This window comes from Heptranchias perlo, chromosome 29, assembly GCF_035084215.1.
Source record: "Heptranchias perlo isolate sHepPer1 chromosome 29, sHepPer1.hap1, whole genome shotgun sequence".
In the NCBI taxonomy this organism is placed as follows: Eukaryota; Metazoa; Chordata; class Chondrichthyes; order Hexanchiformes; family Hexanchidae; genus Heptranchias; species Heptranchias perlo.
In genome coordinates, this window is record NC_090353.1 from 32,083,634 (window position 1) to 32,194,178 (window position 110,545).

General features: G+C 43.6%; 1 protein-coding gene across 3 annotated transcripts; it reads left to right on the plus strand.

Annotated features, from left to right (window-relative positions):
* Positions 1-37,129: 37,129 nt before the first annotated feature.
* On the plus strand, positions 37,130-108,151 carry LOC137299578 (spindlin-1-like). 3 transcript variants are annotated; one of them, XR_010957927.1, is made up of 6 exons: positions 37,130-37,168; positions 72,752-72,799; positions 86,787-87,037; positions 89,663-89,896; positions 93,352-93,601; positions 104,173-104,253. XR_010957927.1 is itself a non-coding variant. In XM_067968424.1 (5 exons), exons 2-5 carry the CDS (start codon positions 72,774-72,776, stop codon positions 104,274-104,276), a joined length of 615 nt encoding a protein of 204 aa, XP_067824525.1. In that variant the 5' UTR covers positions 37,130-37,168; positions 72,752-72,773; the 3' UTR covers positions 104,277-108,151. The 3 variants fall into 3 exon arrangements, 2 of the variants coding, with proteins under 2 accessions (XP_067824525.1, XP_067824524.1); XM_067968424.1 differs by lacking the exon at positions 93,352-93,601 and having other exon boundaries at positions 104,173-108,151; XM_067968423.1 differs by lacking the exon at positions 104,173-104,253 and having other exon boundaries at positions 93,352-104,110.
* Positions 108,152-110,545: the final 2,394 nt, after the last annotated feature.

Here is a 110,545-nt window from a genome sequence, read left to right on the forward strand (position 1 = left end):
AGGAGGGAAGGGGGAGAATTGGAAACAAAATAAAAAATAAGTTTCACTTAGAAAAAAAACAATCCTGTGTATAATAGCAGGAAGCAGCAGTTAGGACAAAAACAAGCAGAACACGGTGATATGCCGATGTAACAGAACAGTTAGAACGGAAAATGTCTTGAGGCAAAACAACAAACAGAGACTCTCAATGATCAAATTAAAAAATCCATTAATAATCTTAAATGTTAAATTCACCATGAAAAGCTGAATTATAGAATCATGGTTGGAACCAATGGCTCATTAAGCTATAGCAGTGGCTGGACAAGAAATTCAAGAGACTGGGAAAATTATTAATCACTGAGAAAGACGATTTAAGTAAATTAACTCTAGATCAATAGAGGCCTTCAAAAACAAATCGGATCAGTACCTGCTGATAAAGGGCATTGAGGATTATAGAAATATTAGTAGATCAGTTTGATTCACATAGAGGTTTGCAAAAGAGTGGAGAGATCTTGGACGGTGGGAGGAATCAGGGATTGAGGTAGTCATGCATGGAGTGTGGAAGGAGCAAGCTTGATGGGCTGAATGTTCCTATCTTTTCCATCTTTCTACTGCTCATAAAGATGAGAGATTCTGATTTGCAATGAAATAAATGACCAAATAATCTGTTTTTAGGTGGTGTTCATTGAGGGATAAATTTTGGCCAGGACACGTGGGAGAACACTCCTGTTTTTCTTCAGATCGTGCTATGGGATCTAGAACACACAAAAATCATTTACTCATGTTCGTTGTGACTGAATTCTATTCCTGTGCATATATGTTTGGTTTCCTTTAAATTTAAGACTATTTTACACTTGATTATATCTTACCTGATTAATATTGTAATAAAATAACAGCATTATTGATTTGTAATATTTTATTCCTATCCCGATTTTAATTGCTGCACCAACCAACTACATCGTGCCTTCAGCTGCCTAGGTTCTAAGCTCTGGAATTCCCTCCCTAAACCTCTCCGCCTCTCCACCTCTCTCCTCCTTTAAGTCGCTCCTAAAAATCTATCTCTTTGACCAAGCTTTTGGTCACCTGTCCTAATTTCTCCTTATATGGCTTGGTGCCAAATTCTATCTGATAATGCTCTTATGAAGCGCCTTGGGACGTTTTTACTACGTTAAAGGTGCTATATAAATGCAAGTTGTTGTTGTTATGTCTATTTTGAGATGACATACTTATTTCATTTAAGCTCTGATTGATGTGTATCCATCGATGTCAGTTGTTTAACTTTATGATTTATATTGCAATTGTTTAATGTTGTTTTTACATTCATTGTTTAGTATTTATTACAAACGCGTCTCGTGAGAACTCGGGCAATTTGGAGTTTCAAGTTCTGGGTTGACTTGTTATCAGAATATGCCTTTAATTCTAACGTTGAAGTCAAGTTATTGTTTTCCAACAGAGAAATGTCAACTAACGTTCTCCATTATAAAAGGGGAAATTGTATTTAAATTGCGGGCCTTGTAGTATTTGAGACTATGTCATGCAATTACATATGTATCCAGCAGGTGAAACCTAGTGCAATTTATTTGGTAAACTCCTGTCTGATAGATGATCAATGAGTTAGGACGCATGCTGCTGAAATAGGAATATAATCAAACATGGTAATCTTCTAAAAAGAATGATTTCTCCGCAATTCTATTGAAACCCACACACAACAGTGTTAATTGTTGTCAGTTGATATCTGCATCATAATTGGAAGCAGTATTTGACTTTAACCAACAGTTAAATGGTTGATGTCACGTGATTGGCTGCCTTCCATGGTTCGGACAGTTTATCCAGTGACTAGTTGAGCCACACCTACCAGAAAGATGCTGGATTTGAGCCCAGCTCCGGGTTTAGTTAGTTGACTAAGTAACTCGCACCGAGTCCCGTTCACCCCTGTGCTCGCTGACCTACATTGGTTCCCTGTCCGGCAACACCTCGACTTTAAAATTCTCATCCTTGTTTTCAAATCCCTCCACGGCCTCGCCCCCTCCCTATCTCTGTAACCTCCTCCAGCCCGACAACCCTCCGAGATCTCTGCGGTCCTCCAATTCTGGCCTCTTGCGCATCCCCGATTTTCTTTGCTTCACCATTGGCGGCCGTGCCTTCAGCTGCCTAATTGCTGCCCTAAGCTCTGGAATTCCCTCCCTAAACCTCTCCTCCTTTAAAACGCTGTTGACAACAACAACAACTTGCATTTATATAGCACCTTTAACATAGTAAAACATCCCAAGTTAGTTGACCTCAAAGTGGGCAGTGATTGGGGTGGGGGTGGGGGGGGCTACAATTGGCCTCAGCATCCCTGGACCGGGGAGGAGAAAACTGGCTACAGTTCCCAGTCCTAATTGCTATTCAGAGAATCACATGTGGGTTAACATCAGTGAGAATCAGCTCGACAGGACCACAGACATTGAGGATGACGAATGTCACTGGCAGCGGCCCGTGGGTAAGTCCCGGGAGGGGGATTGGAATGTCAAAAGGGGGTGGTGGGGATCACTCCTGCTCTCCCTGGCTCCACAGGAAAGTTTTTTTTTTAATTTTATTTTTAAAAACTTACCTTTCGTTGGCGGCCGCAGCAGCCGCTGAAGAATCCTGAGAGCGGGGAGGCCACCAATGCTCATCGCTGCCCAATTTCCGTGAGGGGACCTAAATTAGGCCGTAGGCCTGTTTTCTTGGGACAAGAAAAGCTGTGTACCTCTGGGCCTATTGATCTCAAAGTTCTAACAGCTTTGAAGGTGATGTCAGCTGTAGTTCGGTGGGTAGCATTCTCACCGCTGAGATCAGAAGGCTGTGGGTTCCAATCCCACTCCAGAGACTATGAGCACAAAATATAGGCTGATATTCTCATGCAGTACTAAGGAAGTCCTGCACTGTTAGATAGAACAGCCTTTCAGATGAGATGTTAAACCAAGGCCCCACCTACCCTCTCAGGTGGATGTAAACAATCTGATGGCGCTATTTTGAAGAAAAGCAGGGGAGTTCTCCCCGGTGTCCTGGCCTATATTTATCCCTCAAACAACATCAATAAAACAGATTATCTGGTCATTATTACATTGCTGTTAGTGGGACCTTGCTGCTTGCAAATTGGCTGTCAAGTTTTCTAAATTGCAACAGTGATTACACTTCAAAAGTACCTCATTGGTTATAAAGCACTTTGAGGTTGCGAAGTACGCTGTATAAATGCAAGTTTTTCTTTCTTGCAGTGCTATGAAAGAGAAAGCCCTCCAAGCGAGACACTTTTCCAAGGTATTTTGCCTGTTTCTCAACAACTGACTATTAAAAAAAATACAAGAGGTTAAACCTCAGACAAAAATACTCCATACATGTGAATGAAGAAATAAATTGTTGATTTTACGCTAATCTGACCTTTCACTATGCAATGCAGACCCATATTAGTTCGACATATGGTTGTGATATAAGTACTCCACATTATAGTAGCAACCACATCTGAACATAACTTTACTAAATGGTCATTTACCACTAAACTTTGAGAAAAGCAACACGTCCCCACATGTTGATAACTATTCAGAATGTTTTCAGTGCATTTGTTTGGGTCCTATGAATACTGATCATAGAAAGATTTGTATTGTTTTTGCTGATGAATATCTGAAAGCCCATTTGTTTTGATCTGATACACAGTTGTGTCTTTGTCTTACAACTGATTTCGTGCAGTCTGCGTGAACAAACTGAGATATCTCTCTGACTTGAAGCAACAGGTGATGACTAGCTTTTTGTTCGAATACTCCCGGAGATGCAATACTTTATATCTCCTCGGAATAGTTTCCTTCCCTTTTATTTCAGTTTTTAAAGATGCATGCTTTTTTAAAAAAAAAGTTGAGATGCAAGATTGAGGGTTAAAGACCTCTTTAAGCTCCTGAATATCTGACAGGAGGCCGATGCGATTCTGTTCGTTTTGCGCTACAAGACCAATTTCTAGCCCAACAAACTGCGTTGCTCAATTTTTTTTTTCAGAGGAGGTAGAGGAAGGAATTGAGCTTTGCCTAATGGAGTCCATGTCAGGAATTTAAGTGAGGGGACCAGGGCTTGACTTGCAGCCTGCATGATTTTCCATCCTTTAATCTCCCCCTCACCCAAATTCCCGGTATGCATTTCTATCACAGGAAATTCTGTGCCAGGACCATTAACTCGTAAATGTACCCTTTAACGTTCCTTAAAGGTAGGGGATCGACAGGTGAGGAGGAAGGAGATCTGTCACAGAATAATCATACAATGACAATGGACAAGGCCATCCTTTTTGGGCGGAGTGACCTTTTCTCACTCTGGACTTTCTTGTGTTCTTATTCAGGTTAACAGTAATTCTTTACCATTTTCAAAAGTAGGATCCGCTTTTCTTTTCAGCAGCTTTATAACATTTGAATATAAAACGCAGTTTACAGTTCCCTGATGATTCAGCAGGTAGGTCACTTCGGAATGGATGGGGCCATGGGGTCATCCTTGGGTAACCTGACTGTATCAGATCAGCAACGATCCAGTAAAACCCTCTGGCATTTGGAATGAAGCCATACAGTCATGGATGGTTGAAGCTATCGACCTCTACTATCTACAACAACAATTTGCATTTATATAGCGCCTTTAACATAGTAAAACATCCCAAGGCGCTTCACAGGAGCGATTATCGAATGAAATTTGACACCGAGTCACATAAGGAGATATTTGGGCAGGTGACCAAAAGCTTGGTCAAAACGGAAGGCTTTAAGGAGGGAAGTAAAGGAAGAGAGAGAGGTAGAGAGGTTTAAGGATGGGATTCCAGATCTTAGGGCCTAGGCAGCTGAAGGCATGGCCGCCAATGGTGGAGCGATTAAAATCGGGGATGCACAAGAGGCCAGAGTTGGAGGAGCGCTGAGATCTCGGAGGGTTGTATGGTTGGAGTAGCTTACATTGATAGGGAGGGGCAAGGCCACGGAAGGATTTGAAAACAAGGATGAGAATTTTAAAATCTAATCATAATCTCTTGCTTGAATTCTCTTTCGGTTTCCCCACTGCTCTTGTGGGTAAAGATACTGCCCCGTAGAGTATTGAGCCTTACAGACCAGAAGGTCTCAAGTTCAAACTGTGGTCTTTACCAAGTTAGCTGTTGACAGCCAAGGCAGCGGTGGGGTTTGTAAAAACTGGTCTCAGTAACCCTGGGCCAGGGAAAGGAAAAAAATCAGCCAGGGTTCGTGTTCCTGTTCCCGATCCACTATGTATATGTGGACATTTACAGAGGATGGGGTCGGATTAGGCTGTGATGATATGCTTATAGGACACTGAGGTGAGGTACTGGAGCATTGCTAGCGGCTGTGGGACCATACTACACCCGTCAGGAGAAGAGGGGGGTAAATTAAGATTTGGAAAGAATATAAAACAAAAGAAAGGGAAATGGTGACAAGCTGCAGGAGGCTAAAAGCAAGAACGAAATCAAGGTATATATGGTATGGAAATTTTAATGAGGAACTGGGATAGGAACATAAGAAATAGGAGCAGGAGTAGGCCATACGGCCCCTCAAGCCTGCTCTGCCATTCAATAAGATCATGGCTGATCTTCGCCCTCAACTCCACTTTCCCGCCCGATCTCCATATCCCTTGATTTCTCTGGAGTCCAAAAATCTATCTATCTCAGCCTTGAATATACTCGGTTATAGTCCAACAAATTTATTTTAAAATCACAAGCTTTCGGAGATTATCTCCTTCGTCAGATGATTGAATGAAAAGGTTCTCAAATCGCCTATCTTATACGATGTTGGGACAGCATCACACCAATCAAAAGGTGTCGTTGTTATTCAAACAGGCCAGTCACGGAGAACAGCACGTCCCAGTACACTCGATATACATTGTGTCTTTTACACAGGAAGGCAGAAAGAAACTCAAAATGGCAGAGAGAGAGAGAGAGAGAGAATTTTAAAGAATTTTTTAAAATTCTCTCTCTCTCTGCCATTTTGAGTTTCTTTCTGCCTGCCTGTGTAAAAGACACAATGTATATCGAGTGTACTGGGACGTGCTGTTCTCCGTGACTGGCCTGTTTGAATAACAACGACACCTTTTGATTGGTGTGATGCTGTCCCAACATCGTATAAGATAGGCGATTTGAGAACCTTTTCATTCAATCAACTGACGAAGGAGATAATCTCCGAAAGCTTGTGATTTTAAAATAAATTTGTTGGACTATAACCTGGTGTTGTAAGATTCCTTACATTTGTCCACCCCAGTCCATCACCGGCATCTCCACATCTTGAATATACTCAATGACTCAGCATCCATAGCCCTCTGGGGTGGAGAATTCCAAAGATTCACAACCCTCTGAGTGAAGAAATTCCTCCTTATCTCAGTCTTGTATGGCCGACCCCTTATCCTGAGACTAAGCCCCCTAGTTCTAGACTCCCCAGCCAGGGGAAACAACCTCTCAGCATCTACCCTCTTCAGCCCCCTCAGAATCTTATATGTTCCAATGAGATCACCTCTCATTCTTCTAAACTCCAGAGAGTATAGGCCCATTCTACTCAATCTCTCCTCATAGGACAACCCTCTCATCCCAGGAAGGGATGGAAGTCTCTTGTATATTTCACAGGCAAGGAACTAGAAGTAGCCATACAAAGTATTCAACATGTGAGCATGTAAAACAGCCAATCAGAAAATAGCGAAATCAATCTGTTTGTGAGAGTCATTGTCGGTTGCATCATCGTTTATACCCACATTCCAACAGTGAATACACTTCAAATGTGCTTCATTGGCTGTAAACCGCTTTGGGATGTCCTGAGGTCATGAAAAGTTTTTTTTTTCTTTTGTAAACAACAGTCAAAATTCGAGGGTTCTTAAGATGTCACATTCCCTTCTACTCATATGGGGAGTGATTGCTCCATTCATATGACAAAAATAAATGAAAAAAGCAGGAACATGGGCTCTTGGGTCTTGTGAGTTGGGTTGAAAACATTCCTGGTGGATTAATTCGATAACTAAGTAGCCCAATTTTGTTTGTTAAGACATCCAGCTGAAGGCTCAGCCCATAGTGTATGTTGAAAAGAGGAAGGGAGAAAGTGAGGCATATCAAGAACGATCCTGGACGGTTGACGCTACGGACCTCTGCTGTGATTGCTTGAATTATCTTTAGGTTCCCCCCATTGTCCTTGTGGGTAAAGGTACTGCCCCGATAAGTGACATCTAGTGTAGGTTATGAAAGCCTGTAGTTAGTAGGAGGAGGGGAAGATTGAGGAAGGCAAGGAGCTCCACAGAACAGATATAAAGAAAAAAAAACTGCAAATGCTAAAAATCTGAAATTAAAGTAGGAGTTCCAGAGCTTTTTGGATAGAATGGGTTGAGTAGGAGATGGTGAGCTGGGTCTTGCTTTCAACAGAGTGAGGCTGCAGGGAGGAAGAACATGCTGGATGGTGGTTTTGAAGGTAACACAAGAAAGCATGGAACAAGAAAATGCCATTAACCATATCAGGCCATCTCCTTCGACAATCCATGCACAATGACCTCAATCACGGATTCCCACGCACCATCTAAAACCTCTACATTCTCTTGCTGACTCTGCAGGGACAAGAAAGAGCTGACTCATTTTAAAATAAGCTGTTTTGTCCGCCTGTAAATAGCAAGTCAATCACTTGGAATTTCCGCTGGGATTCTCTGGCGGAAGATCAGCGGAACTTCTGGAGAAATGGCATACACAGCTAAAACTGGCCATTCCCATCGATTCTCCAGGGTTTCCGCTGAAGTTAAAGTGGGAGAGCAGGAGGACTCCATGGAAATTCTTGCCCAATTTGTCTACCAATCTACCAAATACATCACCCAAAGACTGCTAACGTAATAAAGACGAAATTCAATTAGACTAGAACATACACACTAGAATTTACCATAAATGGAAATCATAAACGCAGAAAGAGTTGGAACACTTTAGAAATGTTGGCAACTGATAATATTCAATTCCTGCCTTGTCATTTTCTGCTGTGAAGCAATATTCTTACAATAAACAGAGGACTTCGTTGTCAGGTGACAAAAATTGGAATGACACATGCTTTAAATAGTTCATCTTGATAAGTACATTGAATTTAACACAAACACAGCCAATATTATTATATGATTGCCGTATGGCTTTTTTCAGTTTGACTCAGTTAATCATAAAGCCTGAGAGGACCTGAAGAACTGGAAGCAAAGACTGGAAAAATGTTTCGTTTCCCCGTCACAAATATCCCTCGCCTTGTGGAGCGCAATTGTACCCCACTCAAAAAAAAACGTTCATTCCGAGAGACTTGATAAACTAATGCAGTATTCACTGGAGCACAGTGGGCTAAGGGGAGAGGTGATCGAATAGAAGTGTTCGAAAGGGTGTGAAAGGATAAATTGAGAAAGGTTATTTACACTGGTCGGTGAGGAGGCAACAAATAATGAACAGGGAAGTTCAAAGTAATGAGTGGAAACTGCATTTGTGCGCAAGAAATGATATTAATTTTCTGCCAGTGCATTCTGATGCCTCAAACAGTTAAGTATTTAAGTTAAGACATTAATCACCAACAACATTGGAAGAAAAATGGGGAGCTAAATAGAGAACATTTAAATATTGTTATCCAATTGCCATTATTATTTTAATAGATCTTAGAGGCCTAAAATCTACTGCCTTTCTGGCACAATCCCACCGTAAGTCCGGTGGGAGTGCAGGGAAGGGCCACAAGTTAGGCTGGAGCTGTACTTTGAAGGTGGTGCAGGAGGGGGGCTGGGCCAGGGCAGGGGCTCCTAACACCTGGAATTCCTGCATCCCTAGTTCATATCATCAATGGCGGTACACTGACTCAGCACAATAGCCTATAATGGCTGTAGCATGGCTCACCAGGGGGTCCAGGCCAGCGTCGCAGCCCGGACCCCTGAAGAAAAAAATGAGCAATTTTTATTAAGGCGACTGTTGAGGACAAATCTAAGTTCTTTCCGGGAGGAGAGGGGAGGGGTGGGGGGGGGTGGTTCTGATGTTCCCCACTCTTCCTCCAGTGGTACAGCAATTTGTGTTCTTTAGGTGAACGCAGATGCCCTCACAGCACAAGTGCCCGCCATTGGCATAAAGGGACCTCCTCCCTCCAATCCCACCGGCATCTCCACATCACAAACGTTGGCAGGGTCAGCAGCAGAGATGATTTTGTGGACAGATTTTCGGCTCCTTTAAATTCTATAGCCAGAAACTAAGGTTTGCAACATTAGCATACGATGCTTAACACATCCGTGTGGCAATCTTTTGTAAACCATTTTAAAGGAAGATTTGCTCATTTTAAATAAATAATTTAACACCTCTGTTAACATAGCACGTAGAGAAATGTCATGCAAACGCCTCGTTGTTGCTTGTTGGTGTCGCAAGCATTAATTTCAAGACCTCCAGGATAGCGCAGAGAGGCTGTGAACTGCAAGTGGCTTCCACAGTTGACCCTTAAGCACTTGACTAGTACATACTGATTAAATTGCATTCATTTAGTTGGTTAAAAAAGGTATAATCCTTAGGAGGGCAAAAGGTTAAATAGTGTTTAAAACTGAAAGGTGTGAAAAAAGTTGCCTGTAGCAACATTTCTTTGAATTTGCAGCCCTGACACAAGTTTAAGTCTGGCCTGGGTTCACAGTGAGAAACCAAAAGCACGTTGCCTGTGGTTTTAATCTAACTGATTAGAGCTTGTACATTCAGCAAACCTACAAAAGAAAAACAGCGTTATTTTGTAAATGGCCTAAACCACATCTTAATTTAGTGAATTCTTGGGTCGAGGTGAATAGTGCACTTGTAATTCTGATGTTGTTTATGATCTCAGAATCGCCCCAGAAGTATTAATGGGCTGTATTTGGAATATTGGGTCATATCAAAGAACTGCTCTCACTGAAAGTCACTCTGCAACATAAGGAGAAATGTGATGAGGTGCCACATAAATACATTCTCCCCTAAAGGTATTGACCCCTTTGATTAACCAGAGAAAAAAATTGCATTTATATAGTGCCTTTCACAACCTCAGGGACGTCCCAAATGCTTTACAACCAATGAAGTACTTTCGAAGTGTAGTCACTGTTGTAATGTAGAAAACACGGCAGCCAATTTGCGCACAGCAAGGTCCCACAAACATCAATGTGATATTGGCCTGCTAATCTGTTTTAGATGTAGGTTGAGGGATAAATTTTGTCTAGGATACCAGGGAGAACTCCCCTGCTCTTCTTCGAAATAGTGCAGTGGGATCTTTTACGTCCACCTGAGATGGCAGACGGAACCTTGGTTTCACATCTCATCCGAAAGACGGCACCTCCAACAGTGCAGCGCTCCCTCAGTACTGCACTGGAGTGTCAGCCTAGATTTTGTGCTCAAGTCTCTGTAGTGGGGCTCGAACCCATAACCTTCTGACTCAGAGGAGACAAGGTTTCATTCACCTTTCAAGTCAGAAGAGCAAGAGACTTGAAAGGTGAAAGAAACAAAGATTAAAAGTTTTGCCACTGTTACAGGAGATATTTTCAGAAGTGACAAAAACCACTGAGTTAAACTGTTAAATAGCAACTAAGGGGCTACTATAAGTGTAGCGAATTACAAGTTAATAAAAACTCCATACCATTGCCTAGGTGACTCTAATTACATGCAGTCAGGTATCAATAAGTGGAACGCAAGTTCAGAAAAACCTCATAGCTATTGCTTGGGTAATTTCAATTACAGACAATTACAATGTGTGACAAAAAAGTGAGCCTGATTTGTAATCAGTTCTAGTACTCAGATCCAGAGAGCTGGGACAAGGCATGATGTGCTATCGTGTTTCATGGAGACCAGAGGAGCTTCAACATGATCTGCATTCTCACTAACCTGACTCCAGAAAGACACTGCACGAGTGGAACTCAGTGATTATTTCAGAAAGGAGTGGATGTACCAGAACTGAGAGGTTGTAACTATCAGGAAAGACGGAATAGGCTGGGGCTCTTTTCACTAGAAAAGAGAAGGCTGAGGGGGGGACCTAATAGAGGTCTTTAAAATTACAAATGGGTTTGATAGTGTAGACAACAACATCAACTTGCATTTTGTAGAGAAGATGTTTCTACTTGTGGGAGAGTCCAAAACTAAATATAAGATAGTCACTAATAAATCATTTTGTGAGATTCTTGGACACTGGATGAATAGTCAAGCAAAGGAAGTCACCCTCACTCATTCACGGGAGTTTCATTAATCAAAAGTAATTATTTAATAATATTATCATTCATACAAGCATTCATGAAGCAAAATCAAACCATACAAATTACTTTCCTCTATAAAATCCCGCTATACACTTAATCATTCGCAACGTTATTATGTAATGACTTAACAATTCATACACACATCAGGCAAATCATTAATACATATAATACATATAACCTTTAAACCAAGACTTTTGCTCATCGGGCCTGATGGTTGATCAGCTCTTCCGTACTCAAGCTCCTCTTCTTCTTGCGTGATGTTCAACTGCAGTGTGCGTTCCTTGTGACTGCCAGGTAGTGAAAAGAGACTGTTCTTCTCTCAAAGTCATCTTTTCATATTCCCCTCCAAGTCACACACCATCCCGACTTGGAAATATATCGCCGTTCCTTCATCGTCGCTGGGTCAAAATCCTGGAACTCCCTTCCTAACAGCACTGTGGGAGAACCTTCACCACATGGACTGCAGCGGTTCAAGAAGGCGGCTCACCACCACCTTCTCAAGGGCAATTAGGGATGGGCAATAAATGCTGGCTTCACTAGCGACGCCCACATCCCATGAATGAATTAAAAAAATATTGTTTTTTTACCAATAGGACGTAGGATTGAGCAGTGTCAGTCTTTTTGTCTAGTTGTTCCCTGTGGCTATGCCTCAATTATACTTCAATGATTGACAGTTTAGGCTTTGATCATGTGATTGGAGACCCTTTGATATAGAAAAACCCATGTGCTCAATCCCGTTTAGGATGAGTCTGCCATGACATATGCAAAAGAATATTTCTTTTCCATATTTTCTGATTAAATGTTGCATTACACATAAGCAAATTATCATAATAAACACTAGTATACATTGCGTACATATCAAAACCATACTAATCATTCTAATCCAAGGGTTTTATCCCACATTATACAATGTTTCCCACCACTTATGGCCTCCAAGCTTTTGTACTGTTCGTTCTGTAAGCGCATAGGCTTGTTTCATTTCAATCAGGTGGTGAAGTGAGATTAACATGAATCTGCATTACATTGTGTGGTCGCAGTGGCATGAGATTATCGCCCAACCTGAGTAATTTCCGTGGGGGTCAGAAAGAAAGGAGAATAAGTGAAAGGACAGACTGTGTTACCATGCCTTAATGTAACATCACTGGTGGTTATACAATACTGACCTTGGGTTTGATAGGCCACATGGGCACCATACCACCTATTGATAACTTTCACCAGGCATTCAGGGTCCTCATCCCCCTTATTCATGCCTTGTAAAATACCCTTCAGTTGTTTCCACATCAATCCCTCATGTTCCCATATTGATTCAATATCTAATCTATCCCATACTGAAGTGCCTGCAGTCACCCCGCTACCTATCCACTCAGCTACATCCCTTTTTTGTATTTTATGGCCTGGTTTGTGAGGTTGTGGGGGCCACGTTTGGTCTAAATCCCGACCTGCATTTTGTTGGTGAATGTTATGTATTATCTCCTGCAGCATTGCACTATGTAATTTATTGTGGGCTTGATGTCATAGCCCTGATAAAAAGACTATCTCTGATAGAGATATCAACACCGGTACCAACTCATAACGGATATCATTACCAACTCCTTGCCGAGTCCAGATAATGACTATCTTACATTATATAACTGTTTACGAATTTAAAAAGTCACCAGACCGTTTCCGGGTCCTGGATTTAGGATTGGGAAGGGTGGCTCCCTAGTCTTGATCCCAATTTCATTGTTAACGCAAAGGAACCCAACCCTGAATTTGGGAATCCAAATTTCTTTGTCCCCTTTTATTTTAATTCCAATCCCTCTAGGTACCAGTGTGTTTAACTCTATCCTGGTTATTTCATCAATCAGCCGGTTTCTCTATGTGTCAGTGCCCTTGTTAAAAGTTCTCACTCTCCTGGGCCACATGAAGCATTTCATCTCACCCTGCATGAGGAATTTTACCTTCCAAGGCAATATTTTCATTAACCCTTAAAACACAGATTGAACATTCGCAACCTGGTCCAAGTTATACTTAACACATTTTTGTTTATTTTTTCTAAACTCTTCTTGGACCACATTTATTGCCAAAATATTTTAGTCCATTTTATCATTTCAAAATTATCCCATTTCCAGAGAGCAGTATTATTGGACTGACAGGACTTGTCAATGCACAATTTTATTTCCCCAAAATACTCCCCCTGATACACAAAACTGGACGGGAATCACTTAGATTAGATTCCTTTTTGGTTTAAATTAAATGATCATCCCCTTAAATTTTAAGTAAATTTTTCCTTCGCGTGCTTGAACAGCAACTCATATCAATTGTAATTGTCTTATCAATTTCATAAACAACTTATAACCAGGCTTAGACAGAAGTACTTGAAATTACTTTTAATTATCCCTATATCGCCCCCTCCTCAAGCACTCTGTCAGAAAATAACAAATAACCCTGAATTGGTTAAAACTGAGCCATTGAGAGGCAAAGTTTTGGTCCAAATGTCACCATGTTGTGACATTTGATATCTGCCGATGTCTATAGGTCAGGTCTTAAATTCCTAACGCCACTCGATCCGCATCAACACTCCCGCGGGCCCGAAAACCATAGTCCCCTGTGTATAAAAAAAAATAGGAAATCCATTGCAGCTCTTCTTGAGAGCCCATGGGGTTAAAAATAACAAACAATTCATTAAATTTCTTCTGTCACCCTTTATCCCGGGACCAAAGAGGACTCCACGCACTTTTCCGTGAATGAATCTAATTATATCACTCCAGGAGGAATAGTCAGCAAAGGGAGCACAAAAATAATGCCCAATATTTCCTTCTATCACATGGGGAAATATCCACTTAAATTAAGAAACTTAAAAATATTATACGCTTATCTAAAGCACTACGACAATAGCACTAAATGATCTATTTTAAAGAATAATCCCTTTAAACTGAAAAATATGTCCAGGGGAACATGGGAGAGACCGGCTAACTTTTCTGTCACTCCCAAAGTTTCTCTCTCTTGGAACTCACTAAAGGGATAATAAAATTGCTTATGAGTCAGCGGATAGACATGCTGGAAGCTCATGAGGTGGGGGAGGAGTCAATCACAATAGCAGGTTTTTTTAGCTGTACTCCCTTTAAAACACAAGTGCTTTAAAGAAGTTCAAATTGATCTTTTTCCAAAAAGTCTTTGTGCTTTTATAACCTGCACAAAGATCCTAATACAATTAAACTTTGGATAATACAGTTCAGAGTCTCTGACTTCCAATTTTCAAAACATGAGCCATGAAGGCACAAAAGATTTACCAATTTTATCCCTCCTTAGTAATTGAAAATCTGTTAAAACAGCAGAAATCAATAGTATTCCCTGTTATTAACTTTAAACATTCTATTAAATAGTTCTGTAGTACAATCTAACCACTCCTCCTGATCGTTATCACAGAGAGGTAGCAGAGATCTTTTAACCATTCGGTTTTTCCCTTCATGGTCACTTTGTTACGACCACCATCAATCGCAAGATCAAGGGGTCAATTTGCTAACAGCTATCACATTTCACAACCAAGGTGATTAAACACACGGGGCTCAATTTTAAAAGTGAAAAACAGGTGGGGGTTTGGGGTGGGGGGGCCATTGAAAATTGCCACCATTTCAGACCCGCCCCCAACCCGCCTCCAACCTGCTTATTTTCGGTTTTCACCAGAGCGAGAAGAGGGACGGGCGACGAACCCGCACCCAGGAGGCGGGTCAGGCCTTAAAGTCTTTCAAGGAGGCTTCGGGCCTCCATTTTTCTGGACTTCCCGATTTCAACCCCGCGGGGGTGGGATTCCCGGACCTTCTGTTTTTTCGCCTCGTGAAAGTAGGCGAGAAAGCCCGAGACCAACAGGTTGGTGCCTAGAAAGTCACAGCTCATGGGCCCGGAGGAGCAGAAGTGCTTCCGCCAAGGCCCAACAAGCCTACCTGCACCGACCCCCCAAAGATTGCGGACACCCGACCCCCGGTCGCGGACACCTGACCCCTGCCCCTCATCCTCCCCCCCTGACCCCCAACCCCGATCCACCCTCCCATTCCGATGCTCCAACCCACCCCCTCAATGATCGCGGGCCCCCCCCTCCGATGACCCCCAATTCCGGCCCCGCCTCGTGACTGACCCCCGATCCCACCCCCATGACTCACGACCCCCGTGCCAACCCATCCCACCCATGCCAACCAATGCACACCCATGCCCGCCATACCCCTCCCCCCCCACCCCCACCATCCATACAAACAAAGACTTACCTGCAGACTTACCAGAACACGTCCTCTCCCTGGCTGGTCTCCCGTCCGACTGAGACCAGCCTGTCAATCAGGCCGGTCAGTCGGACGGGAGACCAAAAAAAAATAATGGTATTAATGGGTCTCCCGTCCTCAATTTGACCCCTCCACCCTTCCAGGCTCAGTTTTAAAATTGAGCCCATAGAGTCACTTCAAATATTTTAACACATCAATTTACGCTCACCAATACTCAACACAACTTAAACTTCAAATCATTAAAGCATTTAAGAAATTCAAAATGCCAATTTTTATGTGACGGTCTCATGTCCAGAATTTGAGGCACTCACATTGTTTTATAAGAGCCAGAATTTTACATGGCCACCATAAAAGTCGGGTTTTCATAATTCAATAGGTTAGTTAACCTCAATAGCTCCAATTTTAATTCAGCAATACCAGAATTAAACACAAGACAGAGCAGATAAAGTTATCAATACAGCATGTGCTTAAATTACATAGTCTTTCAATTCGTTCTTCTTCAGGGGTCTTTTCAAAAAACTGTAAAAATATTGGCAATAACTGCTTTCACACCCTAACAAAATCTTTGTTACATTACACAAAAGAGGAAAACATATAACAAGCATTAAAAAGGGATAGCCTGTAACATTGAAAAGAAAGCACTTACATTGAGGACAGGCTTTTTAAAGAGGCAGTACAGCCATGCAGGCTTTTAAAGAGAAACAGTACTCAGTACACTGAAAACAAAAGAACACATTCTGTAACTTGTAAAACAGTAGAAAAGGGACAGGATCGTCCCCTGTCTCCTTCTCTATTCCATCAGATTAATTTATCCTTGATATAGTTTCTCAAGTCTGCCAAACTGGGATAGAGCCTGACTAGTTTCTCCCCTCCCCCAATTCCTGCCTCCTTGCAGGGGTGCTCCGCAGTCTATGGCAAATGTCTCCTTTTACCACAGTTGTAACATTTCTTATCAGTATAGATATTTATTCTGGGTCCCTCTTTTCCTGGACCCTCATTTTCCTATGCGGGACTTTGCATGCTCCATACCTGCAGGGCTTCTCCTAATTCAGCTATTCTATGTTTACAATGGGAATGAGATATGTCTGGCCCTCTACAGCTTTCTTTGTTGGCACTCATCTGTACTCACATGGCTGCCTTTATTTGTCCCTCTCTAACACTTCCAGTGCACTTTGTTCCAATACCTCACAGCTTTGACTTCTTTCTTTCAAAGCCTCCGCACAGATAACATTATTTGCCCTAGCCGATGTAAGACGCCCTAACAATTGCCCCTTCTCCTCCTGTTCCTTCTTGGAAACATCTTTCAACCTCTTACAATCTTTCTTTAGGTTAGCTACTTCTGTTTCTAACCCTTGCTTTTCCTTCTCATCATTTTGTTTTGTTTGCTGACGGTGTGCAGCCATATTTCAGGCCGTTTTGTTAGTTTCCTTGGTAACTCCATTGCTATGCGTTTTTGATTTGCCACTTCCATTGTTAAATTTCACCCATCTCTACCTGCTTCTGATTCTCAAACGTTGTCCTTTAACCTTCCTATTATGCCTTCCACCCATCCTTGCCCAGATGTTTCTGCCTAAGCGTTGGCTCCAGTATTGTTTCAACTCGTTCTGTTATACCTTCCACCCGTACGTTAGCTCCAGTATAACCCTTTCTGCTAGGACACAATATTTTCACTTTCTTTGTCTGATTATGTCAGTGTCCCATCTTGGGTGCCATTAATGTAGGGAATTCCTTATTTTGTGTGATTCTTGGACACTGGACGAATAGTCAAACAAAGAAAGTCGCCCATACTCACAGTAATTTCGTTAATCAAAAGAAATTATTTAATAATGTTATCATTCATTTGAGCATTCATGAAGCAAAATCAAACCATACAAATGATTTTCCTCTATAAAATCCCGCTATACACTTAATAATTCGCCATATTATTATATAATGACTTAACAATTCATACACATATCAGGCAAATCATTAATACATATTCAACCTTTAAACCATGGCTTTTGCTCATCGGGCCTGAATGTTGATCTGCTCTTCAGTACTCAAGATCCTCCTCTTCTTGCGTGATGTTCAACTGCAGTGAGCATTCCTTGTGACTGCCATGTGGTGAAGTAGAGACTGTTCCTCTCTCAAAGTTTTCTTTTTATATTGTTTCTTTACCAATAGGACGTAGGATTGGGGAGGGTCAGTCTTTTTGTCCAATCTCTCCCTGTGGCTATGCTTCAATTATTAACATACTTCAATGATTGACAGTTTAGGCTTTGATCATGTGACTGGAGACCCTTTGATGTAGAAATGACCACGTGCTCCTACGATGGGTTGTAAAAGGCCCCCTTTACTGTCTGTGTTTATGGCCTTTCATGTAGAGATAGCCCTTTACATTTCTACGCCCAGACATTCTTAATGGTCCTTACGTCACCAATTTTGATTGCTTCAGTGGCTTCAAATCCATTCCTTATACCATTTGACCATATGCTGGGTGCAATACGATTTGATGTTTTACAAATCCCAGTTCTTTTGAAAGCCTGGCAATGCTTAAAGCTCAATATTATCCGTTTAATAATCTAGATATCTATCCGCAGTACAATGTCTTCGATCCTGAAACTCATACCTCTCCAAAGCCATCAGGGTCAGTGAGGGAAAAACAGGATTTGCGAGAACACAGTTTACCACATTACTGTGATTGCATGTTTTCAAATGTCCTTGTTTAAAAGGGGTACAGTTAACCCTTTCCTTCAAATGTCTTTTGTTAAAGGGGCTTCGAACCCCACACCAATAAGGAATTCAGGAGAAACTTCTTTACCCAGAGAGTGGTTAGAATGAGGAACTTGCTACCATATGGAGTAATTAAGGCGAATAGCATAGATGCATTTATGTGAAAGCTGGATAAGTACATGAGTGAGAAAGGAATAGGACATGCTGATAGGATTAGATGAAGAGGGGTGGGAGGAGGCTCATGTGGAGCATAAACACTGGCATAGACCAGTTGGGCTGAATGGCCTGTTTCTGTGCTGTAAATTTTATGTAATATGTAAAATACCTGTTTGCAATTCGTTTATTGCAAACTATGCTGTTCCTACAAAGTACCTCATAGCTAGCCAGAAGATTAAGTTTTGTGTCTGTGTTGTACAGTGATGCTCGGTGCCACAGAAGTGGGGGATGAAAGCAGATTTCAGACAGTTCCCGATCTGAATCGCATCGAGTAGACAGATGCCAAGCAAAAGCTGTTTCTTTCTTTCGGAAGGGGCAAGGAAAATTGAAAAGGGAAGTCTCTCGCCTGGGCAGTTCCTGGTGACCAGTTATTAGAGCATTGGTGGCAGCCTGGTCAGGCAGCATGCACCTGGCCTCTGGGCTGCACGGTAACAAAAGAAAGGAAACGGAGAAAATTTACAGGGGAAAGAAAAAGGAGCAAAACTTAGCCAGAAAAAGTAAAAAGAAAGTTTTAAAAAGATGAAGATATGGAGCTTGTAAGCCACAGTCCACATGTTCAAGCACTTTACTTTATAACCTACCATGAAGAGCACCAAGGAGTAAAGCTGGTACTTTTGACCAGAGAGTTAAAAGTAAGTTGTTTAAATGGAAATAAATAGAGTGACTCAGGAAAGATACAATGGCAGGAAACTAAACGAACAATACAAAATGAAGTTCATTTCCCTTCTTATGGCTAAACCAGCACTGATTGTCAAAAACTGTTGCTGTTTGGCACAGCCCAGGCTGGGGAATTCCAAGTGAAACTGGACTGCTTTTAAGGATGAGTGGGGGGGGGAAGGAAGAGAGAGATTTACCCAGATTCCATGGCCATACTTGCCAAACTAGCAGACCAACAAAAGGTGACCCATGACTTCAAAAAAGCTGACACAGCGCCAGAAAAACTGACAAGTCAAGAACGATCTTGACGTGTGAGAACAAGCAGTTCGATAGGCTATGTATAGCATTTCTTCACTTGTATTGGAGATATTGGCCTTATGTGGTCGTGTGAGTGATTAACTATTATTCCCCCCCTCCATTTATTGAATCATACTGTGTTTGTTGCGGTGGTACTTCTGAGTTTAGTCATTTATAGCACAGTTCTTAGAGACTCTTCTCTCTTTCGCTGGCATTTTTGCTGTCGGTGATTCCTGCTATGCATAAATTGGCTGTCACATTTTCCTGCAGGACAACAGTGACTACACTTCCCAAGTAATCAGTTGATTGTGAAGTAACTTGGGACATCCTACAGATGTGATAAGGTGCTGTACTATGTAAATACTTAAGTTCTTTTTTACGTGAACCTTATTTATTCATTTTGGGTTGGAATTCTGTTCTGTTGCTGCCATCTTCTGGACAGAGCATTTAAATGATAAGGAGGTTGAGTTTGACTTTTGGTTGACTGACCGACAGGAGCACAATAGTGACTACACTTCAACAAAAAAAAAGTACTTCATTGGCTGTAAAGTGCTTTGGGGCATCCTGAGGTCATGAAAGGCACTAAAAAAGAATGCAGATCTTCTACTTCTTCAAAGGAAGTCAGTGTCAGCAGGTTATTTAACCACTGAGGATTTCACACACCCAAGCCTGATCCTGTCCTCATCAGATGCCCACACAAATACAATTTAAGGTAAGAATCACTGGAGTGTAAACAGGGGTGGGATTTTTTTTCAACCTCCTTAGCCAAGGGCACGGAGGTAAATTCTACCCCCAATACTCTCACCCCAATTAGCATCAGCAAGCTCAATACAGACCGAGGATGCCTAGAATTTTCATTAAAATTTCAATTCATTGCAATTTATTTAGATGGCTATGCTACCCCATTTTGTATTATTTAATTTAAGATGTCAGGTTGGGCTGCCCTAACATCTCAGTTGGTCAGAACACTGCCGAACAGACCAGGTTTGTTCCCCTGTCTGTACATCTACTGAAGCAGCAGTATGGACACTGCAATTGGCCTCAGAGTTCCTGTGGTAGGGAGGGGAAAATCCCACAGGGTCCCACTCCAGACCACTATCCAATGACCCCTGCAGACAATGGACAGCGTCAGATTCAACTGTGATGCACCATCTATGGTCAAATATTAGAATTATGGAACCATACAGCACAGGAGGCCATTCGGCCCATCATACCTGTGCTGGCTTTGAAAAAGTTATCCAATTAGTCCCACTCCCCCTGCTCTTTCCTCATAGCCCTGCAACTTTTTTCATTTTCAAGTACATATCCAATTCTCTTTTGAATTTTGTTTAGCTAGCCAATTGAACTGATCTAAATCCCTCTGAATCCTGGCTCGACTGCTCTCCACAAATTTGACAAGCTCCTCAAATCTCCGACCAAAACTCATTGCCTGGGTTCTGATACGAAGAACGACAAAGGAACTGTATCCCAACATGAGTCAGCACCTTCAGGAGAGATGGGGGTGAAAGTTAAATTTACTCAATTATTCTGACTGGTATACTGTGGGGTTCAGAAATCCAACTTGTAATGTCTATTTTTTCCTCCCCTGCATGAGTCAGTAGCCATTGCTTTCTGGGCAATTTTTGTGCAAGGCATTTTGAGGCATCATTGTAGCCAGCTAGTGTTCTGCAGCTTTGGGTTCAACAAACCCTTTCAATTACAGTAAATGCTGCTCTGTTGATCAGTGGAAAATGTATTTTAATTTCATGAGCCTGTTTACAATACAAAGAGCTGGTGACAGCAATATCACCTTACCCAAGAGATGATGGCAGCTCCTGGATCAGAATGGATGGTGAATTTTTATTCATGAGTCATCTCTTTAACAAGTAGAATTAAGTAGTACAATAAAAATTAAAGTGAAATATCATTTCTTTTTACAATTATACTTTAGGAGGCATCCTGATGACTCTGTTACTGAGCTATACTGGCTGAGATCCTAAATCCCATCCCCAACTTATGACTTAGGTGATCTCAACTGATCAATGGTATGTGTGTTACAAGTCAGCCCTGAACTCTATCAGTAAGGATTTGCACTCCAGGTTGCCAGTCTTGTTGGAAAGAGTGTGGATTATAAAAGTGGCCTTTGAGTCATCCTCTGAGCCTTTCACAGTTAAGGATAGAAATAGTCAGCCCATTAGTCTTTTCATCACCCACTTATATTACTCACAGTGTCAGCCGTGGCTCAGTTGGTAGTACACTTAGCTCAGAGTCACAAGGTGGTGGATTTAAGCCCCACACCAGAGACTTGGGGCATGATTTTAGCTCAGAGCCAGGAACCCAACATGTGGGTAGATATTTGCCATTCGGAAGTCAATTGAGTGCGTCGCATTTTGCAAACGCAACTCGACTGAAGGTAAGTATTTGTGCTTTCGGGTTTCTCAAGCCCCAACCGGCCTGAGCTGGCTGCCTGTCTGTCTGTCTGGAAAGGAGCTGCAAATCAGAGCGAGCGAGAGAGAGAGATCGTGGGCTATGGAAGAAATCGGGGGGGGGAAAGAAAAGGGGAACGTGGATGATATCAAGTGGCCCTTGGAAAAGATCAAGGCGGCTCACCATCGCGGGTGAAGTCAGCCGATCGTGGGGGTCCTGACGCAGCAGGTGAGCTTGTTGGGCCTGGATAAAGTACTCCTGCTCATCCACAAGCAGTGCAATAAAAGCACTCACCTCATGGATCCAGCTCTTCCCACCTGCTTTCACCTGACATGAATCAGAAGATTAAAATTAATTTTACATTTCTAATACACAAAAAATTAAGTGCCTCAACTATCACAATGAGGTACATTGCACCTATAAATATTGGCCCACCAGCTTTAAGTTGCAACAGGACTTCCAGATTTCTGTTGGGCATGCACACATCCTAATGCACCTGGGTTAAACCCAGAAGTGGGACCCATATTGGAGCTGGGATACTGTCCAGCTGAAAATTTCAACAATTTTTACTACCCACCTCCCCCCTGCCCCTTAGGGGGTTAAATTTGTTACAAACTGCACAGCCAGATGGTGAAGGCTAGAATACTAAAGCCTAGACTTCAGTTACTTCAAGCCTTTGTTCACAGATGTCTACATTATCACCACCACACCCTAGATCAGCTCTCTTATAAATGGATACAAGAGCGTTTGCAATTGATACACACCACCTGAATACAATTAGCACTAATTGATATAAATCACATGGATACAATTAACAAAAATTACTCCCTTGAGCACAAAATCTATGCTAACACTCCAGTGCAGTACTGAGGGAATGCTACACTGTCAGAGACATTGTCTTTCGGATGAGTCATTAAACGGAGGCCCCGTCTGCCCTCTCAAGGGGATGTAAAAGATTCCACGGTACTATTTTGAAATAGAGCAGTAGAGTTCTCCCCAGTGTCCTGGCCAATATTTATCCCTCAGCCAACATCACTAAAAAAACAGATTATCTGGTCATTATCTCATTGCTGTTTCTGGGACCTTGCTGTGCGCAAATTGGCCGCCACGTTTCCTATATTACAACAGTGACTACACTTCAAAAGTACTTAAGTGGCTGTAAAGCACTTTGGGATGTTCTGAGGTCATAAAAGGCACTATAGAAATGCAAGTTCTTTTACACTAGCTCAAACATTTTGTCGTTAAGCAGCGCACAGGTGTGTACCTTAAAGCCTGAGGGTCCAGGTATAAAGTGTACGTGTTTCCATAAATTCCTGTATTTCTCAAGTTTACACCATTTTTTGCAGGGTTTGCGTGGCCAAAGTTTTGACGAATGAGTAGGAGAGAAACCTTGCAGAAATTTCCCTCCCTTGTTTGGGCAGAGAGAGCTTTATCTTACGTTGGCCCATGTTGTTTCTGACCTGGGAATACATAGCCTCGACACTGAATGCAAAAATTCCAAAAATTCTTCCATTTCCAGCACTCACATCCATCATGTTGACAAGCTAAAAAATCTAATTGCAAATATTTTTCTCCTTTTAAATATTACTTGCTTGCAGAGTTACCTTCTCCTTTAAGGTTCATTCGCTGAAATCAAAGTTACACAGGCTTGGCTGTCACTCAGAATTGTTGATAAGACAGGAAACGTTCCAATGTTTTAAAAGTTCTGTGGACAGACTAGAGAAGCTGGCATTGTTTTACTTAGAGCAGAGAAGATTAAGGGGAGATTTAATAGAGGATCAAAATTATGAAGGGTTTTCATAGAGTAAATAAGGAGAAACTATTTCCACTGGCAGGAGAGTCGGTAACCGGGGACACAGGCTTAAGAAAATAGGCAAAAGAGCCAGAGAGGGAAGATGAGGAGAATTTTTTTTTAACACAGTGAGCTGTAATGATCTGGAATGCACTGCCTGAAAGGGTGGTGGAAGCAGATTCATTAGTAACTTTCAAAAGGGAATGGGATATGTACTTGAAAAGGAAACATTTGCAGAGCTATGAGGAAAGAGCAGGGGAGTAGGGCTAATTGCCTTGAGTCATACAGCACAGAGCTATCCAATTAGTCCCCTGCTCTTTCCCCATAACCCTGCAAATTTTTCCTTTTCAAGTATATATCCAATTCCCTTTTGAAAGTTATGATTGAATCTGCTTCCACCACCCTTTCAGGCAGTAAATTCCAGATCATAACAACTCACAGTGTAAATAAAAAATTTGGGCTGCATATATCGACACCCTTCCCGGCCAGAATGGAGATAATTAGGTAACTCCCCCATCAATCACGCCTGGAGATGGTGCTGCAAGTGACTGGGATTGATTTTATGCACGATTTCTGTTTGCTGCAGTTCATAGAGACTCTTTTTAAATAGAATTTGTAAATAGACTTTGTTTGCTTTGCTGTTTGCTCAGTAAATAAGCTTTGTTTGCTGTAAAATTCACTATTTGGCTGAAAGTCCTGCTCCGCCTCCAACTCATTGGCTGACACAATGGTGTCAATAGTCACTCCGTGATTCTATTCTGTGTCATCACAAAATAAACGCAGTGAGCAAAGCCATTCATCCCATCTAGGCTCATCCACTTAGAAAAACCCTCCCAAAGCTTCCCCCCTCCTTCCACCCCACCCTCCTTATCCCCCCCAACCTTCACCACACTCGCCCCCCCACCGCCCCCCAACACAGCATCCAGTTGCTTTGTTAATGATTGCAGTATTTTCGGTTCCAGTACTTTGCCTAGAAATCTATTCCGTGTGAAGAAAAACTTTGTGACATCAATCCTAAAATTGCCTTTCCCAGTTTGAACCTGTTTCCCTCCATTCTAAGGTCACTATTTAACCCGAATAACATTTCAGACAAAGGGTTTCTAATTCGGCAATCTGATCTGTCACAGGAATTCCACTTATAGCACAACAGCACACAGACACAATCTTTTCATAATATTGATAGACACATACCTAGCTGTCCACATAGATAGACAGGTATATCAGCCTGTCCTAATCCATTGTAGGTAAGCTATTTGTTTGAGGGTTTGCTATGTTGAGGGTGCAAACACTGTTCCCTGCTTATCACTAAGTGTGAAACTATGCCCCCTCGGGGATACTTTTACAGATGTCAACATCATGTAAAACCAACTGGTTTCAGCATTTTATCAAAAATAATGGAGAATATCAAAGAATTTCGAATCGTCGTTCCTTTGACAAATTTCACTAGCACTTGGATATTTTTTCTCAGCTTTTTCACTCCCCTTCTTCTGAAGACACTGGGCTCGATTTTACCAGGCCTGCGGGTTTCCGGCGGGTTGGGTTTCGGGAGCGTGGTCAACACGCTCGGTGAAATTAGTGGGTTGCCCGCGCGATCGTAGCAGGCAACACACTAATAGGAATCAATTACCTGCTCCTCCGGGGACAGCGCTGCTGGTCTGCGCGTCAGGCGGGCTGCGCATGCGCAGTACGATCTGTCAGCTGGAGGCGCTCTATTTAAAGGGGCAGTCCTCCACTGACAGATGCTGCAACCAATGGAACAAATTGCAGCATGGAGCAGCCCAGGGGGAAGGCTGCTCCCAGTTTAATGATGCCTCACCCCAGGTATCATCAGATGGGGTGAGGAGGAGGGCGAAGACAGAGATCTTGCACCCGGCGGGCGGGAGGAAGCGGCCAGCCTCTGCCACCAAGAAGGCCTGGCTCGAGGTGGCAAAGGGGGTCACCTGCACAAACAACATATCACACACCTGCATACAGTGCAGGAGGCGCTGCAATGACCTCAGTAGGTCAGCCACAGTGAGAACACGAAGTCTTTCCCCTACACTCCATCTGCCACAACACTGCCCCAACCCCACATCTCCTTCGGCACCGCCAACACTACTCTGTCACATCACCCCTCATACCCACTCAAACCCCATCCTCATCTTACCTCCACCTACTCACCTCGCCAGTACTCATCCTGCCACTAACACGCGACCCAATCCTCATACAATCTCATGGCTCTATCCCATACTCACCCTCTCGTGCATCTCCCTCACGGCCAGCCTCACTCAACCTGCCACCACCTGTGCTGCAGCCACAGGGCATGCATCACATATGTGCAGTCGGCAGCGTAAGGCAAATGTTTCGTGAGCATGAAGGGGGTGCACAAGGGTGTCGGAGGGTTTGCCATGGGTGTTACCTATATTGAATTTCAGAGCAACAAACAGCACACATTATATTGGCACCACCACTGCCATGTCTCCGCGAATCCTGTCTGTTGTGTCCAATAATGCCCGCTCCTGGGTATCACTATGAGGACCCACCACTGATGCCACCCATCGTGTTACTGCAGAGTAGGTGCAGGTGTATTTGCAGGGCTCTTCCGCGCAGACGACTGAGAGACATCCGAGGTGTAGCCGGCTGCACCCTGGAAGGATGCGGAGGAGAAGTTGTGGAGGGCAGTGGTGACTTTGACAGTGACAGGTAAGCAGTTGGTGCTGGGGCCAGCCAGGAGCCGCTCGGCATGAAAGAGCCTGCAGATCTCCATGACTACATGTCGAGCGAATCTGCGCCTCCGTGTGCACTGCTGCTCGGAGAGGTCCGGGGAGCTGCGCCTCGGTCTGTGGACCCTGTGGCGAGGCTAGTGCCCTCTGCGATGCTTCTCTCTCTGCGGTAGCCCTCCCTCCTGCTGTGCAGGTGGGCATGCAACAACACCGTGTTGGGGGGCTCCACGTCTCTGCGGCGGACGGCGTGGACTGCGAGGCTGCTGGGGCTGGTCATGCTGTTCGTCCTCCGAGGGTGTCCACGCACCACCCATCTGGCAGGTGTTGTCTGAGGGGTTGTGCAGGGTAGGTGGCTGGTTCCTCGGATTGGGGCTGCAGTTTCGTGTCGGTCTGTCCTCTGGCTTGGCGGGGGGTGGTGGGGGGCAGGGGTTGCCCTATGTGACGCGGTGGCCTCCTGCGTGGGTGAGGGCTCTCCCCCGTGGGGTGCACCTTGGCACCTGCCACAGGCTGCTGGCTGCAACACGCCTGGTTGGAGAGAGACTGTTTCCCCCAGTGTGGGAAACACTCTGCGATGCAGGTGAAATCCCACACTTCCTCTTTTGACAGCTGATTCAGCTCATTAACTGACCTCAACAAGCAAGGTAAGTACTCTCAAGTGGAACCCCGCTGGCTTTAATTGCCTGCGGGATTCCCACCAGCGGGGGCCACGCACGCAGCCCCGCACGTCATCGGGGAACCCGGAAGTGGTCGGGATCGTGGCGCGATCCGGTCACGTGACCGCATATCGGGATTTTCGGGGCCTCCCCGCTGGAAACCCGCAGGAAACCCGACCCTAAAATCGAGCCCACTGTGTCTGGCTCCAGCCCTCCAGGACCACACACAAGTGCCCATTTTCATGTGTGAGCTTAGATAGCGAATGGAGACATCACAATTAGGGTTGCCAACTCTCCAGGATTGTCCTGGAGTCTCCAGGAATTGAAGATTAATCTCCAGGACACTGCTGCGAGTAACCCAGGAGAAAATAAAATCATAGGGGCATTAAACAAAACTGTATTTTTCTCATTTTCTTTGAACATTTTCATTTAGTTGTAAAAATATTGGAGAGGGGGAAGAAAAGGTTGTTTCACTAACAGCCCAGATGAATCCAATTGGGTAACAAAGAGTCTGTTCCCTTTCCAATTGGCCATGGGAAGGCAGTGCAACTGGAGGATGGGCCAATGGCGGGAGTGTGGGGGCGGGGTGGGTTGAGGCGGGAGGTCATGTGATGAAACCTGCAGGAATGCACCCAACCAGAGTTGGCAACCCTAATCACAATGGAGGCCAATTCTGTACTCACCCCATGTTCACAGAATTACTTCCCAGCAGGGTTCACTGGATAGATATCAGAAGTTACTTGTTTTTTTGTCCCTGGGATGCTGAGGCTAATTGCAGCTCCTGCCCACATATCTGGGTGAAATCAGCACACTCAGCATAGACTAAGGATTGAACTGAGACCTTCCTGGTCTGTATGTACTTAGAACCACACTGGGTAGTGCATTTGTCCACTGAGCCATTTCGCCCACCTGTACTTTTAAAAAGGAACTTTGTCTTATTTTCATTTCTTGATTCAATAGTTCATGCACAAGCAAATCTTCACTGCTAAATGTTCTGGTTTGACCAGGGAAGCATCACAGGATAAGAACTGAATGGGACACAGTGATATTAATTTTTCCCTACATTTTTTTTATTAGTTAATCCTAACCCTTTGTTAGTTTAACCTTAACCCCATTTCTTTAGGTGGCCTAGCACCAGGCTTCTACCATTGCTGTCCTGTAACTAGGTATTAAGGAAAGAAAGAACTTGCATTTATATAGCGCCTTTCACAGCCTCAGGATGTCCCAAAGCGCTTTACAGCCAATGAAGTACTTTTGAAGTGTAGCCACTGTTGTCATGTAGGAAACACTGCAGACAATTTGCGCACAGCAAGCTCCCACAAACAGCAAAGTGATAATGAGCAGGTAACCTGCTTTTTCGTGATGTTGATTGAGGGATGGATTTTAAAAACCCATGGGAGAAAGGGTACCAAAAGGACCGGGGGGGGGGGGTGACGGGGAGGGGAATCTAAGATAAATTCAAGAGATTGATTGTAAGAAAATCCCTCAGTACTGCAAGAAAACAAAATGAGTTGACTTGTCCTCCTGGTGTTTCTGATCTTCAACTCAGCTCCCTTCTTTCCCCCCTCCCCCAAAGGCAGGTTGAAAATAGGAATGTGCCTTATGGGTAATCCAAGGCCTCAAGCTAACACTTTAAGGTATCTTTTTAATTTTTTTTTTAAAAAGAGAGAAATCTAAGCCAAGGGCCAATGCACAGAGAGCAGCTCAACAGCCAGGCTGAAAAGTTTAAGACAGAAAACAAGAAGTAGTGGTTAGGTGACCTCCCCAAGGTTGGGTTTTAAAAACCTGTGGGAGAAAGGGTACCAAAAGGACCAGGGGGGTGTGACGGGGAGGGGAATCTAAGATAAATTCAAGAGATTGATTGTAAGAATATGACAGAGGGTTTGGATGGGGAAAATGAAGGGATTAAAAAGGGGTCCGATAACTAATTTAGGACATTGGCACATCCTTGTAGGAGTTAGCTGTATCTATGAGAAGTGACTGTTGTACTGTCCCAGGAGACCTAAGAAGAATTATCACCTATCTATATAAATTGTGCAAAGCGCACTGGTTCGATGCTCTGAAAGCCACCGGGGAATTTCACAAGGAATACACATGTTTGTGACCTCTGAGACTAGTCACGAGCAGGACCAGAGAAAGATTGTGATTTGCGTCTGCTGAAAGAATGCACCGAGACACGTGACCAGGGAAAGAAAGAACGGACTTGTACTTATATAGCACCTTTCATGACCTCAGGACTTCCCAAAAGTGCTTTACGGCCAATGAAGTACTTTTGAAATGTAGTCACTGTTTATAATGTAGGAAACACGGCAGACAATTTGCGCTCAGCAAGCTCCCACAAACAGCAAAGTGATAATGAGCAGGTAACCTGCTTTTTAGTGATGTTGATTGAGGGATAAATATTGTCCAGGACACCGGGGATAACTCCCCTGCTCTTCTTTTGAAAATTGTAAACAATTTTACAACACCAAGTTATAGTCCAGCAATTTTATTTTAAATTCACAAGCCTCCGAAAGCTTGTGAATTTAAAATAAAATTGCTGGACTATAACTTGGTGTTGTAAAATTGTTTACAATTGTCAACCCCAGTCCATCACCGGCATCTCCACATCATGACTACCTTCTTTTGAAATAGTAACATGGGATCTTTTACATCCACCTGAGAGGACAATCGAGGCCTTGGTTTAATGTCTCATCTGAAAGACGGCACCTCTGACAGTGCAGCACTCCCTACTGCATTGAAGTGTCAGACGAGATTTTTTTTGTGCTCAAGTCTCTGGAGGGGGACTGTGAATCCACAACCTCTCACTCAGAGGTGAGAGTGCTACCCACTAAGCCACAGCTGACAAAGGGCAGTCTAGCAAACTATTAAATAATCTCAAAATGTTAAGATGGGTGAGATCCCTGAACATTTACCAAAGGCTTGGTGCGTCTTCAAACTTATTGCATATTACGCCTGACATATTCACCTGACGAAGGGGATAATCTCTGAAAGCTTGTGATTTTAAAATAAAATTGTTGGACTATAACCTGGTGTTGTAAGATTCCTTACATTTATTGCATATTACAACAGTGACTACACTTCAAAAGCACTTAATTGGCTGTGATGTGCTTTGGGATGTCCTGAGGTCATTTAATGCACTATATAAATGCAAGTTCTTTATTTCTTTCTTTGCTATCAGAGACTATAGGGCTAATTCAATGATCCCACACTCCCTGTCAGAGCATTGTCAGGGAATTGGGGCTATAATGTTATAATCCTATCTTAAATCTAATGATCCTTGTGAGTGTGGCTCTGCAGTGGATTGTGGAATTGACCCTTGTGTCTTTTCAAGAGTTCGCCAAGAGAAACTGGAAGAACTGCAGACTCTTTTTAAACAGTCAATCTAGTTGTACGTAATGTAAGAGGCTGAAGCCTAGATTTTCCAATAGATGTTGTTTAATGCCAGCTGGACAATCTCAATTTGTTTGTGCTGTGTGGTCCCCTGACTTTGCTTTTTTGCTTCTGTGATTCTCTTTATTTGTAAATAAATTTGAACAGTAGTTTAGCCTGTACAAAGTGGTCTAAATGTGATGTTGTCTATCATACATTGACAGCAGATATAGCGGTCTTCCTGAGTAAGGAACATACCGCAATCAGGGTTAATTGCTAAGCTTGGTCTGCACTAATCTCAATATAGCAGGGAATAAAGATGCAGGTTTCAGTATGTAGGAGACTCAGCATGCTCATGGAAACTATAATCAAGCTGTTTACATGGGAAATAGGGTCAGGGAGAAAAGCATCAAGAGCCTCAGTTTAGCTTCTCATCTATGGGATGACACCTCTCATAATGCAGCATTCTGCCCGTACTGCATTGCTGTGACAGCCAAGGTTAGCCACTCAAGTCCTGGTGTGGGTCTGAACCTATGACCTTCTTAGCCAAGCTGGCGCTCAAATGTTGGTTAGACGCAGCCTGGGAATCAATATTTTTGGGTAAATTTTCCAATCCGCATTCCCCTTTGAACTGGGGGTGGATAAAGGCAAATCTCACCCGTTGGGAACAATTAGTGAGCAATCACTGTGATCAGCCCATGACTTCCTATCCATTAAGTTCATGCAATGGGAAAATGTATTCTTTTGCCTCCAAGTTTCAGTCCTGGAAATCGGTAATTGCAAATTAGTGAATGTATTCAAAACACAAAAGATAAGTTCATAGGTATATTTAATTTAGTTATGCTATTGTGAAATATGTAATTTTTAATCACTTCATGTTACAATCCTTGTTTCCAATATTTTTATGCATTTGTAGACAGCTGGTTGAAAAGAAAGATATTTTGAGAGATTTGGCTGTGACCTATATTTAAATTAATCAATAAATTATCACTCACACTACCCTTGATATGATCAAATGAAATATCAAATTTATCTCTAGATAACATTTCAGCATATTATTAAAGAAACCTATCCACCCCACTATCCCTGATCCCAGAGCAGCCCTCTATATTATTAAACAAAACAGGTTATTGACTAATTATATTAAATATAATAAAATGCAACCGTAAATATATCAAACCCCTCTCTTCTAGCTCCATTGATTCATATCTATACCTTTCTTGTTTATTATATATTTCATGCTGGCCGCCCTCCTCTCTGTTATTTATTTTATGCTGGCCTCTTTGTTTAGTTTGACACTGAGCTTTTGGCTTCTCTTGGTAAATTTACATTCCCTAATCAAGTTCCCAGCGTGTGCCAACACATGTTTTTCTATTTATGATAAAACTGTTGGCAGCCTGGCTCCTGTTGGTTAGCCTGACCTGAAGCCCTAACTCCTGTTGGTTGTCCTGACCTGAAGCCCTAGCTCCTGTTGGTTAGCCTGACCTGAAGCCCTAACTCCTGTTGGTTGTCCTGACCTGAAGCCCTAGCTCCTGCTAGTCAGCCTGACATAAAGCTCTGACTCTAGCTGGTCAACTGGACCTGAAGCCCTGACTCCTGCTGGTCAGCCTGACCTGAAGCTCTGACTCCTACCGGTTTGCTTGACATGAAGCCCTGACTCCTGCTGGTCAGCCTGATCTAAAGCTCTGACTCTAGCTGGTCAATTGGACCTGAAGCCCTGACTCCTGTTGGTCACTTGGGATATGATATCCTGACTTGTGTTGGTCACCCAGATGTGATGCCTTGACTCCTGCTGGTTGCCTGGGCTCAAAGCTATTATTTCTCCTGGTCACCCAGGCCTAAAGCCTTCGAACTTGCTGGTCACACGGACTTGAAGCCTCGACTCTCAGTGGCCTCCTAATCTAAAGCTAAATATCAGAGCTGTATGGATAATAAATTCTGCCAGGTGCTGGGCTGCTAAGTCTGTTGGATCAAAAACCCAGGAATTGTGAAAGATCAGTTAAAAATGCTGATTGTAGCTGATTTAGGCAAAACCACATCTCTAGTTGCACAGAAATTTTTGTGGATAGTCAAGAGTATCGATAGTAGGAGTGCGGATAATTTGAGACTGGATAATGGGATTGAAGACAATGGGAGTTTGGATAATGGGGGGGGAGGGCTGATCATTGAGATTCCACTGTAGGTTCACGGAATTACAAAATGCTACTCATAAGAAGTGAAACCATTATGAGGAAACCAACAGCATAATCTTCTCTCTCTGCACAACGTCCTGGGCGTCACCATTGATCCGAAGCTTAACTGCACCAGCCACATTAATGCCGCGGCTACTAGAGCAGGTCAGAGGCTGGGTATTCTGCGGCGAGTGGCTCACCTCCTAACTTCCCAAAGCCTCTCCATCACCGACAAGGCACAAGTCAGGAGTGTGTTCGAATACTTTCCACTTGCCTAGATGGGTGCAGTTCCAACAACACTCAAGAAGCTCGACACCATCCATGACGAAGCAGTTCTCTTGATCGGGAATTCACCTACTAGCCTAAACATCTATCCCTCCATCACCGGTGTACCGAGGCTGCGATGTCTTCAGGATGCACTGCAGTAACTCCCAAACCTACAACCTCCACCACCCAGAAGGACAAGGGCAGTAGGTGCATAGGAACACCATCACCTCCAAGTTCCCCTCTAAGTCACACACCATCCCAACTTGGGCACATATCGGCGTTCCTTCATCGTCGCTGGGTCAAAATGCTGTAACTCCCTACCTAACAGCATTGTGGGAGTACCTTCACCACACGGTTCACAAAAAAGGCTCACCTTCTAAAGGGCAACTAGGGTTGGGCAATAAATGCTGGCTGAGCCAATGACGCCCACATTCCGAGAATGAGTGTAAAAGTAAACACTGCTGATCCTCTTAACAGTCAGATTGTTCTGTTTCATTTTTTTAACTGCAGGAAATATAAAGTTTAACACAAAAGTAGATGTCTCAGCATAAAAACGCACAGCTTACAATTTATAAGAAGTAAGATTCGGGATATTCTCAGTGAGAACAGAGCTAGAAGTGAGACAATAAAAGATTTTCACCGCAATGAGATTTTTACGCAAATTTCTTTGTGTGTTTTGTACGAAGAAAAGAGGCTGTTTCCCGTGGCTGGAGAGTCGAGAATTAGGGGTCACAGTCTCAGGATAAGGGGTCGGCGTTTAGGACCGAGGTGAGGAAAAATTTGTTCACTCGGAGGGTTGTGAATCTTTGGAATTCTCTACCCCAGAGGGCTGTGGATGTTCAGTCGTTGAGTATATTCAAGACTGAGATCGATAGATTTTTGGACACTAAGGGAATCAAGGGATATGGGGATAGGGCGGGAAAGTGGAGTTGAGGTTGAAGATCAGCCATGATCTTATTGAATGGCGGAGCAGGCTCGAGGGGCCGTATGGCCTACTCCTGCTCCTATTTCTTATGTAAGAAAAGACAATTCTGACAACCAGGTTTCAGGGAGCCATGCCCTTTTAAAGAAAAATAGTAGCTGGACTTTGAGTAGGGAATACATTTTCACTGTAAAGGAATTCCACCCACACCTATAAATGATATCACAAAGATAATTAAAGATCTGAGAACAGCAAACATTAGGGAACTGTTAGGAGTGACATTTATTAATCAGTAAGAGTGGCATTGCTGGGGAAAAAAACTCAAAGATTAATAAAAATGGTAGTACAAATTTATTAAGCTCTCCCACCTGCTATAAAACTCACCTGTTTACTCACCTTTACCTGTCTTGAAGTTTGAATGACCAGGAATTGCATTGCAGCAGCTGCTTGCAGAGCCACCCCATGGCCAGAGCCTGGAACTGCAGCATCACAGGCTGTCACATGAATAGGAAAATCCTATTAAAAATGTGACAGGGCAGGAGTCATGAGGCCTGGACACAATTAACACTGAAAATGTCATTTGGGCTTTTGACTTTGCAGTTTTGAATTTAAAAAATGACAGGACATACTGTTTTTAATAATAGAAAAAAAAAACTTGCAATTATATAGCGTCTTTCACGACCTCAAGACGTCCCAAAGCGCTTCACAACTTCTGAAGTGTAGCCACCGTTGTAATATGGAATAACACACTTGTATTAAACTTCTGTTTATTCTTTTTCTTTTTTTAAAGTATTTTCTGGCTTTTTTTTTAATAAATACCAATTTTGCTCACAAACAAATGTGTCCAACCCTTACATAATAAACAACAATAATAAATTTTGTTACGAAACTGGGGGAAAATAATATTTAGTGACAGGTGAAGTCTTCATCTTCTTGTTACTTCTTCTCTGCACCTTCAATCGTCACAGCTGAAGGGTCCATAGGCCTTTTTCTGAATGGACAGATCCCTGCCCTCCCCTCGACACATCTTTGCCTCCAACAGGTAAGTAAAAGCCATAATAATGGAGCACCCTTTTTTAGTGAAACAACTCCAAAGGCCTCCGTTACAAGTTTGCCTTAAATTTCTACTTGGACACAGGGATGCTGGACATTACTGTGAGTGGTCTGAGCATCTTACATTCAGGAGTGTACCTTTATTTCTCAATATTTAATTTCACGATAACGTAGTCCCTTGTGATCTGAACTGCTTTATCATATCTTTGCCTGTGTCCTCACATGCAATTCTCCAATTTTTCAGTAGGCAGACTGATAAACACGAGTGAGGCAAGGCCTGATATGAATCGTTAAGCTGCTTCATTTCACCGACAGCAAGCGATCAGAGTTGTAAGTAAACCTCACTCACTTCACTCAATTTTCACATTTCTTGAGAAATTAGAAAAGCTAGTAAACCATACACCTTGTCCTTTTCGTGGGCTGACTTACTTGTTTTTAGCTTTACTTTTCTTTCTAGGGAACCTTTAACTGCAAAATCTGACCTCCTGCATCTCAGCTTCCAACTCCAGGCCCAGGCTTGCACCTTGCAGACAGCTGGTTTAAAACCTGACTGACTGCCCATGCGTCTCTTCACCTTTTTATCTGAGTTCGCAGCAAATGGGGGGGGTGGAATCTCTCTGACTTCTTCCCCATTCAGTTCTTCACCAGTAGGTATTTCAATAAAACTAGTTATCTCTCCTTCCCCCTTGGGGTGTGGGTCTAGAGAAACCATCTTCTGCTAATCTCAAATTGAATAAGGGACATCCTAGCATGAGTTAATTGACTCTCATTGTCTCAGTTTGAATTAGACTGTGAGCTGTGACATTCTACAAACTGGCTTATCATGCTTTATACACACGCTTTCAATGCCTGGCCTATTAATAAGCTTACACTTTGTCTCAAAGCTTTTCTTAAAACACAGCATTTAAATATAACTCATTTTCAAAACCTTTCATTGGAAAACATTAAAAATCCCAAAACGTGACGATTTGACAAAATTCATGACTTTTGAAGTGCAAAATATAGGTAAGCGGCTGAAGTTTAGCCAAATATAACATTTTGAAGGGGAAGCCATCAGTAACCCTTTAGGGATTTGACAAGAAGGGATGGAAGAGGAGAATATTGCTGATCCAAAAAAAAATTGTCGGGGGACACTGGCTGCTTATTTGCATTTCTGAAAGAAAGAAATAAAGAACTTGCATTTATATAGCACCTTTCACATCCTCAGGACTTCCCAAAGCACTTCACAGCCAATTAGGTGCCATTGAAGCATAGTCACTGTTGTAATGAAGGGAAACCACGGCAGCCAATTTGTGCACATCAAGGTCCTACAATCAGCGATGAGATATATGAGCAGATAATCTGTTTTAGTGATGTTGTTTTGAGGGATAAATATTGGCCTGGACATCAGAGGAATTCCCCTACTTTTCTTCAAATAGTGGATTTTTTTACATCTCCTCGAGAGGATAGACAGAGCCTCAGGTTAACGTCTCACCCAAAACATAGCACCTCCAATAGTGCAGCACTCCCTCCATACTGCACAAAAGTGTCAGTTTAGATTATCTGCTGAAATCTCTGGAGCAGGACTTGAACCCCCAACCTTCTGGCTCAGTTACAAGTGCGCTACTACTGAGCCAAGGCTGGCACTCTGGATCATGGTTAGATCTATGCTAAGAACTGCTTCAACACAGCACTCGAGACACTATTTTCCCTTCTCCTCCATTCAATGTGAGCCTTCTGACAAGCAATGGCACCCACCTTACCACCAACAAACCCATCCAATTGTGAAGACCTGTACAAACTATTGAGGAAAGAAAAACTTGCATTTATATAGCACTTTACACAACCTGAGGACTTTACAGCCAATGAAGTATTTTTTTTTAAATGTAGTCACTTTGTAACGTAGGATACACAGCAGCCAATTTGCCCACAGCAAGCTCTCACAAACAGCAATGACCAATCTGTTTTTTGAGTGATGGTGTTTGAGTGATAAATGTCAGTCAGAGAACTCCCCTGCTCTTCTTCAAAATAGTGCGGTGGGATCTTTCACATCCACCTGAGAGAGTAGACACAGTTTACTGCCTCATCCGAAAGATGGCACCTCCAACCATGCAGCACTCCCTCAGGACTACACTGGAGTCTCAGCCTAGATTTTGTGATCTGGAGTGGGAGGATGAACCCACAACCTCCTGACTCAGAGGCAAGAGTGCTCCCCACTGAGTCACAGCTAACACATCCCAATAGCTAGGACTCTCAGTATGTGACCTGCAGAGCAGTGTGCACTTTGCCATCCTAAGACTTGAAAAAAAAACACATGTAAATTCTTCCATAACTTTAACAATAACAACAAGACGAAACTTATTTGGGGCAGAAATCAATCTCTCCGCCTAGTGAGGTGAAAACTACAACTCCCAGCGTGCCGAGCGCACCCGCCCCATTCCAGCTTCCCGTGAGCGCGATCCATGGGGGGGGGGGTTCTGGGGTTTTTTTTTGCGCGATCAAAATGAATGCGTGAGGCAGCGTCAGAAACTGCAGGTAAAAAGATTGCATTTCTCTCTCTTCCATTTCACGCTTTCTCATCTCTGCACGGTTTTTAATGCACGAACACCGTTCTGTTGATGAAGAAAAAAAAAATTACAGTCTCTTTTTTTTTTGTTTCAAGAGCAGATATATTTTTTTTGGCTTCAAAATGTCTGGCCTTTGTGGCTGCTTCCTTCATGTCATTTCTCTCTCTTTGCTCCTTCCTTCCCTTCCCTCCTCCCCAACACAAATTATCACTGAAAATCTGAACCATTTCTGAGGCAAGTCAAAGCCATTCTGGCGGCTCCTGACGAGAGGAACGTTAGTGAAACATTGTTATTAATTTTTGTGTCAATTTTTCCTTTGTTTTGGAACGCAGAGACGGATGAAAATTCTGAAGGGAAAAGAAACATTGTGTCGAAATGTAAATAGTATCTAGTTCGCTTCCCCCCCCCCCCGACACAGAATTGCTATTTGGTGCCAGCGTGTATTTGCGGACGTATCTGGTGCAGTGCTCTGCTCACCCCCCCCCCCTCTTCCCCACGTGATTTTTATGCGTCTTGCTGCTTGTTTTCTGTGTGTTTTTTTATATATGTATTTTTTTGTGTGTCCCCCCCCCCCCCTTCTTCCCTGCAAAGGCAACACTATTGTTTGAGGAAATGCGTCGTGTAATGGAAGTCTCTCTCACCCCCGGCCAACCCACTCGTCTCTGCTGCTCTGCCCAGTCCTGACTCATGTTAAACAAGCCGCTGTGCTGATCTCTCTGCTTGCTTGCCTGATGATGGAATGTTGTTTGTCCTCCTCCCTGATCACTGACTTTTAATATACATAGTTGTTGAGGGGAGGGGGAGGGAGGGGGGGGAGGAAGCAAAATGTATAGGGGAGGAGGGATAAAAGTTGTTATAATTGATGGGAGAAATGATTCTTTTTGCAAGGCTGTGCTTGCATAATATCAAATAGGGCTATTTCAAATTGGCTTCAGTGGGGTGTATGATCTCTTTTGTAACAAAAGATTGAGACGTCTGCAACAACAAAAAAAGTTGATGCTTTTTTGTTGCACAAGGAGGAGCTTTATGCAAAAGACGTTATAATCGTGCTGGTATCTCCTACCCATTGTATTTATGTGCAGATAAAATGCGAATTGCACGAATCGCAGTTTTTGTTCTGCAACGGTTCTCGGTTTTCACGGGCGTTGTTGGGGTAGAAAAAGTAATCTCTGGTGGAATCCTTGGTTCCAGTTCACCATGGTGACGGTGACGCTGAGGAGACGCATTTCAAATGGATTATTTGCATCGGTTTCGCACGTTGCAGACATGCACTGTATTTGACCGTTTATCCCCCCCCCCAAATTGGCATTGCTTTATAGGTCAAGCCTAATACGACACGGTAATAATAGAAATAATACACAAAAGTTAAATTGTTATACTTTTTCCCAGAGACAATGGGTGTAGATTTTTATTCTTGAATTCCCCATCTGCAAGTTAATCCTACATATATATATATATATATATGAATTACTGCTAGGTACGTTGTAATTATGTACAGTCTATTCCTGATCATTTGAAATCAGTTTTGTGCTGAAAAATTAATTATTCAATATTTTCTTTGAGCAGTGTAAATAGTGGGAATTTAGTGCTTGCGTTATTAAATCATTTGAAATTAAGCAACTTTGAATTAAGAGCAGACTGTAATAAGGAAACTAAAACCCAGTGTGTAACAATCATACCGTCAAACCAAATCAATCTCTTTTGAAAAGTATCTACCAAAAAAAGTACTTCAGGATTAACAGCATTTGCATCAGTATGATGCTTGAGAGTAAAATGTGTGTTTTTTTGTACCATTTGAAGTTGAGGAATGTATCTTGTGGAGATTAATGCAAGTATTTGAGGTTTTTTTTGCCAATTTTCTCTCCTTTCTAGTTGAAGAAGAGCAGGGTAATTCTCCCGGTATTTCGGCTTACATATATCCCTCAACCAACATAACTAAAACAGGTTATCTGGTCGTTTATCTCCTTGCTGTTCATGGGATCTTGCTGTGCACAAATTGGCTGCTGTTTTTCCCGTTATTACAACTTTGACTACACTTCAAAAAAAGTACTTCATTGGAGTACTGTGGGATGTCCTGTGGTTGTATAAGGTGCTATATAAATGCAAACTGATTCTTTTTTATTTTTTTCCTTATTTTTCTTTTTTTCTCTCTCTCGCATATATATTCTGGGATGTTCAGTACCTCACCAAATTGTCCATTCATTTTTATCTTTTCTCCCCTCGTCTCCTACTTTTCTCAAGCTGCTGACTGTTGCTGGGATTTGGTTCTAGAGGCTTTGCCCAACCCTCTGGTACTTCACCAAGCCTCCATCCATTCCACATGAGCTTAGACCAGCGAGTGTCAGTGGTGGCTGACGACAGGCATCATCCTGTCCTCAGCTGATGCATGCATGTAGTTTCCAGTAGCAAGCAGGAGTGGGAACCCTGTCTGATTTTCCCCCTCCCCACCACAATGCACAGGTGCTGAGGTCAATTGTACGGACTCAGTTGCTTCCCTTTCTGAAAGCTTGCTGAGCATGGACAGGAGAACAAACAACAACAACAACAACTTGCATTTATATAGCGCCTTTAACATAGTAAAACGTCCCAAGGCGCTTCACAGAAGCGTTATCAAACAAAATTTGACACCGAGCCACATAAGGAGATATTCGGACAAATGACCAAAAGCTTGGTCAAAGAGGTAGGTTTTAAGGAGCGTCTTAAAGGGGAGAGAGGTGGAGGGATTAAGGGAGGGAATTTCAGAGCTTAGGGTCTAGGCAGCTTCAGGCACGGCCGCCAATGGTGGAGCGATTAAAATCAGGGTCGCGCAGGAGGCCAGAATTGGAGGAATGCAAAGATCTCGGAGGGTTGTAGGGCAGGAGGAGGTTACAGAGATAGGGAGGTGCGAGGCCATGGAGGGATTTGACAACAAGGATGAGAATTTTAAAACGAGGTGTTGCCGGTCCGGGAGCCAGTGTAGGTCAGCGAGCACGGGGGTGAATGGGACTTGGTGCAAATTAGGAGGGAGCAGAGTTTTGGATGAACCTGGGACCTTCCAGGACTTTGTGGCCAGTGCTTTTTCCAGCAAAGCTGTTGAGGGAGTTAAGTAGCTATTCTTCACATATACCTAGATGGTGAGTGTCAAATGTCATAGTCCAGTCCTGTCTTCATCCAATGTTTAGGCATTGATGATTACCACAAGGGGTCACAAGACAATTGTAGTGACCTTTCACAGCGTGCATTGAATTTACTCTCTGCCATCACAAGCATTTTTAAAATACTATATATTATGCATAAAAAAGGATGTCAGCATTGAATGTATCAACAATCTCCTACTCACAAGTGGAACTTGACAATGACCTTCCATAAATAAATCTGAAATGTTTATGTACACCAGCTGGGACAATTAAGTGGGACACGTACATTGGGAATAAAACCTAAATAGTAATAGAATGTATTGCTGAGTAGAGTAAAATTTTGAATAAATTTAGAAAAAAAAGTTTTAGACTCAAATTGATGGAGATTGAAAGTCTCCTCTCTCACTCTCCCTCTCGCCCTCCGTCCCGCAATCTCGCACCGCGCTCTGCCCCACGCTACCTCCCACTTTCTGTCTTGCTCCTCCTCTCCCTCCCAACTATGAGTCCCAAGTGAAATGATTTTAGGGCATTCTTAAATCAGTGGATGCAAGCTCCCAACACCAAAACTGTCAGCAATTTGCCACACGCACTTATAGGAATGTACAGGACTGGAACAGAATATGGAAGGCCATCTGGCTAGACCCAAACTAAAAGAAAAATACCATTGCCAGGTTCCTTATACCCCATAGTTGCTTGTTTCACCAAAAATAACTAGCTGAACCGATCCACCAGCCCTGGTTAGTCAGTGACATAAATTCAACATCTGTTTAAAGTAATTTAAATCTAAACTCTTCATCTTCCCTTTTTTGAGTTTGTGTCTGGGCCCCCTGGTTACAGAGCTCATCATGTGAGAAATGCAGATGTTACACTGATGTGGCAGGAGATAATCTTGAGGTTGGGGGTTAAGACACATTTGAGCAGTGTAGACAGTACTTTATTCTGTGTCCAGTTCATGCTGTTCTGACTTAGAAATGCTTGATGCTGGTAGTGGCAGCCTAATGTGGAATTATGTCAGCAAACCTGCACTGCAATCTCCTACAACTTGCCCACGATTGTTGAATGTTGTTCTCTTTATGTTATGGGGGAATACTCAGCGACTATTTATATTCTATACTTCCAATGACACTTAGACATCAGCCTTGGCTCAGGGGTCGTATTCTTGAGTCAGAAGGTCTTGGGTTCAAGTCCCAGTCTAATGACTTTGAGCCCATAATCCAGGCTTATACTTCAAAGCAGTACTGAGGGAGTGCTGCATTGTTGGAGGTGCTGTCTTTTGGATTAAATATTAAACCAAGGCCTGCCCAGGTGGACGTAAAAGATCTCAGGGCACTATTCAAAGAGGAGTGAAGGAGTTCTCCTGGTTTCCTGGCCTACATTTATTCCTCAACCAACACCACTAAAACAAGTTATCTGGTCATCTATCTCATTTTCTCCCTTCTCAAATTGGATGCCGTGTTTGCCTCCGTTACAACAGTGACTATGCCTCAAAAAGTACTGGCTGTAAAGTGTTTTGGGACCCTATGGTCTTGAAAGGCGCCATATAAATGCAAGCTCATTCATTCATGGTACAAAAGGGTGAAACCTTCTTATTGCTTTCTTTCAAATTCAGAAATTTGGTTGAAGGGCCAAGCACCTCATCTTTCTTTTTAGTTTCCCCAGTGGCTTTTTGGTTAAATATGCCACCCAATGGGATACTGGGTCATTCAGGGTCCCAGGTTTCCATTCGGTTGGTCCTAGTGCCCCTGGGCCAGGAAGATGTTTGGGGGGGGGGGAGAACCAGTCAGGGTTGCTGCTAATGATTGTTATTTAGTCACCCAAGCTGGAAATGAGGTGGGGAAACCAACAGAAATATGATAAAAGTTTAAGATATGTTTTCAGAATTTTAAAGAAGTACTACATTATATGTGAATATTGTGCGCAGCGCAGGGGATAATGTTTGCTGGGGAATAGTATACTTGCTTTTGGCCTCAGTTCCAATCTCAAATTAGCACCTCCTACTGCACCAGTGTGACGCTGTCCATTACATAGAATTTACAGCACAGAAACTGGCCATTCGGCCCAACAGGTCTATGCTAATGTTTATGCTCCATTCGAGCCTCCTCCCACGCTACCTCATCTAACCCTATCAGCATTTCCATCTATTTCTTTCTTCCTCGTGTACTTATCTAGCTTCTCAAATGCATCACTGTGCGACTGTGGCTCTGGGTAAGATCTCCAATTAGTGCTGCTTTAGGGACAGCTTTTTGCTTTGGGCCTTGTCCACTAGTAACTAAACTGATACTTTCCAACTTTATTTCACAGGCATTAAAATCCATTACTTGCGGGAGTTCAAAACTTTGCTGTTTAAAATTAGGTAGCTGTATTTCTGTAAAGCTAGTTGCCAATTATATTTGACCCTGTGGTGTGTTGATGGAATGGCTGGGAGTGTTTTGTAGGAGAGGAGCAGTGTCTCAGTAGCATTTCTTCATCTGACAGGCTTCAGGGCCTGACGTGAAATGTTGGTAAGCATTTTTATTTGTGAATGGCCTGGACCCAAAATACTGTTAACCCCAAAAAATGTTTTGAATAACTTGCTGATTTATGTAGTGTCGTTGGATTAGAAGGAAGTATGGAGGTGGTGTGTATCACACAGTGGGTAGTGTGTGGGTGAGAGTGTGTTCACAGAAGGAAGCTCGGGCTGCAGTTCGCAAAGAGGGCAGCGCGCAGACCCGATTGTGTCTCAGAGAAGAGCGTGTGAGCTGGAGTGTGTCGTATAGAGGGAAGTGCACAGGCTACGCTGCGTCAGATTAGAGGATAGCGCCCAGGCTGGAGTGTGTCGTATAGAGGGAAGCGCACAGGCTACGCTGCGTCAGATTAGAGGATAGCGCCCAGGCTGGAGTGTATCGTATAGAGGGAAGTGCACAAGCTACGATGCGTTACATTCGAGGACGGTGCCCAGGCTGGTGTGTGTCGCATAGAGGAAAATGTGTGGGTTGGTTTAGGTATGAGCTGGGATTTTTTTTTAATTCATTCTCGGGATGTGGGCGTTGCTGGCAAGACTGGCATTTATTGTCTATCCCTAGTTGCCCCTTGAGAAGATGGTGGCGGGCCGCCTTCTTGAACCGCTGCAGTCTGTGAAGGTTCTCCCACACTTCTGTTAGGAATTCTTTGTAGTAGTTTGATACAATGGATTGGCTTGTTCGGCCACAAAAGAGGGCAGTTAAAAGTCAACCACGTTGGTGTGGGACTAAAGAAAAGAAAGAACTTGCATTTATATAGTGCCTTTCACTACCTCAGGACGTCCCAAAGCACATTACAGCCAATAATGTCCTTTAGAAGTGTAGTCGCTTGTGTAATGTAGGAAACGCGGCAGCCAATTTGCGCGCAGCAAGGTCCCACAAACAGCAATGTGATAATGACCAGGTAATCTGTTTTTAGTGATGTTGGTTAAGGGGTTAATATTGGAAAGGATCGGAGAACTACCCTGATCATCTTCGAAATAGTGCCATGGGACCTTTTCCTTCCACCTGAGAGGACAGACGGGGTCTCGGTTTAAAGTCTCATCTGAAAGACGGCTTCTCTGGCGGTGCGGCACTCCCTCAGTACTGCACTGGAGTGTTAGCCTAGATTATGTGCTCAAGACTCTGGAGTGGGACGTGAACCCACAACCTCTGAACCAAGGTTAGCAGTTATGTAGCACCGAGTAAGGACAGCAGGTTTCCTTCCCTGAGTGACATTAGTGAACCAGTTGGGTCTTTACGACATCCCAACAGCTTTGTGGTCACTTCTACTGATGCCAGCTTTTTACTTCCAGATATTTTAAAAAACTGAATTCACATTCTTAAATTACCACAGTGGGATTTGAACTCACATTCTGTGGATTATTAGTCTAGGCCTCTGAATTACTCATCCAGTAATACAACCTCTACGCTACTGAGCCCCATAAAAGACAGAATAGTATATGACAGATCAGTAACATGTCAAAGTATTCAGATAACATCAGCTGCAGAATTGAAGCTTTACTGGTTCATCGTTAGTTGTACTGTGTTATTGTCTGTAGTATGTACGCATGGAGTTCACAGGGCAGCTTTAATTCCATTTTCTGTGCATTGTATGTATGGAATTAGCTGACAGCAGTGTCATGAGAGGTAACAACAATCTCCATGATGCAATCAAGTGATTTGGATGAATTGCTATTGTATCATGTTGTGATTTGGATTGTGCTATGTATATATAAAGTTTAATTTGTTTTTGTTGCTTCCAAGCTTTTATTCACACACCTCAATATTACATACCCTCCTATAAATGGATACAAGAGATTCCCCAATTGATACCCACCTCCTGAATACAATTAACACTAATTGAAAAAAACCACATAGAAACAATTAACAGGATGGTACTGGCGTTCTTTTATTACATGTTACAGAGGCATTGCCTAGGTTTTTGTGTATATTTTACAGCAGCATTTTGGTTTCAGTACAGATCTTTTCATTTTCTGTTCAGGGCAAAGTCATTTTGTTCTTCCTCCTTTTTTCTGCCAGTTTTCTCCCCTCATTAACTCTTGATTGGAGTGCAGTTGCATTAAATACCAGTCACCGTCCAGTACCCCTCCCATGTGTCCTTTTGTCACGAGTGGGAGTGGACAGTGGGTGTTGGCAAGTTATTTGACTGTAGGGTGGGGAGGGAATCTCAGCCCTGCCCAATTCCGACTTCCACCCGCACAGATCTCTGGTGAAGGTCATGGAATAATGACCGGATGTGGGAGCCCGAGCCAATTTTTCCCACCCTACTTGGGGTGATTGTGGCACTTGACTGAGATGATCTAACTTGGGAGATGCTGGGAATTGCATCCGGGATCTTCATGGTTTGCATGACATAGCTATTTGCTGACTTAACTTGCTTAAGCTGTCGGAGCGACCCCCCAGAATGCAGTCCAATAATCAGGGTAATGTGCTGTATGCTCAGCGACAATTTCTTTTTCAGTTACGCGTGACATCCGTACAATGACCGTCCTTCAGAAACGAATCTGGGTAAAGAAATAAAAAAGACTTGCATTTATATAGCGCCTTTCATGACCTCAGGATGTCCCAAAGCGCTTTCGAGCCAATGAAGTACTTTTGAAGTGTTGTCACTGCTGTACTATAGGAAACGCAGCAGCCAATTTGCGCACAGCAAGGTCCCACAAACAGCAATACGATAATGACCGGATAATCTGTTTGTGATGTTGGTTGAGGGATAAATATTGGCCCGTGGAAACCTAATTTAGTTTCCACATAATATGGCAGTAACTGTAAAAATCACAGACTTTGGATTCTAAGTTTGAAGTACACTCAGGGATAGAAACAAAAGCTGATAAGAGAACAGTGCCAGGGCAACAGGAAATTATAATCTTAACAAGCAGAGAGATTTTTCTCCATTTTGCTTTAATACCACATAATTTTACGCCTGCAGTAGGAATGTACCTCACCAAACAAATCTGCACTGTTTTCACATAAATACAGGGACAGCAAAAAAAACACAACATATTTCTTGAAAGATTCTAAAATGCATATTTTTTTTGAACCAACGGTAATTATACGTTTGCTTGTGGCCTGCAGGCCCTGTGGCTCGAGGGCAGCATGTAGTGTATAGCAAAGTATAAACAGGCTATTCAGCAAACCACATCCTTCAGAAAGGTCATTGTATAGTAATAGCAAGACATCTACATGGCCAAGTACAGTAGGGATGGAGTTTTATGCAGTTAACCAGGGCTTATTGTTGATTTTTAAAAAAAAATTCAAACACACGGCTCACGAGTAGAAACTTAACAACTTTTACCTGCCTAAGTTGATTTAAAAAGTAGAATATTGTTTGAGTGTCTGAATCATAGTGAAACAATATGGCGGGCGTGCAAAATTTACATGCAGCCACATTCTAGGTGTTTATTTCCCCCACTTGGATTTTATCTCAAGGTGCTTCACAGTCAGAGGAACGGATGCAGAAAAATTGAGGTAGAGACAAAGAAAGATGTCAGAAAGCTTGGATGAGTAGATGGGTTTTTGGTAGGTTTTACAAGGTGGGCAGAAGAGAGATAGGAGGGGATTAAGGACGCAGTTCCAGAGACTAGGGTCTAGCAGCTGGAGAGAGGAGGAGAGTGCCAGCATAAGTAGGGGGATGAAAGGAGAAAGCAGCATGTCTGTCACTGTGACAACAGTTTAAACATTTTAAATAATCAGATTTATCAATAGAGAGGACCAGTACGTGTTCACCGCGCCGATAGAGAGGACCAGCACGTGTTCACCGCGCCGATAGAGAGGACCAGCACGTGTTCACCGCGCCGATAGAGAGGACCAGCACGTGTTCACCGCGCCGATAGAGAGGACCAGCACGTGTTCACCGCGCCGATAGAGAGGACCAGTACATGTTCACCGCGCCGATAGAGAGGACCAGCACGTACTCACCGCGCCGATAGAGAGGACCAGCACGTACTCACCGCGCCGATAGAGAGGACCAGCACGTACTCACCGCGCCGATAGAGAGGACCAGCACGTGTTCACCGCGCCGATAGAGAGGACCAGCACGTGTTCACCGCGCCGATGGAGAGGACCAGCACGTGTTCACCGCGCCGATGGAGAGGACCAGCACGTGTTCACCGCGCCGATAGAGAGGACCAGCACGTGTTCACCGCGCCGATAGAGAGGACCAGTACGTGTTCACCGCGCCGATAGAGAGGACCAGCACGTACTCACCGCGCCGATAGAGAGGACCAGCACGTACTCACCGCGCCGATAGAGAGGACCAGTACGTGTTCACCGCGCCGATAGAGAGGACCAGTACGTGTTCACCGCGCCGATAGAGAGGACCAGTACGTGTTCACCGCGCCGATAGAGAGGACCAGCACGTGTTCACCGCGCCGATAGAGAGGACCAGTACGTGTTCACCGCGCCGATAGAGAGGACCAGCACGTACTCACCGCGCCGATAGAGAGGACCAGTACGTGTTCACCGCGCCGATAGAGAGGACCAGTACGTGTTCACCGCGCCGATAGAGAGGACCAGTACGTGTTCACCGCGCCGATAGAGAGGACCAGTACATGTTCACCGCGCCGATAGAGAGGACCAGCACGTACTCACCGCGCCGATGGAGAGGACCAGCACGTACTCACCGCGCCGATGGAGAGGACCAGCACGTACTCACCGCGCCGATAGAGAGGACCAGCACGTGTTCGCCGCGCCGATGGAGAGGACCAGCACGTGCTCACCGCGCCGATGGAGAGGACCAGCACGTGTTCACCGCGCCGATGGAGAGGACCAGCACGTGTTCACCGCGCCGATGGAGAGGACCAGCACGTGTTCACCGCGCCGATGGAGAGGACCAGCACGTGCTCACCGCGCCGATGGAGAGGACCAGCACGTGCTCACCGCGCCGATGGAGAGGACCAGCACGTGCTCACCGCGCCGATAGAGAGGACCAGCACGTGCTCACCGCGCCGATAGAGAGGACCAGCACGTGCTCACCGCGCCGATAGAGAGGACCAGCACGTGTTCACCGCGCCGATACACACCTATAAGCGGCCATTAGAAAAAATCATTATATCCCGCAATTTCTCCAAAAGAAGTGAGGACCAATCGCTGCAATTTTTGCCACAACATTCCGTTTTACAAGTGATGGAACACTGGTGTTCCTCCAACTTATGACCTGACAAGCCTGTCACCACTATAGTTTCAATATAATTACACATTGCAGGCCTATATTGAGCTGTCTGCTTTTGCTAGTTTTTCAAGTTGGCAAGTCTGATCGTAAACTGCAGTAGTCTTAATAATCAGACTAAACAGATTAGAAGAAAACAGATGGCAAAGATGATAATGGAATGGTGTATGGCTAGAATTACAGGGAAAGAAATTGATTTTTACACCATTGTGATAGGACACAGTAAGGTACATCACTTAAAAGATTGCGCTAGTTCATGACTGAACCAAGAGGAATGGCAGATAGGTTTTCTTAATATTATACCAATGTCAGCATGACTCATTCGGTGGCACACTTGCCTCTGAAGGCCGTTGGTTCAAACCCTAACTCAGGACTTGGCATACTCAAGGCTGACACTCCAGTGCAGTACTGAGGGAATGCTGCTTGATCGGAAGTGCCGTCCTTTGAGTGAAATGTTGGCCTGAGATCAACTCTGCCTCTTCCTGTGGTTCAGGTGGCCATTCAAAAATCCCATGGCACTAATCAAAGAAAAATAAGGGAGCTCTCTTGGTGTCCTGACCAATATTCCTCCCTCAAGCAACACCACCAAAAACAAATTAATTGGTCATTGGCCCAGTTGCTCTTTGTGAGATCTTGCTGTGCTCAAACCCTCATGTTTGTTTGCATAACAGTAGTAACTGCGCTTCAAGAAGTAATCGATTGTAATTAGCACTTGGGGATATTCCTGAGAAATGAGACACAGTGCTATATAAATGCAAGTCTTTTTCAATTACTTTTAAAATGTCAAAATGATGACCTTGATTCACCTCTTGTCAGTACTGTGGATCACTGGTGCGAAATCATGTCACTTCATCCTTTTAAAGGATTGTTTTCTCCTGATTAATTCCATCCAGATCTGTTTTCTGTAATTGGCAGAGCAAAATCAAAGGGCACAAAGGTAGACAGCCAGCTGGATTGGTGCCAGACCCTAGAGGTCCATCTCTGGCCTATTTACACCATATTTCTCTCTCGTTCAGCTCTGTTGAATCACAGTGGTATTGGGAAATAAATGTGCCAATCTTGCTATCTTTTTAAAAAGACTGGCCTCTAAGTAGCCTTATATCAGTCTTGTGCCAGTACATTCAGTGGCATGCTGCAGACCCATGTTGTGTTAGTTTGTTTTCAACAAAAATGCAATGAAAGAAAAACAAAAAACTTTTATTTATACAGTGCTTTCGTGACCTCGGGACGCCCCAAAGCGCTTTACAGCCAATTAAGTACTTTGTGAAGTGTAGTCGCTGTTGTAATGTTGGAAACGCAGCCATCAATTTACAAGGTCCCACAAACAACGATGTGATAATGACCAGATAATCTGTTTCAGTGATGTTGGTTGAGGGATAAATGTTGGCCTGGCCCCCAAAAGAACTCCCCTGCTCTTCTTCGACCTGAGAAGGCAGACAGAGCCTCGGTTTAACGTCTCATCTGAAAGACAACACCTCCAACAGTGCAGCACTCACTCAGTACTGCACTGGAGTGTCAGCCTGAATTATGTGTTAAAGTCTCTGGAGTGGGACTTGAACCCACAACCTTCTGACTCGGGCGAGACTGACGATAAGTCAATCGTCGATGATGCCAATCCCACTTGAATGGTGAGATTGGATTATGTCTGCATAAAAATAGAATGAAGCATGACAGTTACAGATCTGTCACTGGTGATAGTGGTTGAAACAGGTTGAGGGATTTGGCACACAAGAACTGTGTTGGCACAACATTGAGGTGTATTGGCTTGAGTGCAACGTTGCGTTTAATGCATTTGGTATCAATACAGCCAGTGACAACAGCGAGGAACGCAGTGAGTTTCTTTTTTTTCCATTTCCTTTGCACAGGCAGTAAGTATCAGGAATCTAGCCAAGGCTGAGAAATGTATTAGTTCAAAGTACGCCAGAAAAGTAAGGCCAGAGGATAAATAAATTTGAACTAGTGAAAAGTTCATTTTAAACAGATATCAGGAAGAACTTCCTTACTTAAAAAAGGGATAATCTGCCAAACAGGGGCTGTAGAGACATGAACCCGGATTTTAACTGAACCCGCCTTGAATGGAGAGTAAAATTGGACGGGGTGTAAAGCAGACACCTGACCCGAACCTGCCCCCTACCTGCCGGGCGGGTTAGGTTAAAATCGGGGCTAAAAACTTTGGGGATATTGAAAATGTAGTTGGATGGTAAGTGGGAGAGTTGTGTTATTAGGTGGGCAAGCTTTGATGGGCTGAATTACCTTCCTAGGTCATTGACTTATTTTATACTCTTGTGACTGAGGATTTCTCCAGGGTTAGGGGGCAGGTGCAGATTCATGGATCGCAAAAATTAACGGCAATATATGGTTTAGCGCATTTACTGAAATTTCAATGTAGGAAATAATAGTCGCAATGCTGGAAGAGGTCTTCAACGAATACTTGACCAAGTCTTTATGTGTTTGCTTTATTGTGGGGAGGGGGTTGTCTTTCCGGGGGGGCTTTGTAAATGACTGGGTATCATCATTAGTACCCCTTGTGAGGGGTGGGGGGGTGAAGAGAATTTTGTATTCATTGAGGGGAGGGATGTTAGTATAATGAAATGGAACTTTTTTGTGCATTCAATACTGGTATCAAGTTATCCCAGTCAGTTTTACAAATTCAATACAAAATAAAGCTTCCTTGGTACGTCCCAACTTCAGAATCACACGTGTACCCTGCCGTATTGCGGTTATGATGCACTTTCTATCCAAGAAGCACTCGGGCCAAATGTAGCATCCCTTCTTCTAGCCAGCCACAACTTAGCTGACTGAGCACTGACTGAAGTTCAGTCATGGAACCTTCCTGTTTTGGATCAGTTCCACATTATACAGTAATATGTTTTACAACAGGGGTCAATGGACCCAAGGCGGTCTGAGAGAGTATCCTAGGGGGCCAGAGAGGTTAGCGGATTTCTGTATTTATTGGTTTAATGGCGTATATTACTGTCGCTGTATATTAATAAAACATTTTTTTCCCCCCAACGTTAGCGCTGTTTATATTTGGGTAGCTGACACTGTCTTTCAGGAATTAGGATGGGACTCCCTGAGATTGTCTTAATGTTACAGGGTCTCTAGGAGTACGTCGATATTTGCAGGGGGTCACTGTGAAAAAGAACTACTGTACAGCATATGTTTCCAAAAAGGGGTAGGCCCTTTACAAGCTGTGCTAATGGCCACTGCTTGTGCGACTGCCAATTTGATGCCAATCTAAAGTCGGTTTGGTGCTGTAAACTCATGCCCAGGAGCGTTAAGGTTGAAATTACCCAAGATTCATTTCGGTAGGGACTTTTTGCAGCAATCTGAGAGGAGACTTTGATCCAACAAGTCCTGGCTGGATTCAAACCTAGTTTCATATTCCACTTCCCTGTTCAGTTCCCTTCACAAGGACTTTCCTAAGCTTTCAACATCAACGAAGAATTATCACTAACTATAATATCTCTTTGTCTCTCTGAGCGTTTATAATTGGTGTGTCTGCTGACAGAGTCTGTGGAACTGAGAGAGAGGAGTTACTGAGCTGCGTAGCAGTGAGGGAGCGGAATTGAAATGAGCAGATGGTGTATTGGTATTGTAATGCGATCGGCAGGAAGGTAGTTCCCCAAGGGGCGGGGCCTGTAGTAAGGCTGCCAGTTTATTCACGCTCCCTCAAAATTGCATTTGACGCGCGCTGATGAAGTGTGCAAAAACGCAGTGTGCGTGCACGCACGCTCTGCCTTTCTCAGCGGCGGAGGACAGGCGTGTGGACCAGTGAGTACAAAAAAGCTTAGCTGGCCTGTATGGGTGCCACATGTGACAGCAACGTCAACAGAAACTGAGCTGTCAGGTGCCACGTCGACTCTGGGGAGGATTGCTGGAACCACCTGTGTCCGTGTCTGATTATTGCACTCCCTCCAACCAGCTTACTGTCAGCAGTGCGGTAAGTGACTCGGAGATTGTCATTCACCAAGGAGGGAAAGAAGTTTTAAAAATTACAAGTAGATCTCTCTGTATGTAGATATATACATGGGATTATTCTCCGTAGAACATAGAAGGTTATGGGGAGATTTAATAGAGGTGTTCAAAATTATGAGGGGTTTTGATAGAGTAAATAAGGAGAAACAGTTTCCACTGGTAGGAGGGTCAGTAACCAGAGGAGACAGATTTAAGATTATTGGCAAAAAAGCTAGATGAGGAGAATTTTTTTTTTTACTTATTGAGTTATGAACTGGAATGCGCTGCCTGAAAGGGCGGGGGAAGCAGATTCAATAGTGACTTTCAAAAGGGAATTGGATATATCCCCTCCCCCTCCCCCCACTCTCGGATGTCAGCCGTGGCTCAGTTGGTAGCACTCTCGCCTCTGAGTCAGAAGGTGGTGGGTTCAAGTCCCACTCCAGAGACTTGAGCACAAAAATCTAGGCTGACATTCCAGTGCAGTACTGAGGGAGGCGCTGCCTTTCGGCTGAGACTTTAAACCGAGGCTCCGCCTGCCCCCTCAGGCGGACGCAAAAGATCCCATTGCACTGTTTTGAAGAAGAGTAGGATAGTTCTCCAAAGGGCCCTGGACAATATTTATCCCTCAACCAACATCACTAAAAAGCAGATTATCTGGTCATTATCACATTGCTGTTTGTGGAAGCTTGTGGGAGCAAATTGGCTGTCATGTTTCCTACATTATAAACAGTGACTACACTTCAAAAGTGCTTCATTGGCTGTAAAGCGCTTTGGGATGTCCATCCCAGCCAAAGTTTCATTACATTTGTAGCAAATCTTATGACATTCTGCTTCTCATAGGACAGCATTGGCTTGTGGTTAAGATCCATCAAATTCCTCTGTTCTCAAAATGATACATTTAAAAACATGACAGCAATCGTATGCTTTCAATAAAAATGATTTCCATTATAGCCGTCCAGGACCATTTCAGCGGAAGTCCGGTGGGACTACGATTGTCTTGGACAGTGTGCGTCGGAAAGGCGACTTAAAAGTAGTTGGGAGCAGACAGTGTCAGATGGGAACAGGAGTCGGCCATTCAGCCCCTCGAGCCTGTTGTGCCATTCAGTTAGATCATGACTGATCTGTATACCCATGGCTATAACAGAGGGAAGCATTTGGCCACGGAGGGAGGGATTTAGAACAAGCAGCGCACACAAGCAGGTTATGGAGCTGTGAGTAATGTCACTTAGTGTCGGCCTTGGCTCAGTCGGTAGCACGCTGGCTTCTGGGTTGGAAGGTTGTGGGTTCAAGCCCCATTTCAGAGACTGCAGCACATACCTAGGCTGGCACTTCAGTGCAGTACTGAGGGTGTGCCCTCTTTCAGATGTTAAACCGAGGTCCTCTCAGGTGGACGTTAAAAGATCCCATGACACTACTGTTCTGGCCAATATTTATCCCTTAACCATAGAATCATAAAAGTTTACAACATGGAAACAGGCCCTTCGGCCCAACATGTCCATGTCGCCCAGTTTATACCACTAAGCTAGTCCCAATTGCCTGCACTTGGCCCATATCCCTCCATACCCATCTTACCCATGTTAACTGTCCAAATGCTTTTTAAAAGACAAAATTGTACCCGCCTCTACTATTGCCTCTGGCAGCTCGTTCCAGACACTCACCACCCTTTGAGTGAAAAAATTGCCCCTCTGGACCCTTTTGTATCTCTCCCCTCTCACCTTAAATCTATGCCCCCTCGTTATAGACTCCTCTACCTTTGGGAAAAGATTTTGACTATCTACCTTATCTATGCCCCTCATTATTTTATAGACTTCTATAAGATCACCCCTAAACCTCCTACTCTCCAGGGAAAAAAGTCCCAGTCTATCCAACCTCTCCCTATAAGTCTAACCATCAAGTCCCGGTAGCATCCTAGTAAATCTTTTCTGCACTCCTTCTAGTTTAATAATATCCTTTCTATAATAGGGTGACCAGAACTGTACACAGTATTCCAAGTGTGGCCTTACTAATGTCTTGTGCAACTTCAACAAGACATCCCAACTCCTGTATTCAATGTTCTGACCAATGAAACCAAGCATGCTGAATGCCTTCTTCACCACCCTATCTACCTGTGACTCCACTTTCAAGGAGCTATGAACCTGTACTCCCAGATCTCTTTGTTCTATAACTCTCCCCAACACCCTACCATTAACGGAGTAGGTCCTGGCCCGATTCGATCTACCAAAATGCATCACCTCACATTTATCTAAATTAAACTCCATCTGCCATTCATCGGCCCACTGGCCCAATTTATCAAGATCCTGTTGCAATCCTAGATAACCTTCTTCACTGTCCACAATGCCACCAGTCTTGGTGTCATCTGCAAACTTACTAACCATGCCTCCTAAATTCTCATCCAAATCATTAATATAAATAACAAATAACAGCGGACCCAGCACCGATCCCTGAGGCACACCGCTGGTCACAGGCCTCCAATTTGAAAAACAACCCTCTACAACCACCCTCTGTCTTCTGTCGTCAATCCAATGTTGTATCCAATTGGCTACCTCACCTTGGATCCCGTGAGATTTAACCTTATGTAACAACCTACCATGCGGTACCTTGTCAAAGGCTTTGCTGAAGTCCATGTAGACCACGTCTACTGCACAGCCCTCATCTATCTTCTTGGTTACCCCTTCAAAAAACTCAACCAAATTCGTGAGACATGATTTTCCTCTCTCAAAACCATGCTGACTGTTCCTAATCAGTCCCTGCCTCTCCAAATGCCTGTAGATCCTGTCTCTCAGAATACCCTCTAACAACTTACCCACGACAGATGTCAGGCTCACCGGTCTGTAGTTCCCAGTCTTTTCCCTGCCGCCCTTCTTACATAAGAACATAAGAACATAAGAAATAGGAGCAGGAGTAGGCCAATCGGCCCCTCGAGCCTGCTCCGCCATTCAATAAGATCATGGCTGATCTGGTCCTAATCTAAAATCATGTCCAGTTTCCTGCCCGCTCCCTGTAACCCCTAATTCCCTTTACTTCTAGGAAACTGTCTATTTCTGTTTTAAATTTATTTAATGATGTAGCTTCCACAGCTTCCTGGGGCAGCAAATTCCACAGACCTACCACCCTCTGAGTGAAGAAGTTTCTCCTCATCTCAGTTTTGAAAGAGCAGCCCCTTATCCTAAGATTATGCCCCCCCGTTCTAGTTTCACCCATCCTTGGGAACATCCTTACCGCATCCACCCGATCAAGCCCCTTCACAATCTTATATGTTTCAATAAGATCGCCTCTCATTCTTCTGAACTCCAATGAGTAGAGTCCCAATCTACTCAACCTCTCCTCATATGTCCGCCCCCTCATCCCCGGGATTAACCGAGTGAACCTTCTTTGTACTGCCTCGAGAGCAAGTATGTCTTTTCTTAAGTATGGACACCAAAACTGTATGCAGTATTCCAGGTGCGGTCTCACTAATACCTTATATAACTGCAGCAATACCTCCCTGTTTTTATATTCTATCCCCCTAGCAATAAAAGCCAACATTCCGTTGGCCTTCTTGATCACCTGCTGCACCTGCATACTAACCTTTTGATTTTCTTGCACTCGGACCCCCAGATCCCTTTGTACTGCAGTACTTTCCAGTTTCTCGCCATTGAGATAATAACTTGCTCTCCGATTTTTCCTGCCAAAGTGCATAACCTCACATTTTCCAACATTGTATTGCATCTGCCAAATCTCCGCCCACTCACCCAGCCTGTCTATATCCCCTTGTAGGTTTTTTATGTCCTCCTCACTCTCTACTTTCCCTCCCATCTTTGTATCATCTGCAAACTTTGATATGTTACACTCGGTCCCCTCCTCCAAATCGTTAATATAGATTGTAAAGAGTTGGGGACCCAGCACCGACCCCTGCGGAACACCACTGGCTACTGGTTGCCAGTCCGAGCATGTACCATTTATCCCAACTCTCTGCTTCCTGTTAGATAACCAATCCTCCACCCATGCCAGAATATTACCCCCAATACAGTGATTCTTTATCTTGAGCAATAATCTTTTATGTGGCACCTTGTCGAATGCCTTCTGGAAGTCTAAATACACTACGTCCACTGGTTCCCCTTTATCCACTCTGTACGTTATATCCTCAAAGAACGCAAGCAAATTTGTCAGACATGACTTCCCCTTCGTAAAGCCATGCTGACTTTGTCCTATTAAATTATGTTTATCCAAATGTTCCGCTACTGTCTCCTTAATAATAGACTCCAAAATTTTACCCACCACAGATGTTAGGCTAACTGGTCTATAATTTCCAGCCTTCTGCCTACTACCCTTTTTAAATAACAGTGTTACATTAGCAGTTTTCCAATCTGCCGGGACCTTTGCCGAGTCCAGAGAATTTTGGAAAATTATTACCAAAGCATCCACAATCCCTACTGCCACTTCCCTCAAGACCCTGGGATGTAAGCCATCAGGTCCAGGGGATTTATCCGCCTTGAGTCCCATTAATTTACTGAGTACCAATTCCTTAGTGATTTTAATCGTATTTAGCTCCTCCCCCCCTAGAGCCCCCCGTTTGTCCACTGTTGGGATATTCTTAGTGTCCCCTACCGTAAAGACTGAAACAAAATATTTGTTCAGCATTTTTGCCATCTCCATGTTTCCCACCATTAATTTCCCGGTCTCATCCTCTAAGGGACCTACGTTTGCCTTAGCCGCCCTTTTTCTTTTTATATAACTGTAGAAACTCTTGCTATCTGTTTTTATATTTTTTGCTAATTTATTTTCATAATCTATCTTCCCTTTCTTAATCAATCCTTTCGTTACTTTTTGCTGTCTCTTGAAGACTTCCCAATCTTCTATCCTCCCACTAAGTTTGGCTACCTTATATGTCCTTGTTTTTCGTCGGATACTATCCTTAATTTCTTTACTTAGCCACGGATGGCTGTCATTTCTTTTACACCCTTTTTTCCTCAGTGGAATATATTTTTTTTGAAAGTTGTAGAATAACTCCTTAAATGAACACCACTGTTCATGTACCGTCTTACCCTTTAAACTATTTTCCCAGTCCACTTTAATCAATTCCGCTCTCATACCATCATAGTCTCCTTTATTCAAGCTCAGTACGCTTGTTTGAGAACCAACCTTCTCACCCTCTAATTGGATATGGAATGTAACCATGTTATGGTCACTCATTCCAAGGGGATCCTTAACGAGGACATTATTAATTAATCCTGGCTCATTGCACAGGACCAGGTCCAAGGTTGCTTGCCCCCTTGTAGGATCAGTTACATACTGCTCAAGAAATCCATCCCTAATACACTCAATAAACTCTTCCTCAAGGCTGCCCTGCCCAATTTGATTTGTCCAGTTAATATGATAGTTAAAATCCCCCATAATTATAGCTGTTCCCTTATTACACGCCCCGACTATTTCCTGATTAATACTTCTTCCAGCAGAGTTGCAACTATTAGGAGGCCTATATACTACGCCCACGAGTGTTTTTTTCCCCTTATTATTCCTTATCTCTACCCAAACTGTTTCATTATCCTGATCCTTTGTCCCAATATCTTTTCTCTGTATTACAGTGATTCCTTCCCTTATTAACATAGCCACCCCACCTCCCCTTCCTTCCTGATTGTTAAATACCCTGGCATATTTAATTCCCAGTCGTTGTCACCCTGCAGCCATGTTTCTGTAATGGCCACAAGATCATACCCATACGTCATTATTTGTGCCGTTAACTCGTCCATTTTGTTACGAATGCTACGTGCATTCAGATAAAGAACTTTCAAATATGTTTTGTGACACTTAGTTCCTGCTTTTTCCTTTTTTAACACTTTACCTTTTTCTCCATACCTTCTGTCCCTTCCTGACACGCTTTCCTCTGTCTCCCTGCTCAGGTTCCCAACCCCCTGCCACAGCTTTGATGCTGGGTTAATCGCCTTGCACCTTCTAGTTTTTATTTTATCTCTCGTGCCTAAAGTACACTTTCTTTTCGCTGCTCTATGCTTTTCCCTTTCACTTGTTCTTGAACAACTGTTTGTACTTTCTTAAACAAAGGCACAACATTTGCTACCCTCCAATCTTCAGGCACCTCACCTGTAGCTGTCGATGATTCAAATATCACTTAAAAAAAAAACATAGATCATCGGGCCATTTATCTAACTGTTGTTTGTGGAACCTTGCTCTGTGCAAATCGGCTGCTGTGTTTCCCTACAATACAACAGTAACCACACTTCAAAAAGTACTTAATTGGTTGTGAAGAGCTTTGGGACATCCCGAGGATGTGAAAGGCACTATAGAAATGCAAGTTCTTCCTTTCCCATGGCCGTAGTGTGCATTTTCTGCAATTGATTCCCCTGTTGCAATTGGTCTGTGCTTGACGGTGACCAATATCATCATGTGATTAGCACAGACCATCAGCATCGCTGCTGGGACCCGCGAATCATACAGAGCCTCAGAGCCTGAGAAAGGCAAGCGGAGTCCAGAGTAGGTGAGGGTGGGGCTGAGCCAGGAGCAGGTGAGTGCGTCCCCAGTCTACAAGCACCATTCTACACACCGACCTGTGTACAAGATGAATCCAGCCCTTTCCCTCCCTCACCCAGTTTCAACCTCCAATTTAGTGACCAAATCTCTACTCTTCTACAGGATTCAGTTTAATCATAGAATGAAACAGCACACAAGGAGGCCATTCGGCCCATCGTGTCTGTGCCGGCTCTTTGAAAGAGCTATCCAATTAGACCCACTCTCCCTGCTCTTCTCTTCCTAGCCCTGTAAATTTCGCCTTTTCAGTTATATAACCCAATTCCCTTTTGAAAGTTCTGATATTAATAAAGATTACGTGCCAATATAAACAGAATGTTTGAAAGTGGTTGATGCAGTCCTTGTAACTTGTCGAGAAAACAAAATACTGTGGATACTGGAAATCTGAAATAAGAGCCGAATATGCTGGAAACACTCAGCAGGTCAGGCAGCATCAAGAGTTCTAATGAAGGGTCATTGACCTGAAACTCTAACTCTGTATTCCTCTTTATAGTTGCTGCCTGACCCGCTGAGTGTTTCCAGCATTTTCAGTTTTTATTTTGGGTCTGTTGTTAGTCAACGTTGTTTCGGTTTTTGTCTTGGTCCTTAGTCTGCTGTTGATGGTTAAAGGGCCTTGCTGTGCCTCCACGTGTTGCTTGTTTTTCTAACTCTTGCAGATGACGGATTTTGGTTTTTGTGGGGCCCTCCCCTACGCCTTTCACACTTCATTGAAATTGAAAAGCAAATTCATTGTAAAATTAGTCATTGCTCAAGGAGCTGGATGTCGTGGAGGACCCAACAAATCGTCCCGAGGCAGACACCTTCCAGTCGTGTGGTTTGTTTTTCTAAACAATGCTGTGTGTGAGCTAAAAAAAAACCACTGAGAAACGGAATGATCATAACAAAAATAACTTGCTCCATTAGCAATTCCTAACTGTCTACTTGCCTGCAAGGTACATTAAAGTTGCATATGTATATATATATATATATATATATATATATAAAATGTATAAATAGTAAATGTATAAATAGAGGTGTTCAAAATTATGAGGGATTTTGATAGAGTACATAGGGAGAAACTGTTTCCACTGACAGCAGGCTCGTTAACCAGAGGATGTAGATTTAAGATAAATGGCAAAAAAAAACTCAGTGGGGGAGATGAGGAGAATTTTTTTTACGCAGTGAGTTGTTATGATCTGGAATGCACTGCCTGAAAGGGCGGTGGAAGCAGATTCAATGGTAACTTTCAAAATAGAATTGGATATCCTTAAAAAAGGAAAAATTTGCAGGGCTATGGGGAAAGAGGGCTAAATGGCCGCCTGCTGTGTGTGTGTGTGTGTGTGTGTGTGTGTGTATTTTATTTATTTATATATATATATATATATATATATATATTTATACCTTTACGACCTGTGGGTTTTGTGCAGTCGTGCCCCTTTTCCGTGTGTCTATGAGCCTGCCATCAGATCCCTCTCCTCTGGATCCAGTGGTACTTGCAGGAGACCGCTGGCAGACTTTAAAGATGGGAGAGCGCAGGAGGAAGATAGCTTTCCGCTGCTTTGCGCTGTGCCACAATGTAAAAGCTCCTTAAATTGTGTTTGTGTTGAGCTCTGGTTAGTGAATAACAAGTCAGACAAGTGCCACTACACAGAGGTCTTTGTATTCCTGTCCCTAACGTGCGTATCTGTTAGGCCTCTTCTCGTCTGTTATTGTACTTTGTGCCATTCTTTGTTTTCAATTAAGAGTTTAGTCCTGGCTTTCAGCTCTCTGTCTCTTGGTCACGATCCTAGAGCCTCCTAGGTCTGTCCTCCATAATATTCCAGCTCTGTCCTTCTGGCTTGGTTTCTTTCCGGTTATATCCTCCCGATCTCCCAACTCTTGCCCTCGATACAATGTTAGGGTTTTCAATCCCAGCGATTGTTGGACTTTGCTGATTCATAAATTACATAGAATTTACAGTACCAGAAACAGGCCATTCGGTCCATCTGCTCCGTGCTGGTGTTTATGCTCCGCACAAGCCTCCTCCTACCCTATTTCACCTAACTGTATCGGCATATCCTTCTATTCCTTTCTCCCTCATGTATTTATTTAGCCTCCCCTTAAATGCATCCATGTGTCCACATTCTAACCACTCTCTGGGTAAAGAAGTTTCTCCTGAATTCTTTGTTGGATTTAACAGTGACTATCTTATATTTGTGACCCCTAGATTTGGACACCCCTGCAAGTGAAAACATCTTCGCTAAATTTACCTTATCGTACCCCTTCAGAATTTTAAAGACCTCTATCTGGTCACCCCTCAGCCTTTTTTCAAGAGAAAAGAGCCCCAGCCTGTTCAGTCTATCCTGATGGTTATAACCTCTCAGTTCTGGTATCATTCTTGTAAATCTTTTTTGCACCTTCTCCAGTGCCTCTGAAACGCAGCCTTACCATCAACTCCCAGCACGCGAGTCTCGTGCAGTGAAAATATAAATTTATCAGCCTTCGTGCGAGAGGCCAGCAGCGGAGTCTGCAAATCTGTCAGTGGAACTACAACCTCCTCCTTCTCGCTTCTAAAATGCTGGGAGCCTGGTTCGCGTGTTTCCGTCATCATTTACTGCACCAGCTCAGTGCCTGTTCCCAGGCCTGCTGCTTTGATTGAAGAGTCATTGTTTATGTCACTCGTTGCCTCTGGCCTGCTCTGGGCCCATTGGAGGCTGATTCGGAAAAAGAAGATCCTGTCTTCTGTGTGCTCCTCCTGACCTCTAATAGGCCTCCAGAAGAGCGGAACCAAAAAAATAATATAAATCTGGGACAGTCGCACCCAGAGATCAGTTTGGTGTCGTGCTCTGGCAAGTGGAATACAATGTAAAGTCGCCTTAACCAACACCTGTGTGTTGGTGCTAAATTGTGACCACTACATTGGTTTCTAAATCTCTTCCCAAGGGCCCAATTCCTTTCCTTCCTCTCTGGGAGTTGGTGATTCCTGCTTGAGGTACAGTTTCATCGGCACCAGCAGCCTTCCAGTACGGCAGCCAGTCTTCCGTGTGCGAACATAGGCTATTCAGCCATGGAAGGCATCCTGGTCTCACCCGAAGTGCACTTCCTGACAGAAATCGCTCGATAGTGATCAGTGGCTAATTGTTACTCCACCCATCTCAGCCCAGCCCCCTAATCCTAGAGGTACTGAGGCCAAATGTAGTGCCTTTGCTACTGCCTCAGCTGAGATTGGCTAACTTGGCACAGGCTGATACTCAAAGTGGGACTATGTGGGTCTTTAATGACTCTGTATCCCACCGTCCAGTGCATTTATCAACAGAGCCATGGGGAACTTAATATTTGTTTTAAGTCTTGCAGATATATAGCGCCGTATCACGTTGCGCAGAAACGGCTCAGAGTTCTGTAGTCAATTACGGCAGCCATTTTCTGCACAGCAAGAACCCACAAACAGCAATGAGATGAATGACTCGTCGACCTGTTTGTGGTGTTGCTGGTTGAGGGTGGAATGTTGGCCAGGATCATCCTCGGATCTCTGCTGTGCTTCAGTTAGTGCGCTGGGATTCCTAACACTCTCCAGAACAAGCAGACGGCGTCTCAGTTTAACGGCTTATCTGAGTATAGCACCTCCAACAATGCAGATCATGTGCCCTAAATTCTGGAGTCGGGCTCGAGCCCACAAGCCTTGGGTCAGTGAAAGGATTAACCTCTGCAGTTTACTGATATGCACTTGCGAGAAGAACAGTGAATGGTAAAGAATCTACTGTATGAGAGAACTTTCCACAACGAGCAGGAAATGATATGTAAACTGTAGCTACATTTAGAGAGATCAATGTACAGATGTTGCAGTTGAAATTTCTCTCAAGGCGTGCTCGACCACCACTTGAGAAGACCTGGGGCCTGATTTTCCCCGAAGCAGACGGTAACTGTTGTTGCAGTTGGAATAGTTGCGTTGCCCTAAAATGTAAAGCTGTGCTCACTAGTGGAAAATATGCAGATATGCCCATCTTAATATCCACAAGGCAGACTTTCCATACAGTACTGGCCATTTTTGTTATCCCAAAGGAATAGTGGATGGTAATTTTCCGTGTCTTTACACAAAATACTATAGGGTAGAAATTACTCTTGCCGATAATAAGACACCAGCACTTAATATGACATTCCTTCCTTCCTTAGTTATTTAATGGAGGTATTAACCCATGGGCTAATGCCTCCATTGAAACAATGGACAGACGAATGTCATACAAACACAGTTCACCTATATTTTTTGGCTGCATATAGTGACACCACTATTCCCGGCCAGAATGGAGATGATTGGGTAATTCGCCTGTCAATCACGCCTGGAGACCGCACTCCTGTAAGTGATTGGGATTGATTTGATGCACGTGATTTATTTAATGTAACTGTTCTCCACTCACTGCATTTTGCTGGAGAAATCACACTGCTTTTATCGGGAGATGTTGCTGCAATTTCGGTCATGAGTTCAGTTTGCTGTAGTTTGTAGATACTCTTTTTTTAAATAGTGTGTGTAGACTGTTTGTTGTAGTGCGCTGTTTTTATAATGTGGAGATGCCGGTGATGGACTGGGGTTGACAATTGTAAACAATTTTACAACACCAAGTTATAGTCCAGCAATTTTATTTTAAATTCAGAAGCTTTCGGAGGCTTCCTCCTTCGTCAGGTGAACGATGTTTTTATAGACTCTGTTTGCTGAGTAGATAGACTTTGTTTGCTATGAGTCCAGCCGTAAGTCCCACCTCACCCCCAATTGATTGACTGACATAGTACAACTCATTGGCTGACACAGTGGTGTCGATAGACACTCTAGTATTTTATTGCCAGCGTTAATTTCTACTCTTGTACTCTGCCACGTATGGCTGGAATAGTCCTGCTGAGGCTGGGGCTCCAGCTCACTAATTTGGAGACACCCCACGAGATTTGCTTGCATGTCAGTAGTTACCTGCCTTTGGTGACCAAGGCATATGCATGAAACTGGTGAACTGGCTGTACCCTACCCTCCATGCACTCCCTCCCCCAGTAACTCACTAACGTTGGCACTCAATTAGGGGTAAGTTGGGGACCTTCCTCTCCTGAAGATATGGACTCTTGCTGAGAAGTCCTCTTGTACCTTGTCCAAGTGGCCATTCTTAATGCGTGAGCTTGCAGACTGAGCATCTGCAGGCTTTTTGATATTGGGGATAGTGTTGCAGCCCTGCCCAATCCTGTTCTTACCTGAGGTCCAGATAGTCACACTTTCTGGATGGGGATCAGTTGTTGCGTCCCAGTTGATATTAGCTGACTCAGACCTGGAATTGAATTAGGGACCCTCTGCCCTGTACGACTTAGTGATACACCAGGCGCTGCATTTACCTGCCATGCCAACCGGAGAGACATTTAAAATATGGCTGCAGTCTTGGCCTGCTAGCATTGACACTCCAGAATATTTGCAGCGATCCCACGATGAGATTTCTTTGATGTTTGCAAATATCAGCCTTTGTTGGTAACCAAAACTAATGCAAACCAGGAGGTATTGCAACAGGCTGCATCCTACCTTCCAACCCACCATCAGCTCCCTTCATTTCCCTCCGACTGAGGATTGGTGCTTGTCCCCATACCGCCTCTGTTCCACCGTCACAAGCCAATCTTTCGATCACTAATTCCATGCTCTTTGGAACCCTTTCCCCAAAATTGCTTTGCCTTGCTACCTCTCGCTGTCCTCCACTGAGTCTGCTTAAAACTGATCTCTTTGACTATGCATTTGGTTCCCCCTCTTCCATCCTCCCCACCCTCTGATTTCTTCCTGTGGGAAGGAGAAGGGTGGGAGGAGGCTCATGTGGAGCATCAACACCGGCACAGACCAGTTAGGCTGAATGGCCTGTTTCTGTGCTGTAAATTGTACGTTTCGTGCTTAGCGTCCTCCTCTCCTCCCCGTACGGGACTTTGGGACGTTCTTCTAAGTGAGGGATTTTTTTATCAATTCAAATTGTTGGTCCGTCCTCATTGAAATAGGAACAGGTTAGGAACTTGGGTCTCAGTCCATCTTTACCACTCTTGGCAAATGGAAAGCAGAATTGCAGTTGGAAATAGTATTGCCACCACTACCATAGGTGAGCAAGCTTGCGCTCTGGTATGTATACTGAATAACAGATCAGCGTTGGGTATGTATGTTTCGGGAGGGGCCGGGCGAAAAGGGCAATTTATTTTAAGTCGGAATGTTTACATTCCCTCCTTAATGAGGAACTTGAGAGAGTGCAGTTTGAAGTCTGTGCTGAGTTAGAAGATCTTGACTGGAGTAGCAATAGAGGTGTTACAGTTGGCCACAGCATCCTTGGGCTGGTGTGGGAGGAGGGGTGGGTGGGTTCTCTGGTATTAGTCATTGACCGGTAATCCCTACTGAAGCCTTGTGCTGGCATAGGGTAAGAACACGATTGGGCTGATCTCTGGTGGAGTCTATAGTCAAATAATCTGCTGACACTCACTGTTCTGGCTCACGTGGTCACTTGAGTGAAGCACTGGAAGCAGCTGTAGAACATCAGATGCATGACACTGTAACTAGATGAAATGGGGTTCACAGTTATCCGCACTGGGCAATCTGAACTTGTACTGGAAGCACTGAGTGAGTGGTAAAGAGATTATTGGTCAGGGGAAGAGGTGATTGACCAGGTTGGGTCGCCTTAGCTACACCAGCAAGTTACAGTAGTCGGTTTACTCACTAAGTGGTTGGATGCAACAACAACTTGCATTTATATAGCGCCTTTAACGAAGTAAAAAATCCCAAGGTGCTTCACAGGAGCGTTATCAAACACAATTTGACACCGAGCCACATTAGGAGATATTAGGACAAGTGACCAAAAGCTTGATCAAAGAGGTAGGTTTTACAGTGTCTTAAAGGAGGAAAGAGAGGCGGAGAGGTTAAGGGAAGGAATTCCAGAGCTTATGGCCTAGGCCGCCAATGGTGGAACGATGAAAATCAGGGATGCGCGAGAGGCCAGAATTGGAGGAATGCAGAGATCTCGGGCGGGGGGGGGGGGCGGTTGTCGGGCTGGAGGAGGTTGCAGAGATAGGGAGGGGGCGAGGTTATGGAGGGATTTGAAAACAAGGATGAGAATTTTAAAGGTTCAATGTTGTCCTCTTCCATACCAGCACACAAGGCAGAAATTAGCACGAAATGATGAGAGGCTGTTGTCCAGTGTCTCCAAAACTGATTCAAGATCAGTATTATCAAAGGCCTGGTGAAGGAGCCATCTTAGCTGACGAATTGTATGTGACCCGGGATAGGATTAAAAAAAGGAACTGCTTCAAATTAATTTCTGCTATATGGTTGAAAATGAAAAATGATGAGAAGTTATCGAGGAACTGAGGAGACTGCAAGTTGAAGTTAGCTCAAGGAATAGCACCGTCATGCTTACTCGTTGACTTATAGTAAAGTCTACCGGTTAATACACTAAATACTGAATCTGTTGAAGCAATCAAAAGCAGTTAGTTCGATCTTTGGTTCAGCAAAGAGAGAATTTGGTTTTGGATAGGACAATTGAGAAAAATGTCAGGTTGGTTCCTGTACAACACCCTGAGTATTACAGTGCAGCGGGTCGGCTAGTGGCCGTTTCTTATTCATGTACGCTTACATATTCTTGAAATCATTTGACATAACTATCACACGATACCCAAGATATTGGATCCAGTAAGCAGGCTCCACGATACTGCCAGCTCAGCTGTCTCCACTTTGAAATGGATCAGTTCTTGTGTTTATTTAAAAAAAACCTTCCCATCTCTCCAGTTTTCTCCTCCTTCCTCTCCTGAAGGTGTGACTCTTGCCGTCGTAATGTTCCACAGCTGCCGACCGCCCCCTGCTACCTGGCCCAAGTGGCCGTTCTTCGTGTAACAGCCTGAACGATGACTGTTGAGCACCTATTCAACTGTGGAGGGCATTACAACAGAACCCAAATTATTGTCTCACCAACATCAAAATTATGAAGGGTTTTGATAGAGCAAATAAGGAGAACATGTTTCCACTGGCAGGAGGGTTGGTAATTAGAGGGCATAGAATTAGCAAAAGAACCAGAGGGGAGATGAGAAATCTTTTTATGCAGCGAGTTGATACGATCTGGAATGTACTGCCTGAAAGGGTGGAGGAAGCAGATTCAATAGGAACTTTTAAAAGGGAATTGGAAATATACTTGGGGGATAAAAATAATTGCAGGGCTATGGGGAAAGAGCAGAGGTGCGGGACTAATTGGATAGCTCTTTCAAAGAGCCTGCACAGGCACGATGGGCCGAATGACCACCTTCTGTGCTGTATGATTCTATGATCCACACATGCACATTTCCAGCAGGAGTTACTGTATAATGACTAAGTGAGAACTTTGGCTCTTCTCTTTCCCCGCCCCCCCCCCCCCCACAACATAACTCCAAAGCCCAGAAGTGCTGCGGCCAATTGTAGTGTTCTTATCATTACCCTGATGGAGATCAGCAAACTAATATAGACTGAGGATTGACCTCTCCGCTCTAAAATTCCTAGTTTCGGAGGGGATTGGGAAGAGACAAGTCATTTTACACTAATAAAAATTCCTTTCCCGTTTCCTTTCCTCTCCTCATAGCATTGGCTCTGTCTCGAGCTGCATTACACATTCACAGATGACTGCTGCATGCCCAATGCCTGATCCAATTGGCGGCTACTCAATGTGTGGACCTGAACAGTGTGAGCAAGGTATTTGACTGTGGGGACTATCACAGTGAGTCTTCATGAACTATCTAGCAGGACAAAGCAGAGAGACGTTGGTAGTGGCAACCTCGTGTGATTACTTTTTTTCCTCCTTTTCTGAAGCCCAGAGGACACTAAGGCCAATCGCAGTGCTCCTGCTTGCACCTTAGCTGAGATTAGCTAACTTGCGATCAAACTCGCGACCCGCTTGCCCTGCTTAGCTCAGTTTCCCACTCAAGTGTTGCACTTGCCAACTGAGCCATAAGGGGAGCTGGTCTGGGATTGTTGGTTTTGTTTCTCTGTATAAATGAGAAACAATAGGATGGCGCAGAGACTGGAATGTGTGGCGTGGCAAGACAACGTGCCAGCGACAGCGATTTGGATTTCATTCTTTGGGGTTTATGACTTCCCATCGACGCCGCCTGGCGTCATTACAATAACAACAAACAATGAATTGCATTTATAAAGCGTCTTTAACGTAGTAAAAAGTCCCAAGGCGCCTCACGGGGGCGATTATCAAACAAAATTTGACACCGAACCACGTAAGGAGATATTAGGGCAGGTGATCAAAAGCTTGGTCAAAGAGGTAGGTTTAAAGGAGCACCTTAAAGGAGGAGAGGAGAGAGGTAGAGAGGTTTAGGGAGGGAATTCCAGAGTTTAGGGCCTAGGTAGCAGAAGGAATGGCTGCAAATGGTGGAGCGATGAAAATGGGGAACACATGCAGCTTATGTGCTTATCTTGGCTTGTCCTGGTAGCAGCAGTGACTCGGTCAGTGAGCTGCCACTGGATTCACCGAGTCTGGCCCACTTTCTATGTAAAGTTGTTTTGGCGTCATGAATTCGGTGGCACTATGACCTCTGCGTCAAAGGTGGCCAACAAAAATGCTTGGACTGAGATCCGCAGTGACATTAAGCTGCGCAAGTGCAGAAACTGGTCTTTGCGTCTCCGCCGAGCTTCTTATGGGGAGCGCGGTGCCAGGAGGATGATTTAGCGGTGCTTTCCGAAACTGGAGCAAATTAAAAGCGTTTCACATAATCCCTGCCATAATTTCAAGTCAGAAACAGCCTTGTACTTTTTTTTTTGTCCGAGGAGCAGTATTTGAGGGAGTGTTTGATGCTGAAGTGTCCAAGCTACAGCCTGCAGGCATATCCTGTACACTGTTAGATCTTTCTTACTCTACTGGTTTCTCTTGTCTGAATAATGTTGACTTGGAGGTTCTGCTCCCACTGCTGTACCCTAAATGGTCAATAATCTGAACACCAAGGTTTGTACAGTATCAGCAGCTTGGGATTTATTCAGGATAAATGGAAACATATATTTGAACTTCACCAGCAAATCCCCCATGGTATTGATCATTGGAAGTCAGAATATATGCTGTTTTCCACGAATGGGAGTATTATACGGCGTCAGCGATGGCTTAGTGGGTAACAAGAAGGCGGCTCACCATCACCTTCTCGAGGGCAATTAGGGATGGGCAATAAATGCCGGCCTCGCCAGCGACGCCCACATCCCATGAACAAATTTTTTAAAAAACGCTCTCGCCTCTGAATCAGAATGTTGCCAGTTCAAGTCCCAGCCCAGAGACTTGAGCACAAAGTCTAGGCTGACACTCCCAGTGCAGAACTGAAGGAGACACTGTCAGAAATGCCATCTTTCAGATGAGGCGTTATACCGAGGCCTTGTCTGCCATCTCAGGTGGATGGAAAAGAGTCCGTGGCACTATTTCACCCCGGTGTCCTGGCCAATATTTATCCCTCAACCAACATCACTAAAACAGATTATCTGGTCATTATCACATTGCTGTTTGTAGGACCTTGCTGTGTACAAATTGACTGCTGCAATAGTGACTACACTTCAAAAAGTACTTCATTGGACGTAAAGCACTTTGGGACAACCTGAGGTCGTGAAAGGCGCTACATAAATGCAAGTCTTTTTTTTCTTTAACATAGTGTATTTGTTCTGCTATGGTAGAGCTGTATGTAACCTAGTGTGTTCCTAACTGCTGTTCCTGTGGTCAGTCACAGTTAAGTTATCTTTAGGCAGACCTTGAGGTCAGAAAGAAGTGGCTGGCTTTTCACTTTCTGAAATATTTTGCATGTGTGACACCTGCAGTAAGATGAGATACATTTATTTATATCCATGATCTCCCATGGCAAGTGAGGGAATGGCTTTTTTTGGAAGGAAGTGGCTCCGATGTGGCATTTGTTGTTTTAGTTGAGACAGTGTGGTTTGTGGGAAAGGCTTACCTTTAGATCGCTGACCTACATTGGCTCTCAGCCCGGCAATGCCTCGATTTTAAAATTGGACTGAGATCCGCAGTGATAGCCTTGTTTTCAAATCCCTCCATGGCCTTACCCCTCCTTATCTCTGTAACCTCCTCCAGTCCTACAACTCTCTGAGATCTGTACGCTCCTCCAATTCTGGCCTCTTGCATATCCCCGATTTTCACTGCTGCTCCGTTGATGGCCGTACCTTCAGCTGTCTAGACCCTAAGCTCTGGAATTCACCCCCTAAACCTCTCCGCCTCTTTACGTCTCTCTCCTTTAAGACGCTCTTTAAAACCTACCTCTCATCTGTCCTAATAGCTCCTTATGTGACTCAGTGTCAAATTTTATCTGATTACGCTCCTGTGAAGTGTCTTGGGATGTTTTAATGTTAAAGGCGCTATATAAATGCAAATTGTTATTTGTTATGTAAGGATTTGGCAGAATTGTATACTATATTCATTTAATTGGGTTGGGAATGTCGTGAGTCTTGGTGAGGAAGGTCTTGAAGATTTAAGTGACAGCGGGGAACAGGCTTCAGGGGTAAGAGTGGGATGTGGGCATCGGGGATAGTGGGGGTCAGGCACCAGTGGGGGGGGGCGGAGGGGGAGAAAAACAGATGGGAGGAAAAAGTGCTGAGTAATGGGTCCTTTTTTAAAAGAGAGGATTTTTTTTAAGTAATGGGAATGGGGGGGATGGGAGAACATGAATGGGGATTAAAAGGGTGGGGTTGGAAATTGAAACAAAGGAGATAGCCATATTGTGGAGGGTTGTAAGAACAAGGATGGGAATTCTGCAAAACAAACAGAAGAGGCACAATGTTAAGGGTGGTGGGTTGTGAGCTAGGTTGGGTAGTCTTAAAAAAAAATCAGGGTTTGAAAGAAAAACAGGCCTGAGAATAAGGAGGGAGGAGGCAATGGCTTTGACAAAAGATCAGGAGGCTTCAGAAAGATAACATGAAAACAAAAGGGAAAAACCCAAGAGGGCAAGAAGGCTTGGAGAACATAGTAGAGACAGCTACTGCTGGAGTTCAATCTACTGATGTAACAAAAGTTGGTCAGAGGGGAGACCAGGGCATGGGAGAACCATGTCACGTGATCCCCATCCAACTACTGACAGGTAAGTAGTTAGTAACGACTCGGGTCACACCACCACCTATGGTGGGAGGACTGAAAGATAAGTAAAATGGCAACTATTGATGGTTTAATTTACCAAACGCGACATAGGAAGTAACTACAACAAAATCAGTGCTCTTGCAAGACTTTTAATATATTATTAATCGATAGCCCCTGGTGTTGCACATGGAAAATTGAGAAAATTCAAGTGAAGCATGGTTAAAAGGTGGTGGGGCAGGGGGTAATTGGACTGGTTGTGTCGATGTAATTTAGTCCCCTTTTTAAAATCTTACAATAGGTCCTTACTTTTATACTTCCATTATTCATTTCTGTGGCAACATTTATACTGGAAACTGCCTGTGTAAGCTTGTCATCCTATAATTGCACTTGCAGATGGTGGCACTGCAGCACCTCCACTGGTGGGAGGGTGTGACTGCAGGGTGACAGTTTACATAGACAGCTTCCATTATAAATGTGAACATACTAATGGAAAAAAAATGACAGGAGATGCACACAGATATAAGATTTTTAATATAGTAATAGATTATAGCTAAATATATGGCATGCGGTGGTCGTTGTACACACCTGCGTTACCCACGAACAGAAAAAGTTTGGACGCTACTGGCATGAAAGATGAGCATATTTTGTGCACAAGCCAATTCTCAAATTGTTAAAGTGTACTAAAAATAGTTTTGGCCCAGCAATGTTCAAAGGACCACCCCGCTCCCCCTCCCAAGTGATGACTAGAAGTGTTTGTAGTATAGCCTGCAGTACTTTTTAAAAATCATACTCTGGATACGGGCATCGTTAGCAAGGCCAGCATTTATTGCCCATCCTTAGTTGCCTATGAGAAGGGTGGTGGTGGGCCTTCTTGAACTGCTGGGGTGAGGGGAACTTGGAGGTAATGGTGTTCCCAGACACCTGCTGCCCTTGTACTTCTAGGTGGCGGTGGACGTCACGGGCTTGAGAGGTGCTGTCAAATAAGCCTAGGCGAGCTGCTGCAGTGCATCCTGTCGATAGTATACACTGCAGCCACGGTGCGCCGGTGATAAAAAAAAATAGAAAAACTGCAAACGTTGGAAATGAAAATAAAAACAGGAATTGTTGTGAATGCACAAAGAGTAAAGATAGGTTAACATTTTGACACAACTGTTTATGTACTTTATTGTTGTACTGTTAAAAGCTGGAGCCAAGGGAGTGGATTTGTTGAGCAATTTATTAGCTGCTACATCAATGTTGCCCAGAGAGCTCATTATGTATGAATTTTTCATCATCTAATATAATAGATGAAATGAGTACAGTGTATGCAGAGTTTAAACTTGCCCATTAGTATCCTTGACCAAATTTGCTCCTCATCCACAAATGCAGTGGAAGCTCTGTTATCTGCATTTGGAGGGACACTGGTGGATAATAGGAATTGGTGAATATAGTCCCAAATTTTGATCTTGCCCAATTGATAAAGCAATACCTTAGTCACAAGGAATTAAGACTAGTGGAATGCAAATAATGTAAATTGGATCTAAAATCCTTGGGCTATGAGGTCAATTTATGCCACAGAGGAACAAATTGGGGATGGTGGATTGCATAACAGGGTGACAGCTCACATAAGGCCTTGCCTGGCAAAAAATGTTGGTGGATAATCAGAAAGCGGGTAATTGGAGCACAAACAATGGAACTTGTACTGTTAGTTCATGTATACTATTACTATTTTATTTGGCTCTAGTTTTAAAACAAACTCGCACAAGTTTAAATTGTTGCACTGATCTAATATCAAACAGGAAGTGCAGGCAACCAGAGTTGTTTGCTTTTTGGCTGGGTGCAGAGAATTCTGGAGCTGTCTGTATTATTTTTAATGCTTTCTGAGTCATAGCTACAGTTTATTTTAATACTAAATTTGGAGTGGTCAGATCCGAGCAATCGGTTGTAAATTTTCCATTGCGTGAACAATAAACTGTTATCTTTGAGCTGTAATAATACTTTTTTAAAGAAATAAGGCCCCGCCCCCCACCACCTAGTTACTTTCCCACACACTTTATTTCCAATTGTATTCCAGTTCAAAGTGTAAAGACCAAAGATTTACATCCGTGGCTTTAAGAGCCATTATTGGTCAGAATTTAAAAGCGGAGCCAAAGTTTGATCTCCCCCATTTGAAGAAGTAAATACAGCTGTTGCAGCTTGTGCTGACTTTGTACACTGTGGAGGACCAGAATTTGTGTTTAAAAGTAATCGAATATTTTCTTTTCCAATCTCTTGCAGAGTTACTGGAATTCATGTGAACATGTTGAAGAGAAAGAAGCCTCATAGGTAAATGGGGATCGTGGGAGCAGAACGCAGCCCAGTGCTGTTTTTGTGGTGTTGGTTAGGCAGCGCTGCTCAATCGGAGACCTGCCCCCCCACAAGTGACGTCGTCCCTGGTTTTTCTTGAAAGTACCCACGGGTCCCAGTGGAGATCTGTTGCTTTGCGTCGCCTTTAGGACCCATGGAATTTTGGGTCCAAGACGCCTTCTAGGGTGTGGAATTTGTGTCCTCCCCACGTGCCATGCCGTCAGTCAGGGGAATAACGTGGGTCCCATGGGCAGTATACTGCGAGAGGGAAGTGGTTGTAGGATGTTGAATCTTACATGACCTTAAGTTACTAAGGAAGTGAGTGGCATAGATGTATTTTTGGGAAAGCTCGATAAACACTTGAGGGAGAAAGGAATTGAAGGTTATGCTGAGCGTTAGATGAAGGAGGCTCGAGTGGAGCATGAGTTGGGTCAAATGGCCTGTTTCTGTGCTGTACATTCTATTTAGTGATGTATAGAATTATCATTATTATAGAAGATCCTCCCCATTCACTTAATGGGTAAATACACTACCGAATGTGGTACTGAACCATACATTCCAGAAGGTCCCAGTATGATCCTGATCTATGTTGAGCCAGGGCAAAAATGAAGGTGCCATAATTAATCTGTGTGTCCCTGGGTTAGAGAGGACTACCAAACTTCCCACCCCTGACTATTATCCATTGCCCCCCCCCCCCCCCCCCATTGGAAAGTCCACGTGTATGGGTATCAGTGGGAGGACAAGGTTGAGGGCTGCTGTGGTGCCCCTGCCGTCAATTTGCCTGCCAATTGCCCACTGTCCAGACTCGCGCATGAAGATTGGCCACTGGGACGAGTGAACTGGAGGGCTGACAATTCTCTGCATCAGTACCTCAGCAAGAGTCGGCACCTTCAGGAAGGGGGGCCGGGAGAAAAGGGAAGCAAAAATTGCAAAAATGCAGTATTCTTAATACTTTTGGTTCAACACCTGGCTCAGGGAGTTGGAACTATGTCTAACACTCTCACGTCATGCTGTGTTTATAAGTAACACATTGCCCTGAAAATGAACACAGATGGAGATTAATGACTTCAGAGATGCTCCTATGTAGGATGGCCATTGCTGAATTGAAATGTTGAGCATGAATGAGTTTAATTTTATTTTTTTTCAAAGGGTTTGACAGCTCCCGGGCTAAGGCTCACAGATACGGGCCTCCCCAGGACAATTCCTTTAATGAAAACTTTTGAGTTAGAGTTGTCAGCTTGTGGAATAATTTGCTAGAGTGTGTAGAGAACAGAATCCATTGAATCTTTTTAAGAAGTAAGTTCTCATCATTTAGAAAGGCACAGATTAATCAAGGACGGTCAGCATGGATTTGTTAAGGGATTGATTGACCCTCCTTGTTGCCTCCTCAAAAAATTCAATGAGGGTAGTGCATTTGATGTAGTCTACATGGATTTTAGCAAGGCTTTTGACAAGGTCCCACATGGCAGACTGGTCAGAAAAGTAAAAGCCCATGGGATCCAAGGGAAAGTGGCAAGTGGGATCCAAAATTGGCTCAGTGGCAGGAAGCAAAGGGTAATGGTCAACGGGTGTATTTTGTGACTGGAAGGCTGTTTCCAGTGAGGTTCCACAGTGCTCAGTACTAGGTCCCTTGCTTTTCATGGTATATATCAATGATTTAGACTTAAATGTAGTTGGGGGCATGATTAAGAAGTTTGCAGATGATACAAAAATTGGCTGTGTGGTTGATAGTGAGGAAGAAAGCTGTAGACTGCAGGAAGATATCAATGGACTGGTCAGGTGGGCAGAAAAGTGGCAAATGGAATTCAATTCAGAGAAGTGTGAGGTAATGCATTTGGGGAGGGCCAACAAGGCAAGGGAATACACAATAAATGGTAGGATACTGAGACGTTTAGAGGAACAGAGGGACCTTGGATTGCATGTTCTCAGATCCCTGAAGGTAGCAGGACCAGTAGATAAGGTGGTTAAGAAGGCATACGGGATACTTTCCTTTATTAGCCGAGACATAGAATATAAGAGCATGGAGATTGTTAGAACTGTATAGAACACTAGTTAGGCCACAGCTCGAGTACTGCATACAGTTCTGGTCAACACATTACAGGAAAGATGTGATTGCACTAGAGAGGGTTCAGAGGAGATTTATGAGGATGTTGCCAGGACTGGAGAATTTTAGCTATGAGGAAAGATTGGATAGGCTGGTGTTGTTTTCTTTGGAACAGAGGAGGCTGAGAGGTGATTTAATTGAGGTGTATAAAATTATGAGGGGCCTAGATAGAGTGGATAGGAAGGACCTATTTCCCTTAGCAGAGAGGTCAATAACCAGGGGGCATAGATTTAAAGTAATTGATAGAAAGATTAGAGGGGAGCAGAGGAGAAATTTTTTCACCAAGGGTGGTGGGGGTCTGGAACTCACTGCCTGAAAGGGTGGTAGAGGCAGAAACCCTCATCGCATTTAAGAAGTACTTGGATATGCATTTGAAGTGCTGTAACCTGCAGGGCTACGGACCAAGAGCTGGAAGGTGGGATTAGGCTGGATATCTCTTTCTTTGGCTGGCACAGACACGGTGGGCTGAATGGCCTTATTCTGTGCCGTAAATTTCAATGATTCTATGAAATGGATAAATTGCTGATGAGGAAGGAGTGTGGGGGGGGTACTGACTTTATATAAAAAAAAAGATTAGCAAGTGATAGTTGGCATTCTTCATCTGAGTCCAGATAGTGAGTGTTGGTGAGCTGTCTGCCACGAGGAACATCAGAGGCAAACCCAATCTCTTTCAGCAAGGATCATTGGATAATGATCAGGAGCAGCAATTCTGATTGATTTATTCCCTCCTCTGTTTACTCTCTCTCCTCTACCTCTCCTGCACACTCTCTCCCTCTTCCTCTCTCTCTCTCTCTCTCTTCTCTTTCTCCTCTTCCTCTTCTCTTCCCATGCCCAGGATGAGATTAGCTAACTAAACACAGACCAGGGATTAAACCTTGGATCTTCTGGTTTACACAACCCTGTTTCACACTGGTTTTATTCGCTGGTCCCTTTGGGAGCTGAGGGTACAGTTTTGACATTGGGACAGTATGGAAACAGAATTTTTTGTGAGATACGTGGGTTGTACAGATAAACTTTAATAGTAATGAGCTAGGTGTATCAGATGGCCTACACCTGTCCCTCCCTCCCCAATCCTTTGTTCGTAGAGCATTCTCTGCATATTCTGGTTCAGAACTGCTGTTTTATAGCATCACTTTAACCTTCAGTTCCTACTTTATTTAACTTGTTAATCTGATAATTGCAGTTGCTCTAAAGGTTAAATTGAGGGCGAATATTGTAAATTCTGCATTCTGAAACAGGAAATGAACAACCTTCTAGAAAAGGTCATGCACTGGGACAAATTTGGAATTGCTCGGCAGATTCACCAGAGCATCTACTTCTCGCATCCACCTTGTAAATTAATGGTTTATATGAAATTTCAGGTGGGGCTGGTGTATACATTGTAATGGCAGAGATTGATCTGGCCTTATTGATTAGAGAGCACTATGCTCTATGAATAATTGAGGTTGCATTTGGTACATATTTGAATTTATTATAAACAGATAAATTATATAAGTAAATATTACTAACCTTGTATATAACCTCTTTACATTATTACAAAACATTCATAGTAAATTTTAAACAAATAACAAGCCCTCTAATAATAAACGATGTAGATTTTGGTGTAGTTCGCATTCCTCATCTTTTGTTTGAAATCTTCTCTTTCCACTTGTTCCTCCCTTTTCCTCTAACTCTTCTCTATATATTTTTCTTTTCATTTCTGTTTGCAACTATTTGCTTCTACCCTCCGTACTAGTTCTTTTTACTGTTTCTATTTATCTTTTCAAATCTTTTCTCTCTCAATTTTATTCTTACCTATGTTTTATTGTTTGTTCCTTTCTTCCTGACCAAACATTTTCTAACCTTTTGATTTTTATCTCATGGCTTTTTTTGTTGGTTTTGTGTTCACTTCATCCAGCTCACCAGCATATTTATTCCCTTTCCATCTGGATCCCTCCAACCGCCTACACTGCCACTTAACCTTTAATACTTTGCTTTCCGCAATCTGGAACTTGGTCGTTTGAAATGCCAGTGTTCTGTCCTTTTGAGCTGACTGTGTTTTTATATACAAGAAATGACTGTATACAGCCTCTACAGTATGAGGTTGTTGGGTAGCGTCATAATATAATCATACGCCAATGGAACAAAGATGAGAGTTCTTCTGTCCGTGGATGTGAGCTGCTGGGAGCCAGCATTGTAAACTGGGCTCCTTTACTGAATCTCCTTTCATGGATTTGATTTGTGAGTCTGCTTTTGGGTACAGTGGAACCTTGAGTGTCTGCCAGAACTTTTTATGGAGTCGGGGCTTTGGGCTGGGAGACCAGCGGAGGTGGGATGCCAGAACCTAGTCCTTTTAAAAAAAATAAAAATAAAGAGTCTGTAGGGTGTTAAATGCCTCAGACAGGCGTACACTTTAGTCACTCCATAAGCTAAAAAAAAATCAGAATTTAGTCAAATATCATTATTCGTCAAAAGTAACATCACAACTGAACAGGTGAGGCACTTACCAATGAATAAGTAGCAAGCAGGCATGAAAACAGGTAAAAGAGTGTCAGCAAACACCTATCATTAAAGCAACTAATGAGAATAGGAACCGATGAAATCGCTCAATATTTTTTTAAAATGCTTTTGGCCACTATCTTGTTTTGTCAGTAACCCATGGGTGTAGTACTTAAATTAAGACTGGTAACATTACAAATGTGTTTTTAAAACAAAGGGCATAAGTCAATTCCCCCAAACAATTGTCTTTTTTGTGTTTTGAAATCTCAAATGACATTTCCATCCTGAGGCCTACTCCTCTTTAAGTTCCTGGGACTGGACTTCATTGGGCTTTCCACAGATAAAACTGTTAGCTACGCTGAATGAAGAGACTCAACCAGATAGCAGACTACAACATACTAAGATACGTTTATGATTCACAGCAAGACTGGCCAATCAAGGAAAGTGCCAGGACTTAGCATTTGTAAAAGCTCTGACAGGATTGAAACCCATAGAAACCATTAATTGGGCCATGCCTGGGCTTTTGCCTTGGGCTCCAAGAGGATCTGAGTCCCCTGCGTCAGTCTCGAGAATACCTGTGCTGCCTGGCTCAAGCCTTTGATTGTGCTGCTCCCTGGATATTGGGAAACTGGGCCCACTCCCATCAGCTGCTTCCACTCGGGCCTCATCTCCTGTTCCATCTTTGCTCCAGCTCCTACTTTGTCCAACCACTGCTCGTGGCCCTGTGTTGTATGTCATGCTTCGCTGCTCCACTCACTAGCCCATGTCTTTAAACTGAGGCCCTGTCTGCTCCCTCAGGTGGGTGTAAATGATCCCATGACATTATTTCGAAGAAGAGCAGGGGCTTCTCCCTGGTGTCCTGGCCAATATTTATCCCTCAACCAACATCACTTTTTAAAAAAACAGCTTATCTGGTCATTCTCACATTGCTGTTTGTGGGGGCTTGTTATACGCAAATTGGCTGCTGCATTTCCTACATTACAACAGTGACTATACTTCAAAAGTACTTAATTGGCTGTAAAGTGCTTTGGGACACCCTGAGGTTGTGAAAGGCACTATATAATTACAAAGAATGTACAGCACAGAAACAGGCCATTCGGCCCAACAGGTCTATGCCGTTGTTTATGCTCCACCTAAGCCTTCTTCATCTAACCTTATCAATTTATCCTTCTATTCCCTTTTCCCTCGTGTGTTTATCTAGCTTCCCCTTAAATACTTCCATGTTAATCGCCTCAACTATTCCTTGTGGTCGCGAGTTCCACATTCTCACCACTCTCTGGGTAAAGAAGTTTCTCCTGAATTCCCTATTGGATTTATTAGTGACTATCTTATATTTATTGCCTCTAGTTCTGGTCTCCCCTGCAAGTGGAAGCATCGTCTCTACGTCTATCCTACCAAACCCTTTCATAACCTTAAAGACCTCTATCAGGTCACCTCTAGAGAAAAGAGCCCCAGCGTATTCAATCTTTCCTGATAGTTATAACCTCTCATTTCTGGTATCGTCCTAGTAAATCTTTTCTTGCACCTTCTCCAATGCCTCCATGTCCTTTTTATAATATGGAGACCAGAACTGTTCGCAGTACTCCAAGTGTGGTCTAACCAAGGTCCTATACAAGTTTATCATAACTTCTCTGCTTTTCAATTCTATCCCTCTAGAAATGAAACCCCAGTGCTTGGTTTGCTTTATTTATGATCTTATTAACCTGCGTTTTAGTGATTTGTGTATCTATACCCCTAATCCCTCTGCTCCTCTACCCTCTTTAGACTCTTATTTTCCAAGGAGTATATGGCCTCATTATTTCTACGAAAATGTACCACCTCACACTTGTCTATATTGAAATTCATTTGCCAATTACACACCCATTCTGCAAGTTTATTAATGTCTTCCTGTATTTTATCGCTGTCCTCCTCGGTATTAACTATATCCCCCAATTTGGTGTCGTATGCAAATTTTGAAATTGTACTTCCGATTCCTGAGTCCAAATCATTATGTATACGGTGAACAACAGTGGTCCCAGCACCAATCCTTGTGGAACACCACTTCCCACCTTTTGTCAATTTGGAAATGCAAGTCTTTTACCAGTGAGTAGCTCTACAGGAAGTCTACTAATCTGTTTTTTAAAAAAGCATCCAGTTTAAGATAAAACTAAGAAGTTGATGAGGTTTATTTCGATGGAAAGAATTATCTGCGAATTTCCATGATTCACTGGGAGTGCCCCCTCCACTAAGGAAGAAAATTGAGCTTCCACTGTACAATATATATATAAAAAAGGTTAATGGCCAGCACTGCAACCCATTACCATTTTAGCATATACAAGGCTTTTAAGATGAAGAATTATGGCAAGTGACTGCCCAAGTAGAATAAATAAAGAAAGAAAGACTTTATTTACATAGCGCCTTTCACGACCTCAGGATGTCTGAAAGCGCTTTACAGCCAATGAAGTTCCTTTGAAGTGTCACTTGTAATGTAGGAAATGCGGCAGCCAATTTGTGCACGGTGAGGTCCCACAAGCAGCAAAGTGATAATGACCAGATCACCTGGGTTTTTTTTAGTGATGTTGGTTGAGTGATAAATATTGGCCAGAATGTGAGTAGCTTCTCCTATTTCCGTTTAACAAACCCAGGCCAAGGGACCTAATTCACCCAGTGTACTCACATCAACATCTATAATGCAGGCCTGATATTAAAGAGGGGTTTAAAGCTTGGATATTATTATTAACTTTAATCAGTTTGGTAGCGCTGTTGCCTGAGAGTGGAGCTTCAACTTGCAACTATCTGACTCAGACTTGAGGGGATAATCTGGGCCAACAGTTCAGTACAGTGCCATCTTCCAACTGAGGACCTAAACATGCATTTGAAGATGTTCTCGTGGTATACTGGTTCACAAATTGGCTGCTGTGTTTGCCTAAATAAGTCACCGTACTTCAAAGTAATTAATTGTATGTGATGAACTTTGGCACATTTCTATGTTTACTGTAATACTTTTTACATCAGCTGAGAAACCTGACGCATGGAAAATGGACTTTGGACCTTGCCAGCAGGCCAGTCTAACTGGGCAAGTTCCAGCCATACGTTGCTGCTTGTACCGTCTGATTCAGGATTACTGCTCACTCCTTTACTTCACATTGGAGAGCAACCATTCTAATAAAACTACCTTGCCTTGCTATCCCCTACCCTGCTGTCAAAAGCTTCCTAAAAGCCCTCCTTTTAGACCGTGCTTTTGGTCTCCCAACCCCCCCCCCAAACTTCATCCATTGCCTGCTCAGTCATTCGTCCAACTTGTAAAGAGTTCTGAGAGGTTCTTTGTGTGAGGAGCACGATATAAATGCTGATTTTGAGGATTAAAATGATAGAGATGCAGCTGTCTCAAGTGCGTATTCATTTTTTCAACTCTCCCTTGATTCACCTTTACGTAAAAACAAATGCAAAATAGTGTTGATGCTGGAAATCTGAAATAGATGCTGGAAACACTCAGCAGGTCAGGCAGCATCTGTGGAGAGAGAAACAGAGTTAACATTTCAGGTCGATGACCTTTCATCAGGACTGGAAGATGTTCGAGATGAACAGCTTTTAAGCGAGTACAGAGCCAGGGAAAAGGGGGACAGGGAAAAAAATCTGGACCTATCTTTTGTTTCTTCACTTGTCCCATTATCACCCTCTTGCCTTGTACCATCATCCCTTTTGTCATTGAATCACTCCAGCACCCCACCCTGTCCTTTCCCTATTGTATTTTCTTGTCCCCCACTTTTCCCTGGCTCCGCACTTGATTAAAAGCTGTTCATCTCTAACATCTTCCAGTACTGATGAAAGATTTTGCTTTGTTCAAAATGGCTGCTACAATTGTCTACATAATAAATCCCTTCACTTCACAGTAATTGGTTGTATGTGAAGTGCTTTGAGACATTTCTGCAATATGATGAGTTATATAAATACAACTCTTTAATAAGTAACAGAAGTGGAAAACTGGATCTCTAATTTCAAAAATTGGACATCTGGTATCTTAAAAGAAAAAAAGACTTACATTGATATAGCGCCTTTCGCAACCTCATGTTTCCCAAAGTGCTTTACGGTCAGTGAAGCACTTTTGAAGTGTAGTAACTGTTGTAATGTAGGAAACGCAGCAGCCAATTTGCGCACAGCAAGGTCCCACAAACAGTAATATGTTAATGACCAGATCATCTGTTTTTAGTGATGTTGGTTGAGGGATAAATATTGGCCAGGACACTTCTCTTCTTTTCTTTTGGGATCTTTTACGTCCACCTGAGAGATCAGATGGGGCCTCGGTTTAACATCTCTTCCGAAAGGCGGCACCTCCGACAGTGCAGCGCTCCCCCAGCACTGCACTGGGAGTGTCAGCTTGGATTATAGTTCCAGATCTCTGGAGTGGGACTTAAACCCACAATCTTTCGACTCAGAGGCGAGAGTGCCACCCACTGAGCCACGGCTGACTCTCTGCTTTTTTTGCGCTGGATCTTTCCGGACCGCACGTTCAAACAATCTCATGCACAGTTAAAGAAACAGATGCAGCATGACATCAGAGAAAGGAGCAGTAATGGTTTGGCGGGGGCGGGGGGAACTGAAGTAAGCCCTTAACTCACAGGACAGTGTTGCTTTGTTTCCTGCTCACTGAACTGGGAACTTGCCCCAGGCTAGTTTGTGAGTGGAATTTTTTCCAGCCCCGCCCAAGTTACATTTTGGGTGTTTAGCTTTGTTGCTCCAGTCATTTCACAAGTCTCCTGCTGGGAGGATTTGAGCAGTCAAATCTACACTAAACCCAGCCAACTCCAGCTGTCACGTCATCTTGTTTCATTACCTACATTCTTGTCAATTAAGATTTGTATTCAATTCTCTTTCCTCTCCCAGCCCCCACCCCCTCCCCAACCTAAATTTGGTCCCTTTAACTTGTCCTGAAGACAGTGATATAATGCAACAACAACAACTTGCATTTATATAACACTGTTAACGTAGTAGAAAGTCCCAAGGTGCTTCACAGGGACGTAATCACATTTAAAAAATTGATAATAATTGATTTTTAAAAATAATTAATTACGTAGGTGCCTGTAACCCAGGGACGCTAAGGCTAGTTGAGTTTGCCTGGTATGGTACTGCAGCGTACAGACCAGATAAACCAGGAAGTGCCAGGTTTAATCCTTAGGTTTTACTTGATTAGCAGGTTTTAGCCAGGTGACGCGCGGACATGATTGCCGACCATAGTGTTCCTGAAGGAAAATGCGAAAAGGGTTTCCTGCTCCTGATTGCTATTCCAGTGAACCCCTGCTGGAAAGTATTTACATGTGGGTGTTGGTTGAGGACGAGATCAGGCTGTATAACTCTTCTCTCTCTTTCCCCCCACTCCCCCCTCCCCCCGGTTTGTCTTCATTTAACCAGTGTCCTGTTGTAACCCACATTCATAATGGGAATGGAAGACTAGGTGGCATAATCATCCATGCTTTTAAATGTTGTGGCATTCCAAAATTCCGACTCCTGTTAATTTTTCTCTCTCTGAACACTGCAGCTGTTGTGCTGACCAGAACAGCTGGTCTGGCGTTGCTATACGCATTGGGTTTACATTTCCACCCTGCTGACGTTTCTCTCCTTGGCATTTAATTTCAGACTCTTGTCAAGCCGAGACTGTGAAATAAAATGAAGCCTGGAGGCACGTGGGTGGGTTTGTGGTCCAGGTTCGTAATGCTAGGAATCTGCAGCCTGGGAGCTTGAGGGCTGGGTTTTTAAGGGGATGGTTTAATGCAAATTCCCTGCTTCGTTTCACAGTGGAGGGGAGGAGACTCGACAGATTTTTGAATGTACCTGGTACGATTTGGCACGGGGCCCTTTGCTGTGTCAGCTGCACTTTCTCATGCAAACTACCCATCGCTCCAGGATCCAAGCCGGAAGTGTGGCTCATCAGACCTGCAATCATCATCAACAACAGCTTGCATTTATATAGTGCCTTTAACGTCCCAAGGCACTTCACAGGAGCGATTATCAAACAAAACTTGACCCTGAGCCACATTTTAGGACAGGTGACCAAAAGCTTGGTCAAAGAGGTAGGTTTTAAGGAGCGTCTTAAAGGAGGAGAGAGAGATTTAGGGAGGGATTTCCAGAGTTTAGGGCCTAGGCAACTGAAGGCACGGCCGCCAATGGTGGAGTGATGAAAATCGGTGATGCGCAAGAGTTAAAAGGCCACTGTTTCTGAGCGTGGGGAGCTGGCCTTCATGTTTACGCTCTGGGGCTTTGTATTACACACTAGAGTCTCTGGCAGGATTAATCTTGATGTAAAGTGTCAGGGTATGGTGGTGTACAGAGGGCACTTACGAAACAGGTACAAATAAAAACACGGTAAGTCTAAAGTGCCATTGTAAAATAAAAGTAGAAAGACTTGCATTTATATAGTGCCTTTCACGACCTCAGGATACCCCGAAGTGCTTTACAGCCAATGAAGTACTTTTGAAGTGTACTCACTGTTGTAATGTAGGAAGCGCAGCAGCCAATTTACGCACAGCAAGATCCCACAAATAGCAATGTGATAATTACCAGATCATCTGTTTTACTGACGTTGGTTGAGGGATTAAGACACTGGGGATGAACTCCCCTGCTCCTCTTCGAAACAGTGCCGTGGGATCTTTTACATCCAACTGAGAGGGCAGACAGTTTAACATCTCATCCGAAAGACAGCACCTGACCCTGCAGCACTCCCTCAGTACTGCACTGGAGTGTCAGCCTAGATTTTGTGCTCAAGTCTCTGGATTGGGACTTGAACCCACAACCTTCTGACTCAGAGGCAAGTGTGCAACCCACTGAGCCACAGCTGGCACCGTGACAACTTGAAGCAAACCCTAACCCAAGGACAACTTCACATAATGTGGAATAAAGTTAAATTGTAATTTGGAGGTGGGAACCCCATGGAAACATCCATTGGTATTGCATCTAGTGAATAAGCCCTGGCAACTCTGTTACCATGGATACAGTTGCTAAGTACTAACAAAAGCCCGATCCACTGCCGGCCTAGTTTCTATTTGCTTTGGTGTCGGCTGCTTGTTGGCTGATGTCCAGTGATGAATTGAGTGAACTCAAAATTCTCATTGATTTTTTTTTTGTGGTTGCAGCAGCCTATTTTGTTCATTTTTTAGAAAAATAAATCATGCTGCAGTATGTTAGCATCTTGGTTTGTGGGCAGGAGCCACTTTCCCTTCTCTAGCTCCCAATTTTGGCTAGCAAGCCTGAGATTAGATACTGGATTTGGGGGTTGGGGGGATTTGTTGGCGGGGTGGTTAAAACTGTACCTGACCACAGCTTGGTACTGCATTGGCGCACTGACCCTTTGTGCCATGCTTCCCATTAAACTTGTTCCTTGACTTACAGGATTCTGTAACCAAACAATGAAGTTGACAGTGTGATTCCCCGGGCCTCCAGTTTCATGACTTTTTAACTAGCTGTTAGATCCACTGATTTTGTTCCTTATTTTCTATCCTCTTATCCTCCATGTCCCTCCTTGGCTGCTTTTCCCCCCCATCGCGGTTGAGGGCTGGGACTCCCTTTGTGCGGAACTGCAGTCAGAAATCCAACAACATCCCCACTTCCCCTTTCCCCAAACAGCCTGTGGTAACACGGACTCTGGGGGCGCCCCTCCCCAATGCTACACGATTCCCACGCAGCCCAGTCTTGATGCAAACAAACAAAGTGAGTGTGCATGGGAGTCACCCTCCGACATGTAGTTTACCTAACCCAGGAGTCACCATGCAGCCAGTGCTCACTTTGAACAGTTACAGAAAATCCACTAGTGTGTACACATTGAAGTATTCAGTGGTTCACATCAACGCAGAAGCATATAATGTGCCGACATATACATTAGTTATAGGTTTACCTTAGTGCATTGTTCCGCTGACTGAATTTCTGTCAGTATCTTCATTAAAGCCAAAATTCCGCACAATTAAGCGAAATAGAAATAAGTAAGCAGGCTGGATTAAAACTCTTAAAGTACTGACACGCTTAGGAGCATAGGAACCGGAGTAGGCCATTAAGCCCCTTGAGTCTGTTCCACCATTCAGTTAGATTGTGACTAATCTGTACCTCAACCCAATTTACCCGCCTTTGATCCATAACCCTTGAAAGTTTCAACTGACCTAGCATCCCTTTTGGGGAGAGAGTTCCAGATTTCTACTACCCTTTGTGTGAAGAAGTGTTTCCCTATTTCACTCCTGAATGGCCTGACTCTAATCATAAGATTACCCCTTTAGCACTGCACTAAATTCAGTTTCACAATTTACTGCAATTTGGAGATAGATTCTTTCAAATACGAGATCCATTCTGATTAGGCTCAAAAGCCGGTGAAAGTTAAGTCTTTCGATCTGATCAATGGAACAGCGGGGGTGGGAATGTGCAGGATGGGCCAGCGATTTCTGTTCCATGCACCTGCATGCTTGCGTCATAATGTAAAATGGCGCAACAATGCAAGGGGGCAGTTGCACGGGAGGGGCTCCGCATTGTTAGTGGGAGGTGGCAAATTCACAAATCGTTAAAAGTAGCAACGCAGGTTAACAAGGCCATAAAACGTGTAAACAAAAAGGAATAGAATTCAAAAGCAGAGAAGTTATGTTGATCTTATATAGAACCTTGGTTAGACCACACTTGGAGTACTGAGCACAGTTCTGGTCTCCGTATTACAAAAAGGATCTAGAAAAAATTTACAAGAATGATACCAGAACTGAGAGGATACACAACTATCAGGAAAGGCTGAACGGGCTGGGACTCTTTTCTCTAGACAAGAGAAGACTGAGAGGTGACCTGATAGTGGTCTTTAAAATTACGAAAGGGTTCGATCGGGTAGAGGTAGAGAAGATGTTCCCACTTGTGGGAGAGTCCAAAGCTAGAGGCCATTAAAATAAGATAGTCACAGTTAAATCCAGTAAGGAATTCAGGAGAAACGTCTTTACCCAGAAGTGGTGAGAATGTGGAACTCACTACCACATGGAGTGGTTGAGGCGATTAGCATTAGATGCATTTAAAGGAAAGCTAGATAAGTACATGAGGGAGAAAAGAATAGAAGGATACATTGATAGGGTTAGATGAAGTAGGGTGGGAGGAGGCTCGTGTGGAGCATAAACACCGCATGGACCAGTTGGGCCGAATGGCCTGTTTTTGTGCTGTAAATTCTATGTCAATTGCAAGTCTCCCGAAAACATTTGGGTTGGCAATGCTGCCACCTGTACAAAAGTTGGGTCCTTTATACTTGAGAACCGTGCATCTGGCGTCAGTGCGGCAACGGTGCTTTAAATATCATTGGCCGACTGTTCAAATGCACTTGGCCTACAACCGAAGGGGAGTGTAACAAAGCCAAACCAGTCCAAGCTATAACAATTTTTTTTGTCCTGTTTTAACTCCCAGGAAACGTACCAAAGCAGATTCAAGTGATCCGGTTGCCTATAAACAGCGTAGTATTGTTGGCTGTAAAGTGCAGCACGGATGGAGGGAGAAGACCGGAGTGGTTACTCAGTGGAAGGGCACAGTCCTGGACCAGCTGCCAGTTAACCCCTCACTCTTCTTGGTGAAGTACGACGAATTCGATTGTGTGTACGGGATTGAACTTTTCAAAGATGAGAGGGTCTCGGGGCTTGAAATACTGCCCAATAAAACTGGTAGGTAGTTCAGTGCTGGCCTACGGTCTTGTGTTTGTTTTTTGTGTATTTGTTTACAGTTGTACGTGTCATTAAACTCACAACAGATACTGATTCAAAGCTTCTGGTACCCAGATGTGTTCAAGAGATTTGAAAATTCTCAGGAGTCAAATGAAATCTTTCCGTAGTCTACTGTGGCACAAATCCAAAATGAGTTTGCACAGATTTCCATCAATGGTCTGTATTATCGGAGAGTGCCTGATACTGCTTTCTAAATACTTGTACTCTGAGTTCACGTCCATAGTGAGTTTGCAGTATTGATTAAATATAAATGATGGCTGTCAGCTACTGCTGTCAGATTAAAACCTCCTCCAAGACTTCACTGTTAGGCACTATGATTTGCATTCCCCTAGAATAAACCAATGCAAATCTGGGGATTTTTAACTAAAATTTACAAGTCTGTACGCTCTGGCAGTTAATTTAATTTAAGATCTGGTGCATATATCTGTTGCTGGCCCTTACTGTAATCCCTGGAGAGGGACGGTGAATAGACTGAAAAATCATTATAAGTAGAGTCAAGGTTGACATTTTATACAGTAACTATGTTCCATTCTCTGTTAAATAAGATACCGCTCATTTGAATTACCTGTTGTTATCTTCCATTTGTGCTTTTAGTAACTATATAGCTTATGTAAATCATGACAGTCTCGAGTTCTGTTTTAGGGACATCAACAAAGTTTGGTTCAGCAGAGCTATCTGTGGTGATGCACTGTTAAGTCAACATCATTTTGTTTTTGTATTTTTTTTCTCCCTGACAGTTTACTCCACCTTTCTGCCCCCTCCTCACCCTCTGAGGGCCACGGTCCATGGTGGGGCATGATATTGTGGGCACCAGCAGTCCTCCGGTACCCCCCCTCAAATGGCCGTGTGAGCCTAGACAATGAATGTCAACTGTGTGGAGGGATGGGCACATCAAGTAACAAACCTGATCCTTTGTTCATTCGACATCCACACACGAGACCTATTGATGGGCAATATATGCTGGCCTTTCCAGTGACGCCCACATCCCATGAACACCAGATGTGTGTGTGTATGCGTGCGTGTGTGTGTGTGTGTGTGTGTGTGCGTGCGCGCTCTGTCTTTGTTACCTTTAGACTCCATCATTCCAATGCTCTCCTGGCTGGCCTCCCACTTTGCACCCTCTGTAAATTTGAGCTCATCCAGAACTCTGCTGCCCGTAACCTACCTCGCACAAAGTCCAGTTCCCCCATCACCCCTGTGCTCGCTGACCGGCAACTCCTCGATTTTAAAATTCTCATCCTTGTTTTCAAATCCCTCCATGGCCTCGCCCCTCCCTATCACTGTTACCTCCTCCAGCCCTACAATCCCCCCAGATCTCTCTGCTCCTCCAATTCTGGCCTCTTGCGCATCCCCGATTTTCATCGCTAAACCATTGGCGGCCGTGCCTTCAGCTGTCTAGGTCCTAAGCTCTGGAATTCCCTCCCTAAACCTCTCCGCCTTTAAGACCCTTCTTAAAACCAAGCTTTTGGTCACCTGTCCTAATATCTCCTTATGTGGTTCAGTGTCAAATTTTGTTTGATAATTGCTCCTGTGGGACGTTTTACTACGTTAAAGGCAATATATAAATGCAGGTTGTTTTTGTTGTAAACCGTTTTTTAGGCCCTCTTGGCAGTGTGATCTTAATAGAAATCAGTGATTTTCAAACTTTCCTTTAGTGGGTGACACAGCTGCAAATATTGACCTGCTCTTGTGATTTGGGCACTCTCCAAAAACCTTATCTAGTACTTAACACTGAGGACAGTTTCTGCAGGCCAGCCCACGCTTTCACTGTCCTTATGGGCAAAGCACCTAGGACTTAGCGTGTCTGGGCTGCACGATAAACCCATTATGTTGCTAACTGCAATATGAGATGCTTCATGCCCTCTGGATCCCTCTGGATAGATGAACCCAAATAACATGTGGCAGACCATTTAACTGAGGGTGTAAACTGAATCGGGAGTAAACACAACAGATTTTGCTAGATTACAGAACTTTACTTTAACTTAGTGACCTTATTTAAAAACAACAACAATGTTTCAAAATCTTTCGGGTTGTCTGTAATGATACTCAACTTGTCCCAGCTCCTGCAATGTGAAGGTTATATCCGATATTGGTTATTCATGGAGTATTCCTGCTAGCCCTTTGCTTACCATTGGCTTGACAAAGAAGAAATCCACTAACCAGCCTAGATATGGCCAATAGCTATACCCGTTCTCTACTTTGAAATCCGAACAAATAAAAGAATATTAAAAGAATGCCTTTCACAATTGTTTACGCCTGTCATTCACAGTTGGGTTCAAAAGCATTGGGTTGGTTTCCCAGAAAACGCCTGTGTGGACATCAAGACAGGACAAGATTGAACTCAGTTGTGATGCTCCACACAAGAAATAGCCTCTCTACACCCGCTGTCTAGGCTTGGCCATGGCCACTCATGCCTGGTTCCAGTGCATTGCTAGCGCCTGTAGAACTGCATCCCAACAAAGCCAACATCCTCAGGAATGGGAATTGCTCGGACAAATCCACACTATTACACTCAGTTGCGTGACTGTTGCACTGGATTGATTTGTGATCCTTGCTTTCCAACAGGTCGAACAAAAATAATGGATGGTGATCTGGCAGAGCTAATAGTGGGAAAAGCGGTCGAGCACATGTTCGAGAAGGATGACGGATCGAAGAACGAATGGCGAGGGATGGTATTGGCTCGAGCGCCTGTCATGACTACTTGGTATTATATCACCTATGAAAAGGACCCTGTTCTGTATATGTACCAGCTACTGGAGGATTACAAAGAGGGAGATCTCCGCATCCTGCCAGATTCAGGTACATAATGCTGTGGTTTAGTTGCGGAATTGTATCAGAATGGTACCCTCAAACCAAGGTGAACGTATACCCAGGGCACCAATTTAGTTTCAATCGACCCTGTTTTACGGAGTATCAGGCTTAAAAGGTTTGTGGTGGTAACCATGTATGTTTACCGTTGGCTTCACCGAGTCTTAATTTACCGCCAGTGGTAAGCTAAGCCATCCAACAAAATATTAGCTGGTATGGTCAGATTTACCCTCTCTCTAATGAGCAGAAATGAAGTGATTGACCTGTGAAGATGAGGCGAATGTTGGAGGAAAGCATTTGGCCAAAGAATACACAGCTGGCCACGCCTCTCGGAGATTGAAGTGGTTAAAAGAGTACTCCCCTCCCAAAACAAAAGAGAATGCCCTTTTAGGTACAACAGCGTTTTACCCATCACCGAAAACGATCGCAAGGCACGAGCCACCATTGCGAGGGGGGGGGGAAAGAAACCTTGAAGCTTCCGGTGCCCAGTGGTGGAGGAGACTGCAGGAAAGGAACCAATGAGCTGAAGCCTTTTACAAATGAGAAGTTTGCTCAGCACAAATGAAAATGTGGGAAATGGAGGGAAGTCACGGCTTCATCAAAAAAGCCTCTTTATAAGAGTGAAGAGCCAATTGCAGGACTTTATCATCTTATCATCTTACTCTGCTTCCAATTCTGGTAAGTCACGCAGTAAATTTTTTCTGTTTCAATCACGAATAAAACAATATCTGCAAAGTTTTCTGTTAAATGGATGCCACCAGCCTGCAGTAAAGTCTTGTCGAGTCTAAAGGTATAATGTCCTGTGCCCATAATGTTTGCTGTGCTTGCAGTAAATTATACTAATTGGTGATTCTCTTGTCTTCTGAAACAGTCATCGTGTCAAAAACATCTGCAGTTAATGCATAGTCCAAAGTCTAGTGTCTTTTGTGTCTTCCACAGATGATTCTTCCACATCTGGTTGCGCCCAGTTACTTCATGGCCTAATTGACATACCCGAGGAGGAAAGTGAAAATGTTGACGATGATGTGGTCTGGGAACATGGTGCAGCCCCTGAAGATTGAGGAAGTGGGCCCTGCACTGCAGATTGTGCTGTCAAGCTGCTGGCGGACCTCATGCCTGTGACAGAGGACTTCTCTTGGGGGACCCTCTTTGGTGGCACCAAGCAGGCCAGAAAGCCTGCTGCAAAAAGTGGACATGTCTGCCTCGGGTGCACAGGTCTTTGGTTTGTGACATTCCAAGACACAGGAGGAAGCCATTCACGTCCCTCCGTGCGGTCTGCTCAAAACGGCCGCGGCTCTGTTCGATCTGGTGACGGAGATGCACAGAGCCGTCAATGGTATTGGATGTTATGCTGTTTGGCCAAACACGGTTGGTGGAGAAGATCAGCTTTCCAGTTGATCTGATCATCGCGTTGGCGAGAAGCTAGCAGGCCTCGTCCCTGCTGCGGTGGGATGTCACCTTCCACAGCGCCCTCTACTGCCTTAATGTCGTTCTGCAGAGCTGGCGGGGGCGGCATCAGGTTATTCAACAAATGATGTGTCATCACACCCAGCCTTTAGACCCTGAGGAGAATCCTTCACGTTAATGGGTCCTCCCGTTGAAAAGTTTATAGATGTAAATAGTTTGAAGATGAAAGGCACATTAAAGTTTGTCCCTTGGTGGTTCAGAGGTGAGCTCTATGTCTCTGAACCACAGAGATCAGAAAAGTACCAGGCTGCATCCACGGAGCGTGTTGCATTAGTTGGCCACAGCACCCTTGAGTTGGGGAAGGGAAAAGCAGCCAACAATCCCACTCTTGATTGCAATCTAGTGGCCCCTTACTGCAAGTGTGCATGTGCTCTTGGAGTAACGAAGGGGCCAGGCTCGGTTATAATCCCTTCCGTCATCAAATAGCCCGGTGTTGAGGCTCACACGTGAATGTTGAACACTTTGGCGTAGTATCAGGTGACTTGTCTATGGAGCAGCAGCCAATGAGGGAATCAACATCTTCAACGAGAAGGGAGAAAATTAAAGAAAGAAATTCCCACAAAATGTGCACAGCAATCTTTTTTTATGTATAAATTTATTATCCGCACGAGTAACATTGGCAAAGCCATGTTTATTGCCAATCCCTAGGTGCTCTGAGAAGGTGCTGGTGGCCTCCTTGACCCACTGGAAGGGAAAATAAAATGTAATCAATTAAAGCACAATGCACAAGAGGCCAGAGTTGGAGGAGCGCAGAGTTCTCGGAGGGCTGGAGGAGGACACAGATATAGGAAGGGGCAAAGCCACAGAGGGATTTAAACACGAGGATGAAAATTCCAAATTTGAGGCATTAGGGACCGGGAGCCAATGTAGGTCAGCGAGCACGGGTGATGGGTGAGCAAGACTAGATGCGAGTTTAGATACGGGCAGCAGGAATTTGGATTGAGCTGAAGTTCATGGAGGGTGGAGGATGGGAGGCCAGACAGGAGAGCGTTGGAATGGTCGAGTCAGGAGGTTACAGAGGCCTGGATGAGGGTTTCAGCAGCAGAGGGGCTGAGGCAGGGGCAGAGGCGGGCAACGTAACGGAGGTGAAAGTAGTCGGTCTTTGTGGTAGAGAAGTTTTGCTCATAACACATTTCCCCATTTAGACCAACGCATACAACATTAATGCTTTATATCATCCATGGCATAGCTACACTCCAGCAAATAGTGGGGGGAATTTGTGGGGCCTGATTTCATTGTATTATTGGCAAGTTGTTTTTCCATTATTAACCTGCAGCAGACATCATGTTGGAAACCAAGGCTCCTTCGATCGAGCCGAGATTTAATCTCAAGTGCTGTTGCATGCAGTGATTTGAACTGTGGTGCTATTAGGTTTTATTCCACTAAATGTTGCAAGAAATAGCATAGTCTGTATTTACTCCCCTGTAAACCCGACAATCATGCGGACCGTTCTAATCAGGAAGCCTCAATATTTTTCAAATGGGATAATTTGTATTCATTGGTTAAGGGGAAACTGCCTCGAGCTACACAAATTATTAAATGGTACAGAGATGATGAAAGTAGAATATTAAATACAATTCGGGCAGGTAGGACAAGATGATACAGATTTGAAATTTAAATTGTTGAAAAGTAAATTTAATGCAGTGCAGACAAAAATCCTTTGAGTAAAGGATGGCAAATGTTTGGAATAATCAACCATGTAGGGTACTTGAATCAAATACTTTGAGGGAATTCAAAATACAGTCGGACCCTGGGCTGTGTGAATACCAGAGAAACGAGCTCGATGGGAAAACCGGCCTTTTGTTATGCTTTAATTGTGTAATTAACTTGAACATACTGTAACTAAAGACAGTAACGAACCAGTCATTACAAGAAGAGTTAATATTTCTGTTGACTGCAATAAGCACCCCTTAAAACACAACTTAATACATTGCATTACCGCTTGGGTGAGATTTTAATTGTACATTTTCTTGTGACAGAGAACAAGCAAGTTTTGCCAACTGAGCCTGGTGAAGTGATTGAAAGTCTTGTGGGAAAACAGGTGGAGTATGTCACGGAGGACGGCACAAAGAGAACGGGATTGGTGATCCACCAAGTGCAGGCTAAACCGTCGGTCTATTTCATCAAGTTTGATGACGATTTTCACATTTATGTGTATGACTTGGTCAAAACCTCCTAGCTGCATGCAACGCTTGTCATTGCCTTCACTAAGAGATTTTACTGTGAACGGTGAGCAGATCACTGAAGAGACTTGTGTTCTTTTTGTTAGCCCTCCATGTGTTTATTTTCGAGACTTTGAAAGGTGAAGTTTACACGTCTCCCTTTTGAGATTCCCCGGCACTGGGCACAGCATGGTGTTTGTAGTACCGACCATAGCCATCATTACAGCTTTCATGGTTATAACGCTGACGGTGAGGCCAAAGAAAGGTCCTTCACTACAGAGTTCTGTGGTCCTAGCACTGTCTGACACCTGAACCTACCGGGCATAAGTCTATGGTGTGTCAGTTTACCGTTGAGATCTTTTAGGTGGGAAGTCTCCCAGTCATGGAGCGCCTTGCCTCAAAAAGGGGTAAATGCGACTGTGGTCATCTTGGGCTGCACAAGGCACACTCCCAGTGGCTGAGTATGGGAAAGGCCCCTTCCTGTCGTTGGAAGTAGTGAAAACTTTGATATGGGGGGATATAAAAGGATTGACCAAATTGGGCAGTAGAATCCTGTTTTAAAAGTTGGTCAAATAGATCCTGAATTATTTAAAGGATTTATGTTTGTTTTTAATATGTGGGGTTTACCTAAGATAGAACCTGTTTTCTAAATTGTGGCAAAGGAGCTGATTTAAAGAAGCCAGAATTTAATCTGGTTTTACCGAGGGCAGGCAAAACTGTTGGGAAGGGAATTATGTGAAGATAGCCTTTTTAAAAAAAGACAAAAAAAAATTACATGGTAACCGTTTTGCTACGATATTTTCAGATTTGCCATGACCTCTGGCATGATGCATACTGTCAATGGCTTCCTTATTATAGAGCTACCGTGTAAAGCATCCATTTGTTATGACGCACTTTTTCTATGGCTTCCAAAGACCGCATTATAGAGGGTCTACTGTGTGTTTGCGTGTGTGTGCGCGTATGTGTGTATGTCATATCTACCGTATCCAGGCTAACAGAAAGAATATTGTCTCTTTGTTGTGCAACTCTTGCAGAACTCATCAGATAGCGAATTTGTCTTTATTTTGTGTCTTCTGTTTTGTTTTACAAAAGTAAAGGCAAATAACTAAGTAGAATTTTGGACTCAACGGCCTTATTCCTTTTGAAGCAAAACTGGTCCATTTTTCAGTCCCAGCTGTGTGCTTCATTGTGGGGGGGTGAGCTCCCCCATGCTTTATCATTTCTGTTTTGAGTGTAACTTAATAATATGGAGAGGGAGGAAGGTCCAGTATAAGCTTTCTCAAGGAGAACTGAGAGGGGGCCCCCATGTCTTTGCCCATCAGCAGCCTGAACCTAATGTGCGACTCCCAAAGAGTTTGTAGTGTACACTTAACTGCTGGCACTGCCGCCAACCCAGGTACAAACCCCCTCCCATCATTCTACAGTGATCTCATTAGGATTTCAGTAAAGCATAATGGCAGACAATAATGGTTGATACTGTGTCCACATGAACTGTGGAAAATAACCCATCGGTAAAATTCTTGATTTCTGCCCTTGGGCTGTGTCTGAACTGAGAGGGAAGTACTGGTGCTTACAGATTCCATCAATGGCAGTGGTAATGCTGCGAAAAATTTGAGGTAATGAATTAAGAACATTGCACAAGAAGGGGTTATTAAAGGATATTAGTTTAAGTGTGATTTTTCATATAGCGTGTTGCTACCAGTACACTGTACAAGCCTGGTAATAACAACGCTTGGTGTGGGCTAAAGTTCCACACCATTGTGGAAAATAGTTTATTATATGTTAATTTTTACATGAGAATTTTTTCACTTCCCTGTTGATTTATAATCTCCATTTTTTTGAAGCTGTTGTAGTTCCTAACTCTCTCTAGGAAGGCCACCGAGGGTACGCAATGCTGAGAGTTCATAGAGACAGGAAAGATTCCTGCTGGTAAATGTTATGTTTTTAATTCCTGGTGCAGCTTTGGAAGACAACAGGCTTTCGTAGTCGTACAATATGCTATGAGCTTGGGTTGAGCGGGTGGGAAGTAAATGCAATGCCACTTGGCAAGTGTAGACTCGGAAGATGCAGCATGGCCTTTAGTTTACCCCAGTCCCATTTAAACCGCCTGGCCGAAAAGAGCAAAAGTGTGAGCGTGCAGGAGGAAAGAAAAATATTTAATTCTACAAGATCTTGATCTTTGCAAGTAACTTTGGACATAGAGGCCCACGTTTTTCTGATCAGTATTATTTGAAATGGTTCTCGCCAGCATTAAAATACCATCGATGAGAAAATCTAGGATAGGGCCTCAACAAAAGACTTGGAGTGAAGAAAGGAATGGATGTCTATTATATGCAACAGGATGAGAACTCTATTGTAAAGGGTTGTGGGAGAGACACAGCTCCGCTGCCTCACCAACTCCAAGTTCCCCTGCCCCTTCTATTATTTTGCACCGTTGTTAACTAGCACTTGGGGTAGAGAGTGGCAAATTGATAATTAAAACAGTACCAGCAGCGAGCCTGTGACACTGAGTATTGGAGAGGCCAAGCATAGTTTCTTGGGCTACTCTTGTTGAGCTGTGTGCTACTGACGTAGATGCCAAAATGCTTTCAAGATGTTTGTATATAGTTATAAAATATGCAACTCGTAGAAAAGAAATATACTTCATTATTGATATATATGTAAACTGAGGGGGAGGGGCGTTGGTTTTGGTCTTTCCCTCACTAGGAGATGGGGAAGAGGCGTTATTTTATGGTGCTGTGTTCATCAATCCACAAGTGATTGCTTTCCAGATGAGTAACTTATAAACTCTTCACATGCTTTTTAACCGGACTTCAACTAATTCTACATTAGTCAGTCTTAACTATTTTTGCTGATATTTTGAGGGTGAGGACGGGGAGATGGAGTGATTCTGTTCACTATACTTACATTCTGACTAAAGATGCTGTAGCCAGATGACAGTAGCTATTATGAAACCATGTTTTGGTCACCAGATCATTTGGCTTACTGGCCAAAGCTCACTGAGCTGAATTTTCTTTTACATCTAGCCCTAACCGAGAGAGACTGTCTTTGCTAGGCTGTTAATAACATCACGTTGAAATATTACAGAAGCTTACAGAGTGCAATAATACCTCTGGTATCAAGTAGTTTTACTTCTGTGTTTTGCAAATAATCTCTGAAACATACTGCACAGTAGGTAGGTATCAGTGGAACAAGTGATTTGAAGCAATGTGATACAACATCCCATGACGCATCCTTTAAATGTGTCATACTTAACACGATTTTGCTGTGTGTGCTAGTCGTTGAGTCTGTTATTGGAAGGGTTTCTGTTTCGGAAAGAAGTCAGTGGAACAGGCAGGATTGGAGCCATCACGTTTGCCCCATTGGCTGTAGTCAAATGCATTATAGGAGAGTTCAAGGAAATAAGACTTGCAAATCTTGAAACCTTTCTCCACGGCATGTGTGCTCCTGAGTTACAAAATTGGGAAATATGTAATATATATTTCGTCAGGAATTTTTTTCCAGACGAATCTGTAAAAGTTAATGGTGAAGGATCTTTTTTTAAAAAAATTCATTCTCAGGATGTAGGCATTGCTGGCAAGGATGGCATTGATTGCCCATCCCTAGATGCCCTTGTGGAGGTGATGGTGGGCCACCTTCTTGAACCGCTGCAGTCCAATTGGTGAAGGTACACCCACAATGTTGTTGGATAGGGAGTTCCAGGATTTTGACCCAGCGATGATGAAGGAACGGGGATAAATGTCCAAGTTGGGATGGTGCGTGACTTTGAGGGGAACTTGGAGGTGATGGTGTTATGCTGCCCTTGTCCTTCTGGGCGGCGGAGGTTTGCCAAGTGTTGCCGAAGAAGCCTTGGCAAGTTGCTGCAGTGCATCCTGTCGATAGTACACACTGCAGCCACGGTGCGCCGATGATGGATGTTAGGCCAGTGGGTGAGGTGCCGATCAAGCGGACTATTTTGTTCTGGATGGTGTCACGCTTCTTGAGAGTTGTTGTAGTTGCACCCATCCGGACAAATGGAGAGTATTCAATCACACTCCTAACTTGTGCCTTGTAGGTGGTGGAGAGGCTATGGGGAATTGGAAGGTGAGCCACCCACCACAGAATACCCAGCCTCTGACCTGCTGTAGTAGCTGCGGCATTTATGTGGCTGGTCCAGTTGAGCTTCTGATCAATGGTGATGCCCAGGATGTTGTTGATAGGGGATTCAGCGATGGGAATTCCGCTGAGTGTCAAGGGGAGGTCGTTAGACTCTCTCTTGGAAATGGTCATTGCTTGGCACTTGTTTGGCACAAATGTTACATCTCTGGATGATAACCTCGTTTATTTAATTAAATCCCATTTACACTAGGAAGTTAGATGCTTCGTGTAAAAAAAAAACTAAAAACAAATCACTCAAGTGCATAAGTTTGTGAATTGTAAAAATAAAAATGCTGGAGGAACTAGAAGGCCAGAATTTACAGTACTTAAAACAACTTATTTTCAAATGGGTTATAGCATTACTGATCATGTGTCTAACCAATAAATCAACACCCCACCATAGCTGCCAGCCTTCCACACTCCTACTGCTTATTGTTAGCTTGCAGTATATGTCCTTTTTACATGTCACTGAACTCAGAATATTATCTTTGGTTCATGGAGAAGATTGTCCTACCATGTAGCTTGAGTGCCATTTGTAAATGGTTTGTGAACCTGTATTGTTTTGGTATTAAACATTAACCTTTATACAAAACTACACTGGACTTGGGCTGATTGGTAACAGGATTACCTCCACAAAAGATCTGGAACAACAGTCAGGTACATAGGAACAGGAGTAGGCCATTCAGCCCCTCAAGCCTGTTCCTCCATTCAATTAGATCATGGCTGATCTGTATCTTAACTCCATTTACCACCTTGGCCCCTTAACACCCTGCCCTAACAAAAATCGATCAATCTCAGTTTTGACATTTTCAATTGACCCCCAGCCTCAACGGCTTTTTGGGGGAGAGTGTTCCAGATTTCCACTACCCTTTGTGTGAGGAAGTGCTTCCTGACATCACCCCTGACCGGCTAGCACTAATTTTAAGATTATGCCCCTTGTTCTGGACGCTCCCACCAAAGGAAATAGTTTTTCTCTATCTATCCTATCAAATCCTTTAATAATCTTAAACACCTCAATTAGGTCACCCCTTAATCTTCGATATTCAAGGGAATACAAGCCTAGTCTATGCAACCTGCCCTCATAATTTAACCCTTTTAGCCCTGGTATCATTCAGTAACTTTTTCTGCCTGCTTAAGTAGCTACCTGCCAACCTTGATGGTCCTAGTCTCTTTTTTAAAGTAGATTAATTGGTTGGCTAGACAATCTGTCAGCTTGGTTAAAATATGGTCCTCAACAGCCCTCTTAATGAGAATTCAGGGAAGTGTCAAAGAGACTCTGGAAATCCACACTGTCTGACTTCAGATAATGAGAGCTTTTGAAGTGGAATTTTAAAAAAGGGATCTCTGAAGCCTTGACTTATCAATTTACTGAGTAACCATGGGTTGGCGAGGGCTAGACAGCTCGACATGTACCCAGGTCACTAATGTCCTTCGGTGTGGAGGACCTGCTACTTCTCTCCTGATTTGGCCTACATGTGACTCCAGCCCCACACTATGTGATTGACTCTTAATGCCTAGCAAGCCACTCGGCTGTAAATACAATCGCTAACTGAAGAAGGCAGCCGGCCGTCAACGCCACCACCACCTCAGGGCAACTGGGAATGGCCAATAAATGCTATCTTGACAGCACCCACATCTGGAGAGCAAATTTAAAAAATACACTTGTATTTTTAGCTTAATCTCTGGCTGTATTCATTTAAGTACGTATATCTCCCATGGCATTGCTTATGACAAGTCAGAAGACATGCTGAGGTGTGATGGCTAAAATGTGACAGGAAGCAAATGTGACTCTTGCAGGAAGTGTGCTGTACACATTAGAATTTAATACATACCTCAAAATAACTTGCATCATCTAAAAGTACAAATATACTTAAAGTAAAAGTGGTAGAATGGGCTGTAAATTGTTTGCACAGTGGTGATTATGGGGGGTGTATGTGAAAGGAAACGTTTGATCCAAACTTTTTTATCGGATTAAAAACCAAAAATGCTGGAAAGGCACAACAGGCCCATTGGTATCTGAGAAGAGAAAGAACAGGTCAATTTTGTTGTGGGGGGTGGGGTGAACCATTCAGGCAGATTTAAGAAGATCTTTAGGTTGGACACTGCTCTCCTTTCGAGGATGATTTACGAACAATCATCCCCACTTTTAATAGACTGCCGCTTATCTCATTTCTTCGTTTACTGGTGTATTTTGCACCACGCTGTAATGAATGAAGGGTTTGTGACGACACAAAGCTTCTTAGACGCTGAAGCAGATCCTGAATCACCAGGCACAATTTGGGTGCTTTTATAATCCACTTATGCTGCTGGGTTCTTAAAGTCCAGTTCTTGCTAAGACCAAAACATGGTCTTCCCAGCAGCCGGCCATAGCACGTCCTGGTGGGCTTATGTTTGGTTGCACAAGACCCTCACTTCAGGAACCTGGTGGTGCCAGCTTAGATCTCGCAATGTAAAAATACTGCGTGCCGTCAGCTTTTAGATGAGTATACGCCCTCATAACCTGTTTCCTTAGATCAGAAGGTCAGACATTGGTACTGTCAAGTTCATGGTTTTTTTTTGCATTAGTGGAGACCATTTCTGAGATGTTGTTTGCAGTTTTTTTTTATTTAGGTGTAATTTCAGTAACACTCCTCCCTTTTAGTTTTCCTTTGTTTAATTTAATTTGCCATACGCAGCTCTATACCCAACAGGATTTGATCTATCGGGATTAGCTTTCAAGGTTGGGAGGTGGAGTATGCACCCAGCAGACACTATAGATGTAACTACAGTACAACTTGTTACCCCAAGGGAGGAACATGCCTTTAAATGTGCCAGTGGTTACAAATGCTATTTGGCAAATGCAGAAATAAATTTACCAGCTACATTGAGTTCTTTCTACCCTGAATGAAACCAGTCTACAACAACAACAACTTGCATTTATAGAGTGCCTTTAACATAGTAAAACATCCCAAGGTGCTTCATAGGAACGTTATCAAACAAAATTTGACACTGAGCCGTATAAGGAGATATTAGGACAGGTGAAAGAGCTAGGTTTTAAGGAGCGTCTTAAGGAGGAGAGAGAGGTAGACAGGCGGAGAGGTTTAGGGAGGGAATTCCAGAACTTAGGTCCTAGGCCACTGAGAGCACGGCTACCAATGGTGGAGCAAAGAAATCGGGGATGCACAAGAGGCCAGAATTGGAGGGGCGCAGAGATCTCAGAAGGTTGTAGGGCTGGAGGAGGTTACAGGGAGTTCCTTGTGACTAGCTGTTATCCCACTACTCAAAGCAAACACTGGGCAGCTTTGCATAACTATGAATATCAACGGAACTAAAAACTGTCTCCGTGTCTAATTCTGTAGCCGGTAACTGCACAGGGTTTTTCTTTGTTATTGTTAGTCAGCTCGACGACTTAACTAAAGGAGAGGGAAAATATACCCTACTTTCCTTCAATTAATAAGTCGATGGTGAAATTATTGATGCAAACTGTTTAGATTGCAAATCAAACCCAATAGTCGTTTGTTTTGATTGGATGTTTCGAATCTGCTGCCAAGTTGACCTGCTGCATCTGCAGGTCATAATCTCGAGCTCAAGTCCTTAACCTGCTGCCGACGGAATGAGTCACGTCCTGTCTTTAACTGGCCCAACAAGTGGAGTGACTTGTAGGTCATTCTACCTCTAGGGTGAGGGAAGGAGGTAAAATGTATAAGAGGAAGAAAAATATGTTGCCAGCCTGGAATTATTTGGAAAATCTGATTTTTTTTTTGGAAGAGTGCAAACCTAAAATTATTGTAAATCCACTGAACTGGATTGGGGTGGGGGAGATTTACACACTGACACACACAGAAGGAGGAACACGTGAGACTGCATTTCACTTCCCACTGCCTTCTCCATAATGAGTAATCAGCAAGGAAGGGGTGTTAGGATGACTTTTTTTAAAAAACAATGTTCTGAGGCTGACTAATGTGTAGGTGTTTTAGCCGTGAAATGTGAGGACGAGGGTTCTTGATCTTATTTTGTTGGGGGGAGGTAGTGAGGTGAATCTTGTGTTCATCCACAGGGGGAAAGAGGGCGCAAAGTTTGGAGTTCACATCACCCTGGGCCCGCTGTAGAGCAGTGTTGATCCCGAAAGGCCGCCTCTTGGCTGGGGAGCGACAAGTGGCACAGGAGACCTTAGAAAAATAACCGAATTAGGAAAGTAAAAGTCTGCTTGTGGCCAGTGTGATAAATGTGTTTAGTTTTGAGCGCAAGAGGGTTCATTTGACTTTAGAAAAAAAAAATATTAAATGGATCCAAAAAAAGATGATAATTGCTGTGGCCACATGGCTTCTCTGCGTTGACGGTAAGCAGTACTGAAGGCAGTGATTCAGAATCAACGTGAGGTTCAGATCAGCCACACTTCAAAGGTGTTTTTGTTACCAGATTTTGGAATCGTGATTCGAAGTGGAATAATTTAAGACATTCTGGGGTTTCCCCTTTAAAGCTGCAGTGCCCTCACACACTGCTGTGAGGCAATTTCCCTCCCACTGTAGCAGCAGGAAGCCTGTATGTTTAACCCTTTTCTTTCCACCGCTGTCAATTGTGAAGAGATTTTAAAAAATTTTTAAAACGTGGTTTAGCTCCTGCCTACATGTTGGAAAGGAAGAATTTTGTACCACACTACAGCTTTAAATGGCCATGCGTCTTTAGGTCACAGCGAGCATTAAGCATGGCCGTGCAGACGATTCACCGCATCAACTAAATAATAGTGTTCTTGTTAAAAGCCCAGGATTGCCACCACTTCTCTCCAGTGTGAATGGTGAAAAAGAATGCAGGTGTGAAGCTAACTGGCCTCTGGCTATGTATTCCCATTTTAAAGGGACAGATCATAAAAAAGATATTTAACGGCAAGTGTCTGGGAACAAGTGTAAATGTTGCAACGAATAATAGTTAACTTGAGTTGTTGGCCGATTGTGAAGGCGGATTGCTAAAGGCATTGTAAATGTTATAGGTTTATTACTCTGAATATTATTTGCATTGTATATGTTCTCATTTGTTGGGGATGTTCTCCTTATCTTCAGTGTTGTGAAAGGCTTATCCTACCAAGAGTATTTTTAGTCAATTCTATCTGGTGGAACTATTGATCAAAAATCAATGCCTGGTTAGTTTGTCCCAAATATTTGTCATAATTCCACCTCACTTTTTTTTATATGTATATGGTTTTCATCATTTTGCTTTGGATATGAGAAGTAGACAGACACATTTCAATTTTAAGTGATTGTCCTTTTTAAAATAACATTTTGATATTTACCATTGTATGTAAGATTTTCACAGAAAATGGATGGAATTGCAGAATGTTATCTCCAAAACACCAGTAATAATCCTTGAATCCCATGTAATAAAAATGTAATTATGGTTTATTCACGAACCATAAGCCCCATGACCTTTACAGTTGTTTCTACAGAATTTAGTATTGAAATTCAATGAAATATCTATATTATATTAAAAAAGTCTTGTGTACGCGCATAATTCCTGTCCGTAAAATTCATTTCCTGTTGTCACGATTTTTGTTCACGTTTTTTGTTAACACTTAACATTGAACATGCCTTTGTAATCGATTATAATGGGATTTCCTTAAGTAAACAGATCTAGGCACAAGCTGCGATTACTAGGTGGTTTTGTAGTTCCACTATGTTCTGTACCACTGACACATTGTGAGCAGCACCACAGGAGATATACTAGTGCTGAGGATACATGACAGCGCCCAGTGCAACACTGAGCAGAAAGTTCCAGGTTCGATTCCTGGTCAGTTGTTAACTGGGGCTGTGCAGTTCAGGTGCCACAAATAGCCTCTGTGCCCCTAGGCTAGAGGGGTGGGGAATCGTCCAGGGTTCCCACTCCTGCTCACTGTCCAGTGACTCCTGTTGGAAAGTTGTGTGTCTCGGGTGAGGACAGGATTGGGTTTTGGGTGTCAAACAACTTGCCAAACGCTCGCTGCCAAGGCTCACACTTGAAAAATGGCTGCTTTGGCAAGGAATGCCAGCGCCAATGGAATTGCACCCCAGCAAGAGTTGATATTTTCAGGACGGGGAGGGTTCAAAAAGAGTAAATGAGTCATAAAAAGGATGGGGGAACGTTCAAGCCTTCGACAACATCAGAACAGGAGAACATTCCCCCCACCCCTCTGCCCGTGAGTGTCGCCTCTGTGGCAGGAAACCCGTTCTGTAAATAATTGCTATGTTTAACATTTAACTATTCAGTGTTAGTACTGATTTGTTTCTCAGCAGGAGGAATCTCGACAGCTTTCAGAGTAACTACATCATCAAAACCTGCACTAATGGCCGCTTCAGAGTGGCAGTATTTTAAAACGAAAAAAAGTTGCTGCATTTTAAACAAAAAAAAAATGTTTGGTATTTTTTTCCAGTTGTGATGTGCTGCAATCATTTCCATGGAGAAACACAAAAATAAAAATCCATATTATTGAGGTTGTGGAGTGAAATTCATTCATTCTTCCCAAATTATTTTAACTTCCGTTTCTCTCCCTAGTTCTTCGCCTGTGGTGCTCCTTCCTTCTCCAACTTAAGAAAGTCTGTCACATCCAGGACCACTCGAGAAACTATGGCGTAGGGTTTATTTGGCAGTCTTCCTGACTCTGCCGGATTGGTGGATTTAAAACCAAAATAATCGCAGTTGGTGGATAAGACCAGTAACCAGTGTTGGACTGACTAGGAAGATCCCAAGTTCGACCTGCAGTGTGTGCTGAACTCGCTGATTTTAGGGCAGTGTTAGGGGGCGTAACACTTGGCTCCAGTGTTCCAGCGCTAGGTAGGAGAGAAAAAAAACTAGATCTCCTGCTCACCATCCAGTGACTCTTGGTGGAAACTATGGGTGTGGAAGTCGGGCAAAGAACATATGAGATTCAGCTGCAGTGCTCACCGTGGTAGAACAGCACTACCTAGGTTCACATAGGAACAGGAATAGGCCATTCAGCCCCTCAAGCCTGTTCTGCTATTGATCTGTATCTTAACTCCTTTTACCCGCCTTGGTTCCGTAACCCTTAATACCCTAGCCGAACAGTTTTGACATTTTCAATTGACCCCCGGCCTCAATAGCTTTTTGGGGGAGAGTTTTCCAGATTTCCACTACCCTTTGTGTGAGGAAGTCTTCCTGATATCACCCCTGAACGGCCTAGCTCTAATTTTAAAGAAATGCGCCTTTATACTTGACTCCCCCACCAGAGGAAACAGTGTCTCTCTATCTACCCGATCAAATCCTTTGATCATCTTAAACAACTCAATTAGATCACCCCTTAATCGTCTGTATTCAAGGGAATACAAGCCTAGTCTATGCAACCTGTCATCATCATTTAACCCTTTTAGCCAAGTTATCATTCTAGTGAATCTACACTGCACCCCCTCCAAGGCCAATATATCATTCCTGAGGTGCGGTACTCCAGATGGGGTCTAACCGGAGCTATATATAACTGGACCATAACTTCCACCTCTTGTATTCCAGTCCTCTTGACATAAAGGCCAACATTCTACTAGCCTTTCTTAACTTTTTTGTACCTGTCCACTAGCGTTTAGTGATTTCTGTACGTGGACCCCTAAATCTCTCTGCTGTTCCAGAGTTCCTGGCTTCTGACCATATAGAAAATACTCTATCTTCGTGGATGACCTCACACTTCCCAACATTGAACTCCATCTGCCACAGTTTTGCCCACTCACTTAATCTATTTAATGTTCCTTTGCAACTTTCTGTTCCTATCTACACTATTTACTGTGCCACCTAACTTATTGTTGTCAGCAAACTTCCAAACGTGGTTCCCTATTCCTTTGACTAAGTCATTTATAAATGTAGTGAAAAGCTGAGGCCTCAGTACAGATCCCTGGGGTCACCACTAGTCACATCCTGCCATCCTATCACATCACACACATTTCCCTACATAAAAACAGTGACTGCTTTTCAGCAGTACTTCATCAGCTCTGAAGTGCTTTGGGATGTCCTGAGGTCATGAAAGGCGCTGTGTAAATGCAAGTGCTTTTCTTTCTTTCGTAGTGAAATGTGGCTACTTGGGTACGATCCCAAAGAGCAATTGGGATCTTTGAAACTGTTTGCCCAGCAGGAATTAGTGCCTGCGGGAGAGCAGATTAATTTTTAAAGACATTGACAAACCTCGGAATTACACGTCCCTGCAGCTATAGGCCAGGGTTCTCTGAGCGAGGTATTAAAGTCAATGAGCCGAAAATTGTGGACTGGGAGTGTAGTAGTGGAAAGTCTGGCTGCTGTGGCATGTGAGGGTTAAAACGAAAAACTCCTCACGCTTCCTGGACTACTAATACCCACTTTTAATCATAACATCTAGTTTGTGCAAGTAGAGAATAAGGGAAGATGATCTTTACGTAGAGATACAAATAAAGAGCAAAAAGTTGCTAATCTGAATCAAAACCAGAAATCGCAGCAAACGGGCATGTCGGCCAGCATCGTAGGTGGGATGTGAAGGCCTTAGAGAGGGTGCAGAAAAAAATTACTAGAATGGTTCCAGGGATGAGGGACTTCAGTTACATGGATAGAGTGGAGAAGCTGGGGTTGTTCTCCTTAGAGCAGAGAAGGTTGAGAGGAGATTTGATAGAAGTGTTCAATATCATCTAGGGTTTAGATAAAGTAAATAAAGAGAAACTGTTCCAGTGGCGGAAGGGTTGAGAACCAGAGGACACCGATCTAAGGTGATTGGCAAAAGAACCAAAGGCAACATGAAGGAAAACTTTTTTTACGCAGCAAGTAGTTACGATCTGGAGCCTGAAAAGGTGGTGGAAGCAGATTCAATCGTAGCTTTCAAAAAGGAATTGGATAAACACTTGAAGGGAAAAAATTTGCAGGGGTACGGGGAAAGAGCAGGGGGATGGGACCTAGTGGATTGCTCTTACAAAGAGCCAACACGGGCTTGAAGGGCCAAATGGCCTCTTTTGCTTTAACCATTCTATGATTCTACAAACAGACTGAAAAACCATTTTAGTAGGGATGAGGAAAGGGAAAAACAACAAATACTCTCGAGTCCAGATAATTACGACTTGTAATCTACTCAAAAGAAAAGTGGGGGGGGGGGAGACATTTATATAGCACCTTTCACAACCTCAATGTCCCAATGCACTTTACAGCCAGTGCTTTGTTTTTGAAGTGTAATTTCTATTGTAATGTCGGTAATGCAGAAGCCAATTTGCAACCAGCAAGATCCCACAAACAGCAATGTGATAATGACCATACAATCTGTTTTAGTGATGTTGGTTGAGTGATAAATATTGGCTAGGACATCGGGGAGAAATACCCTATTGTTCTTCACAATAATGCCACAGGATCTTTTACAGCCACCTGAGAGGACAGACGGGGCCTTGATTTAATGTCTCATCCAAAAGAGCAACACTCCTTCAGTACAGCACTTGAAGTATCAGCCTGGATTATGTGCTCAAGTCTCTGGAGTGGGACTTGAACCCACAACCTTCTGACTCAGAGGCGAGAGTGCTACCAACTGAGCCACGGCTGACCCTGAGATTGTTAAGATGATGCAAAAGATCATCTGACAATCATATTGATGCAGTCTTGTGCCTTTTATGGTGGTACAGAGCTTTTGGTACGAAGGATCATAGAATCATAGAAGTTTACAACATGGAAACAGGCCCTTCGGCCCAACATGTCCATGTCGCCCAGTTTATACCACTAAGCTAATCCCAATTGCCTGCACTTGGCCCATATCCCTCTATACCCATCTTACCCATGTAACTGTCCAAATGCTTTTTGAAAGACAAAATTGTACCTGCCTCTACTACTGCCTCTGGCAGCTCGTTCCAGACACTCACCACCCTTTGAGTGAAAAAATTGCCCCTCTGGACCCTTTTGTATCTCTCCCCTCTCACCTTAAATCTATGCCCCCTCGTTATAGACTCCCCTACCTTTGGGAAAAGATTTTGACTATCTACCTTATCTATGCCCCTCATTATTTTATAGACTTCTATACGATCACCCCTAAACCTCCTACTCTCCAGGGAAAAAAGTCTCAGTCTATCCAACCTCTCCCTATAAGTCAAACCATCAAGTCCCGGTAGCATCCTAGTAAATCTTTTCTGCACTCTTTCTAGTTTAATAATATCCTTTCTGTAATAGGGTGACCAGAACTGTACACAGTATAAATATAAGATAGTCACTAATAAATTCGATAGGGAATTCAAGAGAAACTTCTTTACTCAGAGTGGTTAGAATGTGGAACTCGCTATCACAAGGAGTTGCTGAGGTGAATAGAATAGATGCATTTAAGGGGAAACTAGATAAATACACGAGGGAGAAAGGAATTGAAGGTTAAGCTGATAGGGTGGGAGGTGGCTCGTGTGGAGCATAAACACTGGCATGGACCAGCTGGACCGAGTGGCCTGTTTCTGTGCTGTACATTCTGTGTAATTCAATCTATGTAAAACTGTGTCAGAGGTAAGAAATGCTGTTTTTGAAAAGGAAAATTAAACATATTTTGCCCAAATGTGCCGTGGATTTCTATTTAAAGGAAAGCTCCAGGCAGCCTCCGATCAATGCAGAGAGCATTCCACTAGTATTAAGTTCCCCAGTGTTATTCCATCTGCACGGGAAGCAAAAAAAAAACAATCAGAGCCAAATGCCTTCCACTTGTTGAGATTGTTGGAAGCCTTTTGGTGCCAGATATCATTTTTTGGCTCTAAAAACAGCATTGGAGAGGTTTCATTTTTATAGTGGGAGATTTTGCTTTTAAAAACGACTTAACTAGTGATTAAACTTCAGAACTATTGCCAACACGAGTCCATTGGAAACATGAGGATTTTTTAAGGGAAAGCTGTGAATGGATAAAGCCGAGTTGGTTGGCTTTAAATTATTGAGACCAAGAAGTAGCTTGAGCCTTCCCATTGATCTAGTTCATCCGTGTGTTCAAATCATTGCATAACCCCCCCCCCCCCCCCATCTCTATAACCTCCTCCAGCCCAACAACCCTTTGAGAACTCTGCATTCCTCCAATTCTGACCTCTTGTGCATCCCCAATTTCCTTCGCCCCACCATTGGCGGCTGTGCCTTCAGCTGCCTAGGCCCGAAGCTCTGGAATTCCCTCCCTAAACCTCTCTCCCCTCCTTTAAGACGCTGCCAATCTCTCCTTTGGCTTGATATCAATTTTTGTCTGTTAACGCTCCTGTGAAGTGCCTTGGGACATTTGACATGTTTTATGACATCACAGGCGCTATATAAATGCAAGTTATTAGTTGGTAAATGCAGTGCCAATTCTGGAACGGAGCCCGATAGACCTGCTGATTGCAACTGGCGTAGCAGTCACGGCACGTAGGGGTATTGAGGAAGAGATCAGCTCGAGTTCCTGCTCCTTGCTTGCTATCCAGTGACTCCTGCTGGTACGCGTGGACGTCAAGTAAAAATAGGAAGAGGCTTGGCTGTGATACCACCCCACCATGTCCGTACTTTATAAAAGGCTGCAGCTGCTCACCATTTAGATTCATGCTGCAAAAATGGCCACCGTGAGACATCAAGAGAGCGGCCAGCACCCATGGAACTATACCACAACTGATACAGTACCTGCAGAAGGGGACAGAAGTGATTTCGAAAAAGAAAAGGGGAGATTTTTTCACAAAAAAACTGACTGGTGCTACTAAAAATAAATAGAACTTGTTTTCTAGCCTCACCCCAGCGCAACATTAGATTGACACTGCCTCAGAGGTGCCATCTTTCAGATGAGATGTTTAACCCAAGGCCCTGTCTGCCCACTTAGGTCCTAAGATCCATCCCACAGCCCTACAATTCTCTCTCTGGCCTGGTCAGTCAATATTCCTCCCTCAACCAACACCAAGAACAGATTAACTAGTTATTCCTCTCATTGCAACTTGTAGGTGAACTGAGGTGAATAGAATAGATGCATTTAAGGGGAAACTAGTTAAGAGAGCGGCCAGCACCCTGCTGGCCACAACTGACAGTACCTGCAGAAGGGGACAGAAATGATTTCGAAAAAGAAATGTTTTGTGCAGATTGGCTGCGCGACAGCTTCCTTCGTAACAAGTGATTACACTTCAAAAGTAAACCACTGGATGTAAAGTGCTTTGAGACATCCTGAGCATGTGAAAGGTACTGTGTAAATGTAAGTTCTTTCTTCTAGATTTCTGTGTAGTAGCCAGCAGGAACGTGTGTGTGTGTGTGTGTGTGTGTGTCTGTCTGTCTGTCTGTCTACAATCTGACAACAGAGCTCCTAATGATCCCTTCACAGCAATCACTGGCTGCTTTGATGCTGTTTCTGTTCAGACCAGGCTGGAATGTGGTTAAAGCATTCCAACAAAGCAACCACTGGTTTCTGAAACCGACCCATTTATACTGCAACCAGTTACTGCAAATCAGATTTGGCGGGGGGGGGGGGGGGGGGGGGAGGGCAGAAAGAGGATGCTGAATCTACCACCTTGCTGCCCTGCCCTTGCTGTGGTTTCTCACCCCATAACCAGAATGTTCTTCAGCCACCGTCATTTCAAATGACACTTAAAATGAGTCACTTTAAAGTCTGCACATATACAGTCTTTTTGTTCAGTCGGTGCTGATTATGTGCTCAAGCCCTGCAGTCGGGCTTGAAGCCACAACTTTCTGACTCAGAGGCAAGAATGCTACCACTGCATCAAGGCAGAGGTTATGAATTTTGATTTCTAAATACAACAATCAATTAAGCTTTGACACATTAAACTATAACTCAACATACTTAAATGAATTAAAAAGTTTCCTCTACTTTGCATCCACTATCCATAGGGACCTTAAATTGTTTTTCTTAAAAACAATTTTCACTTCAATTCCCAGTTTCTTTTTGGGGGCTGAATCAGTAAAACATGATTTTCTCTGGAATTTGTGTTCCATAGAAGACCCATAA

What these genes read in the sequence shown, in the direction of transcription:
- LOC137299578 (XM_067968423.1), top strand. Translation starts at nt 72,774, where the DNA reads ATGTTGAAGAGAAAGAAGCCTCATAG. An exon ending in AAGAGAAAGAAGCCTCATAG is followed by an intron (nt 72,800 to 86,786) that starts GTAAATGGGGAT and finishes TTTAACTCCCAG; the next exon opens with GAAACGTACCAAAGCAGATT. An exon ending in AATACTGCCCAATAAAACTG is followed by an intron (nt 87,038 to 89,662) that starts GTAGGTAGTTCA and finishes GCTTTCCAACAG; the next exon opens with GTCGAACAAAAATAATGGAT.